This window comes from Hyla sarda, chromosome 7 (genome assembly GCF_029499605.1).
Source record: "Hyla sarda isolate aHylSar1 chromosome 7, aHylSar1.hap1, whole genome shotgun sequence".
NCBI classification, from domain to species: domain Eukaryota; kingdom Metazoa; phylum Chordata; class Amphibia; order Anura; family Hylidae; genus Hyla; species Hyla sarda.
In genome coordinates this window covers 71,502,572-71,624,467 of record NC_079195.1, presented here as the reverse complement: position 1 = coordinate 71,624,467, position 121,896 = coordinate 71,502,572, and the positions used below count along the sequence as shown (strand labels likewise).

The window sequence follows — 121,896 nt, the reverse complement described above, 5'->3', positions numbered from 1 at the left end:
CTCACTCCTATTGCTTCAAGGGGATCGTGGGTGTCTAGTACATCCGCGATCCCCTTTATTTTCCGGGTCACCGGGTCACTATAGACCCGTATGACCCGGAATAGCCGCAAATCGCAAGTGTGAATTCACTTGCGATTTGCAGCAATCGCTGACATGGGGGGGTCTGATGACCCCCCTGGGCATTTGCGCGGGGTGCCTGCTGATAGATATCAGCAGTCACCCCGGCCCGGTCCCCGCCCGGCGCGCGGCGGGGACCGAAATTCCCACGGGCGTACAGGTACGCCCTTGATCCTGAAGTACCAGGGAGCAAAGGCGTACCTGTACACCCTTGGTCCTTAAGGGGTTAAAGGGGTATTCCAGGATTATTTTTTATTTGACTATGCTACAGGGGCTGAAAAGTTGGTGTAGTTCATAATATAGTGTCTGTGACGGTTTTCTCACAATTCTTCTGTGATTTTCACCTCACTATTTATTTTTAACAGCATACAAAATGACTGTTGTCTCAGATTTTCGCCAGCTTGCAATGCGGCCCAGACCTGACTCATTAGTCAGCTGATGACAGGCAGTCTGTCTGCTTCAATAGGTGGAGCAATCGCTTGGTGGGAGATCAATCTGCAACTAATGCAACAGCTGTAGGCACCCTGATTGAAAACCATAGGTCTGCAGCTCATTTATGTTTCAATGGGTGGGGGGGGGGCTGATGTGTGGGAGGGAGGAAAATGGAATTGTGGGATTTGTAGTCAAAAAAAGAAAAGTCACAGGAAATATCAGTTCACAAAAAGCTAGCCACAGTGTTATGGTAATCTCACAACAAAGCCATTTATCCCCAAGACAAGCGCAGATCTTTCCTAAGCATGTCCATTACTGTCTGCCAGGTACATACTAAAATCACCTTATGGTGGATAACCCCTTTTAACAGGTGATATAATTGTGGTGATGCCTGATTCACTGACCATAATTATATAACTGTCTGAGGACTTGAGAACCAAAATTGTGGAAAAATATCAACAATCTTAAGGTTACAAGTGCATCTCCAGAGATTTAAATTTGCATTTGTTTATAGTGTGCAACATTATCAAGAAGTTTGCAACCCATGGCACTGTAGCTAATCTCCCTGGATGTGAACGGAGGAGAAAAATTTATGAAACGTGTCAACACAGGAAAGTCCAGATGGTGGATAAGCAGCCCCAAACAAGTTCCAAAGATATTCAAGCTGTCCTGCAGCCTCAGGGAGCATCAGTGTCAGCGTGAACTATCAGGCATAAAAAAAAGCAAGACAACATTTTGCCAACATGAACTTGAGTAAGCCAAAATTCTTCTGGGGAAACATCTTGTGGACAGATGAGACCAAGATAGAAATTTTTGGTAAAGCACATCATTCTACTGTTTACCGAAAATGGAATGAGGCTACAAAGAAAAGAACACAGTACCTACAGTGAAATATGGTGGAGGTTCAATGATGTTTTGCTTCCTCTGGCACTGGGTGCCTTGAATATGTGCAAGACATCATGAAATCTGAGGATTACCAAAGGATTTAGGGTCGCAATGTACAGACGAGTGTCAGAAATCTGGATTTGCGTCCGAGATCTTGGGTCTTCCAGCAGGACAATGACCCCAAACATATGTCAAAAAGCACCCAGAAATGGGTGGCAACAAAGCACTGGAGAGTGCTGAAGTGGCCAGCAATGAGTCCAGATCTAAATCCCATTGAACACCTGTGGAGAGATCTTAAAATTGCTGTTGGGAAAAGGTGCCCTTCCAATAAGAGAGAACTGGAGCAGTTTGCAAAGGAAGAGTGGTCCAACATTCTGGCTGAGAGGTGAAAGAAGCTTATTGATGGTTATAGGAAGCGACCGATTTCAGTAACTTTTTTTCAAAGAGTGCCAATAATTTTGAACAGCCATTTTTTGGAGTTTGGTGACATTATGTCCAATTTCCTTTTTTTCCTCCCTTTTTTGGTTTAGTTCCAATACACACAAAGGGAAGAAACATGTGTATAGCAAAACATGTATTACTGCAATCCTTTTCTGTGAGAAATACTTCATTTTCTAGAAAATGGGTGCCAACATTTACGGCCATGACTGTAACCTGGATGATTGCTAAATAAACTTTTAGAAGTATGTTATCACTGACAATGTGTGTCTGTGTGATTTACTTATTGTGCATGCACATAAAGAAAATAACGAATTTTGCCAGGAGTTAGATATTTACTAGGTTACTGATAAAATCCATATCAGTTTGGCGCCCGAACAGGGACACTGGGGGTTTTGATACCGTGAGGCAGTCGCGCAACACAAGGCATTAAAGGACATCTGTACTGCATGAATTTTACATATTCCTGTGCCCGGGCTGCAAAAATAAACAAACTAAACTTTAACTCACCTTCCTACGTTCCCCCGTTGCTCCGGTATCGGCCTCATGGTCCTCTGCTGCGATTCTCTTGCTTCTTCCTGTGGACAGGAACGTTTATTTTTGCAGCCCGGGCACAAGAATATGTAAAATTCATGCAGTACAGATGTCCTTTAAGTTGGACAAAAGAGATGGGACACAGGCAGAAGCTGATCATCTCCAAGAGTACGGTAGGACAAATTTCTTGTGACCTAGCCAAGTACAAACCATTGTCTCCCCATTTGGTTTATCTTTGTGCTTTAGTCGACTGTCTCATGGCCAGCAAAAGGCAGGTAACAATCTTGCCCAGAGTGTTTTTTTACTGAACCTGTCATAAGTAGATATCTGCTACCTGAGTGTGTATGAAATGTGAGTGAGTGAAATAAGCAGGATCCTGGGCGAACTGGGTCTCTTGGGGGATTGAATTTCGAGGTAAACTAATGATCCAGAGAGAGGATATTAGTTGATTTTGGCACAGGACACCTGTTATAATGTCATAAGTAGACACTGTGGGAAGGCGTGTATAGGACAGAGTACATACCAGAAGGTATGACATGGGACTCTCTGAAAATAACATATCCCTGGGACCCATCCCATTGAAACTGATTGTATATGTGTCATGTCATGTCTTAATGTGCCCATGGATTAATATTAGCTATTTTAGAAGAAGAGAGGGCGTAGATCTTTCCTTTCTAGTACCAGACTTAGTTAAAAAGGCAGAGCTGCAGAGGTATTAGCAGTAGAAAGAGGAAAGTGCTCATGTGTGTATAGGGAGAGGTATTAGCAGTAGAAAGGGAAGTGTTCATGGGTGTATAGGGAGATGTATTAGCAGTGGAGAGGGAACTGCTCATAGATGTATAGGGAGAGGTATTAGCAATAGAGAGGGAAGTGCTCATAGGTGTATAGAGAGAGGTATAAGCAGTGGAGAGGGAGCTGCTCATGGATGTATAGGGAGAGGTATTTTCAGTAGAGAGCGAAGTGGTCATGCAACTGTACAGAACACAGAGACCTCACTTCGAGCATTGGGCGCAATACTGGAGACTGTATCTCTAGAAGGAGACTTGAAAATGGCAATGTGAGGTTGCAGAAACGTAGCTGTATTTTGCACTTTCTGATGGAATAAAAAAGCCACTTTTTTCACCTGATCTGCTGTGTGCTGTGGGTCTCTACTTATTTTCATATGGAGGACTTCTAACCAAGGTCCATATTACCTGCGAGTACCACCTCTACCCTTCTGGCTGTGCTGCTTTCCTATCTTTTAAGGATATAGATACTTTGTAGAGAGTTCAGAGTAGATCTACTAAACTTGTACATGGATTGCTGGATAAAATTTACCAGGAAAGGTTAAAGAACCTTATCATGTATAGAACAAAGACGAGACAGAGGGAATATGATAGAAACATTTACTGTATATATACATAAAGTGAATTAACACGGTAAAGGAGGAGAGGAGAGAATATAGTTTTATATTAGAGGGACAAAGGATTCTGCAGTAATATCAGGAAGTATTACTTTACTGAGAGAGTAGTGGATGCATGGAATCGTCTTCCTGCAGAAGTGGTAGCTGAAAAACAGTGAAGGAGTTTAAAGGGTTACTACGCTACCCAACATCCGGAACATTGAATTCCGAACGCTGTGTGCGGGCTTCCTTGTTCACACCCGCCCCCTTGTGACATCATGTCCTGTCATGTGACATCACATCCCGCCTCCTCCCATAGACTTGCATTGAGGGGGCAGGCCGTGACGTCACGAGGGCGCAGGCGTGAACACGGAAGCCCATATACAGCATTCTAAACTCAATGTTCCGGATGCTGGGGAGCGGAGTAACCCTTTAAGCATTCATGGGATAGGAATAAGGCTATCCTTCATATAAGATAGGACCAAGGACTATTCATAGTATTCAGATTATTGGGCAGACTAGATGGACCAAATGGTTCTTATCTGCAGATACATTCTATCTTTCTATGTCATCAGATGGGAATAACCCTTTAAAGTCTTCATCTGCATTGCAGATGTGTAAATGTGGACTTTTATCATTGGTTTTAAGGTAAGAAGAGCAATAAGGAAGAACAGAATATACATGTAATATTGTATGAAATACTATAACTTAAAAAAAAGGGTTTCTACATGTAAAATATATTAAGACTAAGGGTAATATAAGCACAGAGTAGCTAACTTTTCCTATCCATTAGCCGGATTACAGTGTCTTGGACTAGTGACCCATGTCTTATGAATTAGTCATATGACTCCCACTAACATCTCAAGTGCAATGGATTCCCACACACAAGGTAACAGTCTTCAGGAAGTTATTGGTCTATTATCCCTTCCAATCTTTCTTGGTCATGTCAGCAGTTTTCTGTGTTAGTGCATCAAACAGGCTATTTAGCTGACCAAAAGACTGCAAAGTCACTGTCCCCAGAAGTAAAGAGTTTGCTCTCTGGTTCCACCTATTGGTAGTAGCCTTCCTGTAAGGTAATGTTTTCCAAACAGTGTGTCTCTACTATAAGGAAGCTTAGCTTTATTTTCCTTGTCGAGGGCCATTGCTTTCCTCCCACTGCAGCAGTCACCCATGACACAGCCAGCTTTTCTTTTTACCCCCAGCAGTGCTGATCCCAGACTCCGGTTCTCTGGAGGCCATTGTACTGAAGAAACACACTGAGAGGGGGGAAATGAGAAATATTGGGCAGTCTGCATGTTGGCCTTGCCTATATACAGTTCCAAAAAATGAAAATGAAAGTGACTCATTTATCGCCACTGTTACAAATGAATCATACAAGATATACTTGTTCATAAATTGTAACACATCAAATATAGTATACTAGCTGAGTACCCTGCGTTGCCCCAGTGTTTTTCCTTCCTAATCCTTGTTGGGGAGGAAAATCAACAAAGGAGGAAGCTTTTGACTTCATATCCCATCCTCATATATTGTTGTCATATCCGAACCCCGTATCCTGTCCACAAATCTCATCTTCATATCTCAACCTCATATCCTGGCCTCATATCCTGTCCTCATGTCCCGACCTCCTAACCCGTCCTCCTATCTCGACCCCATATCCCATCCCCATATCCCGTTCTCATATCCTGACCTCATGTCCCGTCCTCATATCCCGACCTCATATCCCATCCTCATATGCTGTGCTCATATCCCGTCCTTATGTCCCATCCTCATATCCTGTCCTGAGGTGGGACTGATTTGTGATGAAGATATGATAAGCTGAAAATAGAAGGGGACTTGGTTTTGTAGGACTGGGCGTGATTTGCAAGCCAGACCGATGCACAAAAAGAGTAGAGAATAAAAGGGGTGGGGCTTAAACAGTGGGCATGTCTTTGTGAGATGGGGTGTGGCTTGCAAGCCAGACTGACACATTCACCAGGTGATGCAGAGCGGAGCTTGTGGAGTAAGGTACTGGAAGTCCCATATGCTTGCATTGGACTTGAAACAAAAACCAATCTTTTATATAAGGGTGTAGGTAAGGGTTATTTTAACTATCATATATTTTTATTTGACATATAAGTAATATGCGCACCAGGTATTCTTGAAATATCTCCAGCCGAACAGATGTTATGTGGGAACATACATTTCCCATAGATTTGCATAGGACTTTAAACAAAAACCCTGACCCTCACAAATGGGGGTAGTTAAGGGTTAAATTAACTGTCCTATATTTTAAGTGGACATTTAAGTAACATGTGACCGAGTATTATCGAAATATCTCCAGCCGTTTGGAAGTTATGCAGTAACATATATTTCCCATAGACTTGTATGGGACTTTAAACAAAAAGCCCGACCCTGGTAAAATGGGGGTGAGTAAGGGTTAAATTACCTATCCTATGTTTGTTGTTGACATATAAGCAACATGTGTGCCAAGTTTCATGTTAATATCTTTAGCCGTTTGGACGTGATGCTGGAACACACACACATACACACATTGAAGGAGGTTTATCTTGCGTAAAAAAGTTGCACGTACTTGCGCACGTGCAACTTTTCTATACATGCTGCGACTAATTTTAGGACACGTATATGCTGGCGTACCACTAAATTTTAAAATTAACGTTGTGTTAAAATAAGGCACAAAATAATTGTGTAAGAATTTTTTACAGACTACGTAAATACAGCTTCATGCACATTATGGGGTGGGTAATGTACCGAGCCGTTGCTTTTTTTTCGTGTGGCTTCACTATTGTTTATGTGCCTGTTGGTGCTGCGCTGTTTTCCTTCCTGACGTAAACTCCGGCCTCAGTGCAGCGACGTAAGACGTCACAAAATGCGGGCTCAAAATTAAACAAAAAAGCCTCCAGAGTACGGATATTCATGGTGTGGCATAGTAAGTTTTTAATATTTTTTAATTTCTGAGGAGGGTGGATGGGTTGTTGCGGGATAGTTGGAGTGCAGCTATTTAGTGCAAGGCCGGCCAGTCAGGGTGTCACCCGATGCGGTACGCCACCTCCCTGTCACTCTCTAGCAACGCTACTGGTAATAAAGGGTAGATAAAGAACTTCAGCTATTAACATAAGGGAAAACTTTTCTACTTTAAAAATGCTTATGTAAGCAGGTTTCCCAGGTTTTGCTTACGTGTGATTTATTTATCAAGGTCGTGCGACCATTTGATAAAGAGATCGCATGTAAGCAAAAGTAAGTAAAAAAAAAAAATTGTCATATAAAAGCCATACGTTTGAAAAGAATAATAAAACTCCTTCATTGAGTTTTATATATATATATATATATATATATATATATATATATATATATATATATATATATATATAAATAAAACTCAACATGTGTATGTATGTATGTATGTGTGTATGTTCCAGCATCACGTCCAAACGGCTAAAGATATTAACATGAAACTTGGCATACATGTTACTTATATGTCAACAACAAACAGCTTAGGTGATTTAACCCTTACTCACCCCCATTTGCCAGGGGCGGGGTTTATGTTTAAAGTCCCATACAAGTCAATGGGAAATATATGTTACTGCATAACTTCAAAATGGCTGGAGATATTTCGATAATACTTGGTCACATATTACTTACATGTCCACTTAAAATATAGGATAGTTAAATTAACCCTTATCTACCCCCATTTGTGAGGGTCGGGGTTTTTGCTTAAAGTCCCATGCAAATATATGGGAAATGTATGTTCCCACATAACTTCCATACGGCTGGAGATATTTCAATAACTGGTACACATATTACGGGTCGGGATAGGAGGTCGACATAGGAGGTCGACATAGGAGGTCGGGATAGGAGGACGGGATAGGAGGACGGGATAGGAGGACAGGATAGGAGGATCGGGATAGGAGGACCGGGATAGGAGGACAGGGATAGGAGGTCGGGATAGGAGGATGGGATAGGAGGACGGGAAAGGAGGTCGAGATAGGAGGTCGAGATAGGAGGACGGTATAGGAGGACGGGATAGGAGGTCGGGATAGGAGGTCTGTATAGGAGGATGGGATAGGAGGTCAAGATAGGAGAATGGGATATGAGGTTGAGATATGAGGACAGGATAGGAGGTCGTGATAGGAGGACGGGATAGGAGGTCGAGATAGGAGGTCGGGATAGGAGGACGAGATAGGAGGATGGGATAGGAGGTCGGGATAGGAAGATGGGATAGGAGGACAGGATAGATGGACTGGATAGGAGGACGGGATAGGAGGACGGGAAAGGAGGACGGGAAAGGAGGACGGGATAGGAGGACGGGAAAGGAGGACAGGAAAGGAGGACGGGAAAGGAGGACAGGAAAGGAGGTCGAGATAGGAGGACGGGAAAGGAGGACGGGAAAGGAGGATGGGAAAGGAGGACGGGATAGGAGGTCAAGATATGAGGATGGGATAGGAGGACAGGAAAGGAGGTCGAGATAGGAGGACGGGATAGGAGGACGGGATAGGAGGACAGAATAGGAGGACGGGATAGGAGGTTGGGATAGGAGGTCAGGATAGGAGGTCGGGATAGGAGGTTGGGATAGGAGGTCGGGATATGACAACAATATATGAGGACAGGATATGAAGTCAAAAGCTTCCTTCTTTGTTTATTTTCCTCCCCAACAAGGATTAGGAAGGAAAAACTGGGCACCGCCGGGTACTCAGCTAGTATATATATAGATCTAGTGGCATGTACCGATTGTGACCTACAATATGTAGGGGGAACATCTAAATCATCAAATGTACCTACAAGATTATTTAAAAAATACTGCAGTTAATGTCTCAGCACTGTCTCCTCATATCAGAACAAATTAATGGAACTCTGGGAACTTTTAAAGGAAATCTTGTAGTGCGGGTGATCCTGATTAAAACGCTTCTAACCTCATTAAAAACTACGCAGCGGTTCGCCAGATATCTTCATTTTTAGTTATATGGTATTCCCAAGCTTGGGGCTCAGTGGGAGGTCCGCAGCATCAGCACGGACTCGCTTACGTCATTTTCGCCGGGCGGAGCGGCCGCCCGGCTCATGAATATTCATGGCTGCCTCATCGCAGTCTTCCTCCTGGTGTAGGTCACGTGGGTAGCGCCGCTCAGGAGAACGCCGCTTCCGGGTGTACGGCGCGTGGCGCATGCGCGGCGCTACCCACGTGACCTACACCAGGAGGAAGACTGCGATGAGGCAGCCATGAATATTCATGAGCCAGGCAGCCGCTCCGCCCAGCGAAAATGATGTAAGCGAGTCCGCGCTGATGCTGCAGACCTCCCACTGAGCCCCAAGCCTGGGAATATCATTTAACATTTTTTTTTTGAAATTTTTAATGAGGAAAGAAGCGTTTTAATCAGGATCACCAGCACTACAAGCCTGTGTAACAGGTTTAGTGCGGGTGATTCTGATGACAGATTTCCTTTAAATTCCTGCTGCTACTGGTAAATGGGCACTGTCATTTGCATATGATACAGCAGGTAAAATACTTCCTCTAAAAAAATGTCTTGTTAGGTCACTTTCATGGCCTTATAAATCTGGCCACTAGGGGTCTTCCTTCTGGCCCAGACCACATTCTGTCTGCTCAAAAGCACATACTTTGGTCTCCTGGCAGGAGACCAAACTCAAGAAGTGCAGTCTGGCCATAGGCAGTGAATAGCACTCACTCTCTGCCTGTGTATGAAACAGCAAGTGCTATTCACTGCCTATTGCCAGACTGCACTTCCTGAGTTTGGTCTCCTGCAAGTCCAGCATGAGACCAAAGTCTGTGCTTTTGAGCAGATGGAATGCGGTTTGGACCAGAAGGGAGATCCCTAGTGGCCAGATTTATAAGGCCATGAAAGTGACATAAAAATAATGTTTTACAGGAAGTAAATTACACATCTTATTTATTTTACCTGCTATATCATAAGACATTTTTTTTTTAATGGCAGTGCCCATTTAACATTTCTGTTAACCTGTTAAGGACCCAGGGCGTACTTGTACGCCCTGAGTCCGCTCCCGATCTATAACGCAGGGCCACGGCGTGGTCCCGCGTCATAGCGGGTCGGGCCCGGCCTCTAACAACGGGCGGGATCTGTGGCTAATAGCGCGCTGCATTGATTGCGCTGCCGCACGCTATTAACCCTTTAGACGCGGCGTTCAAAGTTGAACGCCGTGTCTAAAATGAAAGTGAAACCATGCCGGTTAGCTCAGGGAGCTGTTCGGGATAGCCGCTGTGAAATCGCGGCATCCCGAACAGCTTACAGGACAGCTGGAGGGTCCCTACCTGCCTCCTCACTGTCCGATCGCCGAATGACTGCTCAGTGCCTGAGATCCAGGCATAAGCAGTCAAGCGGCAGAATCATCGATCACTGGTTTCTTATGAGAAACCAGTGATCAATGTGAAAGATCAGTGTGTGCAGTGTTATAGGTCCCTATGGGAGCTATAACACTGCAAGAAAAAAGGGCAAAAAAAAGTGAATAAAGATCATTTAACCCCTCCCCTATTAAAAGTTTGAATCACCCCCCTTTTCCCATTTCAAAGAAAAAACTGTGTTAATAAAAATAAACATATGTGGTATCGCTGCGTGTGGAAATGTCCGATTTATGAAAATATATCATTAATTAAACCGCACGGTCAATGGCGTGCGCGCAAAAAAATGCCAAAGTCCAAAATAGTGCATTTTTGGTCACTTTTTATATCATGAAAAAATGAATAAAAAGCAATCAATAAGTCCTATCAATGCAAAAACTACCACTAAAAACTACAGATCACGGCACAAAAAATGCGCCCTCATACCGCCCCATACGCGGAAAAATAAAAAAGTTATAGGGGTCAGAAGATGACAATTTTTAACGTATAAATTCTCCTGCATGTAGTTTTGATTTTTTCCAGAAGTACGACAAAATGAAACCTATATAAGTAGGGTATCATTTTAACCATACCTACAGAATAAAAAGAAGGTGTCATTTTTATCGAAAAATGTACTGTGCAGAAACGGAAGCCCCCAAAATTTACAAAATGGCGTTTTGTTTTTTTTGTCTCACATTGATTTCTTTTTCCGTTTTGCCGTAGATTTTTGGGTAAAATGACTGACGTCATTACAAAGTAGAATTGGTGTCGCAAAAAATAAGCCATCATATGGATTTTTAGGTGAAAGATTGAAAGAGTTATGATTTTTTAAAGGTAAGGAGGAAAAAACGAAAATGCAAAACCCCTGGTCCTTAAGGGGTTAAAGGGAATCTGTCATCTGTATTTGCTGCTATAACTATATGCTGCAGACATGTTGGAGAGCTGTTCAGACTACAGAATCTCCGGGCAGAAAATTTCCGCCCGGAGATTCCGAGTGCAGCCAGCACTGAATCAGTCGGCGCTAGGACCGCGCGGACACTGCTGTCTCCAATAGACTGCAATGTGTTCCGCGCGGATTTCCGCCTGAAGAAAGAGCAACGCCTTTCTTCAGGCGGAAATTTCCAAGCGGATTTTCCGTTCACAAATTCTGCTTCACAAATTCCAAAGTGTCAATTTGTGAACGGAAAACCATTCACTACACTATACATTTTAGCAGGCGGAATTTCCGCCTGCAATTTCAATTGCAGACGGAAATTCTGTAGTCTGAACCTAGCCTTAGGGTATAAAAGCAAACTCTACCTATCCTGGTGCTAATTGTGGTTGCCAAACATATAACTGGTATGGAGTGGAGGACCCGGCACTGCAGGACTAGGGTATGGTGCAGGAGCGCAGACTAGTATCTGTGCAGGTGTGGCATAGGTGTGGACAACGGTGGTGCAGCTCGAGATAGGTAGCAAAATCCACAAAGAAGAGAGACAAAGAGAGATTGCACTCACCATCCACATGTTTATTCACTGAAGTACAGGCATAGGAAAACTGCCTCCGTTTTCCTATGCCTGTACTTCAGTGAATAAACCTGTGGATGGTGAGTGCAATCTCTCTTTGTCTCTCTTCTTTGTGGCCAAACATATAACATCACCTTTATATTTCTCAGCCAAGTGCCAAGGAGGCGGAGCAGCAGGCTGTGATGTTGTAAAAGAATACCACAAAAGGGAAAAAAAAAACCTTAAAGAAAAAAGAACAAACAACAAAATAAAAACACCATGTGGATCTGGCATTTCATACTTCCCGATAACTTCCAGCATTTTTTGCCCAAAAAAGCAAGGATAGTCCTTTTTGGGACATTGCTGTAACATAATTTCTGAGTGGAATATTTTGGCAGATTCTGCTTGGAAACATACCCTTAGGGCTTGTTCACAGGAGCATATTTCGATTCAAACCCGCTGTGAGTTTGAAAGGGTCAGGCTCTCCGCCCGCTTTTGGCAGCTGATTTTCAGCAGCGGATTTTCTTCAGTGGGGTCTGCGGCGGATTTTCCACAGCAGAGATTTTGCTGCTGAAAATCAGCTGTGGACGCCCATCCTTTTCAACCCGCTGCAAGTCTGAAATGAAATTCACACATGTGAACGAGTCCTAAGGGTATGTTTACATGGTGGAATTTCCAAGCAGAATCTGCCAGAAATATTCCACTCGGAAATTCAGTTGTTTTCAATGTGATTCTGCTGCACCTTGCACATGGTGGAATTTCCGCAGTAGATGTGTTCGCCACTGGAATTCCTAATCCGCTCTCTGCCGAAAAAACGTACATAGGTGTATTGCATTTGCAAGTGGTCCTAGTGCCGGCAGAACATGCTATTTTCCAGAAACCAACATTGTCTGCAGCTCAGTGCTCAGTACTGTACATTTCAATTCACAATATAGATCAGACAGCCAGGTACTTTAATATTCACATTTACTCCTTTGGTGGCTTTATATACACATGTACATGTAGTGCAGCCCACACCATTATGTCTAAATTGTTATTTTGGGTCTTCTTTGTTTTCTTTGCCATCATACTTTTCCTCTTCATGATTGATGAACAAACAAGTGTTTCCTAGTGTAATGTTAGCAATCTCAAAGGAACTGTACATTGTGAGAGAGATGACACTTTAACCCAATAAAACATATCACTTAGTTTTGTGATACAAACAGAACATTATGATTTATTACTAAAATAAAATGTTACTGTATTGTTATAATTAAATAATAATACAGAGTAAATCCTGAAAATTTTAATAAAACTCTTGTTATAAATATTTAAGATATGATATTTTAAAAGTCTCATATTATCATATAAGTATCCTGTAGTGCTAACTGTAGTAATAAAATGCCTTATATATACTTGTGCAGGCGCTATACTGAACTATGTTTATAAACCTGTATATGATTCTGCTTTTCCTACTAAATAGCATTAACATCCAGTTCTTAGCATAACCAATGTTTTTACTTTCTATTCTTATAGGACTAGCACTCCTCTATGCTCACTCCTGTCCTATAAGACTGCAGCATGAAAACAGAGAGGAAGGGGTTACAAAGAAGCCTGCAGTGATTGGGTGAAGAGACCCAACACAGCACAGCAGGTTCAGGGAGGAAAATAATCCATACAGAGTAAGGACATTCCCTCTCCAAAACACAGAATGACAAACCAAGTGAGCAACAGATAAAAGGTATTTGTGAGAGAAATGTAGGTGCTAGACACATAATAATGATATGTACATACTGAGTAACATTTTTCTGTGGTACTCTTAAAAACACCATATAAAAGAAAGAGTAAAATTCCAGCATCAAAATTTTTTCTCATAAAGTCTTTGCAGTTGTCTCGTATATGAGTCTGATAGCATAGTGTTCAGTAACAGAATAAAGTCAAGGCCATTGTAAAAGTCTTATCAGGCAGCCGCTTCACATATGTTACAATAGGCTTCAAACAAGCTGGCCACAGAGTGCATGCGATAGAAGATCCCCAGCGGAAGAGAGATCTTTACAATGATCACCCAGAGTGTGAAGCCGTAAAAGGACTGTTCTATTTGGCTCACCAAGTGTGGCCGGGTACCATAAGCGTATAAAATCCAGACCTGTGGATCACACAAAAGGAATTGTTATTGCTGCCTACTTGACATAACGGCAAAGCTACAACAATTTTGGTCAATTGAGCAAGAGGGGAAAACAAATGCAAGTTTATGACCCATTTTTATGGCTAAACATTTATGTTGTAGATAACTTTCTGTTCTTTGTCCAAGACACGTGACTGTGCTCCATAGGGCTTTACAGGATTTCACATGGCTCCATGATATTATGCCGGCACTAGGATGGCACAGGGATTCGCCATCTCATAGATGGCTATGCATTTTGTGCGGAGTCCGCAGAAAGAATGGACAGGTTCCTTCTTTCTGCAGACATGGAAATCTGAATATCCATGCCAGAAACATCTGGCGCGGAAATGTTGTCATGTGCACAGCAGAGCAGAATCCCATTGAATATAATGCAGAATCTCCATGCCTAATTCCGCATGGGAATACTGAGGTGTCAACATAGCCTTACCGGTTATATAGAATGGAAGACTTACCTGTTCTACCAGTAGTCCAAGATATCACCAATTATTTAGGTGAACATTTAAAGCTAAGCTTATTGGAATGTTAAGGCCCATGTATTTTATGTTACTTCTCATGTATTTGGTGAAATGAGGATGCAAAAAAGTAGGAACATAACTCACTAGCTAGTGTATTATTACTGTTAATACTGTTAACATTATGTGTTAGTACTAACAATAGCTCAGGAGGATTAAAGGCCATGAAAACCTTTCAATGCATTTTTTTTTATTATGGCTTTGTATTAATAGTGCAAAACACAATTTTACCATAGGTGTTTATTAAATGGGCACTGTCCGATTCAAAAACGTTTTATATGTTGGACATCTTGGCAAAACATTAACCTTTCCATTATACTTAATAAAAAGTATCAAATTTTTATAGAAATAATGGCTTAAAAAAACAAAAAAAAACACTAGGGGTCCCCATACCATTTAGAACATAATCCTGTCGGTCTGCAGCATCATCTTTGTCCTAGCTGAAGCATAGGCTGGGACAAAGTCCAGTAAGTGAGGGTGGATCTAGCACTCCTCTGTGCTCACTCCTGTCCTGTCAGACTCATGAGAGGAGGGGGTTACAGAGCAGCCTGCAGTTATTGGGTGGAAGTAAATGCATGGTGAGTGAGGGCAGGCTAAGTGCTTGCCTAGGACATGCCTGGAAGGGCCTGAGCAGTGGATGTCATAATGAGTAAGCAGAAAAACGGAGGGATTTGTGAGTCGAATAAAAAAGCTAGACATAAAAAAAGATATGTAAAGAATCTGGATAACCTAGTAAGTAAAATATATAAGCATTATTTTTTCTGTCATATGGCAGGTACGCTTTGAAAATTTTACTTGGCTTCACTTCTAGTGCCTTTGTATTTTAACATATTGTGTCAGTGGTGTCCCGTTCAGTCAGGGAAGCTATCTTCTGGCTCAATTTCCAGCTCTAATCTCCCCACTCCTGAACGATATTCTAAGCTGATTTAAGACCAGATCAAAGGTCAACTTTACTCTTGTCATAGTTAGTTTAGAAGACTCAGAATAGGATAGATGAGGGTTCTCAAACAGAGCTGACAGAACACTTTGCTGACCGAACAGGTAACACCTAATAGCATTGAATTTCAGTAGAGGCTGGGAAACTTAGCAATATTGTTTAATATATAAATATATATATATATATATATATATATATATATATATATATATCAAAGAAAATAATGGGAGGGATTTATCAAAACATGTCTAGAGGAAGAGTAGTGCATTTGCCCATAGCAACCAATCAGATTGCTTCTTTCATTTAAAAAAAAAAAAGAACAGGACCCCCAACATGTCAACGGGATTCGAAGCGCAGGACACACAAGTAAAGGGGTCTGAGGTTTATTCACCCATGATGCAACGGGTTTCACAGATAGACTGCTTCATCATGCTTGATGAAGCAGTCTATCTGTGAAACACGTTGCATCATGGGTGAATAAACCTCAGATTCCTTTACTTGTGTGTCCTGCGCTTCGAATCCCGTTGACACGTTGGAGGTCCTATTTTTTTGTTATATCGATTTGGACGTGGAGCAGCTGCAGACGCCTTGCTATCATTGCCTTTTCCCATTGTTGCACATGGCTGAGTGTAACCTGTTGTGGTAAGCACTATCTCTGCTCAAGCTAACTGTGTGTAACAACTTCATAATAAAAAATATCTGATAAAAAAAAACTGTGTGTAACAACGGTATCACACTACGGAGCGCTGTCTGTCCTTTGTTACATTTTTAAAAAGGCCTTTGGAAAATGAAAGAAGCGATTTCATTGATTCCTATGAGAATATGCACCCCTTCCCTTAATGATTTAATAAAAAGTACAAAGCAATAAATAAAAAATACATTCAATTTGGTGTCCACGGCCTTTAGCCCTCACTCCATACCAGTTATGTCTTACCTCTGGCATGTGTTGTAGAAACAGTATATAATAACCTTCAGTAAACTGTAGAGACTGTAATGAGCATGAACTTTAAGAGATAATGGTAATCGTGCTGCCATCTTCTGGTGTGTTATTATTTTTTTATTCTTTTCTAGACCAGCTTTTTGCATATGGCAATGTGGGCAAAAATCCTACTGAAGCTAAACACACACAACATATATACATATATATATATATATATATATATATATATATATATATTATACAGCAAAGGGGTTCTGCAGCACTCCAGATGATTTTATTTTCCCATAAAGATACAACATTTCACCAGTCTCACACCGGCTTTTTCAAGCATACACAGAGTTGAAAGTGCCACTTATTTATATGGAGCAAACTTCAGAAAGTGATTACCTCATCAATCAAACAATTAGTAATAAAATACATACAAATTTACAAAATGTGCCAAAATGTTACATAATGTGCAAAAAATTTATAAATACAGTCAAAGTGCATTTTACAACATATTCATATTATCACATTTCAGGTGCCGGTCGCTAAATGTGATGTTGTATATAATAAATATCACACTACCAAGTAAACAATACCATGTGCAATTATCACTAATTGTTTGATTGATGAGGTAATCACTTTCTAAAGTTTGCTCCATATAAATAAGTGGCACTTTCAACTCTGTGAATGCTTGAAAAAGCCGGTGTGAGACTGGTGAAATGTTGTATCTTTATGGGAAAATAAAATCACTTTTTGAATTTACCCTGGAGTGCTGCAGAACCTCTTTGCTGTATAGTGAATAGACGGACCGTGACTTGGACCACATTTTACTGTTGGCACCCATTAGATGTAAGCTCTATTGGGTTGTGCTGCCTTTGCATATTTGGTTTTATATATATATATATATTTATATATATTTATATACATATATATATATATATATATGTAAAAGGACTTATGTATTCGTAAACTCCTTTAAGCACCATATTATGACTTTCTTTTGCCCTTTACTTACCGATATGTTGTAGCAGATTAACAGGATTGATATGTTCTGCAGAATCTTTCTTCTGGTTTTAAAAAATGGCACCTTATCATCATCCTTGAGCTCTTGCCTCTTTTGGAAAACATCTGCCCCACTGGCTCTGGACTGTCGATTTTTCGGCATGTCTGTACACAGGTCCATCAAAAATTTGGAACTCTTTACACTTACCCCACACCCTGAGTTTAGGCTTACGTGGTCATACTCAGTAGGCAAGATGCTTGTTCCATGTTTTATGCTCGCATTGGTGGAAATAGAACAGACCCAGGCGTTTGATGCGGCAGTGGTTTTATTGTGCGCTGGTCCCGAATAAAGGGCTTCTGTTATAAAAAGGTTTTGACCAAGGACTTGAACAGTTTTACAGAGAGAAAAGCAGAGATCCAAGATGTATAGGTTGCCTTCAATGTGTAGGAAGAATATTGCCACCAATGAGAACACAGAGACCATCAATGGACCACAAGAACTTCCCATCAGAAGAGTTATGTCTAGACTTCTTACCACACTCTTAGACATGTCATCAAAGCGAAAACCTTTCTGCAGCCTGCATGTCACTATACCAATTACAGAGGCAATGAACATTGCAGATAAGAGCACCGAGTTGAAAAGGTAATAGATACGCAATGCCTCAGGAACAGTCCCAGGTGACTTAGCAAGGACACCAAAGCTAATCATGACTCCAAAAGTGGCGGAGATGGCAAATGCTCCCAGAATCAGGCCTACAAACGCTCCATTAACATGAAGTATGATTTTACTATGTCCTGACACTGCTGCTGTACAACTAGTCTTCCCTGTGTTCTTCCAGATGACGTAGAGCATTGTAGAAGAGAAGAGACTGAACTCAATATTAAAAGGGTGCAAGTAGTCTGCTCCTTCAGAGAAGATGTGGCACAGGTCAGTGGTGCAGACACAGCTGTTTGTGTGTACCCCGGCAGCTGAAATGTGGACACAGAAGTCAAATAACAATGAAACCAAACAAGCAATGGTAATAAGACTAGGCTACTGTATAATAATCAAAAAAAATGAAACAACTTTATATACAAGGTCCCAAAATCTTACGTTCTAAGATGTTCATCTTATTCTTCTGGATATCATAAATTTCCTGCAGGTGCTTCATAGACTCATCTAGGACAACACTCATCCACATTAATATATTTGTAGCTAGTGCATGCATAATGCCGAACCTAGGAGAAAGAGAAGGACGCAAATAAACACCAACTCATGGCAAATCTGTGCCAAAAGTTTTTGTTGTTTATGATCTCCCCCACGGCCTACAAGGTTATCTCTTTCATACAATAGTTACCTATTCATACCATTGTTTTTCTTAAACTGTAAGTCACAAATTAATTGGGCACACTTGAGGCATGTTCATGGGCACTGTTACCTGTTCACATGTTGCTTCTCCTGTATACAGACTTTGGCATAAAATGAAAGGAGAGAGACCTTAAAAAATGAAAAACAAAAATAAAATGAAGGCTTGTTGAACATTAGACTTCTGTTATTCTGTTATCATCAGTTTATTTCTGTGCTTATTTTAATATTATTTTGTTATATATTTTTCAGTATTTACATCAATAATGATAATATTCACTTCCCCAATCTCTCTGGGAAAGGGGCCTTTGCAGGCAAGCGGGAAGTCCTGGGTGGGCAGCTGGGGATATCCCTCCCCCCCCCCCCCCCCCCCTGTGTTACAGGAAGCGAGGGGCCTGGTGATCCAGAAGCTCCAATTAGTATCCAACCCTGAGTGTGGTTTCCGTTGGAGATCTCTGGTGGGCTGCACCTTCATGTTTAGTGGCCCGCATTTGGTCCGTGGGCCACATGTAGGACATCCTGGATTTGAATGTATGATTTTTCTTGATTGTAAAATATATTTTTTTTATTATGTAGAATATTGTGTTAAAGTGAAATAAATATGTATCTACCATATCATTATTATGGTGGTTATTATCTACAAAATGATTAAATAATCTTGAATAATTAAGCATATAAATATATGTTGCTTGTCAGGTTGCTTGTCTCACCTGTATCACTGTGAAGACAGCCTGAACAATAGGGAATGAAGTCACCAATACTGAGGTACATTGATGCAGTTCGTGGTAATACCCAAGTGTTAAACAGTCTAGGACCAGTGTTGCCAGAGCAAAAAGACACAATCCACCTGCAGAAACATATTAAAACCAGTTGTACTGTATGTGAAAAAGATTCCAGGTGTATTCTGGAGGTCCCCTACACATTAGAAAAAAGTTGGCAGGACCAGTAAAATTTAAAATGATGTTAGGGTAAAAGGAGGATCGAGCATGTTGGATTTCAACTTCCCATTTCTTTTGCTTTTAAAGAAACAAGCTACCTCCAGGGGAGTCTGGCAGCGCCATATCTCTCTTCTCTCCACTCAGAATACACAAATGTTTGGCTGCCTGCGCACTTTAGGTATCTGTTGGATTCATGTTTTGCAGACATACTGTATTACTCCCAACTTCCCATACACATGTACGCTTGTATTCTGTGGAATCAGAGAAGAGCTGCACAACATATCGCAATCACATCCCGTGTCAGAGAGGGATATGACGACGACTCGGCCTGGCTCCCTTGTCTCGGCCGCAGAGCAGACCAGCCCCTCCAGGGTGCCTAGCACTGGGAGGAAGTGACTCCAAGCACTCTATGGTGCAGTGCAGCCACGTGGGAGGGAGCAACAATGCCGGAGAATGTGCAAGCCAGGCCAGGAACATGAAATGCAGAGGAGGAATTAAGGTAATTCTCTATTTCATATCCAATCAGTGAACATGAAATAAAGGAGATTGGAAATGAAATAGCGAGATTGGGCTATGACGGGAACGGCTATATGAAGAGGAACAGCTATATGAAGGGAATGGATGAGAGAAATGGCTATATGAAGGGAATGGGCTATATGAGGGGAATGTGCTATATAAGGGAAATAGCTAAATAAAGGGAATTGCTCTATGCGGGGAACAGCTATATGAAGGAGAACAGCTATATGAAGGAGAACAGCTATATGAAGGAGAACAGCATATTAGGGGAACGGATATATGTGGGGAACGGATATATGAGGGGAACGGCTATATGAAGGGAATGGGCTATATGAAGTGAATGGGCTATATGAGGGGAATGGCTATATGAGGGGAATGAGCTATAGGAAGGGAATGGTCTATATGAAGCGAATGGGCTATATGAGGGGATTGGCTATATGAGAGAAATGGCTATATGAGGGGATTGACTATATGAAATGAGGGCAATGGATATATGAAATAGGGGATTGGACATAAAATGGGTGGATTGTACATGAAATGAGGGGTTGGACATAAAATAGATATTATATTGCAATTGTATATCGAAATCACAATATTTACCTTCATAATCGCAATAGCACATTTTCTCCAGATTGTGCAGCCCTAGCTGAGAGCATTGGGCATGCCAAATTCCAACATAACCATTACTTTTTCCCCCCAGAATGTGCCATCAGGAGAGAGTTGGGACACCCACATAAACATTTGAAAGTTGGCCAACTACCAGCATATGTGTATGACCATCTCAATACTGTTAGTTTTAATTTTTAATCACTGCAATTTATCTAAATGGATTAAACACCCATGGGAATATCACATCACTGTGCATTAGTGTTGATCAATATGTTGTCAGTCTTCCATAGAGCTCAATGATATAAAAAAACAACAGATCAAATTCTATAAAACGGATTATGACAGAATTGAGTCCCATAGAAATTAATACGAATGTTAACATGAATAATGAGCTGCCATTGTAACTCATGCACATACCAGAGAGAGAGAGAGAGATGACCTCTGTAGTTGCTGTAGCTAATAGATGAGGGTCCAAAACACAGGAACCTCTATCTCTTATATTCCCCCCTATATCTTTGTTAACAAAAAATCCTTTTTAAGTGGTCCCACATACAAAAATGTATCCTCTAACTAAAGGATAGGGGATAAGTGTCTAAAACAAATTATCCTGTACTCATGTATCTCCCATAGAGATGAATGGAGGGTGCGCATCAAGATGAATGGTGGGTGCCCCGATAGATGAATGGAGGAGACCAGGAGTGCAGTATGGGAGATCATGAGGGGTCCCAGCGCTTGGATCCCTGCAATGTCCTGTACGGCGCTCCGGCTTTCCTCCATTCATCTCTATGGGAGATACACGAGTAAAGAATAATTTTTTCTACGTGGGACTTCTCCTTTAATAGCATTGAATACGATGTCAGTATTTGAAGTTGTTTTAGTGCTATGTTAAATTAAATTCCTAACATTCCACATAATCAAATCATAACTTCTTACAGGAGATAAGAATGGCACACTACACACCTTTTAACCAGCTGGCTCCAGCCTGGTGATCCTGGTACATTTTAATTTTTTTGTTTTTAGCAGATGTCCATGCAAACCATAGCATCCAGGCTGAAGAGGTCAACATGAGCACAGTGAGAAATCCCTGGACATTGTGTGTTTGAGGGTTGTGATGCCGCATCTCTGCCAGGAGTACAGCACTGCCAAAGAAAGTCAGCAAGGCCAGGTAGAGAAGGGACAGGAGAATGGTGGTCCTCGGGTTGGCAGAGTGGTGCCATGTCTGTTTCTCATTTTCAGAGCTGCTGATGCTAATACTGGAAAACAGAGAATCCGGGGAACATGTGGTGTCTCTAGGGGGGACACCCTGAACTTGGAAAGTAGGGTCTTCACTGGATACAGCAGCGGCATTCATTCTTTTACTGTAACTGCTTTTTTGGGATTAAAATATGGTTAATAATGTCTAATGAGATCTGTGTTCTATACAGTCTATACTGTACCTTAGTCACCATAAAACACATTATTTAAAAGGAACTGTTGACCTTAAGGCTATGTTCACACAGTGTAAAATGAAAGCAAAAATATTGCAGTTAAATAGGTATAAAAAAATGCAGTATTTTTTCCTTAATAATGTGTTCCAGTAAAGACTATAGAAAGCGACCATCAATGCACTCATTGTAAAAAAAAATTTAAAAAAAATAAAATAAAATATCTATGTTGAAATTATTACATTTTTTATGTGTGAAATGATGGCTGCTTCTTCATAGACTTAAATGCCTTGTACACCAGAATTGGGTTGTTCATACAACATTAGTATGCCTGTCTGAAAGTCCCATTTAGAATAATGGGACAATCACAAAAATATCTGCAATAAATCTGCCATGTGTAAACATAGCCCTAACTGTGCTGTAACAACTGACTAATCATTGGCGCCAATCTAATTAAGTCTTCTTGCTTTTAAGACCTAATTACCATAATTACATTACATGAGATTTACATAGTGATAATCCCTTTTAATCAGGGATATTAAGGGGACAATTATTTATAACTATTTATAATCGATTGTTGCTGTATATTAAACCTGGCACAGATCACTTACCTTATATTGTTCTCTTACCTTATACCTATATATGACTGTATTTGTTGTGATCTTACTGAAGGTTCTTTGTCCTAGTGATGTTATTACTGCACAGTTGACCTTATTAGAGATTACTAAGAGTTGGAATAGAAGGAGGCGTTCTTAAAATGTAAGACCCCCCCCCCCCTAACTGTGTCAAATCAGAGGATGTCAGGTGATTGCCAAGAAAGTAATGGTTTTGTCCTATTAATTATTATAACTTTTCAGAGCTGTACACAGTAATACCACTAAGCATTGACAACTGCATACACTGTCTGTATATTGCTACTATGCAGTCACTGAGTTGTACCCCCATACAGTGACTGAATAATACCACAATGCAGGGAATGAATAATACCTACATACCTATAATACCTCTATACAGTAACTGAATAATACCATCATACCATGTCTGAATAATACCACCATACAATGACTTAATAATACAGTGTATAGATACAACAGTGCATAGAATAGAATAGAGTTACACTGTGCATGAACTGTATGTAAGCAGAGCCATATTTACCATCAGGCACTTGTGGGCCTGTGTCTAGGGCAGCAGTGTTGAGGGGGACAGCACTTCAGTTAGAAAAAAATGATAAATACTTTTGATGTAACTGCTGCCGCCATACTGTGGCCTGAGGAAAAAAGGTTCCCCTATTGATCTGAAGCTGCTCATTATGTTGTAGATAAGTGATTTATTTCACTACTTTCTTCATATAGGGATGAGATCCATAGGATGTAATGCATGCATTTTTTGCTGCATATTTGAGACAGAAAATGTCATTGCTCATGCCAGAAAGTTAAACAGATTTGTAAATTACTTCTATTAAAAAATATTAATCCTTCCAGTACAGGAAATTATTTTCTTTTTGGAACTCAGAGCTCTATGCTTAGGGCAGTATGAGTTGTAAATACAGACCTGTATATGGCCCCCTTTTTCTAAAAAGGTGGATGGGGGCTAAATAAAAAATAATTCTAAAGATTTGGCCAGACTCATAGCTCCTACTAGAGCTGGCTGAACCAGTTATCAAAGGGAAAGATTCCTTCTGGAGAGACCACAGGGTTTCCTTGTCACTAAGAATCCTGGACTATTTTACTGGAAACGAGACACTAAGGATCATTTAAGATGGGCAGATCCATGCCCAATACAAGCACCGATCAAGGAGATCACTGGTTTAAAGAGCAATCCACATGACTCAATGATTGTGCTAGATTGTTTGTGCAGCCCTTTACCTACATCATTGTTTAGGTCGCACTGTACAGCCCAGTATCAGAAAGCTGGGTTTGCGTCCAAGATCTTGGGTGTTCCAGCAGGACAATGACCCCAAACATACGTCAAAAAGCACCCAGAAATGGATGGCAACAAAGCGCTGGAGAGTTCTGAAGTGGCAGCAATGAGTCCAGATCTAAATCCCATTGAACACCTGTGGAAAGATCTCAAAATTGCTGTTGGTAAAAGGCGCCTTCCAATAAGAGAGACCTGGAGCAGTTTGCAAAGGAAGATTGTTCCAATATTCTGGCTGAGAGGTGTAAGAAGCTTATTGATGGTTATAGGAAGCGACTGATTTCAGTTATTTTTTCAAAAGGGTGTGCAACCAAATAATAAGTTAAGGGTGCCAATAATTTTGTCCAGCCCATTTTTGGAGTTTGGTGTGACATTATGTCCAATTTGCTTTTTTCCTCCCTTTTTTGGTTTAGTTCCAATAGATACAAAGGGAATAAACATGTGTATAGCAAAACGTGTTACTGCAATCTTTTTCTGTGAAAAATACTTCATTTTCTTGAAAAATTTCAGGGGTGCCAACATTTACGGCCATAACTGTATGTAAATCTATCTTTTCATATGACAACACTGAAGAAATGACATGTGCACAGCCTGTATAACAGTATTTTATGTTGTGTCCCCCTCAAAATAACTCAACAGACAGCCATTAATGTCTAAACCTTAGCAACAAAAGTGAGTACACCACTAAAGGGAAATGACCCAATCGGGCCCTTATCAGCCATTTTTCCTCCCTGGTGTCATGTAACTTGTAAGTGTTACAAGGTGTGAATAGGAGCAGGTGTCTTAAAGTTGGTGTTATCACTCTCATGCTCTTATTCTGGTCACTAGAAGTTAAACATGGCACTTCATGGCAAACAACTCTCTGAGGATCTGAAAAAAATAATTGTGGTCGGGTTACATAACTTTTGATGTGTAGAGTAAAGTCCTGTGATAGCCTGGGAGAGTGGGGTATATGGGAATGTAGCTGTGCAGTTACTAAGGGTGCTTGCTTACCCCTTTCTATTCGTGACGCCAGGGTTAGGGCTATTCTCTGTATGCTTGTCCTACCGCCACCCTTCCCAAAAGCGATAGGGAGATAGGAAATAATTGATTGTCCACAACCGGAAATTTGCAGAAACTTATCGGAACTTTTACTAATATTTTAGGCAATAATGAACAGGAACAGTCCATATAACAGAGTTTAGTAGAGCTTGACAAGTGGTTGGGACCTCGTGAGTCTATTGAGCTTAGGAAGATAATTGTTGCGGTGATCCACTGTATTTAGGGGTTTAGATTCGGTACAGAAATCACGATAGCTTTAGCGGGGATTGAGATTTTAACTCACGGTTTAGTTTTATGCTGAGGCCGGCGGGCTTCTGGCCTAGCTTGTCATTGAAAGTTGCGCAGATCCATCCTGCTAGTCCGGCATCCACGAGAGCAGCAACCCAAGAGAGCGATAATTGGCTACAGCTCCTTTATATGGGCAGGGGCTGGACTTAAGCCCACTGTTCCATACAACTGTCAATCTTCTGTAAAGAGAGTTATAGGTAAACATGTGACCCAAGGACCTCCAAAGGTCCTCCAACATACCATAGAGGAATTAACATGGTCACGTGACCAAAGGTCCTGCGACACCAACAAGGTAAGTAGACTAATATACACTATATTAAATATACACATTATTAAATATATACATAATAGCATTATGAAATTAGAAAATGAGAAGGCGACTAGGGGCTGTCCCACCTGGGGAACCCTACCTGAACGTAGTAACTCTGACTTTGGGGACCACCATACAAGGTATGGTATGCAATACGGTACCGGGACACCACAGTCCTATAACCTATTAGCCTGATGTGTGCCCGGCTGCCCGTATAGGGTAATCCTAAAGAAAGGGGCAAAACACAGTATATTAGGGAAAGATAAGTTTACTAACAAGATTAATTAACTATACACTAGCAAGAGACTCGAAAGCACGAGACATTTCAGCACAAGGGTAAGGGATATACCTCTGAAAGCAGGGAGACTACAAACAACCAAGTTTCCTAATGATGTGAGAGAGTACGGCATGTCTAGACACCGAGGAGGCTGCCCCTATCTTAAAAGAATGACCTGAGATGGTACTAGGTTCAATGCCACTGATTCTAGCGAGAGATCTGACATGCTTAAAAGGACCCAGCCAATTTTAAGTGTAGGACCCGGCCATTTTTTGCACATCTGACAACTGTCAATTTAAGCATTAATAACTCTGGGATGCTTTTACCTTTCATTCTGATTCCGAGATTGTTTTTTCGTGACATATTTTACTTCATGTTAGTGGTAACATTTTGTCAATAATTGCATAATTTCTTGGTGAAAAATTCCAAAATTTGATGAAAAAATAAAAAATGTTGCATTTTTTTTACTTTGAAGCTCTCCAAATATTCCAAATAAATTATGTATTGATTCACATACACAATATGTCTACTTTATGTTGGCATCATAAAGTTGACATATTTTTACTTTTGGAAGAAATCGGAGGGCTTCAAAATATAGCAGCAATTTCCCACAAAATTTTCAAAATCTAAATTTTTCAGGGACCAGTTCAGTTTTGAAGTGGATTTGAAGGGCCTTCTTATTAGAAATACCCCATAAATAACCCCATTATAAAAACTGCACCCCTCAAAGTATTCAAAATGACATTCAAAAGGTTTGTTAACGCTTTAGGTGTTTCACAGGAATAGCAGCAAATTGAAGGAGAAAATTCAAAATCTTCATTTTTTACACTCGCATGCTCTTGTAGACCCAGATTTTGAAATTTTACAAGATGTAAAAGGAGAGAAAGGAAATACTTCATATGTGTATGCCAAGTGCTCTGTGGATGCACTAGAGGGCTCAGAAGGGAACGAGCGACAGTGGGATTTTGTAGAGCGAGTTTTTCTGAAATGTTTTTTTTGGGTGCATGTCACATTTAAGAAGCCCCTATGGTGCCAGAACAGCAAAGAAAAAAACACATGGCATACTATTTTGGAAACTATACCCCTCAAGGAACATAACAAGGGATGCAGTGAGCCTTAACACCCCACAGGTCATGTACTGTAAGGAAAATGCTAATAAAATAAAATATTAAAAAAAAACACCCCACAGGTGTTTGACGACTTTTCGTTAAAGTTGGATGTGTAAATGACTATTTTTCTTTTTTCACTAAAATGCTAGTTTTCCCCCAAATTTTTAATTTTTACAAGGGGTAATAGGAGAAAATGCCCCCCCCCCCCCAAAAAAAAAAAAAAAAAGTTGTAACCCCATCTGAAAATGAAAATACCCCATGTGTGGACATCAAGTGTTCTGCTGGCTCACTACAATGCTCAGAACAGAAGGAGTCACATTTGGCTTTTGGAAAGCAAATTTTGCTGAAATGGTTTTTGGGAGGCATGTCACATTTAGGAAGCCCCTATGGTGCCAGAACAGCCACAAAAAACCCAGATGGCATACTGGGCAAACCCAGATGGCAAACCCAGATGGCATACTATTTTGGAAACTACACCCTCAAGGAACGTAACAAGGGGTACAGTGAGCCTTAACACCTCACAGGTGTTTCACTACTTTTTGTTAAAGTTGGATGTGTAAATGAAAAAAACTTTTTATTTGACTAAAATGCTGGTTTTTCCCCAAATTTAACATTTTTACAAGGGGTAATAGGAGAAAATGACCCCCAAAATTTGTAACCTCATTTCTTCTGAGTATGGAAATACCTCATGTGTGGATGTCAAGTGCTCTGCTGGCACACTACAATGCTCAGAAGAGAAGGAGTGCCATTGGGCTTTTGGAAAGAAAATTTGTTTGGAATGGAAGTCAGGGGCCATGTGCGTTTACAAAGCCCCCCGTGGTGCCAGAACAGTGGACCTCCCTCCACCCCATTTTGGAAACTACACCCCTCACAGAATTTAATAAGGGGTGAAGTGAGTATTTACACCCCACTGGCGTTAGACAGATCTTTGGAACAGTGGGCTGTGCAAATAAAAAATAAAAATTTTCATTTTCACGGACCACTGTTCCAAAAATCTGTGACACCTGTGGGGCATAAATGCTCACTGTACCCCTTATTACATTATGTTAGGGGTGTAGTTTCCAAAATGGGGGTCACATGTTGGGGGGGTCCATTGTTCTGGCACTAAGGGGGCTTTGTAAACACACGTGGCCTTCAATTCCGGACAAATTTTTCTCTTCAAAAGCCCATTGGCGCTCCTTTCCTTCTGAGCATTGTAGTTCGCCCGCAGAGCACTTTACATCCACATATGGGGTATGTTCTTACTCAGAAGAAATGGGGTTACAAATTTTGTTTTTTTCCCCCTAATTTTTCCTTGTGAAAATGAAAAATTTAGGGTAACACCAGCATTTTAGTGAAAGTACATAGTGCGCTCTCACTCCTGAGCCTTGTTGTGCGTCCGAAGAGCATTTTACGCCCACATATGGGGTATTTCCGTACTCAGGAGAAATTGGGTTACAAATTTTGGGGGTCTTTTTTTCCTTTTATCGCTTGTGAAAATAAAAAGTATGGGGCAACACCAGCATGTTAATGTAATTTTTTTACACTAGCAGGCTGATGTAGCCCCCAAAATTTGTAGTGCCATTCCTCCCGAGTACGGAAATACCCCACATGTGGCCCTAAACTATTTCCTTGAAATACAACAGGGCTCCGAAGTGAGAGAGCACCATGGGCATTTGAGGACTAAATTAGGGATGCATAGGGGTGGACATAGGGGTATTCTACGCCAGTGATTCCCAAACAGGGTGCCTTCAGCTGTTGCTACGCAGGGGTTCCCTTGGTCTTCCAGCAAAAACCGACTTCGGCACTGAGCGCTACACCGGCGGCGTGATGACACTTGAGTCAGGAGTAGCTTCTATCAAACTTTTTATTTTTAGCATAAAAAGTGGTGATACATAGGAATTACGCGTTTCGGAGGGGCTGCCTCCTTCCTCAGGTCCAAGTTCACGCCGCTGGTGTAGCGCTCACAGTGCCGAAGTCGGTTTTTCTGGAAGACCAAGGGAACCCCTGCCAGGATTCCCGTCCTCAACATCTGTATCCCTGCATTCTCTACCGTCCTCAGCTGCTCCCGACGGACCTGCTAAAAGAATCTGCTCAGTGCAACCTGCAAAGGTGAGCAGATTCCCTACCTACTATCTTAAACTCCCAGTAATCCCAGATAACCGGCACTATATAGCGCCATCTCTCTCTCCCCCCTTTTTTTTCCTTTCCATATCCTCCAGCTGTTGCTGAACTCATAGCATGCCTGGACAGTTGGTGGCTGTCCAGAAATGCTGGGAGTTGTTGTTTTGCAACAGCTGGAGGCTCCGTTTTGGAAACACCATACATACCATGCCATACAATACCATACAATACTTTTTCATTTTTATTGGGGTGGACAGTGTATGAGGGTGTATATGTAGTGTTTTACCCTTTATTATGTGTTAGTGTAGTGTAGTGTTTTTAGGGTACATTCGCACTGGCGGGTTTACAGTGAGTTTCCCGCTAGGAGTTTGCGCTGCGGCGAAAAATTTTCCGCAGCTCAAACTTCAAGCGGGAAACTTACTGTAAACACGCCCGTGTGACTGTACCCTGTACAGTCACATGGGGGGGGGGGGCGGGGCAAACCTCCAGCTGTTTCAAAACTACAACTCCCAGCAACAGCTGGAGGCACACTGGTTGGAAAACCTTCAGTTAGGTTCTGTTATCTAACTCAGTATTTTCCAACCAGTGTGCCTCCAGTTGTTGCAAAACTACAACTCCCAGCATGTACTGATTGCCGAAGGGCATGCTGGGAGATGTAGTTATAGAACAGCTGGACATGCGCAACTACAACTCCCAGCATGCCGAGACAGCTGTTTGCTGTGTGGGCATGCTGGGATTTGCAGTTTTGCAACATCTGGAGGGCTACAGTTTAGAGACCACTGCACAGTGACCTCCAAACTGTGGCCCTCCAGATGTTGCAAAATTACAAATCCCAGCATGCACAGACAGCAAACTGCTGTGTGGGCATGCTAGGAGTTGTAGTTTTGCAAGATCTAGAGGGTTACAGTTTAGAGACCACTGCACAGTAATCTCCAAACTGTAGCCCTCCAGCTGTTGCAAAACAGCAAATCCCAGCATGCCCACACAGCAAACAGCTGTCTGGGCATGCTGGTAGTTGTAGTTTTGCAACATCTGGATGGCTACAGTTTAGAGACCACTGTATAGTGGTCTCAAACTGTAGCCCTCCAGATGTTGCTTGGCAACTCACTGGCTTCCGTAGGATCCAGGGAGCCGCATCGCCATCCTCTGCTGCTGCTGATCGCCGCCCGCTGCCACTGTTGATGGGTAAGTGGACCTTCGGCGCCGATCCTTGTCAGTTTCCTCGTTCTGCCCCGCCTACTGTAGGTGGGCAGAACGGGGAAACCGAAAGTTAACCCCCCCCCGCCCCCGATCTGCTATTGTTTATCGCTTCTACCCCTGCCACCTCACTCCTATCCCTTCAGGGGGATCGTGGGTATCTTGGACAACCCCAATCCTCCTTATTTTCCGGGTCACCGGAGACCCGTATGACCCAGAATTACCGCAAATTGCCGGTGTGAATTCACCGGCGATTTGCGGCGATCGCCGACATGGGGGTGTCTGATGACCCCCTGAGCATTTACTTGGGGTAGCTGCTGATCGATATCAGCAGTCACCCCGGTCCGGTCCCCGCCCTGCGCGCGGCGGGGACCAAAATTCCCACGGACGTACATGTACGTCATGGGTCCTTAACTACCAGGGTCTCATGTTGTACCGGTACGTCATGGGTCCTTAACAGGTTGACAAACTCCCCAGGGCTGACTGGGAATGGTAACAAAGGAAAAAATGGAGGCTTGCTAGCGAGCAAACACAACAGATCAGATAGTACTTTGACACCAGGATTTAGCAGATGAAAAGAACAACACCTCAGAACCCCTCAACTGCTCTGTTTAAGACGTGCCTATCCATAACCTGAAACCCGACCCTTGCCTAAAAAGATGCTTTTTAAGTAGGACGTGGGAACCATAAGATGTCTTAGTAAACTCCCCAGGTCAGCAGCTTTCACCACTAAACTAGCATCGGCCCCAAATGGATGAGAATCTAGCAGCTGGTTAAATTTCTGAAATGTGATAGCAGAAATAGGGAGTCTGGAAGGGGGCCTAGGTGCTTCAGTCTTAAGGATACCCTTGATTGCAGCTTTGATAGGATGTGAGCTAAACAATGACGGTGTCCCAGGGTGACTAAGTGACACATGGTGTTGGATGCCTGCCAAGTAAAGTATTATCATATGGTGCTGTGAGACAATTTGAGTGAAGAGTGGCAAAAGGAAATATACGCTAGGATGAATCTGGTGTCTAGGGGGTCGTGACCTGGGTGCAAGTCTCGGGAACTTAAGAAAAGAATCCCATGCCACCTTGTACGCCCTAGCAGTATTACTAGAAAGTGACCCATTGATTAGATCTATAGCTCCTGGTAAATGAGCATTCATTCTAGCATCAGAGAAGCAAACAGTGGTGCTGGAGTGCCCGCTGATCTGCATCTGGCATCGACTAGCAAAACACCTCAAAATTCAAGCAAGACAGAGCATCAGCCGCAATGTTCTTTTTCCCCTCAATAAAAAAGCATTCAAGGTGAAATTTGCAAGATAACCCTATGTAAGTCTCTTAAGGAAAGATATAATCACAAGGGACTTAGATCTATCCTTGCAAATAATGTCTTTAACTACAACATTGTCAGTGAAGAAGACCACTGTCTGGCTCTGCCAAAAATGACCCCAAGTGACTGCTGCTGCTATCACTGGAACAATCTCAAACAAAGCGGATGTCCTGGAGAACTCAGGGAGGGACAAAGTCTCAACCTGCCAAGCCTGTGTCAGCCAGTGGGAGGTGAATATGGCTGCATACCCTACTGTGGCGACCGCGTCCGTGTGTATTACCGGGGATGATTGAGAAGCTCTCAGGATGAACATGGAGACCCCATTCCAATGCTCTAAATACTCATCCCACATGGCAAGATCTGCCAAGGCAGCTTCATCCAGAGTAACCAGGAAATCTGCCTCCGGGGCCGTGGGCAGTGATGCCAAGAGTCTGGAAACAAAGGCACGGCCTTGAAGGATAACCCTCATAGCAAAATTCAGCATCTCCAGGAGACTCTGAAGCTGCTGCCTCATAGATACTCCGGACAGCACATGATTGTGGATGACAGACCTGATGCGTACTAGCTTTTCCTCAGGTAACCGGGCAACCATATTGACCGAATCTAGCACTACTCCAAGGAAAGTGAGAGAAGTGGAAGCACCTTTTACCCTTTTTTGAGCGACTGTAATGTTCAAACAGCAGAAAATGGATGTGAGTGAGTCGTGATCCCCGGGATCAGCCGCAGGACTTTCCAGTAGCAAAAAATCGGCAAGGTAGTGTGACACGTGAGAACATTGACAGTAGTTTAGGAGCATCCATTCGTATGCTGCGGCAAATTTGTCGAACAGCCATGGGCTGCATTTAGACCCGAAGGTGAGACGAGTATCAACGTAATAACTCCCTTCCCATTTTATCCCAATCCATCTCCAAAGATCCGGGCAAATTGGAAGAAGCTTGAAAACATCTGTTATATTTGCTTTAGAGAGCCAGGTACCTCTTCCGAACGCCAGGATCTGTTGGATGGCTTTGTCCACAGACATGTATTTTAGCGTGAACTCCTCAGATGGTATAAGGGAATTGATACTAGGAACATGGGAAGAATGTGGCACAGACAGGTCATAAACAAACAATATTTATTCGAGAATTTACCACAGGCTACTCCAATAGGGCTGAATCTCCAGCTAGCGAAGGGAGGGGACTGGAAGGGGCCTATGATGAAACCCTTAGCAACCGCTTTCTGCAGAAGGTCTGAAACCACGGCAGAGTTCCTAGCTGCAGTTTGCAAATAATGGCAATCGAAGGTGCCCTGAGGGAGAGAAATCAGCCCTGTATGAAACCCCTGCTCAAAACCAGAACACAGGAAATCTACGAACCCTGGGGCTGGGTGGCTAAGTAGGCAGCTACGTAGCATTATTGTATCCACCACGTCTAGTCATGCATCTGGATTAAGCCTCTTAGGGCATTGGGACCTAGGGTGGGCAATGTGGCAGATACTGCATATATGCAACAGTCGGCACTGGCTGAACGGGCAAGACGACAAAGCAAAATTGTGGCATATTTGTGAGTTGCCCAGAAAATGTACCGGCCTACCTAACTTATCCAGTACCGGCACTTGGAGCCAGAGGGTACATCGGGGGAACCAGAAGTGCTGGGATCCGCCACCTGGGAGAGATTCGGGCACCAATTGGTAGCATGAGTTGATGACTGGCAGACTGTGCAGAGGGGAGCTCTGAGACCAGCAAAATGCCTGCAAAACAACTCCGTGTGCATGCTAGCCCAATTGGTGACCTGCCGAAACTGTATCAAGGCGGCAGTTGCTTTATCCGAAAATGAGCGGTGGTAATCATCGAAGGAGAAACCTCCATACCCCAAATCCACCAATTTGTATAAGTACTGGTCTAACTCAACACTCCTTTCTGGTTTCGTGGAGCAAACTACATCCCGAAACAAGCTAAAAGCGAGTACAAATTCAGGAATGTTAAGTTTTTTGTTGAGTCTAGGATCCCTAGCCTTAACCACCACTGACCCACCCTTTTTTTTTAAATATATACGCGACAGCCCAAGTAGCAATATACGAGAACATAACAATATGTTGGATGAACATTTCTCAGAATGGCTCCCAATTAACTCTGAACTAAGACAACAATATGCAACTGAGGACAATTTCATTAACTGGGCACTAGAATAAGCGAACATAACCCAAGTTACTTAGCCACAGAGTAGCGCATGCCACCCTATGCTCCAGCGATAATAAAGTAACTACTGTAACCGTACAAAAAAACAAAACTATAATCCCTAATACATTATAGACAGTATCTCCCATAAGTGAGTCCAACCCTTACAGTATATACAGTATGTCCCATAAGTGAGTCCACCCCTCACATTATATACAGTTTCTCCCATAAGTGAGTCCACCCCTCTCATTATATACAGTATCTCCCATAAGTGAGTCCACCCCTCTCATTATATACAGTATCTTCCCTGTAAGAAAATACCATGTGCTGCTGTAGATGCCCTGCTACGGTCGCCCCCCCCCCCCCCCCCCCCCGAAAGAGGACTGGAGCATCTGTGAGCCCCAACGGGAGCCGGGATGCCAATATGCAGAGAGTGAAAGTGATGAAGCGGGGCGCGGGTGGCCGCAAACTTACCAGATGGCGCAGGAACCACGGGGAGGACAGGAGCGCCTGACTGGAAGTTAGCACCGGAGCCGTAATGCGAGACCGCTGCGAAACGAAGCCTGCTTGCAGTGACCCTGACCCTGCTGTTATAAAGGTATAGCCCCTCCCACATATTGGATTAACAAGTTTTGTTAACCCTTACTTGTTGCTTTACATATAGATGGCCTAGGCTATAAGATTGCCAAGATCCTGAAACTAAGCACGGTGGGCAAGACCATGCAGAGGTTTCACAGGACAGGTCTCATTTAGAACAAGCCTGGCTATGATCAACCAAAGAAGTTGAGTACAAGTGCTCAGCATAATATCCAGAGGCTGTCTTTGGTAAATGGACACATGAGTTCTGCCAGCATTGCTGCAGAGGTTGAAGGGATGAGGGTCAGCTTGTCAGTACTCAGACCATACACCGCACACTGCATCAGATTAGTCTGCATGGCTGTCGTCTCCAAAGGAAGCCTCTTTTAAAGATGAAGCACAAGTAAGCCTGCAAACAGTTTGCTAAAGACAAGCAGACTAAGGACACGGATAACTAGAATCTAGGCTTGTTCAATTTGTTTAGGACGTAATTAGTTTTTGTCCGAATTGTTCATATTTCGTACATTCGGATTGATCCGAATGTATGAAATATTTACATCCGAATGAATCCGAATTCGTAACAAAACGAATTGTACATGCCTACGAAGTTGTGAAAAACAAATTTTATTTTTGTTTATTTAGAAGCAAGGGACCATTTAATAAAGTGTGTGTTTCACTTTTTTTTCTTTATTTTTAAATTTTTTTAGGTAGTACTGCTACTCCCAGCATGGAACAGACTGTTCCATGCTGGAAGTAGTAGTACCTGTACTAATAGACATATCGCCCTGGGTATCAGTCTGACACCCAATGCGACTGTCCATAATATAGCAGAGATGTGGAGCGGCTCTATACAGCGCTCGCATCTCTGCACTATTCTCCGGCCAGTGATGTGAATAGAACAATCACAGCTCTGAGGGAAATATGAATGAGTGAGTGGCTGGCCGGAGTATAGTGCAGAGATGCGAGCGCAGGAGAAAGCCGCTCTGCTTCTCTGCTATACATAGGACGATCACATTGGGTGTCTGTAGTGATACCCACTGTGATCTGTTCTTACCTGCAGGTCCTACTACTCCCAACATGGAGCACACTCTTCTCCATGCTGGGACCTGTAGTACCTGCATTAATAGACAGATCGTAGCTAGTGTAACTTCTGACACCTGTTGCGATCTGTCTGTTAATGCAGGTACTACAGCTCCCAGCATGGAGCAGAGTGTGCTCAATGTTTGGAGTAGTAGTACCTGCAGTTAAGGAAAGATCACAGCGGATGTCACTCCCGACACTCGCTGTGATCCTCCTGTATAATGTATAGATGCGGCCGGCACTCTTCTATGGTCCCCTTCAATGACGAATATATACACATATTCATATATCCACAGAGAGTTGTGATTGGCTGGAACCATCTGGCCAGTCACAGTTCTCTGCGGGAAATATGAATAGGTGTATATATATACACAGGGGACCATAGAAGAGCAGCCGGCCGCATCTATACATTATACAGGAGGATTGCAACGAACCCCGGCGATCTGTCAATTAGTACAGGTACTACTACTCCCATCATGGAACAGTGTGTTCCATGCTGGGAGTAGTAGTACTACCTTTAAAAAAAATGTAAAAAATAAAGGAAAAAAAGTGAAAAACACACACACACTACATTTTTATTATTGTCGGCTACATTCTTAGTGCCCTGCCCGCCCACATAAATTGATCACTACTGAATCTTTTTTATTTTAGTTTTTTTATGGTACCCTACAAAATGTTATTAAAAAAGGAATCTCCATTTTCAATAACCATAAAAACGAATAACGAAATCGGCCAAAAACTAAAATAAAACTAACGACATGTATAACGAATAGATCCGAAATAACGAATTCATCCGAAAGCAAAACAGTTTCCGAATTGAACAAAAAAAAAAATATATACGAATGCATCCGAAAACAGAATAAAACGAATTACTGTATCCTGAAGGTTTAACAGAACCGAAAAATTTTTAATCCGAAAAACCCCCCGAAAGAAAACGAAATTTTTGCTTGTGCACATGTCTACTAAAATCATGTCCCATCGTCTGATGAGACCAAGATTATGTGTGTGTAGTGGCAACCAGTTGAGGAAATTAAAAAAAATAGGTCACACAAAATATTGACACTTTGGGCCCAATTATGATATTTCCACTTAGGGGTGTACTAACATTTGTTCCCAAAGTTTAGACATATTGGCTGTATTGAGTTATTTTGAGGGGGCACAACATCAAACACTGTTATACAGATGGTGCACTCACTACTTTACACTGTAGGAGAAGGTCATTTCTACAGTGTTGTAAAAAAAGATTGAATAACATATTCATAAAAAAGTTAGGGGTGGACTCACTTATGGGAGATAATGCATATAATGTGAGGGGTGGACTGACTTATGGGAGATACTGTATATATAATGTGAGGGGTGGAGTCACTTATGGGAGATAATGTATATAATGTGAGGGGTGGACTGACTTATGGGAGATACTGTATATATAATGTGAGGGGTGGATTCACTTATAGGAGATACTGTATATAATGTGAGGGGTGGATTCACTTATAGGAGATACTGTATATATTGTGAGGGGTGGACTCACTTATGGTAGATACTGTATATAATGTGAGGGGTGGACTCACTTATGGGAGATACTGTATATATAATGTGAGGGGTGGACTCACTTATGGGATATACTGTACATAATGTGAGGGGTGGACTCACTTATAGGAGATACTGTATATATTGTGAGGGGTGGACTCACTTATGGTAGATACTGTATATATAATGTGAGGGGTGGACTCACTTATGGGAGATACTGTATATATAATGTGAGGGGAGGACTCACTTATGGGAGATACTGTATATATAATGTGAGGGGTGGACTCACTTATGGGAGATACTGTATATAATGTGAGGGGTGGACTCACTTATGGGAGATACTGTATATATAATGTGAGGGGTGGACTCACTTATGGGAGATACTGTATATATAATGTGAGGGGTGGACTCACTTATGGGAGATACTGTATATATAATGTGAGGGGTGGAGTCACTTATGGGAGATACTGTATATAATGCGAGGGGTGGACTCACTTATAGGAGATACTATATATAATGTGAGGGGTGGACTCTCTTATGGGAGATACTGTATATAATGGGAGGGGTGGACTCACTTATGTGAGATACAGTATATATAATGTGAGGGATGGACTCACTTATGGGAGATACTGTATATAATGTGAGGGGTGAACTCACTTATGGGAGATACTGTATATATAATGTGAGGGGTGGAATCACTTATGCGAGATACTGTATATATAATGTGAGGGGTGGACTCACTTACGGGAGATACTGTATATATAATGTGAGGGGTGGACTCACTTATGGTATATACTGTATATAATGTGAGGGGTGGATTCACTTATCGGAGATACTGTATATAATGTGAGGGGTCGACTCACTTATGGGAGATACTGTGTATATATAATGTAAGGGGTGGAGTCACTTATGGGAGATACTGTATATATAATGTGAGGGGTGGACTCACTTATGGGAGATACTGTATATATAATGTGAGGGGTGGAATCACTTATGGGAGAAACTGTATATAATGTGAGGGGTGGATTCACTTATGGGACATACTGTATATACTGTAAGGGTTGGACACACTTATGGGAGATACTGTATATAATGTGAGGGGTGGAGTCACTTATGGGAGATACTGTATATACTGTAAGGGTTGGAAACACTTATGGGAGATACTGTATATAATGTGGGGGGGGGACTCACTTATGGGATATACTGTATATAATGTGAGGGGTGGACTCACTTATGGGATATACTGTATATAATGTGAGGGGTGGACTCACTTATGGGATATACTGTATATATTATGAGGGGTGGACTCACTTATGGTAGATACTGTATATAATGTGAGGGGTGGACTCACTTATGGTAGATACTGTATATAATGTGAGGGGTGGACTCACTTATGGGAGATACTGTATATATAATGTGAGGGGTGGACTCACTTATGGGAGATACTGTATATAATGTGAGGGGTGGACTCACTTATAGGAGATACTATATATAATGTGAGGGGAGGACTCACTTATGGGAGATACTCTATATATAATGTGACTGGTGGACTCACTTATGGGAGATACTGTATATATAATGTGAGGGGTGGACTCACTTATGGGAGATACTGTATATAATGTGAGGGGTGGACTCACTTATGGGAGATACTGTATATATAATGTGAGGGGTGGACTCACTTATGTGAGATACTGTATATAATGTGAGGGGTGGACTCACTTATGGGATATACTGTATATAATGTGAGGGGTGGAGTCACTTATGGGAGATACTGTATATAATGTGAGGGATGGACTCACTTATGCGAGATACTGTATATAATGTGAGGGGTGGACTCACTTATGGGATATACTGTATATAATGTGAGGGGTGGAGTCACTTATGGGAGATATTGTATATATAATGTGAGGGGTGGACTCACTTATGGGAGATACTATATATAATGTGAGGGGTGGACTCACTTATGGGAGATACTGTATATATATAATGTGAGGGTTGGACTCACTTATGGGAGATACTGTATATATAATGTGAGGGGTGGACTCACTTATGGGAGATACTGTATATATAATGTGAGGGGTGGACTCACTTATGGTATATACTGTATATAATGTGAGGGGTGGATTCACTTATCGGAGATACTGTATATAATGAGAGGGGTGGACTCACTTATGGGAGATACTGTATATAGTGTGAGGGGTGGACTCACTTATGGGATATACTGTATATATAATGTGAGGGGTGGAGTCACTTATGGGAGATACTGTATATATAATGTGAGGGGTGGACTCACTTATGGGAGATACTGTTTATATAATGTGAGGGGTGGAGTCACTTATGGGAGATACTATATATATATAATGTGAGGGGTGGACTTACTTATGGGAGAAACTGTATATAATGTGAGGGGTGGATTCACTTATGGGACATACTGTATATAATGTGAGGGGTGGACTCACTTATGGTATATACTGTATATAATGTGAGAAGTGGAGTCACTTATGGGAGATACTGTATATATAATGTGAGGGGTGGAGTCACTTATGGGAGATACTGTATATATAATGTGAGGGGTGGACTCACTTATGGGATATACTGTATATAATGTGAGGGGTGGACTCACTTATGGGATATACTGTATATAATGTGAGGGGTGGACTCACTTATGGGATATACTATATATAATGTGAGGGGGGACTCACTTATGGGATATACTGTATATAATGTGAGGGGTGGACTCTCTTATGGGAGATACTGTATATATAATGTGAGGGGTGGACTCTCTTATGGGATATACTGTATATATAATGTGAGGAGTGGACTCTCTTATGGGAGATACTGTATATAATGTGAGGAGTGGACTCACTTATGGTATATACTGTATATATAATGTGAGGGGTTGACTCACTTATGGGAGATACTGTATATATATATAATGTGAGGGGTGGACTCACTTATGGTATATACTGTATATAATGTGAGGGGTGGACTAACTTATGGGATATACTGTATATAATGTGAGGGGTGGACTCACTTATGGGAGATACTGTATATAATGTGAGGGGTGGACTAACTTATGGGATATACTGTATATAATGTGAGGGGTGGACTCACTTATGTGATATACTGTATATATAATGTGAGGGGTGGACTCACTTATGGGATATACTGTATATATGTGAGGGGTGGACTCACTTATGGGATATACTGTATATATAATGTGAGGGGTGGACTCACTTATGGTATATACTGTATATAATGTGAGGGGTGGACTCACTTATGGTATGTACTGTATATAATGTGAGGGGTGGAATCACTTATGGTATATACTGTATATAATGTGAGGGGTGGAATCACTTATGGTATATACTGTATATAATGTGAGGGGTGGACTCACTTATGGTATATACTGTATATAATGTGAGGGGTGGAGTCACCTGAGATACTATAGCTGTTACTACATCTGATGAGCATACATTTTACAAGCTTAGCTCTGCTATGTCAGACATATTCCCCTTTTTTCACTATGGTATGGTATTCAGTTTGTATGTTTTTACATTTTCACTCGATTCTTTGGCAGATGAGATGACAGCCGGCACCATCCGGCCCCAGCCAGCTCCGTCTCCATATGAACCAGTTATGTGAAGTGGTTATTCTTAGGCAGCCAACCCATGTGTTCCTCCCCACTCCCCCTAAGCCTTGAGTGGTTTCCAGTCACAGGCCGCCCTGTTGTTTATCTGAGCCTTCGTATTAATGCATTGGTTGTCAGCGGTGTAGGGAGGCCTGACAAGTTAGGTTGTCCTCCCCGCCCTTGTACAGTACAAGCCCATGATGTCATTGAGAGGTCACTGCTATCACTGGATGCTGTATAGGATTTGACTTCTGGGCGAAGGACGTAGACAAGCGTAAGTGGACATATACCTATATACTGTTCTGTGACATATACCTATATACTGTTCTGTGACATATACCTATATACTGTTCTGTGACATATACCTATATACTGTTCTGTGACATATACCTATATACTGTTCTGTGACATAGACCTATATACTGTTCTGTGACATAGACCTATATACTGTTCTGTGACATATACCTATATACTGTTCTGTGACATATACCTATATACTGTTCTGTGACATATACCTATATACTGTTCTGTGACATATACCTATATACTGTTCTGTGACATATACCTATATACTGTTCTGTGACATATACCTATATACTGTTCTGTGACATATACCTATATACTGTTATGTGACATATACCTATATACTGTTCTGTGACATATACCTATATACTGTTCTGTGACATATACCTATATACTGTTCTGTGACATATACCTATATACTGTTCTGTGACAAATACCTATATACTGTTCTGTGACATATACCTATATACTGTTATGTGACATATACCTATATACTGTTCTGTGACATATACCTATATACTGTTCTGTGACATATACCTATATACTGTTCTGTGACATATACCTATATACTGTTCTGTGACATATACCTATATACTGTTCTGTGACATATACCTATATACTGTTCTGTGACATATACCTATATACTGTTCTGTGACATATACCTATATACTGTTCTGTGACATATACCTATATACTGTTCTGTGACATATACCTATATACTGTTCTGTGACATATACCTATATACTGTTCTGTGACATATACCTATATACTGTTCTGTGACATATACCTATATACTGTTCTGTGACATATACCTATATACTGTTCTGTGCTAAGCTTTTAGGGACCGGCTTTAACTAGTTGATATTTTGTAGGACTCATTTTCAGAAGCTTTATTATCACTTAAAGGGGCGAGCTAGTGAGTAATGCAATGAATTGTGTTATTTTGGGTAAACCAGACCACTGATCTATCCTTTCCTAGAACACGGTAATTCCTGGGGTTGTCCTCAACAAAGGGATTAGGCTGAACGCTTTATCTGCTTTACAGCATTCTTAAGGAGGTGTGAACCTCATATAGCAGTGGTCTCCAAACTGTAGACCTCCAGATGTTGCAAAACTACAACTTCCAGCATGCCCAGACAGTCAACGGCAACATCTGGAGGTCCACAGTTTGGAGACCACGGTTTTATAGCATCTATCTGTCTATCTATCTATATCACATTTATCTATCTATCTATCTATCTATCTATCTATATCACATCTATCTATCTATCTATCTATCTATCTCATATCTATCTATCTATCTATCTATATCACATCTATCTATCTATCTCATATCTATCTATCTATCTATCTCATATCTATCTATCTGTCTCTCATATCTATCTATCTGTCTCTCATATCTATCTATCTATCTATCTATCTCATATCTATCTATCTATCTATCTATCTCATATCTATCTATCTCATATCTATCTATCTATCTATCTCATATCTATCTATCTGTCTCTCATATCTATCTATCTGTCTCTCATATCTATCTATCTATCTATCTATCTCATATCTATCTATCTCATATCTATCTATCTATCTATCTCATATCTATCTATCTGTCTCTCATATCTATCTATCTGTCTCTCATATCTATCTATCTATCTATCTCATATCTATCTATCTATCTATCTATCTCATATCTATCTATCTATCTATCTCATATCTATCTATCTATCTATCTATCTATCTCATATCTATCTATCTATCTATCTCATATCTATCTATCTGTCTCTCATATCTATCTCATATCTATCTATCTATCTATCTCATATCTATCTATCTATCTATCTCATATCTATCTATCTCATATCTATCTATCTATATCATATCTATCTATCTTTCTCATATCTATCAATTTATCTATATATCTATATCTCTATATCATATCTATCTATCTATCTCATATCTATCTATCTATCTATCTCATATCTATCTATCTGTCTCTCATATCTATCTATCTGTCTCTCATATCTATCTATCTATCTATCTATCTATCTATCTATCTATCTATCTATCTCATATCTATCTATCTATCTATCTATCTATCTATCTATCTATCTCATATCTATCTATCTATCTATCTATCTATCTCATATCTATCTATCTATCTATCTCATATCTATCTATCTATCTCATATCTATCTATCTGTCTCTCATATCTATCTCATATCTATCTATCTATCTATCTCATATCTATCTATCTATCTCATATCTATCTATCTCATATCTATCTATCTATATCATATCTATCTTTCTCATATCTATCAATTTATCTATATATCTATATCTCTATATCATATCTATCTATCTATCTATCTATATATCTATCTATCTATCTAGTTCAACAAGTAATGGCGCAGCACTCCAAAAATAGATTTAAAAAAAATGAATTTATTCACCACCTTACCAACAGCAACGTTTCAGCTCAACACTAGAGCCTTTTCCAAGCATGTCTATCTATCTATATATCTCATATCTATCTGTCATCTATCTATCTATCTTATATATATCTATCAATCAATCAATCAATCACACATCTATCTATCTCATATCTATCTATCTATCTCATATTTATCTATCTATCTATCTATCTATCTCATATCTATCTATCTAATATCTATCTATATAATATTTATCTATATCATATCTATCTATCTCATATCTATCTATCTAATATTTATCTATCTCATATCTATCTATCTATCTATCTATCTATCTATCTATCTATCTATCTATAATATTTATCTATCTCATATCTATCTATCTATCTATCTATAATATTTATCTATCTCATATCTATCTATCTATCTATCTATCTCATATCTGTCTATCTATCTATTTCATATCTATCTATCTATCTATCTCATATCTATCTATCTATCTAAATTAGTAGAATTCCGCAGCACACAATCCAAGTAGATGAAAAAAGTGAAGTTTTATTCCATAAACAGGTGAAAGTTACAGCGACGTTTCAACCAGCTCTCCTGGTCTTTCTCAAGCATGCTTGAGAAAGACCAGGAGAGCTGGTTGAAACGTCGCTGTAACTTTCACCTGTTTATGGAATAAAACTTCACTTTTTTCATCTACTTGGATTGTGTGCTGCGGAATTCTACTAATTTGTATTACATATAGGACCATTAACCAGGGTCCGGCTCTGCGTGCACCGCTTTTTTCTTCTTGTTTGGGGTGCTGTTTCTCTTGGATTATCTATCTATCTATCTATCTCATATCTATCTATCTATCTATCTATCTATCTCATATCGATCTATCTATCTCATATCTATCTATCTATCTATCTATCTCATATCGATCTATCTATCTCATATCTATCTATCTATCTATCTATCTCATATCTATCTAATATCTATCTATCTATCTATCTATCTCCTATCTATCTATCTATCTATCTCATATCTATCTATCTCATATCTATCCATCTATCTCATATCTATCCATCTATCTCATATCTATCCATCTATCTCATATCTATCTATCTATCTCATATCTATCTCATATCTATCTATCCATCTATCTATCCATCTATCTATCTATCCATCCATCTATCTATCCTTGACTGACCTTTCCATAGAATATCACTGCTACATGAAAAATGATACCCCCCCCCCCCCCCTTGAGAGATATATCCTACAACATACAGTATCTCGTGCCCTCCGGAGGCGTTTCCAGGTGACACATTGCTATTATGGTTTTACGGTCAACCTTTAGGGTTACTTTCTTAAAATAGGATTCATTTGGGATGTTGCTAATGGGGGATTTGGGTACATTTGGGTTGGGGGTATGTTTATTTTTGCAAGCTGACCTTAGTGTCCCATTGGCGTTCCATGTATGTAAACAGTAGCTTAGCATTTTAGCTGGTACCCTGAGGCCATAGATGACAATAGACTGGAGCCATGACTATTCTAGGCGCATGCTATCCTTTATCATGGTTCACCAAGTTCTCTAACACAGTCTTATTATTACTAAGCCTTGCAACAAAACTAAATACATCCTATAGAGTTGTGTGTGTGCACGCGTATCTGTATTTACAATCTCACCTATATAATATATACACATGGATACAGTATATTTGTAACCTAATGTCTTGCCTGGAGTTAGATATTTCTTTCCGTGGTACAGTCTTGCGGTTTGGGTGGGGTCTTGGCATTGCTGCCGAGTCATATAATCTAAGCGAAACAAACAAGTTCTTCAGTTTAACTGTTCACCAACCAGTGTGCCTCCAGCTGTTGCAAAACTACAACTCCCAGCATGCCCGGACAGCCTTTGGCTGTCCGGGCATGCTGGGAGTTGTAGTTTTGCAACAGCTGGAGACACACCGGTTGGGAAACACCGCATTAACTTACTGTTTACTATAGGATTCCCGTAGCAGAGAAAACGCTATTGTCATCCTGCCTTTTGATGTCTTGTCTATTTTACAGACATATGGTTTTTCAATAATGGCAAACTAGGAAACGCCTCCATATATGAGCACGGAGGCCAATATTACTCCTACAGTTGTCATGGAGACCGACCATACTGCTTTGGCCCAGAATGTCGTGAGCTCCCATTAGCAGCTACAGGGAAACCTCAGTGCTATATATTTCATTATTCTTCGCCTGACAAATTCTTTTACCATTGTTCATTTTCCGTTACAGCACAAGCAGGACTGTGGAGCAGAAAGGGAAGGAAAGAGTTAAGAATGGCCCCTCCTGGTCAATTGACTGTATTTGGCGAATAACGCTTGAAAACGGAAAGTTTGAGTGTAAAGTATCTGGGCCTCGTCCCAAGAGGCTGGGATTGGCACCAAACCGAGTTCTGGAAAAAATGATGGATTCAGCGTTCTGTAGGAGTTTAATAGATTCAGCTCAACAAAAATATGTGTTCTTTATAGGGGTACTCCGGGGGAAAACAATTTTTTTTGGAATCAACTGGTACCAGAAAGTTAAACAGATTTGTAAATTACATCTATTTAAAAACCTTAATCCTTACAGTACTTATCAGCTGCTGTATGCTCCAGAGGAAGTTGTCCAGTTCTTTTCTGTCTGACCACAGTGCTCTCTGCTGACACCTCTGTCCGTGTCAGGAACTGTCCAGAGTAGGAGCAAATCCCCATAGCAAACCTCTCCTGCTCTGGACAGCTCCTGACACGGACAGAGGTATCAGAAGAGAGCACTGTGGTCAGACTGAAAAGAAATTACAAAAGAAAAGAACTACTTCTTCTGTAGTATATAGCAGCTGATAAGTACTGGAAGAATTAACATTTTTAAATAGAAGTCATTTACAAATCTGTTTAACTTTCTGGCACCAGTTTTCCACCGGAGTACCCCTTTAAAGACAGTGGGGGAGATTTATCAAATCCAGTGTCTATGAAAAGTTGACCAGTTGCCCATAGCAACCAATCAGATTGCTTCTTTCATTTTTAAAAAGGCCTGTAGAAAACGAAAGAAGCGATCTACCGTATATACTCGAGTATAAGCCGACCCGAATATAAGCCGAGGCCCCTAATTTCACCCCAAAATCCCAGGAAAAGTTATTGACTCGAGTATAAGCCTAGGGTGGGAAATACATCATCCCCCCCGTCATCATCCAGACCCCCGTCATTAACACCCTCATCATCATCCCCCTGTCATCATCCCCCTGTCATCATCCCCCCTTCATCATCCCCCCTTCATCATCACCGCCTGTCATCATCCCCTTGTCATCATCCCACACCCCCCCTTCATCATCCCCTTGTCATCATCCTCACCCTCCTTCATCATCCCCTTGTCATCATCCCCTTGTCATCATCCCCACCCCCCTTCATCATCCCCTTGTCATAATCCCCTTGTCATCATCCTCTTGTCATCATCCCACCCCCCCCTTCATCATCCCCCTGTCATCATTCCACACACCCCCGCTTCATCATCCCCTTGCCATAATCCCCCCCCTTCATCATCCCCTTGTCATCATCCTCTTGTCATCATCCCACCCGCCCCTTCATCATCCCCGTCATCATTCCACACACCCCCCCTTCATCATCCCCTTGTCATAATCCCACCCCCCCCTTCATCATCCCCTTGTCATCATCACCACATGTCATCATCATGGTCTTCAACCTGCGGACCTCCAGATGTTTCAAAACTACAACTCCCAGCAAGCCCGGGCAGCCCGGGCTTGCTGGGAGTTGTAGTTTTGAATCCTCTGGAGGTCCGCAGGTTGAAGACCACTGCGGCCTTCGACATCATCCAGCCCCCTCTCACCCCCTTTAGTTCTGTACTCACCTCCGCTCGGCGCTGGTCCGGTGCTGCAGGACTGTCCGGTGGGATAGTGGTTCCGGGCTGCCATCTTCACCGGGAGGCCTCTTCTCCATGCTTCGGGCCCGACCCCGGAATAGTCACATTGCCTTGACGACGACGCAGAGGGACGTTCATTACCAACGTTCCTCTGCGTCATCGTCAAGGCAACGCCTCTATTCTGGGCCCGAAGCGCGGAGAAGAGGCCTCCCCGGTGAAGATGGCAGCCCGAAACCACTATCCCACCGGATGACCTCCACACCGGACAGTCCTTCAGCACCAGACCAGCGCCGAGCGGAGGTGAGTACAGAACTAAAGGGGGTGAGAGGGGGCTGGATGATGTTGAAGGCCGCAGTGGTCTTCAACCTGCGGACCTCCAGAGGTTTCAAAACTACAACTCCCAGCAAGCCCGGACAGCCGATGGCTGCCCGGGCTTGCTGGGAGTTGTAGTGTTGAAACCTCTGGAGGTCCGCAGGTTGAAGACCACTGAGGGCGGAGAGTTCACTCGAGTATAAGCCGAAGGGGGTGTTTTCAGCACGTGCTGAAAAACTCGGCTTATACTCGAGTATATACGGTACTTTTGGAAGACATCAGAGGGCTTCAAAGTTTAGCAGCAATTTTCCAAAATCTGAATTTTTCAGGGACCAGTTCAGTTTTGAAGTGGATCTGAACGGCCTTAATATTAGAAATACCCCATAAATGACCCCATTATAAAAACTGCACCCTTCAAAGTATTCAAAATGACATTCAAAAAGTGTGTTAACCCTTTAGGTGTTTCATAGGAATAGCAGCAAAGTGAAGGGGAAAATTCAAAATCTTCATTTTTTACACTTGCATGTTCTTGTAGACCCAGTTTTTGAATTTTTACAAGGGGTAAAAGGAGGGAAATCACCCTAAAATTTGTAACCCAATTTCTCTTGAGTAAGGAAATACTTAATATGTGGATGTGAAGTGTTCGGCGGGCGCTGTAGAGGGCTCAGAAGGGAAGGAGCGATAATGGGATATTGGAGAGTGAGTTTTTCTGAAATGGTTTTTGGGAGGCATGTCACATTTAGGAAGCCCCTATGGTGCCAGAACAGCAAAAAAAAACAAACAACATGGCATACTATTTTAGAAACGACACCCCTCAAGGAACGTAACAAGTCATACAGTGAGCCTTAACACCCCACAGGTGTTTGACAACTTTTCGTTAAAGTTGGATGTGTAAATACCTTTTTTTTTTTTCACTAAAATGTTGTTTTTTCCCCAAATTTTACATTTTTACAGGGGGTAATAGGAGAAATGCCCCCCAAAATTTGTAACCCCATCTCTTCTGAGTATGGAAACACCCCATGTGTGGATATTAAGTGCACTGCGGGCGCACTACAATGCTCAGAAGAGAGGGAGCCACATTTGGCTTTTGGAAAGCAAATTTTGCTGAAATGGTTTTTGGAGAGTGAGTTTTTCTGAAATGGTTTTTGGGGGGCATGTCGCATTTAGGAAGCCCCTATGGTGCCAGAACAGCAAAAAAAAAAACACATGGCAAGTATTTTATAAACTACACCCCTCAAGGAACATAACAAGGGATACAGTGAGCCTTAACACCCCACAGGTGTTTGACAAATTTCCGCTAAAGTTGGACGTGAAAATGAAAAATTCAATTATTTTCACAAAAATGCTGGTGTAATTCAAATTTTTCAGTTTCACAAGCGGTAATAGGAAAAAAGCCTCCCAAAATTTTTAACCCCATTTCTTTTGAGTATGGAAATACCCCATATGTGGATGTAAAGTGCTCTGTGGGCGAACTACAATGCTCAGAAGAGGAGCGCCATTGAGCTTTTGGAGAGAGAATTTGGAGTCAGGGGCCATGTGCGTTTACAAAGCCCCCTGTGGTGCCAGAACAGTGGACCCCCCCCCCCCCATGTGACCCCATTTTGGAAACTACACCACTCACAGAATTTAATAAGGGTGCAGTGAGCATTTACACCCCGCTGGCGTTTGACAAATCTTTGGAAAAGTGGGCTGTGCAAATGAAAAATTAAATAGAACCAATGCATTATAGACACTGGAACGTTTACAAGAGATGGCTAAATGTGGTAAAATGTAATATTCTTTTTCTCTAAATTACATTAAAGGGGTAGTCCAGTGCTGAAAAACGTATCCCCTATCCTAAGGATAAGTTTCAGATCACGGGGGGTTCGACCTCTGGGGCCCCCAGCAATCTCCTGTACGGGGCCCTGGCTCGCTGGCCAGATAGCAGGTGTTGACCCCCGCACGAAGCGGCGGCTGACACGCCCCCTCAATACATCGCTATGGCAGAGCCGGAGATTGCTGAAGGCAGCGCTCCGCCTCTGCCATAGAGTTGTATATAGGGGGTGTGTCAGCCGCCGCTTTGTGCGGTGGTCAACATGCCCCCTTCCCGGTCGGACCCCCCGTGATCTGAAACTTATCCCCTATCCTTAGGATAGGGGATAAGTTTTTCAGCACTGGATATCTCCTTTAATATAAGCACAATGGGGGAGATTTATCAAAACCTGTGCAGAGGAAAACTTGCCCAGTTGCCCTTAGCAACCAATCAGATCGCTTCTTTCATTTTGCAGAGGCCTTGTTAAAAATGAAAGAAGCAAGCTGATTGGTTGCTATGGGCAACTGGGCAACTTTTCCTCTGGCCAGGTTTTGATAAATCTCCCCCAATGTCTATTTTTTCTCATAGGAAAGTCCCATAGCCAGGCACATGTTTAGCTTAGTGTTTGCCAACCAGGGTGCCACCAGCTCTTGCAAAACTGAGTTTTGCAACAGCTGGAAGCACCCTGGTTGGGAAACACCAGTCTAGGTCACTGAGCTAAAAGCATAGAAAGAGGTTCCAGTATGATGTTCACGATTTCTAAGGCCTTGTTCACACAGTGCACAGTTTCTTTTTTTTTTAAACCAAGTCTTTTCTATTTAGTGTTTCTCTGTTTGACTGGTGCCTGCGGTCATGTTCATGACGTAAATGAACGTCATTGTGCGGGAAGCCCCACCGCATCATGTTGTACATTTAGGTCAGATGCTGTTAAGGGGTTAAAGGGGTATTCCAATGGAAAACAAATGTTTTCAAATCATCTGGTGCCAGAAAGTTATACAGATTTGTCAATGACTTCTATTCATTTATTAATCCTTTCAGTACTTACTAGCTGCTGTATGCTCTAAAGGAAGTTGTGTAGTTCTATCCAGTGTGATCACTGCCACCCCTGTCCATGTCAAGAACTGTCCAGAATAGAAGAAAATCCCCATAGCAAACCTCTCCTGCCCTGAACTGTTCCTGACATGGACAGAGTTGGCAGCAGAGAGCACTGTAATTAGACTGGAAAGACAACACAACTATCTCTGGAGCATAAGGCAGCTGATAAGTACTTGAAGGATTAAGATTTTCAAATAGAAGTAATTTCCAAATCTGTTTAACTTTCTGGCACCAGATGATTTGAAATTTTTTTTTTCCCCACTGGAATACCCCTTTAAGTATTTAATTTGATACAATTTAGCAGGACAGCAAAACCAAGAGATGTCACCTGGAAAACAGATTCTATTTCTTCTGAACATGAATAGATGAAATGTTTCAACCCATTACAGGAATTACAAGCTTTATATAATCTCTTTCTTTGCTGACCTGATTTCGTTTTCCTGTAAAGTGTGTCTCATAGTTCTTTAGAACGAACTAGGGTCAAATAGCGGGGATATCCTTCTCCTTTCATGAAAGAGCTGACACACTGCTGACGTTCATGATTCAACAACATTAGTGTATAGTATAGAGCAGTGGTCTTCAACCTTCGGACCTCCAGATGTTGCAAAACTACAACTCCCTGGGAGTTGTAGTTTTGCAACATCTGGAGGTCCGCAGGTTGGAGACCACTGGTATAGAGTTTATTTTTACTAGTTTAACCTTTATGACTCAGTTCTACTGTATGTCCATTAAGTTCAACCAAGTGGTGGGAGAGAACATGTATGAAGAGAAGAATATGTCAGTTTTAGAACTTTAGTTTTGCCCTCTCGATCTAGTGGGAGAAAAATAAATAAATACATAAATAAATTTAAAAAATCCTTCTTAATTCTAGATTGTGATCAGACTGGATCAACATTTACATAAGTATTCTACAGTGGTCCCTCAAGTTACAATATTAATCGGTTCCAGGACGACCATTGTATCTTGAAACCATTGTATGTTGAGACCAGAACTGTATGGAAACCTGGTAATTGGTTCTGAAGCCCCAAAATGTCAACCAAAAATAGGAAAAGATGAGGATTAAAGAAAAATAAGTAGATAACTAATACAGATAAAGCAAATCCTTACATATAACAGTAAGAAAGATCTGCTGGAAGCTGTTATCAGTTGTCTGTCAGTGTTTCCCAACCAGGATGCCTCCAGCTGTTGCAAAACTACAACTACCAGCATGCCCGGACAGCCAACGGCTGTCCGGGCATGCTGGGAGTTGTAGTTTTGCAACAGCTGGTGGCACCCTGGTTGGGAAACAATGGTTTATGTAGAGGACAGGAGCTTCTTCAGGGTCCTATACAGTACACACAGTGTCCCAAATGGAGCCCCCTTACTTGGTGTTCAAAGGAGCAGCTAACCCTGGCACAGGTAAGGAGTAGTACAGAACTTGTAGTTCCTCCCTGTACTGTAGGGGCGCTACCAGACAGCCATTCAGTGCTTGTACTTCAGTAATAGAGGTGTTTTACCAGTAAAATGCCCATTCTGATTGGTCAGTTCTTCCAGTTGTGACACGTTTCACAGATCTGGACATTGTATGTGAGAAGTCCAAAAACAGGAAGTGAGGACAGGACAAGCAGGGCTCTGTGCAGACTTCGGGCTTGTCAATCATCCTCATGTGTGAGCCTGTAGCATGTCACAGAGCCTCACTGCACAGAGTCCGAATACAGGAAGTGAGGGTGGACAAGGAGATCCCTAGTGAAAAGAGCCCTGCTTCTCCACCCTCACTTCCTGTATTTGGACTCCTCATAGAGACACACTGGCAATAGCTGTAGGGACAAAAATGTACATCATTTTTAACCAATATATATTACAAATATACTTATAATGGTATTATCTACATTATATAAAAAGTTTATGTTGACGACAGGTACAGTTTAACCCTTTCTCTAGGCAGAGGGAGTGACCCCCTTTACTTTCGAGTTGATTTTACTTGGAACAGCTTTTAACCACGTTTTTTGTATGGGCCAATTACATAAGTTAGTTATGTTCCCAAGACTTATCTTCACAAGACTTAATAGGGCAAATGTAATTCTTTTTAATCTTTGTACACCATTCTCCATATCAGTTTAGTTGATCATCTTTGTTCCCACCTCAAAACTCAGAATTAAACAGCATATACGAGATTAGGCTTCAATAATGTAATATTATTATGCTCCTGTCTGGCACGTCCATGTCCAATACAGGAAAGAAATTTGCAGTTTTAGGCCATTTTACGCAATAAATATTTTAAAATATGTATTATGATCTATTGCAGTGCAACCTACCAGGTTTCAGTATATGGCAACTGTGTGGACCGGTGTGCTGACTACAGTACAATTTCATTTTTAACTAGGAGTGCAGCTCTGGAGCACATTCTGCTTCTGTAGGGTACGTTCACACGCACACAGATTTTCTGCTGTGGATTTCAATGTAAACTACCGTATTTTTCGCCGTATAAGACGCACTTTTTCTTCCCCAAAACTGGGGGGAAAAAGTCGGTGCGTCTTATACGGCGAATACACACCTATCGCGGCGGTCCCTGCGGCCATCAACGGCCGGGACCCTCGGCTAATACAGGACATCACCGATCGCGGTGATGCCCTGTATTAACCCTTTAGAAGCGGCGATCAAAGCTGACTGCCGCGTCTGAAGGGAAAGTGACACTTACCCGGCTGTTCAGTCGGGCTGTTCGGGACCGCTGCGATTTCACCGCGGCGATCCCGAACAGCCCGACTGAATAGCCGGGTTAGTGCTTACAGGACACCGGGAGAGACCTTACCTGCCTCCTCCGGTGTCTTCTCCGTTCAGGGATCCCCTGTATGGCTGGCGCTCTCCTTCCTCGTCATCAAGTCGTCGCGTACTTGTGTCGGCGTGTGTAACGACGTGATGGCGGCGACGGAGAGCGAGGATACCCAGCCGGCAGCAGAGATGTTCCGGAGCGACAGGGACACGGCGACAGCGATGGAGCGACATCCAGGGCAGCGGTGACGGGTCCGGAGCGGCGGGGACACGCGAGTATTACCTCCTATGCAGTGGTCTTCAATCTGCGGACCTCCAGATGTTGCAAAACTACAACTCCCAGCATGTTGGCTGTCCGGGCATGCTGGGAGTTGTAGTTTTGCAACATCTGGAGGTTGAAGACCACTATTGGGTTCAAAATCTTTATTTTTTTTTATTTTGCACCTATAAATTGGGTGCGTCTTATACGCCGGTGCGTCCTATAGGGCGAAAAATTCGGTAAATGACTGAACACAACTTCTAATCTGCAGTTACAAATCCTGGGCATCAAATCTGCGTAGGATCCTGTATGTGTGAACGTATCTGTAACAAGATAATGCTTCTGCAAAAAAAAAAAATGTGTACATTATATTACGTAATCAGAGATCCCTACATTTAGAAGGCACTACACAACATGGCTATATGACATTTTGACTGTTGAAAGCTTTGTGACAATTCAGACATTATTTTAACAATTTAAAAAAATTTTTTTTTTTACAGACAATGCCTGAAGATCTTCCATTTAACATTGACATCAAGGAACCTCGATGGGATCAGAGCACGTTCGAAGGGAGAGCCAGACATTTCTTTATGGTGACAGATCCTCGCAATATTCTGCTTGGACCTAAAGTGCTTGATGAAGCGAAGACCATTGTAGATAATTATAGGTAGACGACCACACGGCAACATTGCATTTCTATGTGACAGTATTGTATTTCTTTATAACATTTTGATTGATGAAAGGCAGTGATAAAAATATTAGTTATATATTAATAATACTATATACCAATGATACTAATTGTATTAATAATACTAGAATTGTTCTAAAACAGTGTTTCTCAACACCAGTTCTCAAGTTCCCTCTAATGGGGCGAACATTCCTTATGCAACAACAAAAAATTGTGAAAACAGAACCTGTAGTGAGTAGTTAGGAGTGGAGTTGAGGAACCCTGTCATTAAATATACAAGTTTTATTTTCTGCCCATCTTCAATTACTTCTCACACCAGTTACCACGTTCTGTTTCTAAGTTAAAAAATGACTTACGTTTCTTTTAAAGGGGTTGTCTCCAAAAGAAAACCATTGTCCATATGATCTATTAGGTTCCTTAGGACCCCAACTTGTCCTTCCCTTTGTTAATCAGGACAGAGACCTAAGAATGGACTACTGCCACTATTGCAAACTTAAAATGAAAAACAGAGTTGCTCCATGGTGCAGACTTCCTACACAGTAGAGATTGGGGAGGGGAGTCAGCGGCTTACCGAAGCAGGTTGTGTACACAACAATGGTGAGCGTAAATCAGGGAAATCCAGCCTGTCTACAGCCTTGCCTGAGTGGATAGATTGGAAAGATACAAGCGACTTCAGAAGTTTTCAGGAATTCAGCAGAGCTGTACTGGACTTCAAACACAGGAGCCAGCAATATGTGTTAAAACCTTTACTCTGTACATCATGCAATGCATTTCACTGCGTATGCGCAGCTTCCTCCGGCATGTCAGGTAAGTGAACCCTCCCAGTTTTATACTGGAGGATTTTAACCCTTTACATTCAAATACAATTTAATCAATCTAAATATATTATACATTATTCAATATATATATACCGGTATATATATATAGATATATATATATGAAAAATATATAAAAAAAACTATATATGTATAGAAAAATAGGTGGATATATTGGCATCTGATACTTGCTTAACTACACTAAGTACAGAATAAAACTAGCGGCCATTTTCTATAGTCTCATTCAAGCCATTAGCGATTAAATTAGCCAACTTATGTATCCAAAGGGATTCATGACTAATTAAACGTTGGAATCTGTTTGGAACTTCCACTGGAATAGACTCTAATATAACCAAATTGAGAGAATCCTATGGTGTATATTAGTGAAGTGTCTCGACACACTATGGAGCATGAATCCATGCACAATGTTCCACCTATGCTTATTTAACCTGGCTCGGACCATCTGCACGGTCCGACCCACATACTGTAAATTGCAACTGCATGATAATAAATAAACAGCAAAGTTGGTCTCACAATTAAATTTCCCCTTTATAGGGAGCACCTTTTTAGTCTGAACAGATAAAAAATTCACGATTTCTTCCTTTATCAACTCACAGCAGCCACACCGGCTTTTTCCGCATGGGTACAACTTAGTCCAATCTGGATCGAAGGTACATTGTGCATGGATTCACGCTCCATAGTGTGTCGAGACACTTCACTAATATACACCATAGGAGCTTGGATTCTCTCAGTTTGGTTATATTAGAGTCTATTTCAGTGGAAGTTCCGAACAGATTCCAACATTTAATTAATCGTGAATCCCTTTGAATACATAAGTTGGCTACATTAACCCCTTATGGCTTGAATGAAACTATAGAAAATGCTTGCTAGTTTTATTCTGTACTTAGTGTAGTTAAGCAACTATCAGGTGCCAATATATCCACCTATATTTTTATACATATATACAGTTTTTTTTAAATATATTTTTCATATATTTTTTATACATATATTTTGAATAGTGTATAATATATTTAGATTGATTGGTATAGTCATAAGTGTATTTTTTATTTATGTGATATTCTATGCTGGTTGTATTGTATGTTTTTGATAAATTGTATTTGAATGTAAAGGGTTAAAATCCTCTGGTATAAAACTGGGAGGGTTCCCTTACCTGACATGCCTGAGGAAGCTGTGCATGCGCAGTGAAATGCGTTGCATGATATACAGAGTAAAGGTTTTAAGACGTATTGCTGGCTCCCATGTTTGAAGTCCTGTACAACGCCGCTGAATTCCTTAAAGCTTTTGAAGTCGCTTGACTATTGCAAACTTGACATAGCCAGGTATTGCACGATAGCATATTCATTTAAAAAACTACCATGTAATTCTGAATTTCCCCTGTAGTGGCTGCTGCAAATGTAACATGTTGATAACAGCTGAATCCTAGGGGCTTCTGGAGGTGGTTTCCCGTATAGGGTATTTCCAGACGGGAAATGCTGTGGATTTTCCATCTGGAGTATCAGAAGGAAATGTATTCGGTAGGCTGAATTACATTGATAAATCTGAGCCACACCATGCGGATTTGTTGTCATTTTGCTGCTGTGGATTTTATTGCAGTATGTGGAAAAGTAACAAAACATTTATTTAAATACACAGGTGAGGACATGTCAAAAGTTTAGATCTGTTGGGGTCTGAGTGTTTAGACCCCCACATTCATTAGAACGAGTGATAAGAAGCACACGGTTTTGCACTTCACTCCCCGGCTTTCTGTGATCTTCATCCCGATGAACTGTATGGGCTCTATAGACTGATAGAACTTGTTTAGTGCAACTAGACAGAGATGACAGTCAGCTGGGAATTAAAGCGCACAGCCTGCTAATTTCAATATTTGTTGGTCAGCCACTCAGGTCTTGACTGATCAAACCTTTAGATGTCTCTAAGACATGTTAAAAATGTTTCCAAATGACATGGTCATGTTAAATTGTCCAATGCTAAATTAGATTTTTATTTTATTTGTCTTGTTATGAATTATTAAACTTATTGTCAAACTTATTCCAGAAATGGAGTTCGGACCCCAGGACTTACTGAAGACAAGCTATGGAAAGCAAAGTACATCTACGATTCTGCATTCCACCCGGACACAGGCGAGAAGATGGTCTTGATAGGACGGATGTCGGCCCAGGTGCCCATGAACATGACAATCACAGGCTGCATGCTGACATTTTACAGGCATGTCTCTATCCATCTATTAATAACACATAGAATGGTTGAATGTAATATCGTTTACCAGTGGACACAGGCAAACAGTTTTAATCAATGAAGCAGATGAGAAATCTCCAAATATTTATTACAGTAGTTCCCAATGAGTTTCCTGAGACAACATTATAGAAAAGGATAAACTGAATATAAACAGATCAGCCACAACATTAAAACCTTATAATATGTAGATCTTACTCCTGGCAGCTCTGACCTATTGAGGCATGGATTCTAGACCACTGAAGATGTCTTACAGCATCTAGCATCAAGACGTTATCAGATCCTTTAAAGGGGTACTCCGCTGCTCAGCATTTGGAACAAACTGTTCCAAACTCTGGAACCGGCGCCGGGAGCTCGTGATGTCATAGCCCTGCCCCCTCATGACGTTACGCCCCCACCTCCTCAATGCAAGTCTATGGGAGGGGGCGTGGGCTGTCACGCCCCCTCCCATAGACTTGCATTGAGGGAACGGGGTGTGTCGTCATGAGGGGCGGGGCTATGACGTCACGAGCTCCCGGTGCCGGCTCCAGTGTTCGGAACAGTTTGTTCCAAACGCTGAGCAGCGGAGTACCCCTTTAAGTCCAGTAAGTTTTAATGTTTGACTACTGTGGTTTGGACTTGTTTTCTCAACTCATCCACCACATGCTCCTTATAGATTCCAATTTTACCTAATAATAATCATAGTGCTGCTAAAAAAGTGTGGGCACCCATTCTTATGTCGCATTTTTTTTTACTATTTTTTATACATATATATATATATATATATATATATATATATATATAGTCTTTTGTGTTACTCCAAAGGTTTTTCATATACTCAGTATGTTCAATATGGCAGTAGTGATACATCAGCTCTTCTCTGCCACGGTCACTAACCTTGGTGCCGTGATATAATAACACTAAGTTGCCAACTGTGATGCCGTTATATTATCATCTTGCTGATCTCTCTTTTTATTTTGATGGGCTTTATTAGCTTTTTTTTACTTACCGTGCGGACAGAGGTACCGCCCGACCTCTTCCCCTCGGCAACCAATGGGAGCCACGTGGCGGGGATTGGGCTGCTCGGATCTGTCTTGTATGCTGCCAGGTATTCATCGGGGGGAGATCGTCCACCCTCGGCTCTGACTCGGCTCCATTTTGGGTGAGCGATACGCCTCTGACTCTATACCAAAGTGTACTTACGTCATGTATGGGCGGAGTAGCTACTACGTTCCTGACTCTGGTACATCCTCTGTTTGGGCAACAGTGAATGACGCCACTAGGTCGCGTCTTTTTGATGTAGCCATCAGCTGACTTTAGACCCAGTAACTGATTGGTTCTATGGGCATATTAACAGAAGGGTGGATGTGAGTTATACCATGCCGCAGATGAAGCAGTGAGCGAAACGTCAGGTTCAGTGTGTGGCTAAGTATGTTACTCTCCCACTGGGGATATATTTCTGTGTATCTATGGTAGATTTCTATTTATCCTTTTACTCTGGTTAAGCACTTGCAGTTACCTTTTTGTTTTGATAGATTACCTGTGTGGGGATCATAACATGACTTCCTATATACATCACTGTGTTATGTGAATCGTTTTAGCCACCACTTGTAGTTCTTGTCCACTGTTGTCATTATCTTTATCTATTATTGCTCTGATTTTAATATTTTGTGCAGTTTTTATGCCTGTTTTTGTACCAATTAGATAATATTTTGATCCGTAAACGTATGTGTTTTCTTGGTTTAATTGACAATTTGTGCAGTGCATGTGGTGCAGTGTGGTGCATTATGCTGAAAAAGACTGCTGCAATAAGGGAGCACTGCTGCCCTGAAGGTCAAGACTTGGTATATAACAATGTTTAGGTTGGTGGTATGGGTCACAGTAACATCCACCTGGTACCAGGACACAAGATTTTCCAGCAGAATATTGGCCAGAGCATCACACTGATTCTGCCGGATTTCTCTCTTCCCATAATGCATAAAGTTTGACTGATGATATTCAGTTATCTCTCATTTTATAAAGAAAGAGAAATAGACAAAACGCGCTTCCTTGTGCGGGATCACCAAACATAGAATGGAAAATTCTTGGAGGGAGGAAACCTGCTCACCTGGACAGGTTGTGCAATTTCAGGCACAACACTTACAGAGGCACATGAGAACAAAGGTTGAGCTGCTGCGGCTTCCCACACCAAAACCATCGGTGTGACGTGCAGATAAAGGAAAGAGGATGAAAATGGGAAGTGATATCCACGCTGCTGGAGAGTTAGATGGAATCAGCATACATCTGAAGTCATCGGTATTGAAGAAGTACTTTAATTATGTTCACACAACGCGTTTCTGGGTGTAAACGCTTTCATCAGGCGTTTCATCAGATGATCACACCTGCCTGATGAAAGGGTTTACACCCAGAAATGCGTTGTGTGAACATAATTAAAGTACTTCTCCAATACCGATGACTTCAGATGTATGCTGATTCCACCTAACTCTCCAGCAGCGTGGATATCACTTCCCATTTTCATCCTTTTAGTGGCACAGAAGCTGTCAGATGATTACTGGCCAATGAGGTACAACAGTGGACTATAATTTCTTTAAAAAAAAAAATAATTCAATGATTTTAAAATTGACAGGATAATGGGAACATCCAAGTTCTGGGCTGGGGGGGACAACCACTGAAAAGAAAAGTCACTGGCAGAGTATATGCAGGATATATGCATCAGACATAAATTTAAGAATTCAGCTCTTCATTATGTATATTTCTCAGTCAGAAAAAAGGAGGAATCCAGGGCAGGAAGTTCCTTCTGAGTCATTGACATGGGGTTTCCTTAGATACAACTCAAACACAGAGAACTCTTTGACATATCATGAAATACTTTGGCTCCATTTAGCATGTTTTACATTCTTTCTCTCAGTGCAAAATCTTATAAAAAAAAAAACACAGCAAAGAAATCTAGACAAAAGACATTTAGTATAATGTATTGCATGAGCCATGTATATGAGGTGACAAAGGATGGGGATAAGATGTCTGATTGGTCCCGTCGCTGGGGACCCCTGCGATCTCGGCTGCTCGAATGACTGGCAATGCGGGGCGGAGACTCATGATGTCACGACCACGCCCCCTCAATCCAAGTCTATGTGAGGGGGCGTGGCGGCAGTGGGAGGGGGGCGTGGCGACGGGAGTGGCCGTGATGTCACGAGCCTCCGGCGCTGCACCCGACTCTCTAAATGAGCGCTGGGGGCAGCAGGGAGATCGCAGGGGGTCCCCAGTGGAGGGACCCCTGCGATCAGACATCTTATCCCCTATCCTTTGGGGATAAGATGTCTAGGGGCGAAGTACCCCTTTAATACCTAAAAATTTCAGAAAATTCCTTGTTTACCAATATAACAATCTCCTACCCTATTCATTATTACTTGTTTTCTACTTACTGCATTCCATTCCATAGTGAAAACACATGTCCTCCCATGTCACCCCAGGACTTGGCGTCACATGTATTTTGTCACATGACTTAGGCTTTAACTAGAACATCATAACAAATAGAACACTGTTCCCTTATGATTTTTTTTTTTTTTTAACGATAAAACTAACACTATTCATCTCTCATCTTGTCTGCAGAACAACCCCAGCTGTTATATTTTGGCAATGGATCAATCAGTCTTTTAATGCCATTGTCAACTACACCAATAGAAGTGGAGATGCTCCTATCACCAAAAGGTAAAACGCATTGATGTCTATTCATGTTAACCGTGCTCTTATGTTTTTACAGTGTATGCTCATAGCTCATTCACCATCAACAAAGTATTCCTTTCTGTAAGAGCAGTGAGACTATGTAACCCTCTGCTGTGTAACCCTCTGTGATTAATGGAACAAATTTTGAAGGATGTCTTCCTTTAAAAATAAAATATTACCAGTTATAGTTAATAGATTTCTGTTTTTTTTGGGTGATAAATGAATATACCCTCCTCACATTTCCAGAATATACACTCATTGACAAAAATAATAACTTATCAGTCAAGAATTGTTGGCATCAAAGAAACTTTCTATGTGTTAATGTAATATTATATATGTGATTACAATATTAATAATATTTTGGTCTGTTGGAAGAGCTGATACTTAAAGGGGTACTCCTGTGGGAAACTTTTTTTTTTTTTTTAAATCATCTGATGCCAGAAAGTTAAACAGATTTGTAAATTACTTCTATTAAAAAATCGTAATCCTTCCAGTACTTATTAGCTGCTGAATACTAAAGAGGTAATGGTTTTCTTTTTGGAACACATAGCTCACTGCTGAATCACAAGCACAGTGCTCTCTGCTGACATATCTGTCCATTTTAAGAACTGTCCAGAGTAGGAGAAAATCCCCCTAGCAAACATATGCTGCTCTGGACAGTTCCTAAAAAGGACAGAGATGTCAGCAGAGAGCACTATGGTCATGATGTCAGCAGAGAGTACTGTGTTCCAAAAAGAAAAGCATTTCCTCTGTAGTATACAGACCCTAAAAAGGACTGGAAAGATTAAGATTTTTTAATAGAAGTAATTTACAAATCTGTTTAACTTTTTGGCACCAGTTGATTAAAAAAAAAAAAAAAAGTTTTCCACCAGAGTACCCCTTTAAAGGGGTACTCCGCCCCTAGACATCTTATCCCCTATTCAAACGATAGGGGATAAGATGTCTGATCGTGGGGGTTCCGCCACTGGGGACCCCCGCGATCACCGTGCTGCACCCGTTGTTCATTTAGACGTGATGTCATAGCCACGCCCCCTCAATGCATGTCTTACATAGACTTGCATTGAAGGGGGATGGCCGTGACGCCACAAGCGGGGCGTGACTGTGACGTCACGAGCCTCTGCCCCGCATCACCAGTCATCCGGCACGGAGCGAAGTTTGCGGGGATCCCCAGCGGGAGATGTCATGGGGCGGAATACCCCTTTAAAGCAGTATTCGACTTAAAGTATCCTCTATCCTATAGATATGGCATAAGTGTGTGATCACGATGGTCCGACAGCTGGGCACCGTGTGATCTCGAGAGAGTGGCACCCCAACTCCTTTGTTTTGAGTAGACCAGTGGGTCAGCACACATATTGCTGCCATAGATGTTCGAATGCTTCACTCCATAAGCAATGAATGGGGGGGTTTGACTCTGGTACCATGTGCCAAACAGGCGTTCCAAGGGTCTTTTATTCATATTTCATAGATTCCGAACAGTTTCAGAATTTTGCACAGTTTATTTCATCAATGAATTCTAACCTGCTTGTCTCTGATAACAATGTTGCAGCCAGCTGGGGACGGCTTATATTAGTGCCACTACCGGTGCTGTTGTCACTGCTCTAGGACTCAAGTCACTGACTAAGGTGAATATTACGTAGTATGTAGCTTTTGGTGTAAATATACAAATGTATACAGTTAAAGAGCCCTGTATAGTAATACGTCATTGTGCCCTCTTCAACTTTTACATATACTGCCATGGAGGCTCTTTTGTGGCAGGGGATCTGGACATACATAAGTATGGGCTAATAGTTTTTATTTGTTTCTATACTACTAGCTTCACCACTGAAGCTCATGATGTCGGATATATTGTTAGCATGTACAGAGATTGGACAAAATAACTATAACACCCCTGTTTTTATATAGTCAAAATGAACTCTTCCTGATCACTAGTGATGCCTCTTTTCTTAGTTACATAGCTTATATATCTGTTAAAAACTAAAAAAATAACTTTATTACCGGTACTTTCTGCATTGGCAATGCATGTTCACTTTTTTCTGACATATGTATTCTTATGTATTTTAGCATCTTCCCTCATTGATCGGACGCTTTGTGCCCTTTGCTGCTGTGGCTGCAGCCAACTGCATTAACATTCCACTTATGAGACAAAGGTAAGTGTAGTCCTTACATTATGGACATAGTAGAGATTGCTTTGTGATGTGCTGTAACTAACCAGGAAGTGGTCCCACTTGCTCACTACTGAATTTGGATGAGGGTAGAGGGCAGTGTCTTATATATGGGGACCTCTCGACTTTCTCCGTACAACAGATGACAGAGAAGAGTAGGATTGGGCTTGTTGGATTTTAACTCCCCAATAGTTTTTTTTTATTATTATAAAAATTATTTTTTTTTTTAATAAGAACTCTACCAATCTCTCCTAATCTCTCAATACAGATGCACACTCAACTGAGCTGTGCATGCATGTGTACTGGAGGTCAGAAGAATAGCTATCGTATGTGCTTGGCCAGAGTATCCACTCTTCTCCTTTAGAGGCCATGCACACGATGGAATATTCATTCACCTGGTGGACATTCTGTGTGCAGTAGGCACTGCAGTAAACAACCGGTGCTATGACCTGCACTGACATGCACCATCCACATTGATGACAATGCAGTTCGGTGAGTATTACGCCAAAATAATGTTCTTTTGGATTCCAACATTTGAATTTCTGCCATGGAAATTCAGCAGTGTGCACAGTGCAGAAGAATCCCATTGAAGGCAATGGTAGGCTTCTGCACCAAAATCTTTGCCTGGAATTCCTCTGGGTGGATTTTTCATAGTGTGCATGGGCTCAGATTCCCAGGTCACAGAGTCCTGAATAGTTTCTAATAGCAACAGTTATTGGGAATCCAGAAGCGCAGTACAGAATGAGACAAGACAGCTGGAGATCTAGTTATGTGGATTTTGCTTGGCATAGGTAGATGGGCACAGGATGATACAGGTAGATCAGTCAAGACAGTCTGGGTCAGTGATGCGTAGACAGGATATGAAGGGATACTGCACCTATTGTTCAGCAATTAGAATAATGTCTTCTTGAGCTGTATTACCTAAGCTGGGAGCAGTTTTAAAGGGGTTATCCAGGAAAAAACTTTTTTTTATATATCAACTGGCTCCAGAAAGTTAAACAGATTTGTAAATTACTTCTATTAAAAAATCTTAATCCTTTCAGTACTTATGAGCTTCTGAAGTTAAGGTTGTTCATTTTTGTCTAAGTGCTCTCTGATGACGCATGTCTCAGGAACCGCCCAGTTTAGAAGCAAATCCCCATAGCAAACCTCTTCTAAACTGGGCGGTTCCCGAGACATGTGTCATCAGAGAGCACATAGACACAAAAGAACAACCTTAACTTCAGAAGCTCATAAGTACTGAAAGGATTAAGATTTTTTAACCCCTTAAAGATGAAAGAATGTATATTTACGTCCTCTGCCGCCTCCCGCGATATGCCGGCCGGGACCCGCTGCTAATACAGGACATCACCGATCGCAGTGATGCCCTGTATTAACCCTTCAGACGCGGCGATCAAAGCTGACCGCCGTGTCTGAATTGAAAGTGACCCTGCTGCTCAGTCGGGCTGTTCGGGACCGCCGCGGTGAAATCGCTGCGTCCCGAATAGGTTACAGGACACCGGGAGGGTCCTTACCTGCCTCTTCGGTGTCCGATCGACGAATGACTGCTTCGTGCCTGAGATCCAGGCAGGAGCAGTCAAGCATTGATAACACTGATCACAGGCGTGTTAATACACGCCAGTGATCAGCATGAGTGATCAGTGTGTGCAGTGTTATAGGTCCCTATGGGAGCTATAACACTGCAAAAAAAAAGTTTAAAAAAAAAGTGTTAATAAAGGTCATTTAACCCCTTCCCTAATAAAAGTTTGAATCACCCCCCTTTTCCCATAAAAAAATAAAACAGTGTAAATAAAAATAAACATATGTGGTATCGCCGTGTGTGTAAATGTCCGAACTATAAAAATATATCATTAATTAAACCGCACGGTCAATGGCGTACATGTAAAAAAATTCCAAAGTCCAAGAAAGCGTATTTTTGGTCACTTTTTATACCATTAAAAAATTAATAAAAAGTGATCAAAAAGTCAGATAAAAACAAAAATGGTATCGATAAAAACTTCAGATCACGGCGCAAAAAATGAGTCCTCATACCACCCTGTATGTGGAAAAATAAAAAAGTTATAGGGGTCAGAAGATGACATTTTTAAACGTATACATTTTCCTGCATGTAGTTATGATTTTTTCCAGAAGTACGACAAAATCAAACCTATATAAGTAGGGTATCATTTTAACCGTATGGTCCTACAGAATAAAGATCAGGTGTCATTTTTACTGAAAAATGCCCTGCGTAGAAACGGAAGCCCCCAAAAGTTAGAAAATTGCGTTTTTTCTTCGATTTTGTCGCACGATGATTTTTTTTTCCGTTTCGCCGTGGATTTTTGGGTAAAGTGACTAATGTCCCTGCAAAGTAGAATTGGTGATGCAAAAAATAAGCCAAAATAAGCCATAATATGGATTTTTAGGTGGAAAATTGAAAGGGTTATGATTTTTAAAAGGAAAAGGAAAAAACGAAAGTGCAAAAACTGAAAAACCCTGCGTCCTTAAGGGGTTAATAGAAGTAATTTACAAATCTTTTTAACTTTTTGGATCCAGTTGATATATATAAAAAAAAGTTTTTTCCTGGATAACCCCTTTAAGTCGAAAGTCACTTAGATACACCCCTAGAGCAGCAGGTGGCAGCAAAGAGCAACATTAGGAAGTATTGAGAGGAGAATGAGGCTGCTGCCTAGACCAGCATTTCCCAACCAGGGTGCCTCCAGATGTTACAAAACTACAACTCTTGTAAAACTACAACTCCCAGCAAGCCTGGACTGCCTTTGGCTAACCAGGCATGCACCTGCAGGCACCCAGGTTGGGAAACACTGGCATAGACACACACAGAGGTGGAGGATGACGACTACACTTCAGATGGAGGTTATGGAAGCCGGATTGTAGTACAGTATATACAAAATAATGGATCAGCTCACCATTCGCTCCATGCTTCCATATCTCTAGCACAATCTCTCCTCGTGGAAGCCCGGATACAATCACTGGGCCTAGTCCCCAGGTGGATCAGTCAGCAAAAAGGAAGGTAGACTTACTGCTCCCAACAAGGATAAAATCCAAATTTATTCCAAACGTAATTAAAATCCAAGTGTGGCATAACAGAGGATAAAAACACACAAACGAAACGCACCGACGCGTTTCGACTTGTTAACAATACTATACGACTATTACTATAAAAGCCGGATGCAGACAATGGCTGATTAATATATAAATTAATATTTAAGTGCTTTATTTAAGTGGAAATTCAGTTAACGTTTAAAATGAGGTATTTGTCCTAAAGTAAACCGTGCGTTATAAAATATCTTTATATGGAAGTCTTTCATTCCAAAGGATAGGGGGATAACATGTCTGATCGTGTGGGGTCCAGCTGCCGGGTCTTTGCTGCGGCATTACGGTCACGGAAGCTTGGGCTTCTGTGATCGTGACGTCACGCCACCCCCCCCCCCTCCATTCATATCTATGGGAGGGGGCGCGACAGCTGGTACACAGTCTCCTCCCATAGACATGAATAGAGGGGGCGTGGCGGCTATGATCCCCAGCCATCCAGCACTGAGTGGAGTTCTCTCTGTGCACCGCATGACTGGGGTGCCGCAGCGGAGATCTGGGGACCCCTGCGATCATACATGTTATCCCCTATCCTTTGTATAGGGGATAACATGTCTAGCAGCAGAGTACCCCTTTAATTGACAACAAATCGATAAGCCCTCGCTGTGTCCCCCATGTGATTGGATTGATGGATCTATGTTTTTGTTGATTTGCATTTTTGCATTTTTGGGCAGCACAGTGGCTTAGTGGTTAGTACTGTTGCCATGCAGCACTGGAGTGCAGGGTTCCAATCCCACCAAGGACAACACCCGCAAGGAGTTTGTATGTTCTCTCTGTGTTTGTGTGGATTTGCTCTGGGTACTCCGGTTTTCTCCTACACTGCGAACACATACTTATAGATGAATTTAGATTGGGATCCCCTATGGGGACATGGACCAATCTGAGTGAACTATATAAATAAGTATTAATAATAATCTTACTATTCATAATGTATTTTGTAGAGAACTGAAGCAAGGAATCCCCATTACAGATGAGAATGGAAACAGACTAGGAGAGTCAACAAAAGCTGCTCAGCAAGCCATTGCCCAGGTGGTGGTATCTCGGATTGGCATGGCAGCCCCTGCTATGGGTATGTATAGTTGGATTAACATTTCTTATGATGGAAAAACAAAATACTGTTTACTGGGGTCATAATGGCTGCTTGTAATCTCTAAAATACCTAGTGAATGTTCCAGAAGATTTTCTGCTTTTCTTTGAGTTGACTTACAACAATGTTTGACATTTCATGGGGTTTCATGATATTTTCCTGTAAGCAGTGGAACCTTTGCATCTTGCACGTGAATAGTAATCTCTATCAAATAAAAAGTGTTAATCTATTAGAAAGGTCATGTAATACTAAGTGGCATGCTTTGCACAAATCCCTTTAAACATGACTTTTCCTGTACTTTGATGCCAAGAAAGAAAGAAAAAGAAAAGAAAAAAAAATAAAATTAATAGAAATTAATAAAATAAATGTTCATAGTTTAAAAATTCTTTTAAATGAACACAATACAGCTACATTTCTTATACATCGGACCAGTTTATATTCCTTGGTGCTTCTATGCCATTGATACATCTAAGTACATCACATTGCAGGCATCCGCTAGCTCAGACCAAAGGTGATTCCCAGAATGAATAAGCTTAAAGCGGTACTTCGGTGGAAAACAAATGTTTTTAAATCAACTAGTGCCAGAAAGCTATTCAGATTTGTAAATTACTTCTGTGTAAAACGTTTAATCCTTCCAGTCCTTATCAGATGCTGTATACTACAGAGGAAGTTGTGTAGTTATTTCCAGTCTGAGCACAGTGCTCACTGCTGACACCTCTGTCCGTGTCAGGAACTGTCCAGAGAAGGAGCAAATGCCCATAGCAAACCTTTCCTACCTTGGACAGTTCCTTACACAGACAGAGGTGGCAGCAGAGAGCACTGTGGTCCGACTGGAAAGAACTACACAACTTCCTCTTGAGCATACAGCAGCTTATGAGTACAGGAAGTCTTAAGATTTTGTAATAAAAGTAATTTACAAATCTGTTTAACTTTCTGCCACCGGTTTATTTGAAAACATTTGTTTTCCACCAGTGTACCCCTGTAAAGAGGTTCCGAAAACATTTGTCCCAATTTCGGTTACTGGAAACCTCTGCTACAGCATTCTAGAACTCTACTTCTGAAACTGAAGCGTGCCCCGACTTTTGGTGAGGTGTAGCACGTCTTGGAGTCATCCTGGAGACAGCGGGACTGACCCATTTTTTCAGGACTCAACTGAGGTGATCTATCACACATTGCTTTATCCAGGTAAACATTCTGCTATGTAGATTGTCACAGGAGCAGGCACAAGTTGTCTTACCTGTTGGAGTAAATAAAAAGGAAAGCAGGAACATATAGAAGGTGACTTGAGACACTACGTTTCTGAGGCCCCGGAAGATAAATTGTGAGAATACCCTTAAGGCTAACCTGCTGACCTGCCGGTGACCCGACCCATAGTGTGCCTTCAGCTGATGCTGCAGATTTGAAGCTGTGTTCAGTCATTAACTCCTTGCCACAAAACTCCGCTTCTAAACGGCGTTGCAGTACGGGAGGCTTATGAAGCGAGCTCAGGAGCTGAGCTTGCATCATACCCGCATGGTCCCGGCTGCTGTCAGCAGCCAGGACCCGTGGCAAATGCCGGACAATGCCATTCAGGCAGATGTCCGGCACTAACACTTTAGACGTGGCGATCAAAGTTGACCGCCGCGTGTAAAGTGAATGCTTCCCGGCAGCTCAGTTGGGCTGATCGGGACCATCGTGGTAAAATTGCGATGTCCCGATCAGCTAGAACGCATCAGGAGGGTGTCTTACCTGCCTCCTGTGTGTCCGATCGGCGATTGATTGCTCCGAGCCTGAAATCCAAGCTTGAGCAATCAACCGCCGATAACACTGATCAATGATTTGCAATGCAATGGCAGTGATCAGTCTATTAAATCAATGTACTGCATGTTATAGTCCCCTAATAACACTGCAAAAAAAAGTGAAAAAAAAGTTAATAAAGATGATTTAACCCCTTCCCTAATAAAAGTTTGAATCACCCACCTTTTCCCATAAAAAAAAAACTGTGTAAATAAAAATAAACATATGTGGTATTGCCACATGCATAAATGTCCGAACTATAAAAATACATAATTAATTAAACTGCATGATCAATGGTGTACGCGCAAACGCAAAAAAAAATTCCAAAGTCCAAAATAGCGTAGTTTTGGTCACTTTTTATACCATAAAAAAAATGAATAAAAAGCGATCAAAACAATAATGGTACAGATAAAAACTTCAGATTACGGCGCAAAAAGTGAGCCCTCTTACCGTCCCAAAGGTGGAAAAATAAAAAAGTTATAGGGGTCAGAAGATGACAATTTTTCCGAATAACTACACTACTTCACCAGAACTTTTTTTTCTCTCTCAATATTCATATACAATGCTATGGGTTCAACTGTTATCAAGATAATCAGTGATATTTATATTTATTTATTTATTTTTTCCTTAGCAATCCCCCCAGTTATAATGAACATATTAGAGAAGAGAGCATTTCTTAAGGTAAGGTCTTAAAGAAACAAGCAAGCAGGGTGCCAATGGATACATTTGCATGAGTGTTCGATTCTAGGATTAGTAAAATGTATAAATTTGGTCCAGGACGACCACTGTATGTTGAAACCATTACTCTATGGAAACTCGGGAATTGGTTCTGTAGTACAAAATGTCATCCAAAAATAGGAAAATGTGAGGATTAAAGAAAAATAAGTAGCTAACTATACAGATAAAGCAAGTCCTTACATATAAAAGTGAGAAAGATCTGCTGGCAGCTGTAATCACTGTCTATGTAGAGGACAGGAGCTTCTTCAGGGTCCTGTACAGAACTCACATAGGGGAAGATATATCAAAACCTGTGTAATGGAAAAGTTGTCCAGTTGCCCCTAGCATCCAATCAGATTGCTTCCTTCATTTAAAAAAAAAAAAAAAGGCCTCTGAAAAATGAAAGAAGCAATCTGATTGGTTGCTATGGGCAACTAGGCAACTTTTCCTCTACACAGGTTTCAATAAATCTCCCCCAATGTTCCTAAAAAGTAAAACGGAGTCGCTCTTACCTGGTGTCCAAAGGAGCAGCTAACCCTGGCACAGGTAAGGAGTAGTACAAAACATGTAGTACCTCCCTGTACTGTAGGGGGCGCTACCAGACATCCAGTCAGTGCATGCACTTCAGTAATACAAGTGATTTACCAGTGAATGCCCATTCTGAATTGTCAGTTCTTCCAGCCATTGATGTTTCGCAGATCTGGACTGTCTGTAGGATTGTTGAGTCTGGTTTCAAGTTACAATGACCATTGTTTGGTGAACATATTGTAACCCATATTGTAATTGGAGCCCATTGTAAGTTGAGGGATCACTGTATCTGTCTGGGTTTTTATAATGTAGGAAAATGCTTTTATTCACAGAGAGAGTGCAAAGTCACAGAGATGTTCCCAAGTCCCCAAAGTGCTCAGTGCTGGACCGCCTCCTCGCGCCCCCTTCCATTTCTGATTGACGGCCAGCTGTAAGCCGAGTCCTGACTGTCAATCAAACAGGGACAGGGATGGAAGGGGGGAATGAGGGAGTGTTCCTCTATGTTAAGAAAGCACAAACAGATATATGAAAGGTACCATGTGTCTCTTTGTCCTAATCTAACAGTGTCAGCAGATTGGAATGGGAATTGCAGCTGACAGATTCCATTTAAGTAATGGAAATGATTGGGAAACATTGGTCTTCTTTTCCATAAAAAAAAACTAAACTTAGAGATGCACTGTGACTGGTTGCTTTGGCCAGTAATGGTATAGATATACAGTGACCAGTATTCTCAATGAAGGAGATTTATCATTCTTTTCAAACTTATAGCTTTTGTATGACAATTATTTTTTTTTTTACTTACTTTTGCTTACATGTGACCTATTTATTAAATAGTCACGCGACCTTCATAAATAAATCACATGTAAGCAACACCCGGGAAATCCGCTTACAAAAGCATTTTTAAAGCAGAAAAGTTTTCCCTTATGTTAATAGCTCAAGTTCTTAATCTACCCTTTATTACCAGTAGCGTTACTAGACAGTGACAGGGAGGGGGGGCATACCACATTGGGTGACACCCTGACTAGCCAGCCTGGCACTAAATAGCTGCACTCCAACTATCCCACAACAACCCATCCACCCTCCTCAGAAATAAAAAAATATTAAAAACATACTATGGCGCACCATGAAAATCCGTACTCTGGAGGCTTTTTTGTTTAATTTTGAGCCTGTATTTTGTGACATTGGTGGGCGGAGTCTTGCGTCGCTGCGCTGAGGCCGGACTTTACGTCAGGAAGGAAGACAGTACAGCACCAACAGGCACATAAACAATAATGAAGCCACAAAAAAAAAAAAAAAAACGGCTCGGTACGTTACCCACCCTAAAATGTGCATGAAGCTGTATTACTATGGATGTTTCTTTTTTTTAAGGAAACCTGTTAGTGCCACATATGGGTTATTTACGTAGTCTGTAAAAAAAATTGCACAATTATTTTGTGCCTTATTCTATTTTAACACAACATAAATCTTAAAATGTAGTGGGTACGCCAGCATGTACATGTCCTAAAATTAACAAGGGGTGCAGTGTGTATTTTCAACCTTAAAATTTACAGAGCTATTAGTTATATAATTAATTTTTTCTATAATTAACATTAACATTAAAGGGGTACTCCGGTGAAAACCTTTTTTCTTTTAAATCAACTGGTGGCAGAAAGTTAAACATATTTGTAAATTACTTCTATTAAAAAATCTTAATCCTTCCAGTACTTATTAGCTGCTGAATTCTACAGAGGAAATTCCTTTCTTTTTGGAACACTGATGACATCACGAACACAGTGCTCTCTGCTGACATCTCTGTCCATTTTAGCAACCATGCATAGGAGATCTATTATAAGGGCAGCATGGTGGCTCAGAGGTTAGCACTGCTGCCTTGTAGTGCTGGGGACTTGGGTTCAAATCCCACTAAGGACAACAATAAATAAAGTGTTTTTATTATTATAATAACGTCAGCAGAGAGAACTGTGGTCGTGATCTCATCAGAGACCATTCCAAAAAGAAAATAATTTCCTCTGTAGTATTCAGCAGCTAATAAGTACAGGAAGGATTAAGATTTTTTAATAGAAGTAATTTACAAACATGTTTAACTTTCTGCCACCAGTTGATTTAAAAGAAAAAAGGTTTTCACCAGAGTACCCCTTTAATGTAGTAGCTTTGTTTCATGATGCAGAACAAGAACAGTTAGTGGGTGTTAATGTCCTTTTTTGCAGACGTATGCACTTTCTATAAGCCAGGTTGGACCTGGAATACATATGCGACTTTTAAATGGAGATGCAACTTTTTTTTCTTCATAAATAGCGACTATCGCATTTGATAAATACATGACCACTGCAAAGTAAAAAAAAAAAAAAAATTACTACGTGAGCAGATTTCAGAAATGTGCTTTGGAAAAAGCAAAAATTAAAAACTAGCAGCATGTATAGAAAAGTTGCACGTGCGCAAGTACGTGCAACTTTTTTACGCAAAAAAAATCTACGATGGAGCTTGATAAGTCTCCTTCTAAGTAGTTAGAGTTCATGCTGTATATAAATGTCTTCTTTCGGCCCTAATTAACCATTGTATTTCTTGTACTCTGTAGCGCTACCCCTGGATGAATGCACCACTACAAGTTGGCTTGGTTGGATTCTGGTAGGTTTGTTGACTATAAAATACTTATGTACATTTGTGATTATGTCCTGTGCATCTACCTGTATATACCGTGGGTGTCAGTCGTTGGTGAGAAGTGGGGGAGACAGGGAGAGTGCTCCTCTAATAAATACAATTAATTTCTGAGAAAACTGGGACTTTTGGCATGCTTGAAAGCTGAATAAATTGAGTCCTATGTCAGCTCTTATACAGGCATTGGGACAGATCTTCTGAGTTATGGAAATGTCAAAACAAAGATGTCTGAGTGCTTCAAAAGCAATAAACGTCCTAGACACAGCTTCAACAGTGCTTAAAGGAGTTCACTTATTATGCCATGCTCACCAAACGATAAAAATACTAAAGAAAAGTGTCCACTATAGAATGGATATAGTCTCTAAGTTAAAGGGGTACTCCGGTGAAAACCTTTTTTCTTTTAAATCAACTGGTGGCAGAAAGTTAAACATATTTGTAAATTACTTCTATAAAAAAATCTTAATCCTTCCAGTACTTATTAGCTGCTGAATGCTACAGAGGAAATTCCTTTCTTTTTGGAACACTGATGACATCACGAACACTGTACTCTCTGCTGACATCTCTGTCCATTTTAGCAACCGTGCATAGCAGATGTATGCTAAGGGCAGCATGGTGGCTCAGTGGTTAGCACTGCTGCCTTGCAGTGCTGGGGACTTGGGTTCAAATCCCACTAAGGACAACAATAAATAAAGCGTTATATTTATTATAATAACGTCAGCAGAGAGAACTGTGGTCATGATTAGAGATGAGCGAATTTACAGTAAATTCGATTCGTCACAAACTTCTCGGCTCGGCAGTCGATGACTTATCCTGCATAAGTTAGTTCAGCTTTTAGGTGCTCCGGTGGGCTTGAAAAGGTGGATACAGTCCTAGGAAAGAGTCTCCTAGGACTGTATCCACCTTTTCCATCCCACAGGAGCACCTGAAAGCTGAACTAATTTATGCAGGAAAAGTCATCAACTGCCGAGCCGAGAAGTTTGTGACGAATCGAATTTACTGTAAATTCGCTCATCTCTAGTCGTGATGTCATCAGAGACCATTCCAAAAAGAAAATAATTTCCTCTGTAGTATTCAGCAGCTAATAAGTACAGGAAGGATTACGATTTTTTAATAGAAGTAATTTACAAATATGTTTAATTTTCTGCCACCAGTTGATTTAAAAGAAAAAGGTTTTCACTGGAGTACCCCTTTAAGTTGTTTTTAATAGAAGTAATTTACAAATCTGTTTAACTTTCTGGAACCAGTTGATTTCAAAAAATAAATAAACAAATAAATTGTTTTCCACTGGAGTACCCCTTTAAGGACCAATTTATTAGGTTGAAAGATGCCCGAATGGCAAATTTTTACTGTGTAAATCTGGAATATGAAATGCCAACCTTAATACATGTTGGTGAAGGAGGGTCTCTTGCTCTGGATGACCTGTACATTAGATACACAGCCCAATGCATTGTTCACTCTGTGGAGGCGCTGCAGGAAATTGAATACTTGTCTTCATGATCCTCTGGGAAACCCTGTAATGATCTTATTTTCCAAAGACCGTTCAAAAAAAGAAAAACAAAAAGTTTTTCTAATGCAGACAACCCCTTACAAAAAGCCTCTAAAAGTTGTGTGTTCATAGTACCCTATGCCATGTGTATAAGATGTAATCCTCTTCCTCTCTTCTTACTTTAGCCTGGTGTTTGCAACTCCACTATGTTGTGCACTATTCCCTCAAAAAAGGTAAGACACCTATCTTTCTGTCTGTCTTCCTGCCTGTCTATCTGTGCTGCAGTTCTCCTCTTTTTATATGGAGGGTCTCTAGCCAGGATCCGCATTCTTGTGTGCACCCAATTTCCCGTTTTCACCTGAGTCGGATGTGCTGCTCTTCTATCTGTCTGTCTATAGCCTTCTTTTCATTTCCATGTATTTCATACCTCGTAAGCCAACTCATTCATCTCAATTTAAAGGGGTACTCTGGCCCCAAGACATCTTATCCCCTATCCAAAGGATAGGTGATAAGATGTCTGATCGCGGGGGTCCCGCCGCTGGGGACCCCCGCAATCTAGTATGCAGCACCCACCTGTAAGCACTCCAGGAAGCGCTGGAGGCTCTCAGTGTTATGCCTCCCGACCACAAGGACGGAGTTTCGTGACGTCAAGACTCTGCCCCCATGTGACGTCATGCCCCACCCCCTCAATGCAAGTCTATGGAAGGGGGCGTGATGGCCCCCTCCCATAGACTTGCACTGAGGGGGCGGGGCGTGACAAAACACGGGGGCAGAGTCATGATATCACGATACTCCGTCCCCGTGGTCAGGAGGCATAACACTGAGAGCCTCCAGCCCTTTACGTTAGTGCTTACAGGTGGGTGCTGCATGCTAGATTGCGGGGGTCCCGCCGCTGGGGATATCCTTTGGATAGGGGATAAGATGTCTTGGGGTCGGAGTACCCCTTTAAGAGAAGACATGTGTAATTAAAGAATCAAGATATTGTAAAATCTGGATCAAATAAATATTTCGGCATCAGTTTGACATTGGGATTAGGCTTGGTTCACACCCGCATTGGAGGCTCCATTGGATAAATCTGTTGCAGGTAGCACAACATGCTGCACTTTTTTGTCTGGTGAAATGCCAGACATCATGCTGGAAAAGTCAATGGTGTATATTGGTCACCATTTTTTTCCCAGTTGTTCCAGCTTAGCAACACAATTGTGAACCCAGCCATATACTACCCAGATACTTTTTACCAGTTGGTATATACTGCAATTTGGTCATAATTCTTTGGCAAGCTGTACTGCAGTCATGAGCTACATGTAGTCACTGATCTATGTCATATCTATAGTGCCTTCCTTCTTTCGGCTGGGCTCACACATTGGGGGACATGTATCAATAATGGTGTCGCAATGTGTGATTTTATGTTTTTTTTTTTTGCGTCAAATGGAGCATATTTGCGCCAAAATTATCAATTGTCGTACGCAAGTTTGTAATTTTGGCACAAATGTAGCCCTACAAAAGGCGCAGACCCCAGAATTCCAGGCAGTGATTTTGTTCTAAACCATTTGGCGCAATTGTTTGTAGCAAAAAGTGACATAAAAGGAAATTTGAGACAAATCACAGTAAAAAAAACTGGGTAAAATCCTTCATACATGTGTGTAATGAACCTAAAAATATATATGATCTTAGAAAAGTTTATTTATTTATTTTTAATTATCTTAGCTCTATGAAAGTATCCAGTCTGGAGCCAGAGATCCGCGATCACATCCTTGCAAAGAACCCCGGTACAGAGGTTGTATATTTTAACAAAGGACTCTAGACATGGAGCACCCAGTGTCTCTATACTGAGCAGACCCTATATGAACATTGTGTTTCTACTCTACAAGCTGCTACTACACCTTGTATTCTTCAATGAGGGTAAATCCCCAGTCTTCTCAGGTATAACCAGACACAGTGTAATTTTGTAATGTTTGTGGAGTTAAATACATTCCGGTTACTAGTGACATTGCCCAGGGCAGGGTCTAATAGGTTATACTAGGGTTTGTGAGGGGACAACTAAGAATAAATGGTGTATGGTATTCATCTACCACTCAGTTATTGGCTTTCTCTATTTTAGAAAATAAGTTTACCGTATATACTCGAGTATAAGCCGAGTTTTTCAGCACGATTTTTCGTGCTGAAAACGCCCCCCTCGGCTTATACTCGAGTGAACAAAAAACCGTTTCTGGCTTAGCTGTGAGGGGATGGTCCGGGCCGTCCATCTCCGCCTATCAATCCCTTCTCAGTGGTCTTCAACCTGCAGACCTCCAGATGTTGCAAAACTACAACTCCCGGCATGCCTGGACAGCCATCGGCCACTGCGCAGGGACGTTCATGCGCAGGGACGTCACGGACGTCTGCTGCGAACGGACTTCCCTGCGCGTCGTCATCAACGCAACGTCACTAGTCCGGGGCCAGCGCGGAGCAGAGAAGAGGGCCTCCCGGTGAAGATGGACAGCCCGGAACGACTACCCCTCCCACTGGATGGTCCCTGCAGCATAGATGGCCGAAGATGGACGGCCCGGACCAGCTCACCCTTCCTTCCCACCAAGGGGAGGTGAGTAGAAAACAAAAGGGGGGTCTGGATGATGACGAAGGCCGCAGTGGTCTTCAACCTGCGGACCTCCAGATGTTTCAAAACTACAACTCCCAGCATGCCCGGACAGCCGATGGCTGTCCGGGCATGCTGGGAGTTGTAGTTTTGCAACATCTGGAGGTCCGCAGGTTGAAGACCACTGTGATAATGACAGGGTGATGATGACGGGGGTGTTAATGACGGGGGTCTGGATGATGACATGGGGGGGGGGATGATGTATTTCCCACTCTAGGCTTATAGTCGAGTCAATAACTTTTCCTAGGTTTTTGGGGTGAAATTAGGGTCCTCGGCCTATATTCGGAACGGCTTATACTCGAGTATATACGGTACTTAAAATGTAAGTATGACCTCTGCGGAATAATATAAAAAAAACAACTGCTTTGTATAATCTGAATGTACTTTTATAGATTATATATTGTAATGTTATATTTAGTGTTATGTGACAGGCGAGGCAGACATATATTACGCATTTACATAATCAGCCCCCAATTGTTTATCAAGGGGCTCTGGGTGCCTACAAATCGTAACAACTCCTCTGGTGCTATTGGAAGAATCTCATCTCCAAGTGATGACAACATTAGATGTGGGGGTCATGTGCACAGATATTATCCAGTCCTCTTATTGGTGTAAGACTGCAGTCCAGGCCAAAATAATTGAGGGTCCATTTATAGCAATATAGCACAAGTCTAATCTCAAGCGGTATCTGCGGCCTGGATTATCTACTATTAGATCTCATGAACCAAGCTGTGGTTTACAGGGGTGTGCATACACCAGAGACAGACTAGTTGCTATGTGTCCTGGCCTTGGAGAGATGAACCCCATCCCTTGTCGACCCTACCTCCTTTTTTACAGGATCGTGACAATCTGTGAAGGACTTGCCTGTCCAGAAGAATTTCATTATTAGCAAACAATGAAAACAAACAGAAGGATCCTCTGTGGCAAAACACAGCACCATAATGGGGGGTGCAAATGTGATTCATGCTGTGGGTCCCTTCAATTATATGTACCAGAAACTGGGACTACCTCTGGCCTTCTGGTATGTGATTGCATTTGTAACTAGAATTACAATTTTTGTCCAGTTTCTACTAGTCCAGTATTAATAAAAGACAATATCCAGCTGTACTAATAGTTGTCAATTATCTCTTCAAGGCAGAGTTCACAAAAAATATGTGCGTTATGTCCGCACGAAAAAAGGTATGGACATTCCGCACATGTGACTTACCAACAGGCGCTAGGGCCACTCGGAAAATCGCTGTCTCATAGACGGACATGCATTTTCTTGCAGACTCCGCAGAAAGAATAGATTTGACTATTCTTTCTGTGAATGCCGAAATTTCCACGCCAGATGTTTCTGCCATATGAACAGTGCAGCAGAATGGGACTCTGCTGCTGCAGAATGTTCATGCGGAATTTTCATGCGGAATTCCACACAGGCATCCTGCCATGTGAACATGGCCTAAATGGTTGATAATCCAACTGCTAAGCAGCCAAACTGCCCAAGATCCAAGTGTTTAAATAGCATGAAGACTTCGATGGTTGCCTATTGACATATACTACACTGCTCAAAAAACATAAAGGGAACACTTAAACAACACAATGTAACTCCAAGTCAATCACACTTCTGTGAAATCTCACAGTTCCCTCAGGAAGCAACACTGATTGACAGTCAATTTCACATGCTGTTGTGCAAATGGAACAGACAACAGGTAGAAATTATAGGCAACTAGCAAGACACCCCCAATAAAGGAGTGGTTCTGCAGGTGCTGACCACAGACCACTCCTCAGTTCCTATGCTTCCTGGCTGATGTTTTGGTCTCTTTTGAATGCTGGCGGTGCTTTCACTCTAGTGGTAGCATGAAACAAAGTCTACAACCCACACAAGTGGCTCATTTAGTGCAGCTCGGGTAGTGTCTGTCAGCGTAGTGTCCAGAGCATGGAGGCGCTACCAGGAGACAGGCCAGTACTTCAGGAGATGTGGAGGAGGCCGTAGGAGGGCAACAACCCAGCAGCAGGACCGCTACCTCCGTCTTTGTACAAGGAGGAGCAGGAGGAGCACTGCCAGAGCCCTGCAAAATTACCTCCAGCAGGCCACAAATGTGCATGTGTCCTCCACTCAGAAACAGACTCCATAAGGGTGGTATGAGGGCCCGACATTCACAGGTGGAGGTTGTGCTTACAGCCCAACACCGTGCAGGACGTTTGGCATTTGCCAGAGAACACCAAGATTGGCAAATTCGCCACTGGCGGCCTGTGCTCTTCACAGATGAGCACATGTGACAGACATGGCAGAATCTGGAGACACTGTGGAGAATGTTCTGCCTGCAACATCCTCCAGCACGACCGGTTTGGCGGTGGGTCAGTAATGGTGTGGGGTGGTATTTCTTTGGGGGGCCGCACAGCCGTCCATGTGCTTGCCAGAGGTAGCCTGACTGCAATTAGGTACCGAGATGAGATCCTCAGATCCCTTGTGAGACCATATGCTGGTGCGGCTGGCCCTGGGTTCCTACTAATGCAAGACAATGCTAGACCTCATGTGGCTGGAATGTGTCAGCAGTTCCTGCAAGAGGAAGGCATTGATGCTATGGACTGGCCCGCTGTTACCCAGACCTGAATTCGATTGAGCACATCTGTGACATCATGTCTCGCTCCATCCACCAACGCCAGGTTGCACCACAGACTGTCCAGGAGCATTCCCAGGCATTGTAGGGAGGTCATACGGGCACGTGGAGGCCACACACAACTGAGCCTCATTTTTACTTGTTTTTAGGACATTACATCAAAGTTGGATCAGCCTGTAGTTTGGTTTTCCACTTTGATTTTGATTGTGACTCCATATCCAGACCTCCATGGGTTGATAAATTAGATTTCCATTCATAATTTTTGTGTGATTTTGTTGTCACCACATTCAACTATGTAAAGACGAAATAATTTCATACGATTAGTTCATTCAGTTCTAGGATGTGTTATCTTAGTGTTCCCTTTATTTTTTTTTGAGCAGTGTATATATTGTTATATTCATATTTGTTTTCACCGTTTTATGATTGTGCTTCTGGCCAGGCCGAACAACCAGTATGATCTATGATATTATAGGGCTTGGCATTAGTGTATAATATAAACCTCTTGTGCTATAAGTTTCTTCTGAATGAGGTTTTCAGGTAATTGATTCATTTATCATGGTAAATTCTGCCTTTTATTGACCCGTGATTGATGAACATTTCTACCAGGAGATTGAATTTCTACTAAACTCTTACTCTACTGGTATTGAGGAATACCTACAGTATACAACTAAACTCTATGCAGTCCGTGTATTGTCCTAAGCCTTCTTGATAAGTCTAAAAGTGAGGATGTTGTACAAACTTGTGATTTGCTGACTGCCTTGAAATAAATCCTACAGAAAGTTGAGATATGTGGAGGCTTATAATATATATAAAATAAAAGTTTAATATTTACATTTTCATTTTCTTACTGTACTTAAAATAACAAGACTCGGTTTACACTAGTGTCATGATTTCCATAATTTCCAGAGTCGTAACAGTTCTGAAGTTATGTATGACTAAGGCCGCAGATTGTGGCTGAAACGCGTCACCTATCTGTCATCATGTTGTGTTAACACTGAATAAATATTTTTCGCATTGCTTGGAACCTGCGCTGGACATTTCTTCATTTGTTACATTGTTGCTTGAGTCGTGGTCAGGTCTCGTCCGAGACGCAGGAAGGGTGATCGAGTGAGCTGTGCCTCATATTTGGATTTTGTTGCCGTTCTGAAGTTATATTACACAACAGGTATTTTGGAACACTTCTAACACCACCAAGAAAAACTTTCGACTTGTCACTATGAAGATGCCAGAAGTTTTCCAAAATGGATAGTGACACTTTAATTCTATCGTGTCTGTGAGATCTCTTTTCTATTTACAGGAATGAATGGCAGAGCAGAATACGCAATTTTGGTTTTCAAAAGAAAACCTAAGGATTGTGTGATACAAAATACTGTACACACAGGTCTCTGAAATTGTGTTCTTTACAAACACTAATAAAACCTGAATTGCAAAAAAACGTCAAAGCGTCACTGTCATTTAAATAAACTTTTCACATGTTGTCCAAAAGTTTAGATCACACACGGTCTTAGCCCTGAGACGCGCTGCAATCATGAGTTATAAGCCAGTGAAGTGTGTGGGATTTTACTCTTTACTCCACAGCTGTCTGCTCCGTCCATCTTTTTGCCAAAGACTTATGCAGTGAAAGGGTTTGTGTAAAATGACAGCCAAGGAGTGAGATGGGCACTGCGGCACACTTCACAGAATTATAACTCACAATCACAAAGGTTTCAGGAGTAAGACCCGTTGCGATCTCAACTTCTGAGATTTCTGGACAAAATGTCAAAAGTTTATTCAAATAATAGTGATGCCTTAATATGCCTTAATAGCCATATATTTACTGTAAGCAGGTACCTGACACATTTTGAAAATAACACATAGCACTTTACACTTATGGATACCTTTATGCACTTTTGCCTCAAATTGAAGTTTTGTAAAAAATGCATTAAAAGCATACTTTTTAAGGCTTAATCTTATCTGGGCGGAAAATGTAATGCACAACATCTAGTGAATATAAAAGTACTATATGTGCCAAATTCATACATATCACTTATATCTTCATGCACATATCACCAAAACCGGGAGACCAAAAATTTCCATGAGCCAGATGTTTGTAAATCTTTAAGGGGAATGTGTACTCAGAAAAATAACCTATTGCTTAAATCAAGTTCTAATGTTGAACATATTTTTAAGAATTTATGGTGATATTTTTTTTTCAAATTTTCCATTCATTTTACTGTTTATATTATAAAAGAATCTAAAATTTTAGCAGTTTTCAGTCTTGCCACTAAGCCAAATACAACAGCCTGAGACTTCCTGTTGTGTACAGATCACTTTTCAGCAGTCTCCTCCTTATCATCACAGATAGGATTACAGGGAAAGGTGATGCTAGTATAAAGATAAGATATGATTGGACCATTCACATTAAGTGATGCTCAAAGCTCTCTCCCCCCCCCCCCCCCCCCTCTGCACACTGACCGGTCACAGAATATAGTACCATAGAAGTCAATAGGGTCAGCTGCAGTGTATTGTTTCCTATCAGCTTGCTGTAATGCATTTTCTAAATATTGTGCAAAAAGCTCAGGCAATATGGCTAACCCTATAATTACACAAAAAAATTAAATAAAAAATGACAATCAGAAAATACAAATGTAGCATAAAACATACATGTTTCAGTATCAGTCTCTGTTCAGTAAAAAAAAAAAATTGGTGATACATTCTCTTAAACCCCTTCCCGCTATTGGACGTATGCATACGTCCAGGCGAATTACACGTTCGCGCAAATGGACGTATGCATACGTCCAAGCGATCTCCTGCTCTGCCGCGGGCAGCGCAGGAGATCGCGGGTGGGACTCAGCTGTCAATCACAGCCGGAGTCCCACCGCAGCTGCCGGGGCCGCGATCGCGCCGGTCCCGGCAGCATTAACCCCATAGATGCCGTGATCAGTTCTGATCACGGCATCTACGGTGTTTGCAGGGGGAGCGCTCTCCCCCTGCCCATCAACAGCGGCGCCGCAATAAAATAAGGGGGATCGGGGGTGTCCAAGACACCCTCGATCCCCCATGAAGAGATAGGAGTGAGGTGGCAGGGTTGCCACCCCTCCTATCCCTGCTATTGATCGGCGGAGCGGCCGACCAATAGCAGACTGGGGGCGGGGGGGTTAAAGTTCGGTTCCCCCCGCTATGCCCACCCATCGGTGTCCGGGCACAGCGGGGGGAACCGTGCAGCAGTGGCGGCGGCGGCAGCGGCGGTCACTTACCCGGCGGAGGCTGTGATCACGGCGGCGGTGGAGGTGAGTATGACGCCGCGTGTCTGGGAGTCTGTTGCCTAGCAACATCTGCAGGGCGACAGTTTAGAGAGTGGTCTCTAAACTGTCGCCCACCAGATGTTGCAAAACTACAACTCCCACCATGCCTTGACAGCTGTTTGCTGTGTTGGCATGCTGGGAGTTGTAGTTTTGCAAGATTTAGAGGGGTTCAGGCTGGAGATCACTGACAGTGGTCTCTAAACTGTAGCCCTCCAGATATTACAAAACTACAACTCCCAGCATGCCCAGGCAGCAGTTTGCTGTCTTAGCATGCTGAGATTTGTAGTTTTGCAACATCTGGAGGGCCACAGTTTAGAGACCACTGTCAGTGATCTCCAGCCTGAACCCCTCTAAATCTTGTACAGGTTACATTCACACTGGCGGCGGATTACAGTGAATTCCCTGCTTCAAGTTTGAGCTGCAGCAGCCGCAGCTCAAACTCCTAGCGGGAGACTCAGTGTAATCCGCCGTCAGTGTGAATGTAACCTAAAAACACTATACTACACTAACATAAAATAACGAGTAAAACACTACATATACACACATACACTGCCCCCCCACCACCACCCCTTCCCCCCCCAATAAAAATGAAAAACGTATCCTACAGCAGTGTTTCCAAAACGGAGCCTCCAGCTGTTGCAAAACAAAAACTCCCAGCATTTCCGGACAGCCATTGACTGTCCAAGCATGCTGGGAGTTTAGCAACAGCTGGAGGCACCCTGTTTGAGAATCACTGGTGTAGAGTACCCCTATGTCCACCCCTATGCAAATCCCTAATTTAGGCCTCAAATGCGCATGGCGCTCTCACTTTGGAGCCCTGTCGTATTTCAAGGCAACAGTTTAGGGCCACATATGGGGTATCGCCGTACTCGGGAGAAATTGCCTAACAAATTTTGGGGGGCTTTTTCTCCTTTTACCCCTTATGAAAAGGTAAAGTTGGGGTCTACACCAGCATGTTAGTGTAAAAAAAAACATTTTTGTACACTAACATACTGGTGTTGCCCCATACTTTAAAATTTCACAAGCGGTAAAAGAATAAAAGCCTCCAAAATTTGTAACGCAATTTCTCCTGAGGACGGAGATACCCCATATGTGGGCGCAAAGTGTTCTGGGGACGCACAACAAGGCTCAGAAGGGAGAGTGCACCATGTAAATTTGAGGTCTAAATTGGTGATTTGCACAGGGGTGGCTGATTTTACAGCGGTTCTGACATAAGTGCAAAACAATGAATACCCACATGTGACCCCATTTTGGAAACTACACCCCTCACGGAATGTAACAAGGGGTACAGTGAGCATTTACACCTCACAGGTGTCTGACAGATCTTTGAAACAGGGGTCTGTGAAAATGAAAAATAAAATTTTAAATTTGCACAGCCCACTGTTCCAAAGATCCGTCAAATGCCAGTGGGGTGTAAATTCTCCCTGCACCCCTTATTACCTTCCGTAAGGGGTGTAGTTTTAAAAATGGGGTCACATGTGGGGGGGTCCACTGTTCTGGCACCACGGGGGGGCTTTGAAAATGCACATGGCCAAATTCTCTCTCCAAAAGCTCAATGATGCTCCTTCTATTCTGAGCATTGTAGTTCGCCCCCAGTGCACTTCACGTCCACTTATTGGGTATTTCCATACTCAGAAGAGATGGGGTTACAAATTTTGGGGGGTATTTCCTGCTATTATCCCTTGTAAAAATGTAAAATTTGGGGGAAAACAAGCATTTTAGTGTAAAAAAAATATATTTTTTTTACATATGCAAAAATCGTGAAACACCTGTGGGGTATTAAGGTTCACTTTACCCCTTGTTACGTTCCCCAAGGGGTCTAGTTTCCAAAATGGTATGCCATGTGTTTTTTTTTACTGTCCTGGCACCATAGGTGCTTCCTAAATGCGGCATGCCCCCAGAGCAAAATTTGCTTCCAAAAAGCCAAATGTGACTCCTTCTCTTCTGAGACCTGTAGTGCGCCAGCAGAGCACTTTTCATCCCCATATTGGGTGTCTTCTGAATCGGGAGAAATTGGGCTTCAAATGTTGGGGGGTATTTTCTGCTATTACCTTTTTTAAATTTTTGCTAAACCAAGCATTTTTGGTAAAAAAAAAATTTTTTTTTTTACATATGCAAAAGTCGTGAAACACCTGTGGGGTATTAAGGTTCACTTTATCCCTTGTTACGTTCCTCAAGGAGTCTAGTTTCCAAAATGGTATGCCATGTGTTTTTTTTTTTTTCTGTCCTGGCACCATAGGGGCTTCCTAAATGCGACATGCCCCCCGAGCAAAATTTGCTCTCAAAAAGCCAAATATGACTCCTTCTCTTCTGAGCATTGTAGTTCGCCCGTAATGCACTTCAGGTCAACTTATGGGGTACCTCCATACTCAGAAGAGATGGGGTTACAAATTTTGGGGGGTATTTTCTGCTATTAACCCTTGTGAAAAAATGTGAAATTTGGGGGAAACACACATTTTAGTGAAATTTTTTTTTTTTTTTACATATGCAAAAGTCATGAAACACCTGTGGGGTATTTAGGCTCACTTAATTCCTTGTTACGTTCCTCAAGGGGGTCTAGTTTCCAAAATAGTATGCCATGTTTTTTTTTTTTGCTGTTTTGGCACCATAGGGGCTTCCTAAATGCAACATGCCCCCAAAAAACCATTTCAGAAAAATTTACTCTCCAAAATCCCCTTGTCGCTCCTTCGCTTCTGAGCCCTCTACTGCGCCCGCCGAACAATTTACGTAGACATATGAGGTATGTGCTTACTCGAGAGAAATTGGGCTACAAATTCAAGTATAAATTTTATCCTTTTACCCCTTGTAAAAATTCAAAAATTGGGTCTACAAGATTATGCAAGTGTAAAAAATGAAGATTTTGAATTTTCTCCTTCACTTTGCTGCTTTTCCTGTGAAACACCTAAAGGGTTAAAACACTTACTGAATGTCATTTTGAATACTTTGGGGGGTGCAGTTTTTGTAATGGGGTCATTTATGGGGTATTTCTAATATGAAGACCCTTCAAATCCACTTCAAACCTGAACTGGTCCATGAAAAATAGCGAGTTTGAAAATTTTGTGAAAAATTGTAAAATTGCTGCTGAACTTTGAAGCCCTCTGGTGTCTTCCAAAAGTAAACACTTGTCAATTTTATGATGAAAATATAAAGTAGACATATTGTATATGTGAATCCCAAAAAAATAATATTTGGAATATCCATTTTCCTTACAAACAGAGAGCTTCAAAGTTAGAAAAATGCTAAATTTTCAATTTTTTCATCAAATTTTGGGATTTTTCACCAAGAAAGGATGCAAGTTACCACAAAAATTTACCACTATGTTAAAGTAGAATATGTCACGAAAAAACAATCTCGGAATCAGATTGATAAGTAAAAGCATTCCAGAGTTATTAATGTTTAAAGTGACAGTGGTCAGATGTGCAAAAAAGGGCTGCGTCCTAGAGGTGAAAATGGGCTGTGTCCTTAAGGAGTTAAGGGAAAAAAAGTTTTAAGTCAGCCACCTACCTTAAAAAGATGAGAGGCCTGTAATTTTCATCATAGGTATACTTCAACTATGAGAGACATAATGAGAAAAAAAAATTCATAAAGTCACATTGTCTGATTTTTTTTAAAGAATTTATTTGCAAATTATGGTGGAAGATAAGTATTTGGTCAATAACAAAAGTTCATCTCAATACTTTGTTATATACCCTTTGTTGGCAATGACAGAGGTCAAACGATTTCTGTAAGTCTTCACAAGGTTTTCACACACTGTTGCTGGTATTTTGGCTCATTCCTCCATGCAGATCTCCTCTAAAGCAGTGATGTTTTGGGGCTGTCGCTGGGCAACATGGACTTTTAACTCCCTTCAAAGGTTTTCTATGAGGTTGAGATCTGGAGACTGGCTAGGCCACTCCAGGACCTTGAAATGCTTTGTACGAAGCCACTCCTTCATTGCCCGGGTGGGGTGTTTGGGATCATTGTCATGCTGAAAGACCCAGCCACGTTTCATCTTCAATGCCCTTGCTGATGGATGGAGGTTTTCACTCAAAATCTCACAATACATGGCCCTACTCATTCTTTCCTTTACACGGATCAGTCGTCCTGGTCCCTTTGCTGAAAAACAGCCCCAAAACATGATGTTTCCACCCCCATGCTTCACAGTAGGTATGGTGTTCTTTGAATGCAACTCAACATTCTTTCTCCTCCAAACACGATGAGTTGAGTTTTTACCAAAAAGTTCTACTTTGGTTTCATCTGAACATATGACATTCTCCCAGTCCTGTTATGGATCATCCAAATGCTCTCTAGCAAACTTCAGATGGCCCAGACATGTACTGGCTTAAGCAGAGGGAGACGTCTGGCACTGCATTATTTGAGTCCCTGGCGGCATAGTGTGTTACTGATGGTACCCTTTGTTACTTTGGTCCCAGCTCTCTGCAGGTCATTCACTAGGTCCCCCCGTGTTGCTCCTGGATTTTTGCTCACCGTTCTTGAGATCATTGCAGGGAAAGGGTTTATGGAATCATGAATGAGTTTTGGAAGGCTTCTTGTTGAGGGTGCTCCTGGCTGACGTACTTGTTATTCTTGTTATAAACACTGTACAATATTTGCAAGTCTGAGCTGTATATAGCAACCCAAAAGGTCTTGACATAGGGACTGTAGAGTATGGCCCCAATTAACCCTTCATCCACAGAAATCCACCAACCACCTCCCTACCCAGTTTGACACCAAACTAACACCAACTCCAAGGATCCCACCTGCCAACAAAGCTGCCATGGCACCCAACTGACCAACCTCAAATGTTAAAAAGGAGAGGAAGAATGGGACTGTCCTCTCTGCTGCATGTACTCTTTAGTGGAATTAATCATGATCCATTACACAATGATTAAGGCTCTGGAAATGACTGAAGTCCTGACATTACAATGTTACAATGTCAAGGTCAATACAGAGACTTCATAGTCTACCGAGGAATGTCTATAACAAGGGGACATCCTCTACAACTAGTAAAAAAAGGAGTTATTCACTATAAGAGCAGTGAGACTATGGAACTCTCTCCCAGAGGATGTGGTCATGATGAACCCAATAAAAGAGATCAAAAGGGGCCTAAATATATTTCTTTAGAATAATAACATTACCGGCTACACTCACTTGGATCTTGAGAGAAGATGTTGATCCAAGGATTCATTCTGATTTGAAGGAAAATTATCTTCTACCTCATGGATTATTTATTTTTTTTACCTTCTTGATCAACACTGCAGAATAACAAGCTAAGCTAAAATATGTTAATAAAGTTAAAAAAAAATGTTAAAAAAATTTATAAAACAAAAATGTACACAAGCTGAAATGTCCATGCTATTAAAATAAAATATTATTGATCGCACATGGTGAACACCACAAAAAAAAAAAAAAAAAAAACAATAAACAAATGCTAGAATGTTTTTTTTTTTTTGTAACATCACATCACAGATTTTTTTTTTTTGCTAAAAAGAGAAAGTCCCATCAATGGCAAAATGATTACCAATAATTACTGAAGACCATGGGCAAAAAACAAGTCCATGTTGTAATCATATCAACCTGAGGATAAAATGTAAAAAAAAGGAAAAAATTAAATTTCTCCTTTTCATTCACAAATCTTTTTGTTTTTGTTTCTCAGCATATTTAATGATAAAATAAAGGGTGTTATTATAAAACAACCCCCATATGCCTCTGTAGATTGAAAATACCGTATATACTCGAGTATAAGCCGAGTTTTTCAGCACGATTTTTCGTGCTGAAAACACCCCCCTCGGCTTATACTCGAGTGAACTCCCCCACCCGCAGTGGTCTTCAACCTGCGGACCTCCAGAGGTTTCAAAACTACAACTCCCAGCAAGCCCGGGCAGCCATCGGCTGTCCGGGCTTGCTGGGAGTTGTAGTTTTGAAACCTCCGGAGGTCCGCAGGTTGAAGACCACTGCGGCCTTCAACATCATCCAGCCCCCTCTCACCCCCTTTAGTTCTGAGTACTCACCTCCGCTCGGCGCTGGTCCGGTCCTGCAGGACTGTCCGGTGAGGAGGTGGTCCGGTGGGATAGTGTTCCGGGCTTCTATCTTCACCGGGGAGGCCTCTTCTAAGCGCTTCGGGCCCGGCCTCCGAATAGTCACGTTGCCGTGACAACGACGCAGAGGTGCGTCATTTGCGTCATTGTCAAGGCAACGCATCTATTCCGGGCCGGAAGCGCGGAGAAGAGGCGCCCCCGGTGAAGATAGCAGCCCGGACCACCTCCTCACCGGACCACCTCCTCACCGGACAGCCCTGCAGGACCGGACCAGCGCCGAGCGGAGGTGAGTACTCAGAACTAAAGGGGGTGAGAGGGGGCTGGATGATGTTGAAGGCCGCAGTGGTCTTCAACCTGCGGACCTCCGGAGGTTTCAAAACTACAACTCCCAGCAAGCCCGGACAGCCGATGGCTGCCCGGGCTTGCTGGGAGTTGTAGTTTTGAAACCTCTGGAGGTCCGCAGGTTGAAGACCACTGAGGGCGAATGATGAGAAGAGGATGATGAAGGGGGGGTGTGGGGATGATGAAGGGGGGTGGGGATGATTACAAGGGGATGATGAAGGGGGGATGTGTGGGATGATAAGGGGATGATGAAGGGGGGATGTGCGGGATGATAAGGGGATGATGAAGGGGGGATGTGCGGGATGATAAGGGGATGATGAAGGGGGGATGTGTGGGATGATAAGGGGATGATGAAGGGGGGATGTGCGGGATGATAAGGGGATGATGAAGGGGGGATGTGTGGGATGATGACAAGGGGATGATGAAGGGGGATGTGTGGGATGATAAGGGGATGATGAAGGGGGGATGTGTGGGATGATGACAAGGGGATGATGATGAGGATGTTAATGACGGGTCTGGATGATGACAGGGGGGGATGAGGTATTTCCCACCCTAGGCTTATACTCGAGTCAATAACTTTTCCTGGGATTTTTGGTTGAAATTAGGGGTCTCGGCTTATACTCGGGTCGGCTTATACTCGAGTATATACGGTAAGAGTTAGGGCTCTTAGAAGGCAAGGAAAAAAGAAAAACCGCTATACATTGTCCTACATTTTTCAAATGTGTCCTCTTTGTATGTGTCCTTACCCAATGTTCCACTGTGAACCCCACACCTATCTTTTGTGCAGTTTATAATATCATTGCACCTTTTACAGAGGGTTACAGATGTGAGTGAGGTTGCTGGCCACAAGAGGGCAACCTAAAACAAATAAAGGTCTAATCCATTGAGGCCTATACAGGTCCCGATGTCTGAAATGATTGATAAGAAATTGCTCAAGTTTTCAGATCGAACATTATTTACTACTTAATGGAAGGTGATAAAATAAGGTATTAAAATAACACCCTGAAAGATTAATGGTTTAGAGAAAAGAGGTTTCTGTTTAACTCATGAAATAATAATAATATTCATCATCATAATAGTCACAATAATTGTTATAATAATAAATGTTTAATCAGTGCAAACTACAAATGTATTAATCAAATATTAAAAAACAAAAATGAAAGCAGACCTTATCCCAGAATGTAGAATATCAGTATTTTTGTGGCTTGGCTTGACTTGAAGGAAAACTCTCTAACCACAAGTTTATAAAAATGTTGAGTGAAAGTCATGGATGCAGAATTAATGTTGGGAAAAAGTACAAAAATATTTTTTTAAGGAACTTTTAATTGCCACTCTTGTCCATGGGGGAGGTCTGTTATTTCATGTGAATGGAGCTGAGCAGCAATTCAGCACAGCCCATGGAGAAGAGTGGTACCATTTAAAAAAAACTAAAAACCCAAAAGAGTGTTTTTCTCCCCCTTCCATTTATCTATGCCAGTATGCATGTACAGAGTGTGAAAAGTGACCTGCAGTGCAGACTTGAGATTTGCAGCATGCCCATTTATGATGCGGATGTACTCATAATTTGTTGCAGATTTCCCCCATTGACTTTAATAGGGAAGTCAAAATTTACAAATCATCTGCAGTGTTGTTGACTTTGCTGCAGATCTGCACCTGCACATTTTTGCACACACACACGCACATTTACATCAATGGGGCTCTGCACGGAATTCAGCAAAAACTTTTGCCAGGTTCATTGTTTATGGAGAATGAGGAATGTGTAATTTGTGCTGTGGAAATTCCCCAGTGGAAATTTCTCTTTGTGAATGGGACAGCAGAATCCATGAGAAAGAAGCAATACGATCCAGCGTCACTTGACAAAACTTCAATTTTTTATTGAGCCATTTGAAATTCCATGATACAGGACAATGCACACCACCTAACTGTGACCACACAACTGAAACCAGACGTGTTTCGGGCGCATGCGCACCCTTGATCACCGATCGGTCGGTGATCAAGAGTGCGCATGCGCCCATAACAGTTCCGGCTTCAGTGGTGTGGTCACAGTTAGGTGGTGTGCATTGTCTTGTATCATGGAATTTTAAATGGCTCAATAAAAAACTGAAGTTTTATTGAGTGACGCTGGATCGTATTGCTTCTTTTTCATGGATTATGTGCATCACTAGGCCAGGTGAGGATCTGTGCGACACAAGGAGGAGGTGAGCTGAACAACTTGTGATTTTATAGGGACAGCAGAATCCCCATTTAACACAATGGGGGTTGTTTACTAATGTAATCCCGACTTTTTTCTCTGGTTTTGCGCTCAAATTGTGCCCCACGCTTTTTGTGCCAGAATTTGAGCCCATAAAATTCAAGAAACCTGACCAATTCTCTATTTTACTTAGAAAACCTGAAAAGGGGGTGTGGCCTCTGGGGAAAGCTGTCAACGAAAAGGGGTGCATCCTTGACAGTTTCGAAAAAAACTCAACATATTTACTAATGTTCCAACATAAACTGTGGTGGATTTGAGCTCTAGAAAATCCAACAGCTCAGAGCAGTTGTAAAAAAAAGCAAAACATGGGGAAACATTAGTAAATACTGTAAAAAAATACCTGACTGGAATCAAATCCCACAAAGAAACTACACTCCTCTCTTAATCAGGGTCAATGTGCAGTAAATTTAGCTAAATTTCCAAGTGGAATTTACACAGTGTGAACATAGCCAAACACTGCTGATTGCCCCATGTGGGTGTCTGTACCTTTATATAACACCATTGGGGACTGGGCAGAGATTAAAGGAGAAGTATCATGGGGAATAATGTATCCCCATAAGTTTTAGATCATGCAGGGGGGGGGGTCCGACAGCTGGGACCCCCCACGATCCCCATGTACGGGGCACCAGCTTTCCCCCTGGAGTGGCACGTCATGACCCCTGCACAAAGCGGTGGCCGTCATGCCCCCTCCATATATCTCTATGGCTGAGCCGTTCGGCTATCTCTGGCACTCCCATAGAGATATATGGAGGGGGCGTGGAAGACCCACTTCGTGCGGGAGAGCCTGGGCCCCAAACAGGAGATTGCAGGGGGTCCGATCTAAAACTTATCCTCTACCCTTTGGATAGGGGATATGTTTTTCCCCATGGTACTCCTCCTTTATCACTCTTTTCCTCCTCTGGCTCTCCCCATGACCTAAGTCTAATATTAAATTAAAAAAAACAGCAACTACTATGGAGTAACCCTTTATTTCTTCAACTTCTTTGTATATTAATCGCTCTACTCAACATTGATATATAAGACATTCTTGTATTGTATTAGTATCTCAACCTTTCTTTAACCCCTTAAGGACTCAGCCCATTTTGGCCTTAAGGACTTTTTTGGCCTTTAATTTTTACGTTTTCATTTTTTCCTCCTCGCCTTCTAAAAATCATAATGCTTTTATATTTTCATCCACAGACTAGTATGTGGGCTTGTTTTTTGCGCGACCAGTTGTCCTTTGTAATGACATAACTCATTATATCATAAAATGTATGGCGCAACCAAAAAACACTATTTTTGTGGGGAAATTAAAACGAAAAACGCAATTTTGCTAATTTTGGAAGGTTTCGTTTTCACGCCGTACAATTTATGCTAAAAATGACGTGTGTTCTTTATTCTGAGGGTCAATAGGATTAAAATGATACCCATTATTACATACTTTTCTATTATTGTTGCGCTTAAAAAAAATCACAAACTTTTTAACCAAATTAGTACGTTTATAATCCCTTTATTTTGATGACCTCTAACTTTTTTATTTTTCTGTATAAGCGGCTGTATGGGGGCTCATTTTTTGCGCCATGATCTGTACTTTGTTTTTGATACCACATTTGCATATAAAAAACTTTTAATACATTTTTTATAATTTTTTAAAAATAAAATGTATTAAAAAAGTAGGAATTTTGGACTTTTTTTTTTTTTGGTTCACGCCATTTTATTTTAATAGTTCGGGCATTTACGCACGCGGCGATACCAAATATGTCTATAAAAAATTTTTTTACGCTTTTTGGGGGTAAAATAGGAAAAAACGGACGTTTTACTTTTTTATCGGGGGAGGGGATCTTTCACTTTTTTCTTACTTTTACTTTTACATTTTTTTACATTTTTTTTTACACTTGAATAGTCCCCATAGGGGACTATTCATAGCAATACCATGATTGCTAATACTGATCTGTTCTATGTATAGGACATAGAACAGATCAGTGTTATCGGTCATCTTCTGCTCTGGTCTGCTCGATCACAGACCAGAGCAGGAGACGCCGGGAGCCGGACGGAGGAAGGAGAGGGGACCTCCGTGCAGCGTTCTGAATGATCGGATCCCCGCAGCAGCGCTGCGGCCGATCCGATCATTCATTCAAATCGCGCACTGCCGCAGATGCCGGGATCTGTATTGATCCCGGCACCTGAGGGGTTAATGGCGGACGCCCGCAAGATCAGCAGCCGGGATCAGCCGCGCATGACACGGGCATCGCTCCGATGCCCGCGGTTATGCACAGGACGTAAATGTACGTCCTGGTGCGTTAAGTACCACCGCACCAGGACGTACATTTACGTCCTGCGTCCTTAAGGGGTTAAAGAGGTACTCCGCCCCTGGACATCTTATCCCCTAACAAAAGGATAGGGGATAAGATGTCTGATCGCGGGGTTCCCACCACTGGGTACCCCCACAATCTCCATGCTGCACGCGACGTTCGTTTAGAGTGTCGAGTGCAGTGCCGGAGGCTCATGATGTCACGGCCACGCCCTGCTTGTGATGTCACAGCCATGCCCCCTCAATGTAAGTCTATGGGATGGGGCATGACCCCCATCATGCCCCCTCTCATAGACTTGCATTGAGGGGGCATAGCCATGAGGTCACGAGCGGGGCGTGACCGTGACGTCATGATACTCTGCCCCGCATCGCCAGTCATCCGGCACAATCTCGGCTGCGGCACCCCAGACATCCGATGCAGGGAGTTCACTCCCTGCAGCGGATGTCTGTGGTGCCGCAGCCGAGATCACGGGGGTCTCTAGGCGCGGGACTCCCGCGATCAGACATCTTATCCCCTCTATTTTGGATAGCTGATGTCTAGGGGCGGAGTACCCCTTTATTTATTGAAGTTTGACATGTTTTTTCAACAAATACAGGAGAAAACTTTAAACAGTTTTATATATATATATATATATATATATATATATGTATATATATATATATATATATATATATATATATATGACCTGTAAGCCCCTTATGTCAGCACTACTGGGGAAATGTATCATATCCTGTGCAGAGGAAAAGCTGACCAATTGCCCATAGCAACCAATAAGATTGTTTCTTTCATTTTTCAAAGGCCTTTTTAAAAATGAAAGAAGCGATCTGATTGGTTGCTATGGGCAACTGGTCAGCTTTTCCTCAGCACAAGTCTTGATGAATCTCCCTAGTCTTTTCCCTGCCAGAAGAAGTGCAGATGGTGCTTAGCAAACAATGTAGACTTAAAATGATCTAGTAAAAATCTTTAATAAGTAGTTTAAATAGGATATTCTAATTTTCCCAGAATCTTTTCTTAAAGGAAAGACCATAGAGTCTGATACATAGATGTACAGTAATTGGCATGTATGTAAATTATAAGGGTTGCCCATCATTAAGAAAAAGGATGTGTTTTTTCTTTCGTTTTCTTTCTTTTTTAGAAACAGCACCACTCCTGTATATAGGTTGTATCTGGTATTGCAACACATCCCTATTAGAGCAGTGTTTCCGAACCAGGGTGCCTCCAGCTGTTGCAAAACTACAACTCCCAGCATGCCCGGACAGCCAACGGCTGTCCGGGCATGCTGGGAGTTGTAGTTTTGCAACAGCTGGAGGCACCCTGGTTCGGAAACACTGGATTAGAGGCTGAACAGCACAGACAGAATTGGGAAATTGTTGGGGAACACTGAAGAAAAAGCTTGAGATCATCCTCAAGACCTCAAATATTGGGGACACCATGACTGTACGTCAATGTAAAAATCAATGACTTTGCTTCGAACTTGAGGGACCGCGCAAAAGAAACGCACAAGAAACTGAGACAACAGCCGCGTCATCCAATTCATCTTCTTCACAATGGTCTGTACACTGAAGGAAGGATCAATACACCATTTTACAACTTCATTTCCAATTAGTCTTCATCAGGGGGCCTTCCGTTTAGAGGCCTGGATTGTTTGGGTTTGTGCATTTAGGGTAAGATTTACTGCAGGTTTATAAGTACACGATTTAAGGAGACAAAGAGACATCCTCCACCAGATGGCATTCTTCCAAGACGTCTCAGCCTTGTCAAGTTGAGCTCTAGTCAGCTTCCCTCCAGCCTTACCCTGACGTGACTCCGGCAATAATTACCCCGTGTTTATTTTCCTATTGAACTCCAGAAGAAAAGCAAAGTGTAGCCTTTTGTGTGATTATTACCCCAGGGAGGAGAACTGATCGGTGTCCCTAAATTGCCAAGTCATCTCGCATTTAAAGGGAAAAGGGCCTATTATTCCAATACACTGAGCCAAAACATGTGGTTATTGAGTGACCTTCCAGAGGGAGAGTCAATTTTTCCTGGTGTCACCCTCCCACTCGGTGATGGGCCCGAAATGAAATGTCACCGAAGTGTCGGGTATTTATTTAAATGCCATTGGTGCGGCTGCTGCTGTAGAAAATGAAATTACACATTAAAGGTCAGGAGATATAATGACTTAAAGATTATCAGTTAACGCCTTATGTTCTGCAAGTTCTAGAGATGTAGCGCTATTATGTCTGCAAGTATTAACTCATTATGTGCTGCAGAGATTTCTAGTTATTATGCCTTTAACCCCTTCCCACTCTAGAACATATGCATACCTCCCGGTTGCTAACATGTTAGCGTAACTGGACATAAGCATACATCCTGGCGATATCCTGCACTGCGGGAGATCACCGGCAGAATCGCAGCGGTCTCTGCAGCATTAACCCCATAGATGCTGTAATCAGTCCTGATCACTGAATCTATGGGGTCGACAAGGGGAGGGGGCTCCCCCTGTTCACCAACCGTGATCCCACGATGCAAAATATTTACATTTTTCATAATATTTTGGGGTTTTTCACAAAAAAAGCTGCATTAATCAACAAAGATTTAACACTTATATAAAGTACATAAAGTACAATATGTCACAGAAAAACAATCTCAGAATCGCATAGCTAAGTTAAAGCATGTTAGAGGTATGACCACTTAACCTCTTAAGGACCCAGGACGTTTGGGTACGTCCTGGGTCCCAGTCCTGCGATATAACGCGGGGTCACATGGTGACCCCGCATCATATCGCGGCGGGCCTGGCGTCATGGTGAAGCCGGGACCCGCCTCTAATAGCGCTGGACTGATCGCTAAAAACAAAAGTGAAAGTTGCCGGTTAGCTCAGGGAGCTGTATGGGATCGCCGCGGCATCCCGAACAGCTGTAGCACAGGAGGAAGGTCTCTTACCTTCCTTCCTGCAGTCCAATCGCCGAATGAATGCTTCAAGGCTGAGATCCAGGCTTGAGCATTCAATCGCCGAAAACACTGATTGATCCATTCCTATGGAGATGGATCAATCAATGTAAAAGATCAGTACATGCAATGTTATAGCCCCCTATAGGAGCTATAATATTGCATAAGAAAAGTGTAAAAAAAATCATTAACCCTTTCAATTATCCCTTCCCCTAATAAAAATTTGAATCACCCGGCATTTCCAAGAATAAAAAAAAAACACAGTGTAAAGAATAATAAACATATGTGGTATCGCCGCGTGCGGAAATGTCCGAATTATAAAAATATACCGCTTTTTAAACCGCACGTTCAATGGTGTACGCGCAAAAAAATTCCAAAGTCCAAAATAGCGCATTTTTATCACTTTTTATACCACAAAAAAAGTTAATAAAAAGGGATCAAAAAGTCTGATCAGAACAAAAATGGTACCGCTAAAAACTTCAGATCACGGTGCAAAAAATGAGCGCCCTGAACACAGAAAAATAAAAAAGTTATAGGGGTCAGAAGATGACCATTTTAAACGTATAAATTTTACTGCATGTATTCATGATTTTTTTCTGAAGTGATACAAAATCAAACCTATACAAGTAGGGTATCATTTTAACCGTATGGACCTACAGAATAAAGATAAGGTATAATTTTTGCCGAAAAATGTACTGCGTGAAAATGGAAGCCCCCAAAACTTACAAAATAGTGTTTTTTCATCAATTTTGTCGCACATTGATTTTTTTTCCAATTTCACCGTAGCTTTTTGGGTAAAATGACTAATGTCATTACAAAGTAGAATTAGTGACGCAAAAAATAAGCCATCATATAGAATTTTAGGTGAAAATTTTAAAGAGTTATGATTTTTTAAAGTTAAGGAGGAAAAATTTAAAATGAAAAAACGGAAAAAGCCCAGGTCCTTAAGGGGTTAAAGAGACACAGGCCAGATTTAAAAAAAAGGCGGCGGCCATAAGAGGTTAACCCCTTAAGGGCCAAGGGCGTACAGGTACGCCATTGCTCCCTGGTACTTAAGGACCAAGGGCGTACCTGTACGCCCGTGGGAATTTCGGTTCCCTCCGCGCGCCGGGCGGGGACCGGACCGGGGTGACTGCTGATATCGATCAGCAGGCACCCTGTGCAAATGCCCCCCCCAGACCCCCTCATGTCGGCGATCGGCGCAAATCGCAAGTGAATTCACACTTGCGATTTGCGCGATTCTGGGTCATTACGGGTCTATGGTGACCTGGTGATGCGGAAAATAAGGGGGGATCATGGTTGTACAAGACACCCACGATCCCACTGAAGGGATAGGAGTGAGGTGGCAGGGGTGCCACCCCTCCTATCCCTGCTATTGGTGGTCTAGACGCGACCACCAATAGCAGATCGGGGGCCGGAGGGTAACTTTCATTTTCCCCGTTCTGCCCACCCACAATAGGCGGGGCAGAACGGGGGAAACGACAGAAGACCGGCGTCGAAGATCCACTTACCCTGCGGGTGAGGCTGCGGGCGACGATCGGTGTCGGAGATCGGTGTGGGCGGCATGTCGTGCGGCAGAAGAGGATGGCTCCCTGGATCCGACGGAAGTCAGTAAGTTGCTTAGCAACATCTAGGGGACTACAGTTTGAGACCATTATACAGTGGTCTCTACACTGTTGCCCTCCCGCTGTTTCAAAACTACAACTCCCAGCATGCCCAGACAGCTGTCATGCTGGGATTTGTAGTTTTGCAACAGCTGGAGGGTCACAGTTTGGAGATCACTGTGCTGTGAACTGTGGCCCTCTAGATCTTGCAAAACTACAACTCCCAGCTTGCCCACATAGCAGTTTGCAAACAGCTGTCTCAGCATGCTGGGAGTTGTAGTTGCGTACCTCTAGCTGTGTCATAACTACATCTCCCAGCATGCACTTCGACGATCAGTACATGCTAGGAGTTGTAGTTTTGCAACAGCAGGGGGCACACTGGTTGGAAAATACTGAGTTAGGTAACAGAACCTAACTGTAGGTTTTCCAACCAGTGTGCCTCCAGCTGTTGCAAAAGTACAACTCCCAGCATGCACGGTCTGTCAGTGCATGCTGGGAGTTGTAGTTTTGAAACAGCTGGAGGTCCCCCCCCCCCCCCATGTGAACGTACAGGGTACATTCACACTGACGGGTTTTCAGTAAGTTTACTGCTTCAAGTGTGAGCTGCGGCCCATTTTTTGCCACAGCGCAAACTCCTAGCGGTAAGCTCACTGTAGCCCGCCAGTGCTAATGTACCCTAAAAACACTACACTACACTAACACATAATAAAGGGTAAAACACTAAATAAACACCCCCTACACTGTCCCCCCCAATAAAAATGAAAAACGTATTGTTCAGCAGTGTTTCCAAAACGGAGCCTCCAGCTGTTGCAAAACAACAACTCCCAGCATTTCCGGACAGCCACTGACTGTCCAGGCATGCTGGGAGTTTAGCAACAGCTGGAGGCACCCTGTTTCGGAATCACTGGCGTAGAATACCCCTATGTCCACCCCTATGCAATCTCTAATTTAGTCCTCAAATGCGCATGGCGCTCTCTCACTTCGGAGCCCTGTCGTATTTCAAGGAAACAGTTTAGTGCCACATATGGGGTATTTCTGTACTCGGGAGAAATTGCACTACACATTTTGGAGGGCTTTTTCTCTTTTTACCCCTTATGAAAAGGAAAAGTTGGGGTCTACACCAGCCTGTTAGTGTAAAAAAAAAAAAAATTTACAATAACATGCTGGTGTTGCCCTTTACTTTTTATTTTCACAAGAGGTAAAAGGAAAAAAAGACCCCCAAAATTTGTGACGCAATTTCTCCTGAGTACGTAAATACCCCATATGTGGCCGTAAAATGCTCTGCGGGCGCACAACAAGGCTCAGGAGTGAGAGCGCACTATGTATATTTGAGGCCTAAATTGGTGATTTGCATAGGGGTGGCTGATTTTACAGCGGTTCTGCCATAAACGCAAAAAAATAAATACCCACATGTGACCCCATTTTGGAAACTACACCCCTCACGGAATGTAACAAGGGGTATAGTGAGCCTTAACACCCCACAAGTGTTTGACGAATTTTCATTAAAGTTTGGATGGGAAAAAAAAAAAAAAGTTTATACTAAAATGCTGGTGTTACCCTAAATTTTTCATTTTCACAAGGGAAAATAGGAAAAAAGCCCCCCACAATTTGTAATCCCATTTCTTCTGAGTATATAAATACCCCATATGTGGATATAAAGTCCTCTGAGGGCGAACTGCAATGCTTAGAAGAGAAGGAGTGCCATTGGGATTTTGAAGAGAAAACTTTTCTGGAATTGAATGCCACGTGTGTTTACAAAGCCCCCATAGTGCCAGAACAATGGACCCCTCCCACATGTGAATCCCATTTTGGAAACTACACCCCTCATGTAATGTAATAAGGGGTACAGTGAGCATTTATGCCCCACAGGTGTCTGACAGTTTTCTGGAACAGTGGTCCGTGAAAATGAAAAATGTAATTTTGCATTTGCTCAGCCCACTGTTCCAAAGATCTGTCAAACGCCAGTGGGGTGTAAATACTCACTGCACCCCTTATTAAATTATGTGAGGGGTGTAGTTTCCACAATAGGGTCACATGTGGGGGGGGTCCACTGTTCTGCCACCAAGGGGGGCTTTGTAAACGCACATGGCCACTGACTTCCATTCCAAACAAATTCCCTTTCCAAAAGCTCAATGGCGCTCCTCGTCTTCTGAGCATTGTAGTGCGCCAGCAGAGCACTTGACGCCCACACATGGGGTATTTCCATACTCAGAAGAAATGGGGTTACAAATTTTGGGGGTAAGTTTCTTCTATTACCCCTTGTAAAAATGTAAAATTTGGGGAAAACCAGCATTTTTTCATTTACACATCCAACTTTAACAAAAAGTTGTGAAATAACTGTGAGGTGTTAAGGCTCACTGTACCCCTTGTTACGTTCCTTGAGGGGTGTAGTTTACAAAATAGTATGCCATGTGTTATTTTTTAGTGTTCTGGCACCATAGGGGCTTCCTAAATGCGACATGCCTCCCAAAAACCATTTCTGCAAAATTTTCTTTCAAAAAGCCAAATGTAACATTTTATGTCCTAACATGGGGTGTTTCCATACTCAGAAGAGATGGGGTTACAAATTTTGGGGGGCATTTTCTCCCATTACCCTTTATAAAAATGGTAAATTTGGGGGAAAAAACTGCACGTTAGTGAAAAAATTTTTTTTTTTCATTTACACATCCGACTTTAACGAAAAGTCATCAAACACCTGTGGGGTGTTAAGGCTCACTGGACCCCTTGTTACGTGCCTTGAGGGGTGTAGTTTCCAAAATGGCATGTGGGGAGGTTTTCTGCTGTTCTGGCACCATAGGGGCTTCCTAAATGTGACATGCCCCCAAAAACCATTTCAGAAAAACTCACACTCCAAAATCCCATTGTTGCTCCTTCCCTTCTGAGCCCTCTACAGCTCCCGCCGAACACTTGACATACACAAATGAGGTATTTCCTTAATTGAGAGAAATTGGGTTACACATTTTGAGAGGATTTGTCTCCTTTTACCTCTTGTGAAAATTCAAAAACTGGGTCTACAAGAACATGTGAGTGTATAAAATGAAGATTTTGAATTTTCTTGTTATTCCTGTGAAACACCTAAAGGGTTAACACACTTACTGAATGTCATTTTGAATACTTTGAGGGGTGCAGTTTTTATAATTGGGTCATTTGTGGGATATTTCAAATAGGAAGACCTTTCAAATCCACTTCAAACCTGAAATCGTCCATGAAAAATTCCGATTTAGAAAATTTTGTGAAATTGGAAAATTGCTGCATTACTTTGAAGCCCTCTGATGTCTTCCAAAAGTAAAAACATGTCAACTTCATGATGCAAACATAAAGTAGACATATTGTATATGTGAATCAATATATCATTTATTTAGAATGTTTATTTTCCTTACAAGCAGAGAGCTTCAAAGTTAGAAAAATGCTAAATTTTCAATTTTTTCATCAAATTTTGGAATTTTTCACCAAGAAATGATGCAAGTATGGACACAATTTTACCACTAACATAAAGTAGAATATGTGACGAAAAAACTATCTCGGAATTAGAATGAAAGGTAAAAGCATCCCAGAGTTATTAATGCTTAAAGTGACAGTGGTCAGATGTGCAAAAAACGCTCTGGTCCTACAGTGGAAATTGGCCTGGTCCTTAAGGGGTTAAAGGGGTACTCCAGTGGAAATGTTATTTTTTTTAAATCAACTGGCTCCAGAAAATTAAACAGATTTGTAAATTACTTCTATTAACCTCTTCCCGCTATAGGACGTATGCATACGTCCAAGCATCCGACACGTTCTCGCAATTGGACGTATGCATGCATACATCCTAATCACAGCCGGAGTCCCGCCGCAGCTATTGTAACAGATGTCTACATATATCTGCTGTGACAGGTGCCTACCTGGATCTACTGTGATGGGTGCTTACCTGGATCTACTGTGACAGGTGATCACCTGGCTCTACTGTGACAGATGACTACTTGTATCTAATTGTAACAGGTGTCCCTTTGATCTACTGTGATAGGTGCCTACCTGGATCTACTGTGATGGGTGCTTACCTTGATCTACTGAGACAGGTGATCACCTGGATCTACTGTGACAGATGACTGACTACCTGTATCTATTGTAACAGGTGTCCCTTGAATCTACTGTGATAGGTGCCTACCTGGATCTACTGTGATGGGTGCTTACCTGGATCTACTGTGACAGGTGATCACCTGGCTCTACTGTGACAGTAGTAAGAAAACAACAACTCAATTTTAATAGTTCAGATTATTAGCATTGGGTAGATGACTACTGCAGTATTTCTATTACACAATTTATGATTACTTTCATGGGAAAAAGTAACAACACCTTATTTGTGGACATTTACAATCATAGTTGATCATCAATCATACAATAAATAACCACAAAACAATGTAACACATACAAAAAAAAAATAACAAATTGACTTTGCAGTAATACTTTCCTGCCCAATCTAATATTTGATGTGGAGAGGGTCAACTGCCCGCAGGGTGGTCAGGCTGCCAAGACAATCGCTAGGTGCTCATCTTTTTCTTTTCACTTGTAGGAAAACTCACCTTATGCCACACCTGTATATTGCTCACCCATACATGACCCAAACAGCATCGCTAGGTGACTGTGTTCGGGCAATTGAAGTGAATCCATCTTTTGTTTAACGTTCTTGGTGAGAGGCCGACAGATACCTGTGAAAGAAGCCCTAAAAAGAGTCTGAACCAAACAAAAGTGCAGTTTCCTAGCAGCACCTCCACAGGAGAAATGAAGCATTACACAGTGCTCATGTCAATTTATGTGCTCTCATTGTAATGCAAGATAGGACAAGTCCTACGGAGTGAAAAAAAAAAAAAAAAGATAAAATTAACCATGCAGGATGAGAAAAGACCAGACCAGATCCACAGACCATGTAAATGAAAAAGAAGTTGGGGGAAAGCCCATTCCCCAGAATGAAAGTCATTCTATGTAATGCCAAGAATGAAGGACTTGACTCTTTTAACTCATAATTTCTTACTTTGTTAACAGGTTTTGTAAACTGGACAATCCCTTCATGGTTATGAATCCCTTTTTAACATATTTGTGAAATTTTGGTGAAATAATGCTCTGCAAACAAATGAATCCTCAATATATATTGTTATTTTTGCCGGAATATTATGCTATTCTGTAGAGAAAAATAAGTTGCATGGAACCCTTATTGCAGAAACAAATATCTTAAAGGATAGCTCCCACCGTCCCTTTTTTTTTGTCCCTGCCTATTGCCCATCTATCCATAACATCCTCCCTGCCTTTTTTTTTGGCTGTCAGGGCATGCTGGGAGTTGTAGTGGGGAAACAACTGGAGGCATACTGTATAGGTGAACACCGTATCTGTGATGGATGCACATCGCGCTCCCTGCCGCGCAGCCCGCAATCCCCCGGCCCCGTTGCGCCACTCAACTCACTCCCCCCTACCCCCCCTTAGTTCACCCATTCAGTGTACCCCCTCCCCGCCACACAGCCCGCAATCCCCCCCGGCCCCGCCGCTCCGCTTGACCCATTCCCCCTCCCCACCCCCCTTAGTTCACCTATTCAGTGTCCCTCCAGCTGTTTCCCCACTACAACTCCCAGTTTGCCCTGACATCTATTGGCAGGGCATGCTGGGAGTTGTAGTGGGGAAACTGGAGGCATACTGTATAGGTGAACACGCAACTCCCCCCCCCCCCCCCGGCATAATATTTTACCTGTCCCCGGGAGCGGGGGCTGGCGTGCGAGGCCATGGAGCCTGCGGACATCCTCTTCCTTCAAAGCGATTGCTCCCGCCTGTCTGATTGACAGGCAGGGAGCGAGCGCAGCCTGACTGAATTCAGACCGATGCCCGGCCGGCATCGGTCCGAATTCAAGCGTGACGTCATGCCAGGCTGCAGCCGGCCACTAGGAGGGAGACCCCTAGTGGCCAGTTTTTAAATGTAAATTAAACAATTTTAATGGAAAAAATATATAAAAGTATATTAGAGATATGTTACAGTACATAAGTACTACAACATATATAAAAAAATAATTTGGTGACAGTGCCCATTTAAATATTGGCTAGAGAGTCCAATGACCCATAGTCCTCATAGTCTGAGAAAATTCCTGAACTTAAATCCACATTTTATAGTAATATCTATAACATCAACGTTGAGCACCATCCACAACCTATGTCTGTAATAGTAGTCATTTTCAATTTGGGTAATCAATGTTATTGTAAAGAAAATCTTCATTAGCTGATGCATAAATGTCACTGCCCCGCTTGTTACATTACACCAAACCACAGATTCCTTTGCTTCAATAAATCACAATATTTTTAATCACATGCTAAGCATGGGCAGCCTAACAAATCATTTATCAAGTCACTGACAGGCTCATCAGATCCTGCGCTCCGGCAGCCAATAACTTATTACATTAAAGCTCTTATGATATAGTACATCAATTTAACCAAACTCTACACAGAGATGACATTGGTTTATGACAGAACCGTAAGCCAACACTTTGGGAAATTAAACCCTTATGAGATGATCAAAAAATGTAATTGTTATGATTTCAAAATTCAATTTGTTTTCTGGAAATTTGTTACGCGATAAAAAGGCACATTTCCAAACTTGAGCACTTGCTCCAGGCAGCTCTTTTTTTATTCCTTTTGCATTTCTAATTAAACAAATATATATATATGTAGCATGTAACCCTTTGTTTATAGGGCAACATTGATGCCCTGCATGTCATTCTAGGCTAAGGTTCCCATTGTAAAGGTATTTGAGTGATCCTGTAGGACATGTGGTAGGGTGTCATCCAGTGCCTTGTTTCTTAAGTGTTTTTTTATTTTATTGATATTTTCATAAAATGTTTATATTATTTGTATATATATATTTTTTATATTATAGTTTTTATAATGTTTATAGTGTTATATACTGTTCATGTTGAGGATTGCATTCTATAAGGTATTGCTGAGAACAGAACTGTTAACATGCACATATACACAGATAGGAACCTTCTAGAGGGAAAGGAAAACTCAGTCTAGTTCAGCCTCACTGAGGTGAAGGAAGTAGTCAATTGAAGAGTAGCCTTTCTAATGAGAGGTTGTGCAGTGACCTGATACCTGTGTCCCAGCTACAAATATGAAGTTGCAGCGTTGATGAGGAATGTGTACAGCATACACGTTTTATAAGTGTGAGGGTAAACATTTGCATTGTCTCTGTACAAGATGAGTGGATCATTGGTCACAAGACATCCCCCAGTCAGTTTTTATGTAGAAGCTTCTGGAAAAGCTGAGAGATGAGTTCTCTAGTCCAACCACCTCTCCCCAGAGGGCTGGACCCAAAAAACTGTTTAGACTGGTTCAGGCCAGAAAAAGTTAACATCTACTGGTGTGCACATCTTTCGTACATCTGCTCATACTAGGCAGGTCAGTTTAATCAGTTAGCCTGAGGAGTGTATGCACCTAGTCAGAGAGTTCCTTCTTGGTCTAGTCAGTGACCTATCAAAGCTACAGACTGTTGCAAGCAAGACAGCCAAGACTTGTCTGCACCAAAGCAATGGCGGGCTTGGCTTACTTTAGTATAAGGTGTATGGACACCTTTAATCTTACACTTCTTCGTTAACCCCCTCCCCCTCCACAGTATTCCCCAGAACCTGAGGCCTTTATTTAAAAGTATACTTTATACTTAGCATGTGCACCAAATCAAATCTTTTCTTCAGGTGGAAGAAAGCTGTGGCTAGATCCCTGTAACTAATCCCTCGTCTAACCTATTTCATCAACCAGTAACATGAGTCATTTACCTCTTCACTTGTCCTGTGAATAAAAAATGCCTGTTCCTTTTGTGGTACATAAACACTAGAGATGATCGAATTTTAGAAAAGTTAGATTCGGCCGATTCGCCAAATTTTCCGAAAACATTGGGTTCGGTCCGAATTTATTCACAGCGAATCTCTATTAAAAATGGCTATTTGTGGCCTACAGAGAGCCTCAATTGAGGTGTAAAACACTTTGACTTGCTGTTACACTCTTAGGGTGTGTGCTGGGTTAGTGAAATAACACTGTTATTCAGTATGTCATGCAGATTAGCACAATGACAGAGCCTGGAGGTGGCATCAGTATGAGGAGACCATATAGTGGCTGAATGACACAGCGTGGAGGTGGCGGCAGCATGAGGAGACCATATAGTGGCTGAATGACACAGCCTGGAGTTGGAGGCAGCATGAGAAAACCATATAGTGGCTGAATGACACAGCGTGGAGGTGACGGAAGCATGAGGAGACCATATTGAGGCAGAATGAGACAGCCTGGAGGTGTTGGCAGCATGAGGAGAACATATGGGGGCAGAATGAGACAGCCTGGAGGTGGCAGCAGCATGAGGAGAACATATGGTGGCAGTACGAGACAGCCTGGAGCTGGCAGCAGCATGAGATGAACAGATGGTGGCAGTATGAAACAGCCTGGAGCTGGAAGCAGCATGAGGAGAACATATGGTGGCAGAATGAGACAGCCTGGAGCTGGCATCAGCATGAGGAGAACATATGATGGCAGAATAAGATAGCCGGGAGGTGGCATCAACAGCATCAGGAGTCCTGAAAGTGACCCTGTGACATAGTGGGGCGGTGGGTAGCAAAACCAGTACCCGGTGATGAAGGTGGGTGAAAAAAGGAGATCTTGGCATCAGATGTGTGGCATCAGGTGGGTGGCAGGATCAGAATAGTAGCTGAGGCAGGTAGGCAGAAGAAAACGGTCTCTTTTGTAAAAGTGTTAGTGTGTACAAGTAAGTATTGAGGATATGCATTACGAAAACTTAACTTTTAATAATATTCATAGGATAAAATATATGTACTAAAATTTTGGGGGAAATCAAACAAAAGGAAAGGTGTGCAAAAAACACCATGTGCCACCTACAACACCAAGTATTGATGTGATGCTAAGACCTCTAAAAGGTAGAAGGGATCAACATATGGTCCATTGTAACAGGTGGGGGTAAAAACTTCCCCTGTAAGGCCCTACTCTCGCATTATTAAGTCCCTTCTTGGCAAGTGTTACTCACTCCCAAAAAAGGGCGTCCCCACACAGGAGCCTCTCCCTATTTCCACCTACAAACACTGCCATTTCCCAGGGTTTTTAGGTGGAAATAGGGAGAGGTTCCTGTGTGGGGCTGCCCTTTTTAAGACGAGTAACGTTTTTCTCGAAAAGGTGGAAGGGAACAACGTATTGTCCATTGTAACAGGTGGGGGTAAAAAATTCCCCTGTAAGGCCCTACTCTCGCCCTATTAATTCCCTTCTTGGCAAATGTTACTCCCCCTAAAAAGTCTTCCTTATAACCCTCTAGCTCCTCTGGCTGCTCCTGCTCCTCCTCTCCTGTCAGATTACTAGAAAATCCACCCATTTCACAAAACCTAAACTATGCTCCACTGTGCCCCACCCCCTCCTCCTCCTCCTCCAGTTCAGCCCCAACAGGGCTCATGTGGCCATGAGATGTATATGACACGTCTCCAGTGCCCTGACCAGCCATTGTTTCCAACACGTGTTGTAGGAAATGAAGCAGTGGAATGACGTCATTCATCCCGTAATCCTGACGACTGACTAATAAGGTGGCTTCCTCAAAGGGCCTGAGCAAACAGCAAGTGTCACATATGAGCTGCCACTGGTTGACATTAAAGTTACACAGGGGAGTCCCCTATCCGCTTGGATCATCAAGAAATCGGTGATGGCTTTTCTCTGTTCGTATAGTCGTTCCAACATATGGAGGGTGGAATTCCAACGTGTGGAAACATTGCAAATCAGACTATGTTGGGGGATACCGTTCTGACACTGTCCGTTGTGACCTGTCCAAGTTGGTGTTGTGTCTGCTTCAGGAGCCTGAATGCTCACAACACCACCTCCCACGCCACACGCCTCATCACTACTTGCCCGCCTAGCGGAGGAAGCGGCTGACGTCTCCTCCACTTCTTGGCTGGGCAGTAGCTGCTGGCAGTCCTCTAGTATATCGTCCTCGCTAAATAGTGGAGCTGAACCCACAGCATAAGATACTTATGTGGGAAAGGGAACAGCATAGGACACAGGCAATGGGAGGACAGGGATTGCTCCCGGGCCATGCCAACTGAGGGTTGTGTCTGAGGAACTCATTGACAGTTGACTGGATGTGTCAGATGTCTCTTGTGATGAAGTGGATGACCGTGTTAACAAATTGATGATTTCAGACGGGTTGCTGGTCGAGACACGACCGCTAGCTGATACCGGGAGCTCAGGCCTCTTGCTGCAGCTCCTGCTGCCACTTGCCCCTAGTCTGTTGCGACCTCTGCCTGCGCCTGATGAATGTAGGCCTCTTCCACTCCTCTGTGCATATCCTGGCACTTCTCTGCCTGACATACTTAGTGCGTATGTGTGGGGAAGACAATACGCTCCACTATGCTTAAAACAGTATTTGTCTACAACACCAGGTGTGTACTTTTCGCTGGCCTTTCACAGTAACTATGCCCTTAGGACTTTAACAGCAACAAAATGGTACACCACTTAGATGTACGTATGTGGTATGCACTTATGAGGGGAGTACAATGCGTTCCAGTACCTTAACCACTTAGGGACCAAGGGTGTACAGGTACGCCCTGACGTCCTGGTACTTAAGGACAGGCATCCTGGGACAATGCCCCCCCATGTCGGTGATCTGCGGCGATTCCGATCATACGAGTCACGTTTGACCCGGAATTAGAAGGTGATCGGCGGTGTACACCGCCAATCACCTCCTGTAGCTGGGGGGAGGTGGCAATCCCGTCACCTCCCCAGGAGCGCTGCTATTGGTCAGACTATTGTCCGACTGATAGCAGCTGGCAGAGGAGGGGTAATGTCCCCTTCTCTCAGCTCTGCTAGCCCACCGAGTTCAGTCAGCGGGCAGAGAGAGAAGTAGCCAGGGACCCTCCTCTGCCAAGATCTGTGCCCCTCATGGCTGAAGAAGTGTCCTCCAGTGTCCAATAGCTCAGGGTGAGTTTCCAATACAGGGACAGGTACGAGTTAAAAAATGGAAAAAAAAAGTTTTTTAAAAATCCCCCCCCGGTCCTAAGGGTCCGCCGCAGATTTTGCAGCATGATCCGGGCCCTATTTATTTTTTATTTATAATCACACACCGTTATATATAGTATACACCAAGCACATACACTACACACTTCGAACCCCCCCCCCCACATACACACAACCTCCCCCCTCACCCCCGCCACCGTAGAAAAAAGATGATGGCCCGCCGGGCATTTTTGGTGGAGGAGGCATGCGCTTTACTTGCCTCCGACTCCGAATCTGCCAGTGAGGACGAGGAAGATCCTACTTTTCTGTGTTCTTCCTCCTCCTCCTCCTCATCTAGCACTGATGATGATCCCCCTGCACGATGGTGATGATCCCCCTGCACGATCCCCCCTGATAGTGACCCAGTGGTTGCCACTAGTATGAGTGTCCATGCTGCGTGCAATAGGAGTCCGTCCCCCCAGACAAGTGTCCTGGAGCTCCCTTCCGGGGAACCTGTCTGGAAACCCCCTGAGGGTTATCAGTAGTGTTGCTCGCGAATATTCGCAATTCGAATTTTATTTGCGAATATCGCATATTCGCGAATTCGCGAATATTCGCGAATATAGCGCTATATATTCGTAATTACGAATATTCGTTTTATATTTTGGTTTTTTTTCACAGTACACATCGCAGTGATCATCCCTCTCTGCTTCCAGCTTATGTGGTGTAAGAAGGCTCTAATACTACTGTGTGAGACTGGTGTGCGAATTTTCGCATATGCGGAAATTTGCATATGCGAATTTTCGTGTATGCGAATTTTCACATATGTTAATTAATTTTTGCATATGTTAATTTTCGCATGCGCGAATATTCGCATATGCGAAAATAAAGCGAGACTATTACGAATATGCGAATATTCGCGAATATGACTAATATTCGTCCATATATTCGCGAATATTCGCGAATTCGAATATGGCCTATGCCGCTCAACACTAGTTATCAGCCACGGATTCCTGAGTTTGTTGACAACTCAGAAATCCGGATTGACACGGCCGGATACACTGACATAGACTATTTATGTTATTGTTTCAGTGGCGACTTTGTCAATCATATGTTGGAGTAAACAAACTTGTACACCCAACAGTTCACTGTCCACTAGTGTTGCTCGCGAATATTCGCAATTCGAATTTTATTCGCGAATATCGCATATTCGCGAATTCGCGAATATTCGCGAATATTCGCGAATATATTCGTAATTACGAATATTGTTTTTATTTTTTATTTTTTTCACAGTACACATCACAGTGATCATCCCTCTCTGCTTCCAGCTTGTGTGGTGTAAAGAAGGCTCTAATACTACTGTGTGAGACCGGTGTGCGAATTTTCACACATGCGAAAATTTGAATATGCTAATTTTTGCATTTGCGAATTTTCACTTATGCAAATTTTTGTATATGCTAATTTTCGCATATGCGAAAATAAACGAGACTATTACGAATATGCGAATATTCGCGAATATATTACCAAAATTCATCCATATATTCGCGAATATTCGCGAATTCGAATATAGCCTATGCCGCTCAACACTACTGTCCACCACCCTGATTCGCTTTTGGCCATGCCCAATGAATGGTACGCGATAAATGCAGCCAAAATTAGGACATTTTGGGGCCTTGTGAGGCATTTGGGCCTGGTCAAAAAGCCCAGTGTCAGGCAGTACTGGAGCAGGGACATCCTCTACCAAACCCCACTTTACAGTATAGTCATGGCACGGAGTTGGTTCGAGGCCATTCGTAAATGCCTGCATTGCACTGATGTGGCATATCCCCCCTATGACCGGCTTTACAACGTGAGGCCTGTCATAGATCACTTTTGTGGCCAAAATTTGTAGGACTCAGGGAGCTCTCGGTAGATGAATCTCTTATCAGTTTTAAGAGGAGACTCATCTTCCGCCAGTATATTCCCTCAAAGCAGGCGCGGTATGGCGTGGAACTCTACAAACTTTGTTAGAGTACCTCCGGGTACACTTGCAAGTTTAGAGTATATGAGGGACGAGATTCCCATATTGAACCCCCAGAATGTCCCTCCCACTCTGGGTGTTAGCAGGAAAATCGTTTGGGAGTACGTGCACCCATTGCTGGATAAGGGTTACCACCTTTACGTGAACAACTTTTATACCAGCATCCCCCTGTTCACATCCCTTGCTGCCAGATCCACGTCCGCTTGTGGGACCGTGCTGAAGAACCAGAGAGGCCTCCCTCTAAATTTACTCCAGACGCCTATGCCCAGGGGTGAATCCTGTGCCCTTACCCATGAAAACCTGTTGCTGGTCAGGTATAAGGATAAGAGGGATGTCCTTATGCTGACCACAACAACAGTCCCCAAGCCTGATTGTATTCTGAGCTACAATCAGTAAATGGGGGGAGTTGATCTCTCTGATTAAGTCCTCAAGCCATGTGTAGGTATGGTACAAAAAAGTTGCGGTCTACTTGGTAGAGGTTGCCATGTACAACTCTTTTGTACTGTCCCAGTATGCTGGCAACACAGGAACATACCTCCAATTCCAAGAAGAAGTCCTAAGGGCCCTGATCTTTGGTGACTAGGAAAGAGAAGGCCCCATTTCCCAAGGAACTGGAGTTATAGGTGCCAGGATCGTCACAGGCTAGAACTTTCCAGATGAGGTCCCCTCACTGGAAAGAAAAAATGCAGAGTGTGTCACAAGATATGGAATATGGATATGGAAGGACACCACCACTCACCCCAGTGTGACACTTGCCCCGATCATCCGGGCCTCTGCATTAAAAACTGCTTCAGGGAGTATCACACGTCCATGGAGTACTACATTTTCCCTTTTCATCTTTTCATTCAAATTTCCAATGTACCAAGTCCGGAGTACATTCCAATTTTTAACCCCATAAACCACTACATTTCCCAAAAAACTCTTCTGTCAAAGAAAAAAAAAACTGTTAAGACCTCTGGGGGTATTTTTTCCAAAAATGGGTCATGGGTCACTGTGTCACTATCATTGGGGATTTTTTTATGTTGCCTCAAATGTGCAGCGCTCTCTCTCCACCTGAGCGGGTGTGCATTTAAGGCAACAGGTTAGGGACGGCCACACACATCACATTCCCAGAATGATGATTCAGGGCATAGGGTTTGGGATGGTTATATTTTTTAGTTTTGGCTATGCTCTGGGTCATCATTCTGGGAACATAACCTATTTTGTCATTTTACGGCCCACTGTACCCCACTTTACTAACTTAGTGTACCCCATGTAACATTCGTTGAGGGGGAGTCCCGCTGTTCTGGCTCCATAGGTAGCTCAGTAAATGCTCAAGGCCCCTGACTGCGCTCCTGTTCTTCCAAGACCTGGTGGGCACCCGCAGAGCAGTTTACGTCCAGATATGAGGTATGTCCTCACTCCAGACATGTATTTACAAATTTACGGTGACATTTTCTCCTATTACCACTTGTGAAAATGAAAAATTTGGGGTGACCCCAGAACTTTAGTGTAAAAAATCCAATTTTTCCTTTTCACATATTAGGTATTTCCTTACTCAAAAGAAATTGGGAAAATTTTGGGGGGATTCATCTCCTTTTACCCCTTTTAAAAATGTAAAATCTGGGTCTGCAAGAACATACAAGTGTAAAAAATGAAGATTTTGAATTTTCTCCTTCACTTTGCTGCTATTCCTGTGAAACACCTATAGGGTTAACATGCTTACTGAATGTCATTTTGAATACTTTGAGGGGTGCAGTTTTTATAATGGGGTAATTTTTGGGTATTTCTAAAATGAAAGCCCTTTCAATCCACTTCAAATTTGAACTGGTCCCTTAAAAATTCCTGATTTAGAAAATTTTGTGAAAAATTAGAAAATTGCTGCTGAACTTTGAAGCCCTCTGATGTCTTCCAAAAGTAAAAACATGTCAACTTTATGATGCAAACATAAAGTAGACATATTGTATATGTGAATCAATATATTATTTATTTGGTATGTCTATTTTCTTTACAAGCAGAGAGCTTCAAAGTTAGAAAAAATGCAAAATTTTCAAATTTTTTGTGAAATATTTCACCAAGTATCGGCAAAAATTTACCACTATGTTAAAGTAAGATATGTCATGAAAAAACATTCTCGGAATCAAGTTCATAAGTAAAAGCATCCCAGACTTATTAATGCTTAAAGTGACAGTGGTCAGATGTGCAAAAAATGCTCTGGTCCTTAACTCCTTAACGACGCAGGACGTATATTTACATCCTGCGCAGGCTCCCGCGATATGAAGCGGGGTCGCGCTGTGACCCCGCATCACATCGCGTCGGTCCCAGAGCTCATCAACGGCCGGGACCCTCGGCTAATACCACACATCGCCGATCGCGTCAATGTGCAGTATTAACCCTTTAGAAGCGGCGGTCAAAGCTGACCGCCGCTTCTAAAGTGAAAGTAAAACTATCCCGGTTAGTCAGTCGGGCTGTTCGGGACCGCCGCAGTGAAATCGCGGCGTCCCGAGCAGCTTACAGGACACCGGGAGGGTCCTTACCTGCCTCCTCGGTGTCCTATCGACGAATGACTGCTCCGTGCCTGAGATCCAGACAGGAGCAGTCAAGCGCCGATAACACTGATCAAAGGCGTGTTAATACACGCCAGTGATCTGTGTAAGAGATCAGTGTCTGCAGTGTTATAGGTCCCTATGGGACCTATAACACTGCAAAAAAAAGATTAAAAAAAAGGGTTAATAAAGGTCATTTAACCCCTTCCCTAATAAAAGTTTGAATCACCCCCCTTTTCCCATAAAAAAAATAAAACAGTGTAAATAAAAATAAAAATAAACATATGTGGTATCGCCGTGTGCGTAATTGTCCGAACTATATACTATAAAAATATATCGTTAATTAAACCGCACGGTCAATGGCGTACACGTAAAAAAAAATCCAAAGTCCAAATAAGCATATTTTGGTCACTTTTTATACCATTAAAAATGAATAAAAAGTGATCAAAAAGTCCGATCAAAACAATAATCATACCGATAAAAACTTCAGATCACTGCGCAAAAAAATGACGTATAAATTTTCCTGCATGTAGTTATGATTTTTTCCAGAAGTAGGACAAAATCAAACCTATATAAGTAGGGTATTATTTTAACCGTATGGACCTACAGAATAATGATAATGTGTCATTTTTACCGAAATATGCACTGCGTAGAAACGGAAGCCCCCAAAAGTTACAAAATTGTGTTTTTTCTTCGATTTTGTCGCACAATGATTTTTTTTCCGTTTCGCCGTGAATTTTTGGGTAAAATTACTAATGTCACTGCAAAGTAGAATTGGTGATGCAAAAAATAAGCCATAATATGGATTTTTAGGGGGAAAATTGAAAGGGTTATGATTTTTAAAAGGTAAGGAGGAAAAAATGAAAGTGCAAAAACTGGAAACCCCTGAGTCCTTAAGGGGTTAAGGTGAAAATGGGCTTATCCAGGAAAAAAAATGTTTTTATATATCAACTGGCGCCAGAAAGTTAAACAGATTTGTAAATTACTTCTATTAAAAAATCTTCATCCTTTCAGTACTTATGAGCTTCTGAAGTTGAGTTGTTCTTTTCTGTCTAAGTTCTCTCTGATGACACCTGTCTCGGGAACCGCCCAGTTTAGAAGCAAATCCCCATAGCAAACTTTTTCTACTCTGTGCAGTTCCCGAGACAAGCAGAGATGTCAGCAGAGAGCACTGTTGCCAGACAGAAAACAACAACTCAACCTGAAAGGATTGAAGGAGTATTCCAGGCAAAAACTTTTTTATATATATCAACTGGCTCCAGAAAGTTAAACAGATTTGTAAATTATTTCTATTCAAAAATCTTAATCCTTTCAGTACTTATGAGCTTCTGAAGTTAAGGTTGTTCTTTTCTGTCTAAGTGCTCTCTGATGACACCTGTCTCAGGGAACAGCCAGTTTAGAAGAGGTTTGCTATGGGGATTTGCTTCTAAACTGGGCGTTTCCCGAGACAGGTGTCATCAGAGAGAACTTAGACAGAAAAGAACAACTCAACTTCAGAAGCTCATAAGTACTGAAAGGATTAAGATTTTTTAACAAAAGTAATTTACAAATCTGTTTAACTTTCTGGAGCCAGTTGATATATATATATATATATATATATATATATATATATATATATATATATAAAAGTTTTTGCCTGGAATACCCCTTTAAGGGGTTAAAAAAGTATTTGTCTACAACACCAGCAGGTGTATACTTTTGTCTGGCCTTTCACTTTAACTAGGCCCTTAAGACTTTAACAGGAAGAAAATGGTACACCACTTAGATGTACATGTGTATATGTGGTATGTGCTTATGAGGGGAGTACAATGCGCTCCACTACGTTTAAAACAGTATTTGTCTAGAACAACAGCAGGTGTGTACTTTTGGCTGGCCTTTCACAGTAACTAGGCCCTTAAGACTTTAATAGGAACAAAATGGTACACCCCCTATGAACGCACAGGTTACACTTAATAGAGGAAAATACACTTTGCTACTCAACCAGTATTAGGCACTAATAACAGGTGATTGTGGCTTTTAGTGCTCTGCTCACCCTAACTGGCTGGCTACTATTAGCTTTTCAGTTGTTGCACACACCAGTGCTGCAGCACACAGTCGCTGTGTACTACACCCAAAATTGCCCTTTCTCTCTCAATCTCTCTCCCTTCCCTATCAGTGCTTCTAGGCTAGATTTGGGCTTGAGGTGAATAGCTGCTGTAATACACCCACAATTGCACTTTCTCTCTCAAACTCTCTCCCTTCCCTAACAGTGCTTCTAGGCTGGATTTGAGACTTAGGTGAATCACTGCTGTAAAAATGCTTTTCTGTGCAACACACACTGCTTTCTGTCCCTCTCTCTCTGCAATAGAACGCTGATGTAAGTGGCTGAAAAATGACAATTATATAGGGCTATATATTATCACAGGGGTGGCTGGCCGTTGATAGGTTGCATGCTGCATTGGATTCAGGGTCATCCCACCTACCCTTGTTCCCGCCTTCCCAGCATTCCTTGCCCCATGTCTTGACATGTGGAGCCGCCATCTTAGATGCACTGGAGCCTGGACCGCACTAAATGGAGTTTAATGAGGTGATTCATGCTATCGAATCATGGCGATATTCGCATTCGTTGTGAAGCGAATTTATTCTGAAATTCGTAACAAATTCGGATCCGTCAGATTCCATTCGCTCATCCCTAATAAGCAAGCACATTGGGATCAAATATGTCATAAATGAATGTATAATTTATTGTGGAGTAGAGTAATGAGAGGAACTGCATCACATATCAACATTTTTTATAAGGTCGGTGCATAGCATTAGTACTGATATTTTGTAACGCATTATATTGGTTTTCTGTATGATAATACTGTTTCTGATTGCACTGGATACTATAAAGGTTGTGTGAACAGCTTCATATGCATTTGTATATTTTCCCTATGAACATTCAATATTTTGTTATATAGCATTGTGTCTTGTAGTTGATTTCAGACTGTCCTTTGATATCTTTGAAAAATATGCTTTACATCTATACTATTATACTATAATAAGACAGGAATAATGAGAACAACAATATTGTTATATAATAATAATAATAATAATATATATATATATATATATATATATATATATACATATATAAAAAGAGAAGGCCTGACTCACTGACTCATCAACGCCCAGCCTAAACCCTTGGACCTAGAAAGCTGAATTTTTTCACAGGAGTTGTTTTTAAGACATAGATGAGGAATAAGAAAGGATTTTTTGAAATTCAACCCTTAAGGGGGTGAAAAAGGGGTTGAAAGTTTGTATGGAAGTCATTTTTGAAGCTAGAAGCATGAAACTTTGTTTTTAGGCTAACAATTAGAGATAAAGAAACACATGTTTTAACGTTTTCTAAAATTCCACCCCTGAAGGAATGAAACGGGGGTTCAAAGTTTGTATGAATTAACCCCTTGCTGGTATACACGGCGCTGCGGCACCGGAGGATTATGAAGCAAGCTCAGGAGCTGTCAGCAGCCAGGACCCATGGCTAATGCCGGACATCGCCTTTTCGGCAGATGTCTGGCATTAACTCATTTGACGTGGGGATCAAAGTTGAAAGAATTTGGGTTGTTTGGATGCCCATAAACTTTACCCAGAGCGGCCTCATTACTATAGGATCGTAAAAAGTAGATCTATGTTACCCCAAATTTAATGCGAGCGAAGCTGCAGCCAAAAGCTAGTAATAATATAATACTGTATACATTTTTCTTTTATATTTATTACCATCAATATGATAAAAGCTGTGTTCTACAATATAGCTATCCAAGGTGACCTGAGGACCATATGGAGTCCTCTAAAGTCCACCTGAAATCTCCACCAAGCCTCAAAATTATAATCTAATATAATCATACAATTAGGAATACAGTTTATTCTGATAAATTTGGTAATTGAACAGAATCATTTCAACATCATACAAAGGTCTAACTTTAAGTGCATCTGTAATTTCAAAAATGTTTAAAAACCTTCATTGTTTTGTTAGATTAACACTTCAGAGTGGTGACAAGGTTATTTTTGTGTTCTCAATGCTGACATTGAGAAATGTATAGCCCCAGTCCCTCCATGGTGCACAGCTATTTCCTGTTCTATGCATTTAAGGGGGCAGGACCAGAGCCAGGTTTTTTGCCAGTAGTAAACACACAAGGACTTCCTTTCCCTTACTTCTCTGGCCATTCAAAGTACATACTCCTGCCGTATTGCAAAATAAAGTGTACTGGACTGAACAGGTTGACAATGTATTGGGGGATATTTTACACAGTACAGTACTAGATGGCATTCGGAGGAGATTAGGGGTCACTCATGCATTGCAAGGAAAGAAACTACAGCAGCACAGCTGGGAAGGGATTACACTATGCACTGAGCGGATACTGTTGCGGCTTGTGCCACTGACAGGCTAAAGGGAAGAGGGAGATTGCACTGCAACCCTGACATACATCAGTAGGTACTCTAGGCACAGCTGCCCAGAGCTTTATGGATGGTGATGGATGAGAGGGAAGCCATGATTTACCTTGCAGTGGATCATATTCAGCAGACAGACAGGCTCAGCTTGCAGGCGCACAGCCCAGGCACTCTCTCTTTCTTTCATATCACATGCTGTCAGGGATGAAGGTCGAATAAGCAAAGGTAGCAGAAAGCAGGAAAGAGACAAAGTCATTAATGTAGCCAGGGGTCCAGATCAGAAATGTGTAGTCAAAATATAAAAAGATGTCAGAGCCAGAAACATTAAGCATCTAGAAATGCAGGATTTATACTCTCCACCACAGTGATGTCATCTGGTTGCCACACCGGCATTGCTTCTTTATAGAGACTGAAGGTCAAGTGTGAGAGATGGTAGAGTTCACCGATACGTGGAATTACATAAGTGCCTAAAATGATAATGTGAATAGCTTTGCAAAATATCATGAATATGATTGCCCTCTCCCTATGAAACTCTTATTTGCAGAGCATTTTGCTGCTGTTTTCTTTTATTGCTATAAATAAATGCTCATCCCCATGAGCATTCAATACGTAGTCATTCACCAGGAGAGAAAAAGGCAAGTCAAAACAAAAGCCCAGGTATTTGACGTTTGTGAGTAAAGCGTACTTATCACACAACCGGGGGCCCTTAGGTTATGGGCTTGGCAAATAATGGACCAATTTAGGGGATTATAAACTAAGGGGCAAGTCTGTCTCGACACTCCATAAGAAAAATTGACACATGTTAAAAACTGCTCTAATGTATTTTTTCAGCTGTATGAAAAGTCAATGCGCACTTTATCCAGTGTTTATGCTGCCAGGAAAATCAACAAAATGCAGACATTAGGATGCTGGGAATTGACTTTTCCTTTATACAAAGTAATTCCAGTCATCATTTTTAGGTCACATGGGCCAGACTATAATTCTGCTCTTAAATATTTGTATTGTAAAGGAGTTTTCTAGGCTAAAATGATTGATGGCCTATCCTTAGTAAAGGCCATCAATTGCTGATCTTTAGACAAGATCTTCGGAGTTCAGCCAGATTGAATATTAGGTTCTTGGTCAGGTCTCTTACCAAGGCCCTTCTCCTACAATTTGTTTCAAACATCTTTCATTTAAGAATTATGGAGGCCACTCTGCTATGGGGAACTTTCAGTGCAGCAGAATTTTTTTGTACCCTTTTCCATATCTGTGCCTCCACACAATACTGTCTCTGAGCTTTACATGCAGTTTTTCCCACTCATGGCTTGTTTTTTCCTCTGATATGCAGAGACATATATAGACAGGGCTGTGTCCTTCCAAATCATGTCCTATCAGCTGAATTTACCACAGATGTCTCCAAATATCTTAGAGATTATTAAGAGAAATGAGAAACCCCTGAGCTAAATTTCCAGTGTTGTAGAAAAGGGTCCAAATACTTATGGTTATGTGAAATTCTAGTTTTTTTTATGTTTAATTCAATTTGCTAATTTTTTTACATGGGGTATTTAGTGAAGAATGATGGAGGGGACATAACAAAATGTGAAAAAAAGTTAAATGGTCTGAAAACCTTCATATATATATATATATATATATATATATATATATATATATATACACATACACACACACACACACACACAATGGGGGAGATTTATCAATCAGCCCAAAACCTTAATTGTTCGGTTTTGCCCACAACAACCAATCACAGCTCAGCTTTCATATCTTAATGAGCTCTGCTAAAGTGAAAGTTGAGCTGTGATTGATTGCTATGGGTAAACAGACAATTAGGGTTTCATTCAGGCTGATTGATAAATATGGACTACTATATATATATATATATATATATATATATATACAAAAAAAAAAATATATATACACATATATAAATATGTATGTATATATAACAGGAGAAAGTAAATATGAATGTATGTATGGCAATTCGAAGGAGTATTACTACTATATACAGTACACACAGATATTCTTTAGAGTTCTATTAAAAGGTATAGCCCGCAATAATTCTCTGTTTCTAAATCAATACAAGTACTTGACCTTTACCCGGCAGCATTCAAAAATCAAGCATTTAGTCATAAGTGGCCTCTATTAATGGAACATCCACAGAAGACACTGACTGATATATAATCAACATTTTAAAGGGAGAGAGACTGGGAATACTGTTCGCTCAACCTTGTGCTTTCTAGACAAGTGATCTTCCACTTTGGGATCAATTTGCTATCGTCTGCAAAGGAAAGCCTGGCCTTTCAGGATGTGAGCTCGCTATAAGTATGGAGCACTAACAGGCTTTGTATTGTTACACTCAAACACCGCTTCTATTTTACTGGCAAAGGGCAGAAGTGAGTAGTGGAAATCTCATTTTATCACGTGTCACTCAGCCGCCGCTGTGCCAGCTTTAAAACCAACTGAACTTGGATTAAACCTGATCACGGAGGCGCCATTGTTCCCTGTCCTGCAGCACATTTCACTAGATTTAAAGGGCAAGATGGTGATTAGAGAAAGCGTCTCACACAGGTCCTTGTTTGCCGTTCACCCCTTTTCTTTAAGAACTTTTTTCCCCCCTTCTTTTTAAGAGACCAGGCACATCTCATAAATTCCACTTCTTTTACTGAAGAATGGATTTCTTTCTCTGTAATTTTATAATTATTCCCTGGAAGAAATAATATTGCAATTATCTCAGTATCAAAACACCATTAGCAGGTTTTATTACCTCTGCTTCAGTCTTCTATGAAATGTATAATTATATAATAATTTAGGATGTGCTTTAGTTGAGTTTTTATTATTAAAAGAATTCTGACAAGTCACCAACAATTATATTATTTAGAAAGTGATACCCTGTTTAATGGCTTATACAAATTTTACCTACTCCATTGGTTTCAAACTATAGCCATCTAGATGTTGCTAAACTTTGACTCCCAGAGTGCACGGACAGCCAAAGTTTTGCAACATCTGGAGGGCCACAGTTGAGACCACTGACCTACCTAGTTAAAGGGGTACTCTGTCTCTAGACAAGTTATCCCCTATCCAAAGGTACAGGGTACATTCACATGGACGGGTTTACAGAGAGTTTCCTGCTTCAAGTTTGAGCTGTGGAAATTTTTCCGTTGCAGCTCAAACTCCTAGTGGAAAACTCACCGTAAACCCCCGCCAGTGCGAATGTACCCTAAAAACACTACACTACTGACTGTCCAGGCATGCTGGGAGTTTAGCAACAGTTGGAGGCACCCTGTTTGGGAATCTCTGGCGTAGAATACCCCTATGTCCACCCCTATGCAATCCCTAATATAGTCCTCAAATGCGCATGGCACTCTCTCACTTCGGAGCCCTGTCGTATTTCAAGGAAACAGTTTAGGGCCACATATGGGGTATTTCCATGCTCAGGAGCAATTGTGTTACACATTTTGGGGGTCTTTTTTCTCCTTTTACCTCTTATGAAAAAGAAAAGTTGGGGGGTACACCAGCCTGTTAGTGTAAAAAAATAAACATTTTTACACTAACATGCTGGTGTTGCCCCATACTTTTTTTAAGAGATAAATGGAAAAAAGATCCCCAAAATTTGTAATGCAAATTCTCCTGAGTAAGGAAATACCCCATATTTGGGCGTAAAATGCTTTGCGGACGCATGACAAGGCTCAGGAGTGAGAGCGCACCATGTA

General features: G+C 41.9%; 2 protein-coding genes across 18 annotated transcripts; one reads left to right on the top strand and one right to left on the bottom strand.

Annotated features, from left to right (window-relative positions):
- Window positions 1–12,794: 12,794 nt before the first annotated feature.
- Window positions 12,795–45,439, bottom strand: LOC130281857 (proton channel OTOP2-like). Of its 11 annotated transcripts, none has more exons than XM_056529566.1 (8): window positions 45,230–45,439; window positions 44,975–45,052; window positions 21,523–21,929; window positions 19,210–19,346; window positions 18,573–18,631; window positions 18,248–18,372; window positions 17,168–18,123; window positions 12,795–13,739 (listed from the first exon to the last, which is right to left on the bottom strand). In XM_056529566.1, the coding sequence occupies exons 1-8, from the start codon at window positions 45,271–45,273 to the stop codon at window positions 13,554–13,556; spliced, it is 1,992 nt and encodes a 663-aa protein (XP_056385541.1). In that variant the 5' UTR covers window positions 45,274–45,439; the 3' UTR covers window positions 12,795–13,553. The 11 variants fall into 11 exon arrangements, with proteins under 11 accessions (XP_056385541.1, XP_056385545.1, XP_056385548.1 ...); XM_056529570.1 differs by lacking the exon at window positions 45,230–45,439 and adding an exon at window positions 25,643–25,767 and having other exon boundaries at window positions 44,975–44,990; XM_056529573.1 differs by lacking the exons at window positions 44,975–45,052; window positions 45,230–45,439 and adding exons at window positions 22,616–22,710; window positions 40,441–40,580.
- On the top strand, window positions 40,357–76,932 carry LOC130281858 (sideroflexin-3-like). Of its 7 annotated transcripts, none has more exons than XM_056529579.1 (11): window positions 40,357–40,412; window positions 53,844–54,010; window positions 56,902–57,072; window positions 60,688–60,786; window positions 62,348–62,423; window positions 62,863–62,948; window positions 66,995–67,122; window positions 69,548–69,597; window positions 72,734–72,783; window positions 74,485–74,532; window positions 76,007–76,932. In XM_056529579.1, exons 1-11 carry the CDS (start codon window positions 40,410–40,412, stop codon window positions 76,101–76,103), a joined length of 975 nt encoding a protein of 324 aa, XP_056385554.1. In that variant the 5' UTR covers window positions 40,357–40,409; the 3' UTR covers window positions 76,104–76,932. The 7 variants fall into 7 exon arrangements, with proteins under 7 accessions (XP_056385554.1, XP_056385555.1, XP_056385558.1 ...); XM_056529580.1 differs by lacking the exon at window positions 40,357–40,412 and adding an exon at window positions 40,650–40,788; XM_056529583.1 differs by lacking the exon at window positions 40,357–40,412 and adding an exon at window positions 45,186–45,204.
- The last annotated feature ends 44,964 nt before the right edge of the window (window positions 76,933–121,896 follow it).

What these genes read in the sequence shown, in the direction of transcription:
- LOC130281858 (XM_056529577.1), top strand. Translation starts at nt 49,988, where the DNA reads ATGTTCACGATTTCTAAGGCCTTGTTCACACAGTGCACAGTTTCTTTT. An exon ending in ACCATTGTAGATAATTATAG is followed by an intron (nt 54,011 to 56,901) that starts GTAGACGACCAC and finishes AACTTATTCCAG; the next exon opens with AAATGGAGTTCGGACCCCAG. An exon ending in GCACTATTCCCTCAAAAAAG is followed by an intron (nt 74,533 to 76,006) that starts GTAAGACACCTA and finishes TAATTATCTTAG; the next exon opens with CTCTATGAAAGTATCCAGTC.
- LOC130281857 (XM_056529566.1), bottom strand. Translation starts at nt 45,273, where the DNA reads ATGACAATAGCGTTTTCTCTGCTACGGGAATCCTATAGTAAACA. An exon ending in GAGAAGCAACATGTGAACAG is followed by an intron (nt 18,373 to 18,572) that starts GTAACAGTGCCC and finishes TCTTTCTCCTAG; the next exon opens with GTTCGGCATTATGCATGCAC. An exon ending in TAAGATGAACATCTTAGAAC is followed by an intron (nt 18,124 to 18,247) that starts GTAAGATTTTGG and finishes TCCACATTTCAG; the next exon opens with CTGCCGGGGTACACACAAAC.